A 144,179-nucleotide genomic window follows, 5' to 3' on the forward strand; every position below is an offset into this window, starting at 1 on the left:
TCACAAAACTCAAAGAAATTATGAAGATTACTGCTCTTCAATCTTGTTCAAGCGACAAAATTGAAGCTAAACTCGTTTTCTTTAGTATCAAGCATAGAAGGCCATTGAAGTAAAATTATCCTTCCATCAAAGGTCAAGTCTAGACGACACTTGGATCAAAAAGTTCTTCCCAATCTGGTTGCATCAAGTCTAATTTCAAGATTAAGTCTTGCTGACCCTTAAAGTAGACTCAACCATTTTAGATCAAGTCTCAAAGACCCTTGAATCCAAACTCTCTCCAAACCAATTTTCAAGATCAAGTTTCAATTATCCTTGAACTAGACATCATTGATTCAAGATTAAGTCTCAAAGACCTTTGAGTCCAATTACTTGAAATTTAACTACTTTTTAAAAAAAAATTATATATTAATTTGACTTTTTAAAATTTAAAATTATATATTTTATAATCTTATAAAAATGTATTTTTAAACTTGTTTTTCTAATTAGACATTATATATATATTACATTTTTAATCAATATAATATATATATAAAGGATATGTGGCCAGTTAACGTTGGTCAATGCTAACGGTCAATCAACGGTCTTAATATTATCATTTTCTATTTTTAAAATTTAAATTTAATATTTTTATTTTTAATAAATTTAAATGTCATGAGACTCTTTTTCATTGGTTAAAGTTGTCTAACAGTTTTTTTAACCTCCGTTACAAAATGGAAAAAAAAAATAGAGGAAATTGATACTTTAAATACCACAATAAAAAGTTTAGGTATGAAAATGGAGAAATAAGTACACTTAAAAAGCTGAATTGGAAATTAAACCTAAAAAGAATGAAGTTGGAGACATTATGAATAATTACCACTCAGTTTCATTATATTTATAAGTTTGAGAAATGATAATTGTGTGGTTGCAACCTACAAGTGTAAAGTACGAAATGATGAAAGCTTGTGGGCATAATTTAAAAATGTAAGAGCCCTCTTAAACTTGTGCCAAATAAAATATTATATGTTTTTTTTTATGAATTTAAACATTTTCATACTTATATATATATTTGTATTACTTTAATTACATTCAAAATTATCAAATCTAAATTTTGAAAAATAAGTTTAACAAAATACTAATAATAGCTTGAAATTGAAATTGAAAAAAAAGTTATAATCAAAATGCATACACCGGCCACATGACTGTCTAATTGAATAATTTGCACACAACTATTCATAGCAATTTGCACTTATTTGAAGAGAAAGGCAGCCCAAATTGCCAGCATAAAAGTTTGTGAAAGATGTCAAAAAGAACTGTCCGGAGGTACAGTAAGAAAGGACAATCAGTTTTAGGGTAAATTATTAATAAGTTTACGTTTTAGTTACTTAATTTTAAAAAATTACAAAATAATTATTACATTATTCATAAGTTTTCATTTAAGTCATTGAATTATTCGAAATATTTCATTAAAATTATTGAGTTGTTAAGTTTTTTTTTCAGAAAAAGAGGTTGGTTAACGAGTTCCAAGTGACGCTTTTGGTAATCAATACAGTGAATCAGTACCCATCGACAAGTAATAGGACAAATCTTAAATCTAAGTTGATATAATGGTTAGTGTCGTAGATTGAAGAAGAGAGCTGGTTAGATTTTGGTTTGCAAATTCTTAACATTTAAATTTGTTTAATGAAAAAAAATTGAATTAGAGAAGAAAAGAGAAAGGAAAGCTTTCGATTTGTATAGACTATGCAAATAGAAAAAGTCATATAACAACAAATTTAATAGCTCATTGGCTTAAATGAAAATTTTTAAATAATTTAATAAACATTTTGTAACTTTTTAAAATTTAATAACTAAAACGTAAATATTATAGTTCATATATGTATATATTTGAAAATATTATAGTAGCACTTAAAATATTCTATTTGATATATAATTTTTTCATTTTTTCACTTAATATGATATATATATACATATTCCAATTAGTTTTTTAATATCACGTGCTCATACAGTATCTACCGTTTCAGGATGTAATAAATTCTAAGGCTTTATTAACCTTTAATCTGTCCTCCCATAGTCACGTGATGATTAATTTTGTTTATTTGAGGTTTTTTATGATGAATCCGTTTTAGTGGGAAAGACAACTAAATTTTTACGAATTTATGATTATTATTTTTAATAATATTATTTAAAAAATTCGGATTTAATAAAATTATTGTATATTTAGAGTGCAAAAAATAAATTAATGGGAAAACTTATGTTCCAACACTGAAAATGGTATTATCGAAATTGAATCATTAAAAAAATGAAATGAACAAAATCGAACATCACGTGACCCAATTAAAAAATAGGTACGTACGTACATATAGTCCAGCAAAAGCTTACGGTTCATCGTCATCCTGATTATTTGACTTCCGTTCCATCTTACGGCCAATATTTACTTCTGGAAAAACCGGTTGTTGGGACCAATAAAAACTCGGTGCTATTCAAAGAAAGACAAATAATTACAAGCCACGTGTCCGTATAACTGTACCTGAATCCACATGAAACAAGACACCGAAACAGTCGACACCCAGCACGGTCATTAAATAAGTAAAAAGTTTCTTCTTTAAAATGACAAAAAGAAAATAAAAATAGCGCCAAGTTCAAGGCTGCCTACCACGTTGATCCCAGCTGTATAACGGCTTGGTGTAATGTTGAAATGACGAAAATGCCTACAGTAAACCGTGGGGGGTAACGGTAGAATAGATTAATTAGGGGGTGTTAATAATCATTAATTACCCAGTTGTAAATATTCTTTTCAGTCAAAGGTTTTAGGACTGACCTGAGTGTCCGGTGTCACGTGACATAAATCCCTGATTTCGAGAATCAATCTTTTGGCTGACTCAGCCATTCCCCCTGGTTTCACCCTTCTCCTTGAATCTTTCTGTTTTATAGGGACCACTTACGACGTGTCAAAATCTCAGAATATCATATTATGCGGCGCCTCGTAAAATCTCTCCCCATGGCCGGAATCTCAATATCGCCGATAGAGCCCACCCCGCTCTTTAGTAAAAATAAAACTAAATGCCTTTTTCATTTTTTTTACGGCTGGCTTGGGATCCTATAAAATACCTCAACTTTCGGTCTTCACTTCAAAACTTTGCCTCATTTGCTTCTCTCTTTACTCTCTCTCATCTATCAAAACCGCTCCTCCCCACTGTTTTTCTTTATTATTATTTTCCTTTTTGTTCCCCCCTCTGAGATTTTTCCTTTGCTCTGTTAAGTGACTGAGAAAAGCTCAGTCTGGTGGGTTTTTTAATCCCTTTCCGGTGAAGATATTTGCCTTGCACCATCTCCTCTTTTTTCTTTTGTTCATCTGCAACTTTTGCATTTTCTTTTTCTTTGCTTTCCTCCCTTTCCTTACTGATTATTGAAGCGCGCTCCTTTTTTATTTATAACTTTACATGAAGTTTATCTTCCTTTGATAAACTTTTGAGCCGATTAATGGTGCATTTCTCTTCATTTCAAGCTTCACTTTAACGTTTTCTTTCTTCAGCTTTTTTTTTAACCCTTTATTCTCCTCGTGTCTTGTTTTTAAAGGAATCTCGTCTTTTCCCCTTCAGCTTTTTATTTTTCTCTCTTCCCACTCTCACTCTCAATGAGAAGTGAAAGCCTCTGAAACTCAAAAGAACCCAAAACGGAGAAAACAGGAAAAAAAATGGATACTTGTCCTGTTCCTTCAATCAAATATGCAGAGCACCGCAATGAAACCAAGCTGTTTTCACCATTGTTAAATGTCAGACTCGAAAACCAGCCAGAAATGAAGCCTCGAATTGTTCGGATTACAGTTACTGATGCTGATGCCACTGATTCCTCCAGCGATGAAGAACATCAACAAAAGAGAACCCGAGTTTCTTCTCGAAACAGAGTAAAGAAATTTGTTAAGGAGATAACTATAGAGTCCTCATGTCCCACTGAGAAGAATATCGTTGAGAGAAGTAAAACGACGTCGTCGTTGTCAAAAGCTTCTCGGAAACGGCCGGCGGCTGTTGCTGAAGCTAAAGGTAAAGCGCCGGCGAAAGCACCGGCTGGAAAGAAGTTCAGAGGAGTGAGGCAACGACCTTGGGGAAAATGGGCGGCCGAAATAAGAGATCCTCTTAGACGTGTACGGCTTTGGTTAGGCACCTATGACACTGCCGAAGAGGCGGCAATGGTTTATGACAACGCGGCAATTCAGCTGCGTGGACCGGACGCGCTTACAAACTTTACAACTCCCCAACAAAAATCGATTCAAGAAAAAACCAGCCAAAAACCGTTATCCAACTCCGATTATAACTCCGACGAAGAATCTCATAAAACAGATCCCTGCTCACCGACTTCCGTTCTTCGCTGCCATTCGCTTTCCGTCGATGAAGCCGACTCTCAAAGCGCCAAAGAATCGCGCGAAATCGGAAGCGAAGCTCGAGATGTTGTCGATGATTCTTGCTGCTTATCGGGAGAAAACCTGTCGGGTTTCTCCGACTATTCCTCTTTGTTTTCCGGCGACATGTTTTGTTCAGTGCCCGACTTTTTTGACGATGATACGAGTTTACACGAAAGCTTTTTGAAAGATGAGCTTGGGGACGGGTTTCTGAGTACGTGTGGAGATTTCGAGTTTGGATTTGGTGACTTCTCCAGCTTCCAACGTGTTGACGATCATTTCCAAGATATCGGGGATTTGTTCGGGTCGGATCCTCTGTTAGCTATTTGAGAGTGTGTTTCTTTGATTTTTTTTTTCTGTTCTCTTGTAATGCCGGTTTTACGGCAAGTTTTGCATCGGCGGAACCGAAAATAACGACGGTTGCTTTTTTTCCCGTTCTCTGTTGGAGTTTTGTTTTGGTAATTATTTTTATTAATTAATGAAAAAACCTCCCGTTTCGTCTATTTAATTTTTGAGCCAATACAAAGGGAGAAATATAGTATTCATAAACGTAGAAATTACAGACTGAAATTTATCAAACGTATTTATTAAATATACTCTTAAATTATATTTATAAAATTAAATTAATAATTATATGTTTTTCCTCTAATTTCATCATCAACATAATTTTAACTGTAAGATCAAGCTTACGAAACTCTCACATAAGTTGAAAAAAACAACTTTAGAATATGGATTAGTGCACCTTAATATGTTTTTATAAATAAATAGTCAAAAGCAGCCATTCTGCCCGTATTTCAATTATTATTCAAAGAATGGAGTTAGAAGCTTTGTTTAGCTCTAGCTTTGCTAGATCCTATAGCCTAGATTACCCAATTTTATTTATTTATTAATTTAAGTATAGTTGTTTTTTTTTGGCGAATCTGAATTTAGAATAGGCAAAGTTAGGGTATAATATGTGGATTTCAACAAAAAAAGTTAAGGAAATATAGCTCCAAATTTGATTATTTAAGGGTATAATATGGTCTTACTATATGATTAATTCACACAATTATGTAAGACACTATACTGTCGATTATGGGACGTTATATGACAAAGGATAACCCCGATATAAGACTTGAGTGCACGAGGGATCAAAGAGCGACTTTTCCTTTTTGGCACCTACATATACCTTCTCCTTCCTCTATACCTTGGTTTACATAGGTGAATCATCACTCTATTTCATCATCCTCTTTTCCTTGTTGATAACTAATATCAACAATATTATGATTTTTTTTTATCATTAGAATATTGGAGAAAATATGATAATATTTGAACTCGTATCATTTAAGTATCAATGTTATGATATCAGAGAAAGTAATTTGAAATTAATTTTTGTATACATGAAGCGTTGATTTGTTGTTTTGGCTAAATCGTAAATAGCTATCTCTACTCTACTAATAAGAAACGTAGATTTTTTTTAATTGCAAATTAAAGAGAAATTCCATTAATGTAAATAGTAACATCTTTCTATTCTATTGATATAAAGAGGAAAATCTTTCTAAGTAATGAAAAGTGCATGTAATCCCATGAACAAATAAAAGTGCATGTAATTATTTTATTTTCCTATTAAAGTACAAAAAAATGTAGGTATAATAATTAGGGGCGAAGCTGGAGATATTTATATAAAATATATATGTTTAAAGTAATAAAGTATTTTTAAATTTGTGATAATCTTAATAGTAAAATAAGTTAAATGCTTATTTAGTTTATAAAGGATTATCTAGGAGGACATGATTGGTGTAGCTAGGTTTAGGGTCATTATTATTTAAAGTGGTCTTGGACTGCTCCTATGTACCAAAAAAAGAGAGAGTTAAATGTTCAATTTGTATTAGATATTATAATTATTTAAGTTTATTTTTTTACCAAATTAATAATTAGATACTATTCATCCTTATATATTATATTTATTAAATTTTATTTTTACCAAATTAGTATTTAGATGCTACTTTGTCTTAATTTACCAAATTAAACTAAAAAAACTAATTTTATCATAAAATATTATAAATTCTATAAAAGAAATCAAATTACAAAAACCTTTAAAAACTTTGGGGACCCAAATTTATATTTTTTTATACACTAATTATAATATCAAAATAAAAAAAATTTAAAATATAAAGAGTCCTAAAAGAAAATTTCCAAAGCTTAGGGAATAAGCTTATATAATCGAAATTGTTAGAGTTTTTGAGTAGTTAAATGTTCTTTCATTTAAAGATGTAATTTAAATCAATTACTAATTTATTTTTGTTTGTTTTATTCAAAATAATTTTGAAAAATACTTTTTTAACTGATTTTTATGTACGGATAACTCTGTCTAAAATATTTTCTTGAAATCATCTTAAAAACTTCGTTTTTTGTAAGACAAATATAACATAAATTATATTTGCTATAAAATATTATAGAAGTATTTTTATTTGACAACTGAAATTTATTTCATAATAAGATGATATTTTATAATAAATAATATTACTTAATAAAAATCCATGCCTATTTTTTTATACAATAATGAGAATAGGAGATGAGAGTAAGACAGTTCAAACTCGTGCTAAACAAATATCTTATAAAAATTTTAACGAAAGAACTAACCCAAACCTAATTAAAATTTAATTTAAAGTTATGTACAACCATGAATAGTGGGGCCTTACAATTAGAAGGGATAAATGGAACTAAAAAAAGGTAAACAAATAGTACATTTTATAGTATTAAAATATTCCTATTTTGTATTATAAAGTATTTATTACTAAAAATTTATAAATTATAATATATATTTAATCAAAGTCTTAATATAGATTTTCGATAAGATGTTGAGAATATTACTTAAAATTCAAAATTAGCAATAATTTGAAACAAATACAAAAATGCAAAAGAAATTGATAAATTATTTTCGGCGGAAGAAACCAAATTTTGTGGAGAAATGATTGTATAAGACATAAATATTATCTCTTTCTAAAAGTTTAATGCCATATCAATAGTTTTATCCTAAATTTCAAAATTTTCATTTGAATTTAAAAATTTTCTAGATGAAAATACTCATGTGACATTAAACTATTAAAAAATAGACTGATCACGTGGTGCCACTCTTTCATATAAATTTTTTTCATTACAGGTAAAACACAATGGGCATTCAGAGAGTGGAAGGCGGGGCAATGGGAATTTTAGTTATGGCGGTTTTGAGGAATAACAGAAAATGGGTTAAAGGCAGGTCACAGGGGTTGTTGAATTTGCCCTAACCAAGAAGGGGAAATGATAGGATTTGGATAAGTCTGAAATTTGATTTCAGTGTTCCCACGTTTCGTCACTCCATTGCATACACACCACAAAAATACATCATATCATATGATTGGTACCTTGCATTTGCATTTTACCGGCCTTTTCTCAATAATGCATTTAACTCGTATAAACTTCCTAACTTTACACCCTAAATTGCTTGTCTATATCAGTGCTTATTTTATTATTTTATTTCTTACATTGAGATTAATAGTCAAAACTTTCTACCCATATTATATCAAATTATGTAGATTACAATTAACCCTATCATAAAAGTAAGTGAACATCAACGAGATAGATCAAATCATGCAACAGTTCATTTTCATGCATCTTGTTCACTAAAAATTGACCAGTACAGGGCCGTATATCATGAATTTGGAATAGAAATAAGAGATGCAAAGAGGGTGACCAAACCACAAATTAGCAATTATTATTGAGACGACAGATATGTTAGGAAATGCAAGGAATCAGATTGAGGAAGTTTAAAAGGAAAAGGCCGGCGGCTGGACAGTGTGGCGGCCTTTGGTGCGGTTCAATTTCTGGGTCCCTTTGTTTTAGTGTTTGTCTGTTGGTGGAAATTGAGTACATCAAAGCTAATCGTCATTTTTGGGGCCAAACTTGACATCACTCAACACTTATTCATGATATTAGTCTTTTTAATTCTACCAAATTAGGCCTCTCTTTTGTGATCTTGTGGGAAGTTTTGACACTTTATATATCTTCAATTACAAGCAAAGCTTAATTAATAATAATACCAACGGTGTACAAATTCAAACCAATTATTAATACACAACAAAAAAGAAATGGCATAAGTAAAAACATAAAATGAGGAAACAGTTTTCGATGGTCTGATGAAACACAATGAATATGTCCTATCAAAAAAAAAAAAGTGGTCCCTTTGTTAGCTGGTGCAGTTTAAATGTCACAAGATTTTGTCATATTATAACTGAGAACACACTCCTCTCCCTGAAGCCATTTTCTGTACAAGAAAATTTTCATAGTCATCACCCAAAAGGATTAAAATCTTCATTAAATAAAAATTGTCATTATTCTAAAATAGTAACATTACACTGCCTCAGAAAAAACATTACCTGACCAAATCCAGAATCAACTTTTCCTACCATGACAAACATACTTAATTCCCATAATGTCTTTTTCTTTGTTTTGCAACCTTGGTTTATGTAACTATATTCTGTTTTCTGGGTTTTGTAATCCCATTTGGCTAGTAATATCCAAATTTTCTATCAAGTAGTTAGATTTCTTTAAGAGTGGGTGTAGAAATGTCATTTTCTGGAGGATTTTGGCCAATCAGAGGGTGTGGTGGATATGCAGGCTTTTTATAATCATAGAGTCATAAATCTTTTCTTTTTTGCAGTGACAGTACCTATTGGGGGAGGGGGTATTACTACTGGGATTTTTAGCTCTTCAAAATTGATTAATAGAAAGACAGTAAAACTGTTAAATCATGGGTCAGAATCTTCTGGGTATTTCATTAGTTTGGGACCCTCACAATCATACATATTGTCTGATCATTTATTTTACTTACCCACCCCTTTGTTCCCTAATAAAGGTGAAAGAAAAACATTAATACATTTTAGCTGAATTTTATTACTTGTTATGCCATTTCTCACTTGAATTCCGAGAACGACTTTGGATTTTTTATTGTTGGAGATGCAGGTTTTTAATAGGTTTTGGTCACTCTAATATACTTAAATATGAGTTTTAGTCTTGATTCACAAGTTGCATCTTATGCCATTGGTCGGTCAATTATGTCTTCTTTTTCATCAATATTATTTTATTAATATATCGAGAAACATACAAGCCAATCACTTTTGACAACCATGTTAATTTAATAAAACATTATCATTTGTCAGTGTATATTCTACAACTTAAGTGACTTATTGTTACCAACTTAACAAATATCTTAAAAAAAATTAATTGACCTATCACGACATAACATGTGATAAGAATGTTGAGCTCATATTTATTCCTCTCAACCTTTGCACGCAGAACTCTCGTTCTCCCAACTCTAACAATGCTTTCTTCCTCCTTTCGCCTCGAAGCTCCCATCTTCTTACCACTCGATTCCTACCGCCCTCCATCCCATAGGGTGAACAGCTCACAACCATCACCATATCAACTCCTTTGTATCAATAAGTCTCTATATTTGGTTTTTTATTTTTATAATATTATTAATTAATTTAAATAATTAATATCATTAATTATTTTCACTTCCAACCCGCGGTGTGCGGTGTTCATCATTTGAAGTAATTAATGAATTTATAAAAGTACATACTGAAAGAAATAAAAAGTTTAAGGAAAATTAAATAAAACCCAAATTTTCCTTTTTATCTCTTTTTACTTTTTCTGTCAGGCAACTTTGACTCGGTGTTGATTCTTGGAAGAAGCACGCAGGGCTCATTGAAGCAATAAGAGGTCAGAGGAAAGGCAGCCACACAAGGAAAGGGGTGGTTGCTCCTAGTTGCACAACCAAGCACAAAATTCCAAAACTTTGAAGATTCATTCAGGAAAAAGAAAGGGGCTTCAGAGAAAACAATCCAGAAGATTTCCTTTGTTATTCTGCAGGTTCTACTTACGGATTTCAATCATGGCCGTACACGTATATTGTCAGCTTAACGGTCTTGCAAATCTCCTCCTGTGCCAAGTCCTGCTGCAACTAGTATAGGAATAGGCATCGGTCCAGCAGCCCCCACCTTGGTCCCCACCAAATTGATCCAGCTCAGCCATCACTGTTTTCATTGTTTTTTTGCTCTCAAAGGTACGGTTGTGATCTGCTCGTGGTCCCCTGGCTTCCCTTCGATCCTCCCCATCCCGTCCGCTTGATTTGGACCCTCCGTTTTGGATAAGTGTGTGCTGGAGATCCACATAAGCATGCTAACCCATCATTTATTGGCCTGCTTTATATTTCTCTGTCCCCTCAATAAAGGAAAGGACCCTATTACTTATTTTCTCTAAAACTAAACACAAAAGATTTGGTCGTTAGAGCTTGAATTCAATGGTGAAAATTGGTTCGTAGCACTCAAAATATCAATACTTATTTACATAAATGGGATCAAGCGAGAAAATTTTCATCTTTTTATCAAGTTTAAATCTTGTGGATAGTGAAAATAATTACTCTCAATTTGGAATCTAAATTAGTTCAATTTTGAATTCAATTGGCTCTCAATAATACTACTAAATACATCAATACTTAAAATGAATGCTTTGGGTATTATAAAAGTTAAAAAATCATCAATCCAGGACCGTACCATACTATTAATAGTATAAAATTGAGTACAAACGTACAAAAGTGTGAGTTGAGGATGTTAGGAGGGTGAGGGGGTTCACATGAAATATGTATGGGGATGTTTGCTTCTTTAAATTCAAATGTTTTATTTGCTCCATCCTCAACCTGTCTCTTCCTGTTTCGTAAAGGATAATGTGTAAGCAGTGAAGCAAAAAAGAAAAAGCTGAGAGGGCCATAAGGCATGCGCAAGTGGAAGGGGGGAAAACCAAAATGGGAAATGAGGAGAGGGCCATATGTAATATTACAAGTCATGTGTTGTGTGTGGGAAAGCAGGCAGGCAGGTAGGCCCGTCAGGGCATAGCAAAGGGGATGTCTATTTCGCCTACCGACACCACAGTGATATGAGACCAAAGCCACTCAGATTCTAAATGATACGATATGGGTACGGGATATCCCTAAGAAGAAAATATCTTGTAGTCAATGGTTTAGCACATAGCACTAAATGCAGGAAGATTTACAAAATAGCAGTGTCTCATGAATTGTGTTGAAGATATTTAATACAAAGCTGGTCAGAATTATGAAGTGAACGCACTTCTTGTGGGAATTCCCAGTTACAAGCATCCATGCTTTGCCTTAGCACTTCCACTGGCTTATCGTATACCATAAAATAATGGCTGTCTCCATTTTCCAACACCCGCTGCCGGCTCTCAAAATTTTAATCAAAATAATGGGAACTAACCTCTTTCTATTTTTAGTATTATAGTAGTGTTCAACATAAGGTACAACATATAATTATTTAGTTGCTTTGTTATTCATGTCATTAGATAACATTAAAAATGAATATATTTTTTAATAAAACGATCAATTTACTGATTAACCTAACGTATAAAGATTAATTTGTTCAATTTTTAATAGAGGGGTAAAATGCAATTGAATCCTAATACAAAAGTCTTCATGATACTTTTACTTAATCTTACTTATCCTTTAATTTCATGTCACTTATGAATAAATTGAAAAAAATCAGATAATTACTTAATTTTTTATTAATTAAATTATTTATTTTTTTCTAAATAAAGTAAAATATAATTTAATTCTTAATATAATCGTGTTCGAAATATTTTTTTTTACCGCGGCTAATATATTTTTTAATATTATTCGTAGAGGTATGTGAATTAACTAAGAGAAAACGGTTTATATCTTTGTGATTCGGCTATCTTTTGGACATTCCAACGGATGGGCAGGGTGAAGTGGTCTGTCAACTTTGTAAAAGAATCCGATCCATGGAGAAAGCCAACTTGAATAAAAAATATAATGATGACGACGACATGTTTCAATTTCCAAAGACAGCCTAATTTTGAACACTGAGAAAGAGGCCCATATTTTTAGGATTAGACAATCTTTATGGGCTCGAATGCTTTAATAACAACTAGATAAGCTTATCCATTTTCAGTCCAGCCCAAATTGAACCATTTAAGGCTTTAAGTCCATCTATTTCAAGCACTTTAACTGCCAATCAAAGGAAACAAAATGATACCTTTGGTTGAGTTAGACAAGACACGGCGGATTGTTCTGAATGTTAGAACCTGGTAAGATTAAGGATAAACAGGAAACTGGGTTTGCCTTTTTGGTTATTTTGGGGCAAAGATGTAAACAAAAAGTGTTCTTTTATTGTTGATATGCAGAATTGGTGGCTAATTCAAAAATCTTTGTGATATTGGTAACCCCAAATTCTCAACGGGGTAGGGGGCATGGGAGATGACATGCCATTTGTTATTTTACATTTCCTGGCAAATGCAAGGGATCATCTTAGCTATAAAGCTTATAATTTAATTATTATCAGAGAAATGCTATAAACGTTGAGAGTGGAATGAAGATTCCCTACTAAAAAAAAAAAAAAAAAGGGAGAAAGACCACAAAACATAAACATTTTCATTCTCAAAATCCACAGCAATGATTCGTCTGAAGTCAAACTCATTCTCTAATTATAACCCTTTAGTACTCTCGTATGTATGTATCAGACGACGAGCCATGAATTGGTTACACATCATCCATCCTTCTCTCCCTATAAATAACAAATAAAATGTCACAACCCCATTTCAGTCTTTGAAATTTGCAGGCTCAAAAAGTGAAGCAGAGATCAGCGGCGTGAATGAGGTATGTGAGCACCAGTGCCACCAGCATCAGCACGAATGCAATCCCTTGGTCAATAGACGTCCCTGTTTCACCCCCACAGTCAAACAATAAGTGCCCAGTTGATATCACAAATCTAAAAGAGAAGCAAAGAGAGGGAAAGAACAAACCGTCGCTCGTTGGGGCAGGGGCGGGAGCAGAGGACTGTGCCTGAACAGCAGCCGGCAAGGCAACCAAAGTAAAAACAAGAGCCGCAAATACTGCCACGAAAGAAACCTTGGAAACTGCCATTTTTTTCTTTTTTAATTTTGCCAAAAAAGAAAATGCTCTATCTCAGTCTGCGATGGCTCTTTTAGAAAACACCCCTGCAATGGCTTAGGAGAGCCTCGCGTGATGATGTGAGGACGAAAGGCGAGAAAGGGTCGAAGATGATTTTATATGGAAGAAAAGGGGGAGAGGAGACGAGTGCTACACATGGGTCCCCTATGAACAGCGAAAACTAAAATTATGAATCCATATAAATATTGCTTCTTTATCTTAAAACTTAATTAAATAACCAAATACAAATGAATTGATTCTTCTCGTTCTCGAAATTTGGTCGTCAGATCATGATTTCTCATAAGCTTGACTACCCAAACGAAACAGCAACGGGCAAGGAAAAAGATTTCTTTATTACAATGTTAGTCCCTAAATTATACCTTAATTTCTAGATTAGTATTTAAAGTTTGCGGTGAAAAAATATAACCTAACCGCTTATGTTGTGCATTCGAATTGGGGGATAGAGTGAGTGACCTCCACAGCCACGCATGTGATACATTAGGGTTCCTTGTTTTCCCGCCCCACACTCTTCAGCTTGTACCGTTGCTTTTGTTTGATTTCTTTCGTGACAGACTGTGACATGAGTTGGCGCCAACTGCTGAGCTTCAGCTCTGATTCGCGCCCATGTGCTCCTCTCTTTTCAGTTGCCTTCTGTTTTCCTTATACTTTTGTTATGATGTCTTTTTAAATAAATAAAAATTATTCTCAACCCATGTGCCCCCCCCCCAAAACCTCTGGATTTCAATTATTTAAATCACAGTTGCAAGTTGCGACTAAGGTTGAAATTAAAATAAAATATTTGGAAATATGATAAATTAAAAGAGAAAATTAGGAGAGATGGAAAGACAATTAAATTTTAAAATTGGAAAAAATGAAATATTTAAAAAATATGTTATTTTGAATTAATATATATATCACTCGTATTTTCTTTTCTCTCATTTTTTCCATTTGAAAAGATTAGTTTTTTGCTTTAGGAAGGAAAATTGTCATACCTAGGCCTGTCCATGGGTGGCCCGGCCTGAAGGCTTGCCTAAAAAATATGAGGGTTTAGGTAAAAATATAAGCTTAAAAATGTGCTTGGGTAAAAAAATAAGGTCCGCTTAGAAATTAGACTGAGTCTCGAGTCGAATATGCAAAAAGAAAAAAATCACAATTATGTTGTTACTATTTTATTGTTATTATTTAGATATTGTATAACTCTTGTTTTATTATTAATTTTGTTACTATTTTAGAGGCATTTCACATTTGTTTGTTAAGTTGCATTTATCTTAGTGTTATTTAAGTATACATTTTTTTAAAAATTTATTTTCAATTTGTTGGAAATATTTATTTTAATGTTTTTAGTATTTTTGACGTATTATATATTTTTTAAAATTATATAAAAAAAATTAATACATGGGAGACGAGCCAAGATTGGGTAAAATTTTAGGCCCATTTTTTGGGCCAGGCTCGGGCATAGCAAATGGGCCTAATTTTTTGTTTGGCTCGGCCTTTGGTTATACCTCCTGTTTATTTTTCTCACTTTTTTTCTTAACCAAACACACTCAAAATATATTTTCCTTCCTCCCATTACCTCCACTTTTCCATTTAATCAAGTACGCCCTAATTGAAGTGTTTAAAAAATTGAAGAAATGCAAGTTAAAAACTTAGATTGTCTAAAATTAAATTATTAGGTATTTTTATTTTTATTATATAAAAATATTTAAAGTTATTGATTGTTTTTTATTCACTTGGAAATTTATTGTTTTATTAGAAATATTTAAGAAAAATAGTAAAATAATATTCAAAATTCATTTTATAACATAAAATTTTAAAATATTAGTTAATTACTTGTTTTACTAAGATAAATAAATAATATATGATTGGTATGGTATTTATAATTTTAAAACTGAGTTACATTCTTAAATTTGTGGTTTAAATAATTGATGAATTTCGTAACAAAGGTGCAATTTATGCGTTAGAATGTGTTGTAAAAGCCAGCAAATGCCAACAATGGACGAACATTGGCTTAAAATACAAAATTATTATTAACAACAAACATTATCTTTTGTCAAGATTCTACACTTTTAATCACATCCACAATCTAATACCAATTAAGACAGCCAATATTCCTTTTTACTTTAAAATTTTTTAAATAATATTTATTAAAATTAACTATTATTTTTTAATTATAGTTATTTTTATAGATAATATCACCCTGGTTATTTTTTAGAAGTTAAATAATAATAATAATAAACATCTTAGTAGGTAACTTTTTTTCGCATTATGATATTTTTGGGCCTCCCAATTTTATAAAGAAAATGTTATTTTAGTTTTTTATTTAATTTTTCGTATTTTTTAGTTATTAAATTTGTAATTTATTTGTCAAATCACCTTAAAATGGATGGAAAAATTAATATTTGTTAGTTTTGCTAATGTAGCATCCACGTGACAGTTCATGTGTATATCACGTTAGCAATTGATTAATTTTTTAAAAATTAAAATATTAAAAATTATAATTTTTATACTTCTTTTAATCATTTTATACTTTTTTGAAGTTTCAAAATTTTTAAAAAATTTAATTAATTGTTGACATGACGTGTATGCCACATCCACAAAGTTAATAAACGTTAACTTTTCCATCTATTTTGGGGTGGTTTTACAAACAACATGAGCCAAAAAAGATGAAAACTAAATGAGGACTAAAATGATATTTTTGTAAAGTTAGAGGGTCAAATAAGTTATTATACCTTTTTCAAGAGTAAATTATTAGTGTATCATTGTTTAATAAGTGTATTACTATGAACTTTATCCTACTCAGTGGCAAATCTTGACATTAAGTTTTGGAAGGGCTTAATTAAAATTTTTAAAAACTTCGAAAGTTTTAATGTGAATTTCCAAAAATTTTGATAAGTTTAATTAAAACTTCTCAAAATTTCATACATTTTATGAAAATTTTAAAAAAAATTCAAAAGTTTGGACAGCCTAGTGAGGATGCACCTCCGATCCTACTAAAGGTTTAATGAGGACTGAGGTACGGATGTTTGTCTACATCAAAGTTGTGAAGGGTTATTTTGTTGTGTCGTGATAAACATTTATTTGTTAGCTAAGTGTGAAAGCTTATACATTAAAACAATGTGACTATGAACCCTGTTTCATGGACGATAGAGAGATCCCTTCATTTTATGAGCAATATCTTATCATCTGAGGATGTAAATTGGATAAACCCTATTTTCAATTTAATTTGAAAAACCATCATTACATGACCTCACTTGTCTGTCTCAACAATTTAATTAAAAACCCCAATGCACACATTCATGCATGTCCAACCATCCCAGCTTGACATCGACGCCGCAGGCGACTTGATCAAATTTTCGCTTTTAAAAGTGAAATTTCAACCCTTCTTATCCATTCTATGAAACCCAACCTCTTTGACTTAATCAGTCAGTAAATACAGATCCACCCATTGCTGCTGCTGGTTTTCAGCTATCGAAATCCCAAACTAGATTCTTGATGTTATGATTGGTTGCTTCAAAACCACATGTTTTGTCTCTGACATTGGACCCATCAAACAAGTTGGGGGGGTGGGGGGTCTTGTTACAAAACATGCAAGCATCATCATGGAGCTTTGATATAAGCGAACTTGTAAGACATATTCGAGACATTGTTTGGACGATAAGAACAGCTTTACCCTACTTTGACTCTAGAATCTACTTAAGTTGAAATCAATCTTGATATGAAAATTTTTACAGTACCATAAAGAAGAAGTGTAAATTTCTTATCAGTATTCCCATGTGTGGCAGAATGTGAAAACTGTTCACATGACTCACTTAGTCCTATTGTGTCAATGATTTTTTTTTTCTGGTAAACCGAGAATTTTTATTAATGATCGAACAAAGCTCGCATAAAGCTGGAAAAAACGACGAACGGGAAGTTCATCGTGCCAAAACACGAGTAAAATGTTAATTAACACTGAAACAACAAACACAAACAGTGAAAAACATGTTATATATATGATACAAACATGAACAAAACATCTTCTGAGGGCCATAGTTCAACACTGAAGATTAATAATCAATAATTCATTACATTAAACTGCTGCTTAACGATATAATTCAACATAATACTAAGTAATCAATATGGTACAAACAGTGATACCACTTGAAAGCCAGCTACTTCAAGATTTACCATATAATTATACATAAGCTAGTTGTTCATCAGTTAGAAGTATGATATGTTTGACTAGGCAAATGTAGTTTGTATTATCATTCAACCTGGGAAGGCCAAAGGAAAGCTCCCATTGCAAACTTTCTCTTTTGGTTAGCATCTCCGATGATAGGAAGGCCATACTGGTTAAGCAGGCCGTCGAGCTGCCACTCAGGCATGTTCTCATAGTCACTCTTTTTGTACCTGGGATAGTGGAGTGGCATCTGAAAGTAACAACACTTGTCGTTGCTCTTTGCTTGGTGATGGTTCCCATTAGCCATTACTCTTGCAGCCATGTCGAATGCTTTGGAGCAGTTTGTTCCACTCATCTTCTTCTTCTTGTTCACCTTTGGACAACCAGTGTGTTTATTGAAGCTAGCATGTTGAAATGATGTCCAAGTTAAGCCATTTTTATAGGCAATCAAAGAACCATGGATTAGAATAGGGGAGATTTATAGAATACTGTGGGTAGTACTAGAACAGGTAAACATCTAGTGCATTTAATACCCTGGTCGTGAAAGGTTGAATTTCATTCTCTTGTTAAAGATTTATGATATATAAAATGAGTCATCATTTAGTGCCATAAATTAAAATAAAATGGTATGATATAATTTATGAATCGTGGCATTAACTTGATAGAAAATTATATTAATACAAATGAAATTAATTTATCGAATTTTGTATGGATAAAATTTGATTTGAGTTAGATGTCCAACGATTTTCTTCATCTTTCCAACTGGAGAAGTAATGTTCAAATTTTGGCATTTCCCGAGTTGAAGTTCCAATGTAGTTGTGGGATATAAGTTGGAGAATTTGGTAAATGGTCTGAATTTTGAATGTTCCTTGATGATTAGATGAATACAAAAATACTAAGGCTGCAAAACCTTACCTATATATTTAATATGTAGAAAAAACAAATGCTAAGGATAGAATAGAATTAATTAGTTGCCTAAATAAAAGGGAAAGAAATTTGGATTTAGTGTCATGATCTGAAACTTGAATGCAAGACTAGCATTTTGCATTTGTCATCTGAAACTAAACATGGGTGCTGTCTAAATCAGGTAATTGAAGATAACAAGGACATGGTAGCCAAAGCTCCACATTTCCTGTGGATCCAAGCAGTCATTGGTACACTGAATAAGGACATGATGAAAATTAATTGCAGCAATAAGAGTAGTTTCAAACCTGATTTCCTCATTTGCTTAATATCTTTATACAACAAATTATTCCTGAATGTAACTAAAATTTAAAAATAAAAAAACTTAAATATTGGGGATATCTCACAAAATGTTAATCTTTTAAAAATTATAGGGATAAAGTTAATTCAATGATAAAATGTGATTTTAATTCTTATAAAAATATGTAACTCAATTCCAACCCCAAAAAATAATTTTTGATTTCGTCTGTGTTCAAGATTATTGTTGTTTCTTCATCACACTCCAATTTACTAAGAGTTCTTAATCCTAGAGGATTGGTTAAAGTAACAATTATTATTATCGTTGAAGTCCAAAGAATTCAAGGGGCCTAAGAACAATCATCACCGTCATCAAATCTGGTTTATTTGTTCTTTAAATATTTAAGGATTTAATACATCAATTGGTACCTGAATTTGGTATATTTTCTTTTAATATGATATTTATATTTGAAAAAAGTTATATATTTTGATACCTAAAGGTAATGAAGTTAACTTTTGTGGGTTTAATTCAATTTTTGTGGAAGCTAATTAGTAATATTATTAGGTTTGAATTTTTATGATTTTGTTAATAGAACTAATTTAGTTTTAATTGTGAATTTGTTTGATATTGTGTTTAATTTGTTAAATACAATTATGATGCGATAATTATTTCGGGTTTTAGTGTTGATTTGGTAAAAGTTAATTGCTAATGTTCTATGTTTGGTTACTAGTGTAATAATAAGAGTAAAAAACATATTTAATACATATGTTTCTAAAATAGTTAAATATAAAATAAAGAATAATTAGTAAAAATTTAAAAATACAATTAGAAAGATGAGTAACTCATGTAACAAATAAGACATCTTCAAAATAAGCGAAATATTCTCATTCTCTTTACTAACCAAATATAGCATTAGTTAATTATAAATTTACATAAAATCTGAATTAAATTAAGAAGTAGAAGTAAACACTTTTATATTAGGGTACCGAAGTTTATAATTTTTGCTAATAAAAACATCACATTGGAAAAAACATTCAAAAAAGAGTGGAACTCATGTATCAAGTCATTTATATAGTACTTTTATTTTGCTTTCCATCTTTAAATTCTAAAACTTTCAACAAGAGCAAATCATTATCCCTCCCGGCACCCATGCACTATTTTTAATTGTTTATTGCTGCTGCTGCTTTTCATATTTTCTAATCCAGTCAATTTCTTCTGATAAAGCTTCCAAGATCAAATTAACTCCGTTTTCAATTCTACTCGATAATACGGCCCCTGGTTTTTGGTTGAGCAAAACTGGGTAGGAAATATCTGGGAACCCAAAATGAGGGGCATTTTGTTGGAAATTATAGCCGAAACTATCATATACATCAAAATTTATAGATTTACACTGGTAAAACATCAGTTACATAGAATCATAGAATGCTTACTTACATCTCAATAAAGAATACCCTACATTTGAGTAAATTACCAATTATACCTCTCTCTCTCTCTCTCTATATATATATATATTACAACGCTTAAAAGGACTGCACCTTAGTTTCAAGGATCACCAGCAGAAGTAAAGACACGTACTAATATAGCATACACTCTCGCTCCCACAACCGAGATGGAAAGCCTCTTAGCAGAAGTTACCTCAATCTTGATTTTGCATTCCCGTATTTACGGTTTGATCCTCTTTCTCAAGACTCAGGAAGTGTCATGATATTCTGGATTCTTAAGCATGTAAAAGAATAACTGGAACCTAGCTCTGGATAATCTTGATAACCTGGAACCATAACTCCAGTTTGGCTCGACTCTACTCTGTATATAATTTTCTATGAATCAAAGCCAAGCCTATTATAATGAGCCACCGAGCAGACCAAGTCATCCATGTATGACATATTTGCCTGAACCCAAGATGGCTTCAATGCTTAAGAATAAGCCTCGAGAATAAAACTTGGCAACCAAATGACGCCAGTAATTGATGACTCTAAGCAATTAACCTTCTCCTTAAACCATCTGCAATACTTTAATACATCCACTAGAATTTGCAGCAACAACCATGTCTGATTTCCCTCTCCAGCAAACACTTGATACAAACAGCCCGTTGTCATCATCTGTGTCTTTCCCAGAAATGGGATCAATGGACCCAAATTTATGAGAAGTTATTGGCATAGGCAGTGACCTATAGTATGCATAAACCTAGGACAGCATTTCAATATGTTAATGCTTTGCAGTCAAAACAAGCAGATAATGCATTTATTGAGTGATAATAGATCCCTCCCCCCCTGCCTCATGAAAACTGAAGAAAACCAAGCTTAAGTTAAGGATACCTCATTTGTTTCTGAGCCACATGCTATAAAACCATCAACAACGGATAATCCAACAAAATTCTGGAGAAGCAGGTAAAACATCAGAACCAAACCCAAATGAACAAAAAGGCTTGCCAGGGTCAAGAATATTAGTGACAAAAAACTATTTTTTAGCAGAGAAATGCCAACCTTCTCATTTGTATGTCCAGAAAATGTTAAGCTGCAAGCATTAGAGGACAGGCCCCCACTGCTAGTTTTATTGAGATCCCAAAGCTTTAATGTGTTGTCAGTGGAAGCAGTAACTACAGTTTCCGAGTCCAGGAACTTCACATAGCTCACGGCTTTATCATGACCATCAAGAACACACCATGGGGCTCTAGCATTCCGAAGATCATAGCAATACGTTTTGTAATCCGCAGATCCAAATGCCAGTAAATGAGGGGAGTGAGCAGAAAACTGAACACAGCAGACATTTGCAATGTTCCTGATGGTTCCCAAGCAGTTCATCTACACCCAGAAAGGAGGGGGGAGAAGGTTAATCTCATAAGCTTAGGCAACTTAGAGCAGTGCTTTCAAGGCACCTTGAATGATGGAAGATCATTATGTTTATGCAAAAACAGTTCAAATTCATATCCAACCTGCACAACATGCATAAACAGATGAGGACAGTTTCTTGTGATCTTTATAACTCCTCTATGACTTAAATTCTATGGCATTTGTAAACAAAAAATGAAGATCCATAAAATCATTCCTATTAATTGTTTTGTCCAATACACTTAGGTAAGAAAAGTGTTCATCCATGATCAACAAGAGCAGTGAGTTGTAGACATTCTCATACAACTTATTTCTTTGATATGTTGAATATAACAAAGTATGGACAACCAGGAGACTAACGTGTGTCTCGCACCAGTGGGCTTAACTTAACCTGGGTATGAGATCCAGCTTCTGCATTTATACTCTTTTTGTTGCTCTACCTAATTTGAATAGTTTTCAGAGGGGAAAAAAGCCATGTATTTTATGCTATTAAAGCCATAAGAGACTGAAGAACATACCTCGTTAATGCTCCATAGTTTCACGGAACAGTCATCACTGCCACTAGCCAATTTTGTTGGATACACTTGAGAAAAGTCAACAGACCAGGCTCTCTTTTCATGTTCAATGTAATGAGAGATAGCTTGACCGGTGCTTGCATCCCATAACTGGATCTCATCCAAGCAAATAGTATCAATGAGCGATACATGAATTTTATAGAAAATACTAAAGGTAATTTCAACAGCAATATCTTATGATGGATAAGGAAATGACTAAGCTGCATGCAAAGCAAATTAAAAGGAATCATGGTTATTCCAGGAGCCAAGAGCTTTGCATTTCAAATATATTATGGCACAAAGGAACCAACATACATAAGCTATACCCACAACATTATTTAAACAAATGAGACTTCTTGATCGAAAAATTCACTAGCAGCATCCAAAAGTATAGCATGGAGTTGAACAAGGGGACCTCCAAAACCATCACAGACACCACTTTGAACATGGTTATAGATGGTATATCAATTTTCTTAAAGCCTATGATTCAAATTTATGTCTAACGAAGCTTTAGATTAAACTTACCATCAAAAGTTAAATAAACCTATGATGGTAGCAATCAAGCTATTGTGAAGTACTGTAGTTTGACAGTTCTAAGCCATGTACTTAGCTTCTAAGACCAGAACAGTTTCATAGGTCAAGCGAAAGATTTCTGGTTTTCGTTCAGGAACAACCATCACCTACAGGCTATATGATCAGCAGCATAAGGAAAAGCGACTAGTTTCAGAATTGCCAAGAGGAAATAGAAAAAGAATATCCAAATTTATTAGAAGTTCAGCAAACTTTGAACCAAAAGAGATTCAATGGAAATGTCACAAGAACTAATGACAACCGAAGTTTTGAGGTAAGCACGTAAAATGCAAGCAGCTCCTGTCAAGTTAGAATCTAACAAAAAATCCCTGCAATTATACCATAGATATGACAGTTGCCACAAGCATTCACTTCATCAACATTCATACCAAAAAAAACCCTGGTTCCTTAAACTAGAAAATCTACAAGTCTGGAAAGATGTACAAACCTTAACCAGACCGTCGTAGTCAGTTGAAGCCAGATAGTTCTTGATATAGTTATTCCAGCAAACACAGCTAAGCTTTGATTTGTTTAACATCTCAATGACTGGATAATGAACATCAACAGAGTCATTAAAAAGTGCATTAAATTCGAATATCTTTATTTTCTTAGAGACACCAGCAGCAGCAAAATAATCCTCGTCACGATCAAAACTTAAAGAACAGATTACATTCGCAGAGTTGTTGAACTCCCCACTTCTCATTATCCCACGGACTTCAAACTTGCTATATCGAGCATACTTACACAAACCATCAAAGAATGCTCCAAGGCAATCAGGAGGATTCGGTATTTCTTCATTGTTTTGTGTCAAATGCCCATTGTCACGATTTTTCAGTAAATCCTTATCTGGCCGTCTCATAGAATCGGTCTCATGAAAAGGGACTCTTGACCTCATAGAGAAATAAGCAGATTCAAGCTGATTGATATTTCTCATTAACCTCATTTCATTGTCACTGGAAAACGGGTATAAACTTGAATGCATCTCCGAGATTGGAGGTTCTTTACTATGGTGCCTACATTCCCTCGCATTGATGGAAGAATAAGTTAAAGGTTTTCTAGAAAAGTGCCTTCTTTTCTCAACCTCTTTAATATCTGCTTCCAAGCAAGCAATATCTTCCATTAGTTTTGAGGCATGCTTCTGCTTTTGCTCTTTTGATAAACCAAGGAAATGCAATAATAATTCTGATTCAGTATCATCTTGGTTAATGGATGACGACAATTCTTCTGCAAATACTTCCTGGAATCCATTAAGTACTTCAGATTGTAGGATATCCCTGATAAATATCAACAACTATAAACTTAGAATCCTATATTGAATTATAAATGGACATCAGGGTCCGAACATTTACAAATACAAGCACAAAGAAAGCAAGTTTGTACTAACGTAAGCATTGATGCTTAAGACTTAGCCATTGAATAATAAAGCTGAAAATGGTTTCATCAACATACCGTTACCTGAAATTTAATTCCATGCAGATCTCCAAGATGTGCCTTACATGGTGCAATTTAACTACTTCCACATTTTTGTTTTTTATAGTTTGTTAATTTCTATTCTTGTTCTTTCCACCAATAATAAATGGAATATAATTCTCCAATCAATTCATCATCTGATTCACTGATGCTTTTTGCAAGATACATAGGTTATCATAGAGATATAGCTTACTAGATATATATATAATTATCATAGTCTAATCACTAAGGCATTTAAAATTCTAGCCTACACATTGGCATGCTACTTTTTCAAAGTCTCCATATCCAACATCAGTTATAAGATTCTAGAGCTTCACATTTAGCACCGATGAACAATTTGTAGTACCTGGTTGTTGGGCGCAAAGAAGGTTCTGGGTGAAGTAGTCTAAGACAAAATCCAGCTTCCTTGAGATTTTCTGACAGAAAAGTTGGAGGAAAAATCCTATGGCGTAGATCCAACATTGCAGCAGCATGTCCTCTCTCAGATTCAAATTGACAAAGCAACTGAAAGAAACAATCAATTGCTATTTAGAACGAATACAAATATCCACTCTCTTCCATGCAGATCAAAAATAGATAAGAAAACAAATAAAAGATAGCAGAACAATTGGTTTTTGTACCTCAAAAAGCAGCACACCCAAACTGTATATATTAGATAAAATTGTGCAAACACCTTCATTGATATCCTCTGGACTAGCATACCACTTCTCTTCCAACTGCTCATTCACAGAGACTGACTGATGCTGAGCTGAATTAGAAGAATGAGAGCTCCCAAAATTGCTAAATTGTGTATTTGGACAATGTTCGCTAGATCCATTGTGAGAAAATTGGGTGTTTATGGTTTCATTTTTGAGGTTAGCTCTAGAATGAAACAGAGGCCACCTAGTCAAGTTTGTGTTCTCATTGATCTTTTGCTTTTTAGCACAAAGACCAATTGAGGAAATCATCCCCTGCTTCATTGGCCTTCTCCTAGTCATAAAGTTCTCAGAAGGAGAGGAATCTTTATCCCACATAGTATCTAGAAGCCCTTTCTGAACACCTGAACCAATATATTTAACCTGATTAGCTTGCAACAACTTGAAGCAAGAAGGGCGCAAGTCATGCAAGATAGCTCCTTGAGAATGAGAATAATCAACCAGATCCACAATTTGCCTAAATATATACAAGCACTCAGCTTTGTTTGCTTTATGAGACTGAACTTTCAGCCATTCTCTCAAGTTTATCCCATCATGATCACGCTCACCAGCCCTTGGCACTATGATCCCATTGGGAGAAGTCACAACAGCTCTATTATCCAAGATTAGTGAAGTATTAGAAGCCACCACAGGGCTTCCAGCAGCTTTCACAGGAGGAATAAGAGCCACCATAGTTTGCCCGGTAGATTTTGTGTTATTTCGATGTCTAAGGTCAACTCTGGAGGCATCATGAGACGGACCTCTACATATAATGCCCTTACCTTTCAATGTAGTTTTAACAAAAAATTCAGAAAATCCTGATTTTGATAAAATCTTTGTCTTGATACCTCCATGAGATTGCTGACTGCCAGAAACCTCATTATTTTCACCACCAATCAATTGTGCTGCAGCTTCAGTCTGCCCATCACTCAAAGGTTTGTGACCCAAAATTTCAGGAAAAGATGCACACCTTGCATCCAGTGGCATACTTGGCATTGCCTGACTGTTGTCCATCTTGCCGCATGAACCCCCACTTCCTGATCCGCTTGCCAACTGATAAAGATGTTGCCAACGGCTCTGCCTCATCTGCGTTTTTTCTCTATAATTTGATGTACCAACTACGGGTATGTTAGAGCCATTATAGTTTCTCAAAGTTAACTCTTCAACCATGTCATTTTCATCATTATAAGTACAAGGGCTAGCACACCCATGTTCCAACGCATTCTTTCCTTCCAATACATCACCAAGAACACGGAATGAAGCATTAACCTCAACCGGTATCACCATTTCTTGAGACACCAACACGTTGCAGTTGTCAGGTTTGACCAAATACTCAACCTCTTTGCCCTGAAGGTGAGCCCCCTCAGCTGCATCTATTGGAGCTACTTCTTCAATTATTTCTTCATCCATGCTTTAGGCGCAAACTTTCATCCAACGAAATGTCTTCTTTCACTGCATATTGCTTCCTAGTGAGAAACCATTATAATCATGTCTGTAACTGTTATCATCAACCCCACAAATCTAAGGGAAGTGCCAATTGCATATTCGTTAGGTTTAAAGATATCCAAACGGGCTTATACAAGAATTCCTCAATTTTCATGAAGTGCATAGTTTGAATTGCCAACAAGCAAATATGTGTACAAATATTAAGCAATAAACTTCTTATTTGTTAAAATTGTGAATCAAAACGTCTAAGCACTGCTAAAAACACAGGCAAGAGCGTGAGCAATCAAATTCGCTTTTATTCCAATTTCATAAAACCTAATAACGCTTCCCTATAATGCAGAAAATGAAATTAAAATTCCAAAGTCCCAATTATTTCGTTATTCTCAACCAGTTCCAAAACACCCCAACCCCAATCAATATTAAGCAAGGATTATTTCAACACTTATTTTCTGGCAATAGAAAAGAAACCAACCAGAAATGGGAAAAAAAATCAATTTAAGAAAACATACCGCACCAATTCTTGGAACTGAAAACTCGAAGAACTTGACCCGCCCAAGTGAAGAGGTGAGAATCGGCGAAGTAGAAAAGGAGAAAGGCTAAAACTGGGAATCAAAAAGAAAAAAATCGAGAAACCCTAGAAATCTTAGAACCCTAAGAAGCAATGAAGGTGAAGAAAAAAAGTTGGATGGATAAAGTAATTATTATTCCTGAATTTTGGAAAATTAATAATATCTTCAGTTAGAGAAGCAAAATTTAAAAGTTACTGGAATTTGGGCCCGCCACGTCGGGGATTCACGCTTCTCTCAATTTATATATTTCAATTCCTTATAAACATAAAAAATAGAACCTTTACTTTATATTTTTTTCCATCTATTTTAATTAATAAATAATAATCAATTGTATTTTGATAAATTAATTCTAATTATTTAAATTATATACATTTTTTATGAATAGATGGAAGTTTTAATTTTACCCTCTCCCTTCATTCTTTTTTCTTATTTTCTCCCCCCATCTACTTTTTCCACCCTTCTTATTCATCTGCATGTGGTAGATTAGAATGTTAATTTTAGGAGGATTAAGCTAAATTTTATATAATATCTTGTAATATACTAATTATTATATGAAAATTTTGCTCCATATTATTTTCCCAAATATATACAAGTTAAAAGAAAATATTATATCATTAATTAAAATTGTGCACAATGTTTTTTCAATGAAATAAAATCACTAAATATAGAGTCTAAATCCAAAGCTTCAATTATCCCTCTCAATATAAACAACAAGATTATCTATAAAAAAAAACCTCTCCAAACTTAGTTTCTTCAATAAGATTTTCCTTTTATTTTTTATCAAGAATAAATTTTTTTAATATTATTTTTAGTACTATAAAAATATTGGAAAGAACTCATGGTATGTATATAAAGGGGAAATTAAAAATTTTAAACCTTAGGACTCCACCACTGCCATTTATGTTAGAATTCGAAAAATATATAAACTATAATTAACTAATTATAAAAATTAAATTAAGTATAATACAAAAACTATTCTTCAACCACAAAAGTAAATAGGTGCCCAAATCATATATTTTATTGTAAAAATCTGAGTAACATAAATATCTATATTTTAAAGTTAAAACTTAAATGTGATGTCTTATTTAATAATCATCACTACTACAACTTGGCATTAACTTCCAAAAAAGGTAATCTAACAGAGCGTATTCTAGCAGCACCATTTCCTAACGTCATTGCCACAGCACATGTGATGCTGAAGAAATTTAAACAGACTCTAAAAGTAGATGTTACTCGGACAGGTAAATTTCAAAAACTGATACATATCTGACACCATTATGCTTTTCTCCTAAGCCTTTTCATATATTTCACACATCATACCTCTATATTTATATTTAAATATGTGCTATTTCGAAGAAGAAAAGTAACGTAGCTAAATAACCACCTAAATTCACAGCAATTCCTCACCACTAAAATAAACTGAATATCAACCAAAAATCGAATAATCCTTCAATCAGATATCCTTAACTCAACCCCAAGAACATCCTTCACCAACTCGTATGTGACGAATGCAATTGCTATCGATGGAACCACCTGACGAAAATGGCAAACAACATTTTATTATTTAAATGTACAGGTAAGAAGTATACAAGTACAGGCACTTTTCTTCAAACAGAATGCAAGAAGTTAATGATAGAGAAAAAGTATTTGGTACATCAAGAGAAAGTTGATTGCAGAGACTAAGATGTTACACTAACCTTCACTGAATTGGGAACCAAACCCTTGTATAATGCTCCAAAACCCTCATACCGAACTGTTTTCCTGAATGCATCAACCATACCAGTATATTCAAGGGGAGCCTTGCTATTCCCATCACCAGTGACAACTGAAGCTGCATCTTTCCAGCCCGCCATCTGCATTCTACGTCGAATGACATCAAGAGGGTAAGCAATTGTCTGGCCAACGGTTCCAGCAGCAGCTCCACATGCCAGCTTTGTTGTGACACCTAATTCAGAGTCCTCAACTAGCCCAAATGGTCTCCTTTTGATCAACCAGTCTTTCAGAGATTCATAAACCGCAAAGTTAAGACCTACATAGGGTACCTATAAACATCATAAGAAACATTTAGGCTTTTGCATACAAACATAAGGTGAAAAATTCTTCCATTACTGAAGATCATATACTAAAAGTAGAAAAGTATCAGACATTGGAATTTGACTGTTAGCCATGAACAGCTATATGCCATCCAAAAACCAACACATACTTAAGTTCAGGCAGACCATAAATGGAACTCGTTATACTAGTAGAAGTCTAGATGCATCTGGATGCTCATACCTAGAATGCATAAGGCAGTAAATTATGCAGGTAGTCAGATTGCAAAAGTTTTACTTACAACTCCTATTACTGAAGGTAACCAGCCTTTGTACAAAGCACGAGGTCCTTCTTCCCGCAAGACTGTTGTAAGAGCATGAAAGATTCCTCTATAGTGGCGAGGTGACATCTCGGTCTGCAAATATAACATGTGGATGGTAGCCATCAAGTGATAACAAGAGGCTAGTCTGTCCCTAAAGGCAAAAGAGAGTTGATCCAACTTAAGTCAACTAAATTAATGTTTCAGAAAGAAACTCAAAAGATTACCTGGACAGTTAGACGACCTCGTACCATATCCATTGGATAAGTGGCTGACATGGCAATGATTCCAGCACATGCACCAGCTCCAAGGCATAGAAGTGGCGTGAGTTGAGCATCCTCTACAAGAAAAAATTAAACGAAGAAAGTACTTAGTAAAATGCTAACCACAACATCAATGATTACTGCAAAATGCAAACTCTTCTGCCAATCAAGGCCATATAAGAGATTCCATTTTCCCTTCACATGGTAAATGCAGACTGAAAGTATGCATGTACACGCTTTGTTGGCACAACCAAGTGCATTTGTCTCTTTTGACACAAAATCAGATATTCAGCACACCAAGTTCACAATCAGGACATGTTTCCCTCAATAGTTGCATAGTCAATAAAATTGAATCATGCCAATCAGCTTCAGATCTCAGTCACATCATAAGTGCAATTGGAGGGATAAATAAAAACAACAATTGTGAAGGCAAAAAGGATACAGGCATACCATTTCCTGATTGCTGCCGGTAAAGGTATAAAATCCCCCTATATTCAGAAAGAAGTAGAAGGGAAGATATCAGTTCATATTTTGTATACAGTTGTTCAAAGATAAATTTTGGATACTGAGACAGGCATCCTTTTAACTGTTTTGGTAAAAATTTGTGATAAAAACAACTTAAGGCCAAGGCTTACTTAGATGCTTCCTCATAGCTAAAAAACTTCACGGCTGAGTTTGGGATGATGCGAGCACAATTAGTACCATTGCCTTTAAACATTCCTCTAAAACCCTCGGTTTTCCATATATATTTTAAACCCTGGATTGTTCCATTGTATTTTATACCATGCGGATTCTGCACCTGCAGGTTCAAAAAGGAAATCCTGTAATCTGTACTCTAAGTGAAAGAAACAAACTATAATACTGATACACTAAGAAAACATACCACGCATTTAAAGAACTACACCATAAGCAAAACCAATAATAGATATTAAGTTGAGTGTTCAATCTAGAAGAATAAGATGACAATAAAATGAGAACTTAACGAATAAGGACCAAATGACAACAATAAAATATTAAATTAACTACCTGAAGTAAAATCTTTAATCTTTCTAGGGGGGCAACAGCACTACGTGACCTGAAACAGATATAACATACATTCAGTAAATGCAATATGCAATGAATGGTGAGTCAAACATGATATCAACGTGAAGTGAAGAAAACCATCAAATTATCAATGTGTTAACATTTCTCCCTACGACCCTTCCATTCAATTGCAACTATTTTTCAAACGAAAAAAGTTACAAGCAAACTTGTAGACCAAGGAATGACTACATTCTTCACTGATCAGCATCAAAGATTCAATTCTCCCTCAGTTCCTCTATTCAATTCTCACAACTACCCATCAAGGCCACAAGAGTTACCACCAAATTTCTCGAAGCATCAAATGCCACCATCACCATGTTCTCATCCTTGAAGTTTAAAGAAAATGCTCCCCTACCCTTAAGAGAGTGGAAAATATGAAATGGGAATGACCGTATTGATAAAACATCTTGTTAAATATGTCACAAGATTTAAAACCCTAAAGTATCAAGTCCTGCAAAATCCTAAAAGCGGAGAAGGAGCTTTTCTTCTGAAGGTTCAAACAACATTAAACTATCATTCTATAAAAGATTAACTCCTAATTTAAACAAATTATTTATATGTCCTATATTTCCAATTTATCATCAGTTCTTCAAAAATAACAGGGAAAAAGGGACCCCGATTAAGTATCATCATAATCAGAGTATTACTAGAAAAAGAAAAGGTTTAAAATTTCAATAGCTGCTTTCACCAAAAAAAAAAATTCAATAGCTGCAAGGAAGAATAAAACATACAGGAGAATATTTCCATGAAAAATAATAAAAAAATCACTGGTTCTAAAACAATGAAATGAATCCATAGCAAAAAGAATAATATTAAAAATGTTAGCTGAAAGTGGGAAAAAAATTTACTATATCAGTTGAACAAATACGGCCCTTCTTTTTCTATTGTCAAGACTGAAGAAACTAAAAAAAGTCTCAAAAATAAAGTAAAAATACGATCAAACTACTTAAACAAAAAAAAAGGGGGGGGGAAAGCGAATCTTTTAAAAGAAACAAAGTGACTCACACTCCACCGGCGACACCACCAGCGACTAGAGACTTGCAAATACTAAGGAACGCGTGGCTCGGCGCTTGAACTCCTTCCTTAGCGAACTTCGCTTCTTCCGCCAGATTCACAATCGTCGTGACAGCCGACTCGCTCCTTTTCACGTCCTCAGACGCCATCTTTTGAGAGAGACAAAAGTAAAATGACGAAAAAAAAGCTAGCCGGAAGATATATCGACGGAACTTAGTTATCCGGTCGAATATGGCGTTAACCGACCCCGGCAATCGGCGAAGAAGAGGATATCGTCTTTCCAATGATTATGGTAAGGAGACAGAACGAGTAAGCATTGGCCGAGGAGTTCAAAGAGGGAGGCGCTTTGGAGGAAAATATGACTGTCTTAATACCCTTATTCGAGGAAATGGATAAAAATATGTGCGTAAACTTATTTAATTGTGGCTAAAATTGATGTTAAGTGTAAAAAAAAAGACTTAACTCAATGATAAAATTATCAAAATTAAAACCAAAATAATATCTACATTTCATTTTTAATTTATATGGATTTTTAAATAATAATATTTGATGCACCATCAATATATAAATAAAAAATTATAGAATATTTATAAATAAATATAGGCTAAACTATTAGACCCAAGTTCACTAGTTTACGTTTTGAAAGATTTCATTTAAATCACTAGACTGTTAAAATCGTTGTTGTATAACTTTCTCTACTTACACCAATCGAAAGCTTTTTTACCCCTTCTTTTCAACGGTTCAGTTTTTTTTTCATAAAACAAATTTAAAAATTATGAATTTAGGAACCAAAATCCAAACAATTTTCTTCTCCGATCTCTATTAATGGCCGTCAAATTGACTTGGAATTAAGGTATATTCTTCTACTCGCTGATGGGTATTGATGCATCATATAGACCGTCGAATTATTGCTTAAGCTCGTTAGCCAAACTTTTTCTAAAAAAAACTTAACAGCCTAGTAACTTAAATAAAAAAATTTAAATAGTTCAGTGACTTAAATTAAAACTTTCGAATAATTCAGTGGCCATTTTGTTATTTTGAATTTGAATAACCAAAATGTAATCTTACTAACAGTTTAATGACCATGAGTGTAGCTTACCTATAAATACAAATAATTTTATTTAAACATGATTAAATATTAATTATAACTATTATAAATAATTAATTAATAACCTATGAGTTTAGGATTTAAGTTCTCGAGTTTAGAGTTTATGATTTTATTATTTATTTATAATTATTATTATTTAGTTGTGCTTATATATATAAAGTTTTTTTATCTTTATTTGTAAGTCCTCCGTTATTTTTTATTTTATTTATTGATAAGGTGTCGTGTTATTATTCATTGATGATGCGTTGAACTTATATATTAACGATACATTAAATATTCTCATTTTCTCGGTGTTTGAAAATTCAAATTAAATTGATGTGAAATAAAATCAATTCAATTAAAGAATTGATTATATAAAAAAATAGTTATAGTAATAACTTGATTGTAACAATGTGGGTATTTTTTTTTAACAAATAAAATTAATATAATAAATAAATGAGATTTTGGTTGAAGTGTTATTGTTAAAATATCTAATATATATCTCAATTTAGACTCAGATACTGTTGGGTTATCCAAGACCCACTAAGTAACTAAGTGTGATCTATAGGGCGCATTGGATTTTTTTATGCCAAGATTCTTTATAATTGAGTTTTAACTTATGATTACTTTTTTTTACTTGATATTTTTTAGTATTATATATTTTATTGCATTGAATTAAAATTGAAGCAAGATTTTTAGAATAGGACCAATGGTCAAACCACTCAAATCACCGATTCACTAGTTCAATTAAAAAATAATTAAAAAGTAGAAAAAATCGATTGAACTAATTTTTTTAGTTCTGTTCAACTGATTCATATCAATTTGTAAATTAATTGGTCCAACCTCTTATTTTAGAGCGATGCCTTAATTGATTCCAAGTCTAACAAATCTAGTCTCAGAAAAATCATTATTTGAAGTCAAATTAGATCAAATCTTGTACTTCTCTCATTTATGTTTCCATCTATAATATTTGGACTTGAGCTCTATCAATTGACTCAACATATTTAGTATCTTTATTATAATAGAATTAATATCGTGAGTAGACAAAAATAATATTTTTTAAAACAATAACAAATATTTTTATAAGATATTTAGAAAAAAAACTACTAAAATATATAAAACCATGATTTAAACTATATTATTGAAAACCGAATGCATTATTAAGGAGAAAAGTTGAATTGTAATATTAAAAATTAAATTATTGAAAGGAGAAAGTGGAAAAGGAAAAGGAAAAGGGTTGGGATATTTGGATTATTCTGAACTGGAAGCAACATAACGTGTAGCAGTCTTGGAATGGATATAGAATATATATGTGTCCACTGTCCATTTAGATTTTGTTCATTTTTCTTTATAAGATTCTCAACCTTACCACTTTACCCACGGGCTTGGATAATTGGTGTCCACTTCATGAAACCCCCTTTCATAAATACCAATTTACCTAATCATAATTAAACATCTAGAAAATAAGTGAAAACTAGAAACAATGCGCTGAAAATGAGAGAAACCAATAATGTTTAAACTAAAAGACTCTATCTATCCTATATGCCAAGTACATAAAACATAAAAGCCGCCCGTTTGTCTGGTCCATTGTAGTTTCAGTTTTAATTTAGGTGGCCGCCGTTTTTTACCTCTCTTTTTTTCCCCTTCTACCTATAAGCTGTTAGGTAGTCCTTTCATTTGCTTTGATAAGCAAATGAACAATGCAACAACTCCAACTACATAACAAGCCCCCCTTCGCACCAATAACATTGTTCCAAGCGTTAGAATTTGACTGGTCATGAATCGGCAACAAACATGTTTTAACAAAGACAAACCGAAGTGATGATATCCTGTCATGGTATAAAAAAAACAAATGGATCCGTGTTTTCTTTCATGGAAAAGAAAAGACCAATGTTATCAGAGAAGAAAAAGGAACTCGATGAAAACATATGGGATTGTGGGAGTCCTCTCTATGATTCATATGAATTAGCTTCAATCAGTCGTATCCTAGAGAGGCACACCATAGCTTTGCCATATCCCTGCTATCACTATGACTCGATGCGGTCGGGATTCATATCAAACAAGCCCGAACCCGAAGGGAGATCGGAGGGGAAAATGGGTAATCTTCATGCACTAGGATTGTTCCGGAAAGTCGTGAGTTGGACGCTGTGGAAGACGAGGATTGGACGGTATCGAAACAACAAGGATGAAAAGGTTTGAAGTAGCTATTCAAAATGTGCAACTTGGTTTGAAATGGAACTTAAGATTTTGCCTTAAATTTTTTATTCAAAATGTGCAACATATGTTGGACAATAAAAAGCTACAGCTGATTGTTTTGAAGAGGCAACTGGTTTTGGCCTTGCTATAGCCATATCTGTTTGATATCCTGTAAATTCTTCATATCTATTATAATGTGGCAAAAGTTTCTTTAAACATATAAGCTTGTACGTGTATTAGGGTCAATCTCTTTTTTATTCGGTAGATGATGGGTGTATATGTTAACCTAATAAGTAGCCATCCTTGCTTAATAAGTTAAAAACGTTTCAAGCTCAGTATTTTGTTTACAGAGACATCTTCTGTTAATAATTAAAAATGATGGTTAAATTTTGGCAACATTGTATGATTAAGTAGTTTAAAACAGGGCAATTACGGCACGTTACTGACAAGCATCGTCCAAGCAATCAAAACAGAGCAGGAAACTTTCTCGCATTATCTTGAAACAGAGGCTAACTTCAAACAAAAGGGTAAAAAAAAACAATGGTGCATGTTCTATTTATGATCTTCAAATTTTGTGAAAATACCCAAGCTAGGAAAACTCCATTACATACACACATATATATATATGTTTCGTATATGATATAAGTATTTCTTGTTCTAGATATGTTACAAAACGCCGTTTCTGATTTGCCTTTTATTACTTCACTCCGCCGTATTTCATAAGTACCAAACAACTAGCCTTCCTAGTTGCCCTTCTTTCTTTTTTCCTCTAAAAATATGGCTCAGCCACCGCAACCGGAGCTACGTCTAGACTCTGACGCCGGAGCTGTGTTTGTTCTCGAATCAAAAGGTCAGAAACCAAAACACTCTTCAAGAGAAAAAAAAAAGCAATGGATTTTTAGTTTCGTTGGTTTACTTTTTCTTTCTGGTTTACGATGAAATATAAATATAGGGAAGTGGTGGCATGCGGGGTTTCATCTAACGACGGCGATCGTGGGGCCGACGATCCTGACGTTACCGTATGCATTTAGAGGATTAGGATGGATACTAGGCTTCTTCTGTTTAACGGTGATGGGATGTGTAACGTTCTACTCTTACTACCTCATGTCCTTGGTGCTCGAGCACTGTGAAAAAGCTGGTCGCCGCCATATACGCTTCCGAGAGCTCGCCGCTGATGTTTTAGGTAACAACTAACATCACCACCATCATTATCATTATCATCATCTAGAATTGATTCCAACGTTTTTGGTTTGTTTTTTCGAACACTGCGGAAAAGGTTTTCACATTCAAGTTGGCTATCTTCTTCTTGTTGCTGCCTATTCGTTCACATTTCAAGAATAATTCCTTCCCCATCACCTATTTTAATTCAATCAACTGCTTTCTTTTATAAAATTTAATTAAATTTTAAAAATTTCACCTAAAAAAAATTAAATTGTGATTTTTTTATTACGGCATGAAGAATACTTCTTTGTTCTTCTTTTGGAAAGCGGGAAAGGCTGAACCGTTAAACTATGTTTTCGGGTTCTTGGAGTGTTTGTCTCTCTTGTATTAGTTACGCGTGACTTTAACGAATAATTTTTAGGCTTTTATTATTCAAATTATATTTTATATTTAATTCGTTTATGTTTAGTTAACTCAATGAGGCGGACGTTCCAACTCATTGTTTCCAACATTTATTAAGGTCTTTAGAAATGGGTATCCAAACATTTAAGTTTTCTTGATTCGGGTCCATGGTGTTTTGAATTCAATTTTTAGATTTTATATAAAAGATAAAATTTGAATCTCAGTTAAAATATTTATATATAATAAAATCTAAACTCAATCAAGTAGGGTTTTACTCTAAAGCTTCACCATTTATTATGCAGGATCAGGATGGATGTTTTATTTTGTGATATTTATTCAAACAGCCATTAACACTGGGGTTGGAATAGGAGCAATTTTGCTTGCAGGGGAATGCCTTCAGGTATATGTATATGGCCTTCCAATCTCAATTATGTATATAACTTATTCATTACAATTGCTTCTTTGGCAAAATCAAGGCATCTCATTTGTCATCAACAGTACTGAAAAATTTGGTCTCTTAAAAAATCATTACTTATATACAATACAGATCTTAGCATGAACATGTTTCTTAATTTTCTCCTCTAACAAGATTACATTCTTGTAATGTTATCTGCAAGAACGATGGAGACGCTTGGGGACCCATTTACCATTAATATAAAGATACCATTAATGTCATTGTTCAAATCAATCCATTTATCATTTATTTCCATCTTCCGGTGGTAAGTTAGGTCGCTGGTTTTTGCTCAACTTTTTGGCTTTTTGCTATATAGCATATCACATCAGTCTTTGTCAGCAAACATAATTATCAGCATTATGTAAGTCTACAACCATGTAAGCAATGAGCTAGAAATGAATTCATACTATGCAATTTTATAGTTGTTATTCATATTATCCGGCTGGATTTGAATGTTGAATATAAATTAGTTACGTCTGAAATATTAGATAGCTATATTTATATTAACATCACTAGATTGTTCTCCTAATTCTCTTCTTTTCATGTTGTAAGATCATGTATTCGAACCTTTCCCCCAGCGGATCGTTGAAACTGTACGAGTTCATAGCAATGGTAACAGTGGTTATGATAGCTCTCTCTCAGATTCCCACATTCCATTCCCTCAGACACCTCAATTTTGCTTCTCTAGTTCTCAGCTTGGGCTACACGTTCCTTGTGGTTGGTGCTTGTATCCACGCAGGTATACGTTACTTGGCTCAAATTACATGAATAGTTTGTGAATGATGTCACTGTGACAATTGAAATATTCAATGCTATGAATAGGCTTTAATATTGAACCACAGCAATGTGGGCAGCAGGGAGACCACTTGTCACTTGCTAAACAAAGCTTTTCAATATTGAGACAAAGCATTTTCGAACTTAAACAACTGTTACTAGTGGTGCAGGTTTGTCTAAAAATGCTCCACATAAAGACTATTCATTGGAATCTTCAAGTTCATCGAGGGTGTTTAGTGCCTTCACTTCTATATCCATAATTGTTAGGTGTGGGTCTCACTATGTGGAAACCAATAATTTCTGTCACATTTTATTGTCTCTTTTTGGTTTTGTCAAAAGCCATTTTTGGGAGGCTTTTAACGGATGATGTGGGCAGAAATTTTAGTAGAGCTAAAACAAAAAAAAAATCTCAAATTAAAACAGAGAGAAAGAGAGAAGAAAATTTCAGTTTTTCAAGTTTGGTGCAGCAGTGATCAACTCTTCGATCGAAGGTTCATCCGTGGTTCGATTGAGCTGATTTTTGGACAGCAGCTAGGCGATAAGGTGTTCTTGACTTTGTACGGTCGGATTTTTCATCCGAGTCTTGTAGCGTCGGAAATACCCATTTTTCAGCAGCTACGTTTTTGGTGATGTTCTCTCATTTTTCTCTCTTTTGCTAAAGATTACATATTGTTAGCCTTGTCGGAGTTGAATGCTTGTTGTAGGCTTGATATTGTGATCTTGTAGTCGAACATTTGATGATAGTAGAGCTCTTTATCGGACTCTAAAGTCCCGTGGTTTTTACCCTTGATTTAAAGGGTTTTTCCACGTAAAAATACCGGTGTCTCTATTTATTTTTGTTGTGGTTGCATTAGTTGATTTGTGGTTGATTAAGGTTGCTAGAGAACATATCTTGTGCTATTGTGCTTGCCATAATTTTTGACAGGAGTTATAAGGAGAGAAAAAACACCGGTTGTGCTTTCGCTTTGTTTCGGTTGTTCGGTTTCTTCCCAACAATAATAGCCGCCATTTTCGGAAATGGGATTCTTCATGAAATACAAGTAAACTTCAAAATCTTACATCTGAAAGTGTTGGAACATAATTTGTTTGGTTTCTAATCTTTGTTACCACCATATATGTTTCTTGGTTTTTCATTTCAACAAGATTGTATATGATACAGGCAACATTGGCTCCACCTGCTACTGGGAAGATGTTTAAAGGACTCTTAATGTGTTACAGTGTAATTTTAGTTACTTTCTACTCTGCTTCAGTTTCTGGATTCTGGGCTTTTGGAGACAAATCAAATTCAAACATTCTCAAGAGTCTAATGCCTGATGATGGACCATCATTGGCCCCGACAATAGTTATTGGCCTTGCAGTTATATTTGTTCTTTTATAGCTACTTGCCATTGGCCTGGTTTATTCTCAAGTTGCTTACGAGATCATGGAGAAGCAATCAGCTGATGTAAACCAAGGGATGTTTTCAAAGAGGAACCTTATCCCTAGGCTAATTCTTCGAACCCTGTACGTCATATTCTGTGGGTTTATGGCAGCAATGCTTCCCTTTTTTGGTGACATCAATGGTGTGATAGGTGCTATTGGCTTTATCCCTTTAGATTTTGTCCTCCCTATGCTTCTTTACAACATGACCTACAAGCCCAAAACATCATCCCTCATCTATTGGATCAATCTGTTTATCATGGTTGTCTTCACCGGTGCCGGAATCATGGGCGCTTTCTCTTCTATTAGGAAGTTAGTTGTTGATGCCAACAAGTTCAAGCTATTTAGCAGTGATGTGGTTGATTAATCATATGTATGAAGCACTAAACAAAGTCTTAAGCAAAAGCCAAAGTTAAAGCCCTTTAGGCCCGGCTGAAATGTACAAATCAAATGTTTCATGAGGCGTGGGCTAGGTTGAGATTGAAAGGAGCAACGTTCCACGACAGAAAGGCAATTCTGTCTTTAGAAATGAAACCTCTGGCATCTGAAACTAGCAGAGTTGCAGTTTAAGGAAGATGTCCTGTGCTGCTATCTTTAATCTTCTCAATTGATTTGAAAGATTGGTTTTTAAACAACAATTAAAATAAAGAATGGTAGTCTTTGATTTTAATCTCTTCCAAACTTTTCCCCTAAATAAGGGATCTCTTCCTTTACCAACTCACCAAAGCTCAAAAATCATGGATCATGTTGTTCTTGATTATCTTTCCCATGATCATGGCGTTTACTAAAGAAGGTTTGTTAGAAGTAGAGTATATTAAAAAAATGCCACCATTGCCGACAACCTTAAGATAATAGGTGCTTACATTTTCATTCGTAATCAATCATGTCTGCACCAGTTCTAGTTGCACCAGTCATTATGCTCCGTTTTAATAATAAATCAGAATGTTCATTTCTTTTTCGTATTGATTTAAATTTCGTTCCGTATCGATTGTACCAGATCATTCTGATTGATTCCAATTACACTAGTCAAAATATTACTCACAGACAATGCATGAATAATGTTAAAATATTATTTTCTTTTACCTTCTTTAAAAAAAATTATTAACGAAATTTAAATTTTTATCTTTAAACTTTAGTTAAGGTAAATGAGTAACTTTTAAAAAAATAAATAAATAAAAAGTAAAAAATTTAAATAACAAACAAACTCAAGAAAAAAAGATAAAATTTCTAAAAACTTCACGAATACAACTTACTTGCATGTTTTTTTCCTTGTTTATTTTAAACTTATTAAATGATGAAATTTTATTTGTTAAAATTATTAATATTTTTATATTTGAAATTATTTAATCTAATTTATTTAATATATTTAAATATTTTATATATTAAATATTGATAAATTCAAATAATACACGAAAATATACAAATTCAATACATACTAATTTCAATAAAAAAAATATTAACTACTTGGAATGTAACACACTCCTCCTACGGAGAAAAAGTAATACCAACATTGAGTAATATTTTCTTTAAATTACCATGTTTATTTTACAATTTGTAATTTTTAAAAATATATATATAATAGAAAATGTCTAATCACTCACTTATTTTTCGAAAATGCAATGTTATCCGCACAAGAATTTTATGTAATCATTATAATCTATCAAATATAAAAAAAATGTACAGATCCGACTTTTAACATTTACTTTTAGAAAATAATACAAATAAAAAGTCTCCAATAATTAATGGTTCATATGAAGAGATCGTGAGCTTTCCTTCATTTTTGGATCTTTTTATAATTGTAATCTCATATCTACCCATATATAAGAAGCCTTCCTCTTTACTCGGTTCAATGGTACCACACCATATGACTCGTTCCAACTCAAGCCTTTCAACCGTCAACTCGACTCTGCTAATCTCCATTAAAGAACAATGTCCATGCCTCATACAGTCGTCGACCCTCCTCCCCTACACTACTCCACCACCCTTCCTCCGCCACCGGTTTCCAAAAAGCAGCCTTCCAAATTCTCTCGCTCCATCCTCAAACTCTTCAAATTCGTATTCAAGTTCAGACAAAGTTCGAGTCATTCGGTTTTGTGGTTGAAACAAAGATCGCTCGGGGACTACTTCGTAGTTTACGACAAGACGGGTGCACTCACGACCATCCCCGAGGTCCCGGAGATCGATTTTGGAGGACTTTCGCCGGAGATTAACTCGATGGTAGTCGAGAGAAGTGAATCGGAAAGATTCACTGCAGCGTCCACTGTCGGTATTTCATGTGCTTAAAAGAAGCTAAATTATACAGAAATATTATCATATATATATATATATGAATAACGAGGATGTGATCAAATAGTTCGTTTATATTTTGATCATATTTTTTAGGTTTATTTTTTCCTCTTTAATGTTACCGTAATTAGTTGAAGTTTTGTACTTTGATCCTTTCATGTCTCAGACTCTCAGTTCTATGATCATCAGCTGAATTTATGGTTACAATTAAGCCATTTTATGTACTGTATGGAAGAGTGATTCACTTTGCGTTTATGGAGGATTTTACATCTTAATTATCATTTTATGATGTTCATATAGTTATATTACAAATTGATCCTACTTGTTGAGATGCAATTAACTAAAAATTAGAGTTGGGAAAATTATTTATGATCATTATTTTATAGTATCTTAAAGTTTGCATTAATGGAAAAAATGAAACATATGGTAGTTTCTTTATCATTATCCAAATACATCAGAAATTAGCTATCCCAGCCTCAAGTTATTGGTCTAATGATGAACATTGTGTTAGATTTTGGATTGGGTCGTAAACTAATTGCATGTACTTGAAATTAATTCAAGATCAATTGTGTTAAAATTAGTAGTAATATAAAATTTATTTAAATATCTTTCTTTTTGAGTTAGAAAAACGATTAGAGTTTAAACTTGAAATTAAATATTAATTCATGATTTGAATCAACATAAATATTTTATTGTTACAATAATGATTTAGTACCAATAAGTGTTGAGTGTAATGGTAAGGTATTTTACATTTTTAAAGAAAGATTCAAGTTCGAATTTTGAATATGGTATTATTATAAAATAGACACCAACAATATTAAAAAAAAAAAGTGGAAATATTATCTGTATGTGTTCAAGATTGGCAAACAAAGGTGGAAACTAACCAATATTTCTTCAATATTATCATAGAAGCAACTAACCTTTTTTCTTTTAAAAAGAAAAAAAAAACAAAGCCGTCTTAATTAATTTTTACTTAGTTTGATCAGTTTCCATTCACGATTTGTGCTGTAATTGTAATGAGAGTTCATTGTCAATCAGCCGTGGTGGTTGTGCTTTAACGTGGGTTCTTATCTGGATTTCGTAGATGACCTTAAGCCGACGAAACTATTTCACGAAGCAAAGTTAAAAGAGGTTCAACTGTTGGCCTTGCCCATTTCCCACACCTGATCTCAACATTGACACTTAACGCTAAAAACAATCACACAACAAAATCCTCTGCCCCTTCACTGTATCTTTCTGCCCACCAATGATTTTTTAACACGTGTCCAAGTTAACCTTTGTAGTTATATTCTTTGGCTTGAAATATTTTGACACGTTAAGTTGTGAGAAGAAGGATAAAAAAAAATTACTTTTTCATTTGAGTTTATTCGGTAATCTGGATCTTTACCACAGGAACTTGCAAACGCTTCCTCCATGCTCAAGATTCTAACACCTATTTATAACTTGCATGTTTCTACTGCTTATCGAGTTCCTTATATGGTTTTTTAGACCCCACTCCAAATTCGGAGCACAACCCATGCCCATATAAAGTGTGTCGAAATCGTCTTTTGAAAAACAAAAATTTCAGTTGTCGACTTTAAAAAACAAAAAAAAAATGGAGTCGCTATCAATCCTTTATTTAGGCGTGACCGGCCCACCTTAAAAATTATTTTGGTCTGCGAATTTTGAAAATAGGTTCGGGAGCCAGTTACGCACGAGGAAGGGTTAGCACCCTCGTAACACCCAAAAATCGGTACCAAATTGACTTCTTAATGTCTTAGTGTCGAAAGTTAAAAAAAATTAAAATAAGCTTGAATGATGAAATTTGCAAAAGGATAATCGATTGTTCAAGTCATGTAAAGAAATCGAGTCCCAATACGTTAGGGTACAATTTCTCATAATCCCCAAACTAGAATATCACTTTTATTTTATACAAAAAATCTTCATTTCGAGAAAGTAACATGCCACACCCAATACGTTAGGGCACAACAAGTTAAGTTCCCAAAATTGATTTTTATGCATTTTGAATAAAAAATATTCTCGATCATTTAAGATTGACAAAGAAAATCGGAACCCAATACGTTAGGGCTCAATTTCCCTCAAAAATCCCAAACTTCCAATAATACTTTTATTCAAAAAAAAAACCTTTAAGTCAAGGAGATAACTTTGATGAATGGTAAAAACCAAAATATATTTTCAAAAAGGGTATGTTAAAAAAAATAATGTACAATATGATACAAGAACTTTAAAGTAAAACACATATAAGTACATATTTACAAAATATATATACAAGTACAATATACAAGCAAATCCGAAAATACGAGTGGGCACATACTTAGCATACAAATATAAGTGTACATATAAAAAGGGTAAGTGAAGAAATACATACAACAAATTTATATTAATTTCTAAAAATATGCATGTATATATGTAACGACAATAAAATAAGAGTATAAAAACATGCAGATGTGTATACATTTTCAAAAAATAAGAAAAATGTATCAGCATATACATATAAAATATAGAGTATATAAAAGTAGAAAATAAAAAAAACGTATGCATATGCGTATATATTTACAAGAAAAGAACAAATATATATATAAATATAATATATAAATAAACTATGGGAAAATATATATATGTGTGTGAAAATCTGTATGTATATAATATAAAGAAATTTATGAATTATTAAATGAAAAAAATGTATATGTATTATAAAACGTATGTATGTTATAAAAATAATAATAATAAAATCATGATAAAATAGTATAACATAATTTAGAAAAATAATAATAATAATAATAATAAAACAGTTTAAAAAAAAGGGTTAAACTGAACTAAAAAGAAAAAAAATGGGTAAATTCGGAGTAAAAAAATGGATAAAATAGTATAACGTTGAATGCGCGCAAAAGTGGAGGACCAAAAGGGAAATTATCCCCTCCTTCCAAAACGCTGCGCAGCAAGGGACTAAATTGAAACAGACATCAAATATGCGACCCAATTTAAAACAAAACAAAACTGGTTTAATTGGAGCACGTTGCAAAAGGGGGAACCAAATGCGCAATTTCCCCATTAGCCAGAACGCGCGGATCCTCCCCTCCGGGTCGGGTCACCGCGCGGGTCGCACCTGGCTAAAACGGCGCCGTTTTGAAAATATCATTTAAACAAAAAAAGATGTTCTTTTTTAAAAAAAATTGCTGCAGAGTTAAAAAAAAAGAAAGGTTGGCCCCCTTTTCCTCTTCTAGGGTTTCGGCCCTAGCTCATTTTGCGCCGCCACCGCAACGCGTGACTGCCTCAAGCCTCAACCCTCCGCCAGACTTCCGATTTGGACACGGCGAGCAGGGGTTTCATCGGCGAAGCTTCGAAGGTAAGCCCCTCACCCTTTTGAATATATTTTTTAACAAATAAGCAGAAAATAAAAAACAAAAACAAAAAATATAAAAAAAGTCCGAAACTCGATGCACCTTCAAAAGAAATCTTTGTATTTTTCAATCTTTTTCTTTTGTATTTCTCTGTATCCCCCTTTTATAGATTTTCAAAGGCTTTTATAGCCTAACGCTAACCTATTTCCTTGTTTCTTGTTGTTTTACATTATCTGGACTCTTTGAGTCCGTTTTGCGAGTATTTGAGGAGCGAACGGCGTGCGTGGGGAGGCCGATCTCTGAGTCTTACGGTGACTGGGCGTTGGGCACGACACTGGAGACTGTTGGGGGCTTGCGGCGCTGAACCGAACATGGGGCTAGGGTTTGGGTAATTTGGGCTGTTAGGTAGGCTAGGTTTTGGACTATTGGGCCTGGACGGGCCATTTTAAATTTTGTAAATAGTCTAGGCCAATTGGGCCTTATTACAGCTGCCCCTCTTTGCTCATTGTCGTGCAACAGGAATAGAGCAAAGACTAAAGGCCCAATTGTTCCTGGTCCTACCGAGCCTCGATTTCTTCAATGCAAAATGGCTTCACATAGCTTCATTGCTTCCTACTGCATCTTCATAGGCATAGGAGCTAGTGCTTTAATCCACTCCACTGTAATGCCGGAGAGATAAATTTCATATATTGTAGCTTCTCAAACGAGCAAAATTTGTTATCTCTGATCTGCTCCACTGTAACTTCAGGGAGACAAGACTTGTATCTTCGATCTACTTCGCCACCAGTGTGGGAAGACAAGATCTACTCTCTTTGATCTACTTCACGCCAATACATGAAGACAATATCCGCTTTCTTCGATCGATTCACTGCCGACCAGGGAAATAGAATTGCTAGCTTCAATATACTCCACTGTAACCTCATGGAGGTAAATTTTGCCATCTTTGATCTGCTCCACTACTGTCTAGGGAGATAAGATCTGTAATCTTCAATTTGTTCAACTGCAATGTTGGGGAAACTAGATCCGCCGTCGTAGCTTCAATCTGTTCCACCGCACCGTCAGGGAAGTAAGATCTGCCGTTGTGGCTTCAATCTTTTTAATTGCAATGTCAGGAAAACTAGATCCACCGTCGTAGTTTCAATCTATTCCATTGCACTGCTAAGGAAGTAAGATTTGCCGTTGTGGCTTCAATCTTTTTAATTGCAATATCAGGGAAACCAGATCCACCGTCGTAGCTTCAATCTGTTCCACTGCACTACTAAGGAAGTAAGATCTGCCGTTGTGGCTTCAATCTTTTTAATTGCAATATCAGGGAAACCAGATCTGTCGTTGTAGCTTCAATCTGTTCCGCTGTACTACTAAGGAAGTAAGATCCGCCGTTGTGGCTTCAATCTTTTTAATTGCAATATCAGGGAAACCAGATCCGCCGTTGTAGCTTCAATCTGTTCCGCTGCACTGCTAAGGAAGTAAGATCCGCCGTTGTGGCTTCAATCTTTTTAATTGCAATATCAGGGAAACCAGATCTGCCGTCGTAGCTTCAATCTGTTCCGCTGCACTGCTAATAAAGTAAGATCCGCCGTTGTGGCTTCAATCTTTTTACTTTTCAACCCGCTCCATTGTTACTCAGGGAGACAAGGCTTTATGATTTCACCGATCTGCTCTCTGTGGAACATGACCTGTATGACTCACTTTATGAGCCTAATTATGTCTAATGATTAGGATGTCATGATCAAATGAATCAAATGCTCCTAACTAGGCGTGTATGAATGACATTTGAATGTTATGTCATAAAAAATGCATATTGAATGTTTAAAGTCATTATTGCTTATTAAGGCTTCCTTTGTGACAACAACGCTTCGTCAAATCTTGAAAATTTTAATCTTAATTCTTGACCACTAGATATATCCGACCTTTTAACCCGGTGAATGTCTAAACAACAGTCATGTTTCAAGTTCCTGAGCTATTTAAAGATTTCTAGAGTAATATGAAAAACTTCCATTGTGAAAGTTTTACGAGTCCATTAATCGTCATTCTAATGCAACATGCTTGCGAAAAGATCATAACGATGAATAAAACAAAATTAGTTTGGGAGCATAGCTCGCAATGGTTTGTCAATGATAGAGGAATTGTCTGGGGATATTTATATTAAAGAAGAATGAAATATTCTAAAACAATGAATTTAATACAAATACTATGATCAGGTGCCCCAGATATCTCTGCCTTGAACTTCTCTATACAACTTTTTGAAGACCCTTCTGAATTCAACACGTGTTTAGAAGGTTCACAGTATTTTGTTGATGCCCCAAGACGTCGTCTATTCCTTTCTGCCGATTTAGGTTCAACAAGACTACCACGTGACAATCAAATTTGAGCTGCCCTTTTCAGGTTTTCAACTCAAATCCCCTTTGGTCTTAAGGTGCCCTTTGCGGGTTTTCACCTTAGCCTCTCCCTTTTTTTTTGGAATCAAAGCGCCCTTTGCGGGTTTTCACCTTGGTTCCTTCCCTTCTTCAAGTAAAGTATCTCTTGACCGAATCTGAATTCACTGGATTAGGCAAGTTTCTTCCATCCATTTCAGCCAGGATCAGGGCTCCTCCTGAAAAAGCCTTTTTTACGACATAAGGACCCTCCCAATTCGGCATCCATTTCCCCCTAAAATCTTTTTGTAGAGGAAGAATTTTTCTCAACACCAGGTCCCCCTCGTGAAATTCTCTGGGTCGGACCTTTTTGTTGTAGGCTCACATCATTCTTTTCTGGTACATCTGACCATGCTGAATAGCCTTTAGCCTTTTTCCCTCTATCAAGTTCAACTGATCATATCGAGATTGAACCCATTCTGCTTCATCCAATTGTAGCTCAGTCAAAACCCGGAGAGAAGGGATTTCAACTTCGATAGACAAGATTGCTTCCATGCCATAAACTAAGGAGAAAGGAGTTGCCCCAGTAGAGGTTCTGATTGACGCTCGATAAGCAATGAGGGCAAACGGTAATTTCTCGTGCCAGTCTCTGTAAGTCTCAGTCATCTTCCCCACAATCTTTTTTATGTTTTTATTGGCCGCTTCCACTGCACCATTCATTTTTGGGCGATACGACGATAAATTATGATGTCTGATCTTGAATTGACTGCAGACTTCTGCTATTGAGTTGTTGTTCAAGTTCAGCGCGTTGTCGGATATGATTCTTTCAGGCATTCCATATCGACATATGATCTCCCTTTTCAATAACTTACTGACTGATGACTTTGTAACGTTGGCATACGAAGCGGCTTCTACCCATTTGGTGAAGTAGTCAATAACCACAAATATGAAACGATGCCCATTTGAAGTCTTAGGTGATATTGGTCCAATGACATCCATACCCCACATGGAGAAAGGCCATGGAGAAGTCATGACATGGAGAGGTGAAGGAGGTGCATGCATTTTATCACCATAGATTTGACATTTATGGCACTTTTTGGAGTAATTGATGCAATCTCCTTCCATGGTAGACCAGTAATACCCGAATCTCATAATCTGCCTAGCCATTGTGAACCCACTGGCATGCGTTTCGCAGATGCCCTCATGGACTTCCTCCAGAATTTCCTTTACTTCCACGGCGTCCACACATCTTAACAGTACCTGATCTTTTCCCCTCTTGTACAAGATCTCCCCATCTAAGACGTAATCAATGGCTAGTCTTCTCAGAGTTCTCTTTTCATTCTCCGTTGCCTGGCCAGGATACTCACGATTTTTTACATACCGTAGTATATCTTGATACCAAGGACTATCATCGATTTCTCCTTCTTCAATATTGTAACAATGAGCCGGGTCTTCGTAGATACTCATTTGGATTGGCTTCATATCCCCATGTCCGTTCACTTTGATCATGGAGGCTAAAGTAGCTAGTGCATCAGCCATCTGGTTCTCATCTCGTGGGAGATAGCAAAAAGTGATGTCCTCAAACTCCTTAATCAATTCGAGGACCAACTTTCGATAACTGATTAATTTGGGATCTCTCGTTTCCCATTAACCCTTGAGTTGATATATCACCAATGCTGAATCTCCATAGACCTCTAGCACTTTGATTCCTCGCTCTATAGCTGCACAAATACCCATGATGCATGCTTCATATTCTGCCATGTTATTTGTACAATCAAAATCCAATTTACAAGTGAAAGGATAATGATCACCATTCGGGGACACTAGGACTGCCCCAATTCCATTGCCCACAGCGTTCGAGGCTCCATCAAAGTTTAGCTTCCAACCGTGACTTTCTTTTGGATTTTCTTCAGTAGCCGATATACACATCAGGTCTTCATTTGGGAAATCAAAACTCAACGGCTCGTAGTCCTCCAGAGCTCTACTAGCTAGAAAGTCAGCAATTGCACTCCCTTTCACAGCTTTTTGGCTCACATAGACAATATCAAATTCAGACAGTAAAATCTGCCATCGGGCCATTCTCTCATTCAAAGCAGCTGAATCCATCATATACTTTAACGGGTTTAACTTTGAGATCAGCCAAGTCGTATGGTATAACATGTACTGCCTTAATCTTCGGGTTTTCCAAATCAAGGCACAGCATAATTTCTCAATAGGGGAATATCTCATTTCACAGTCAGTGAATTTCTTGCTGAGATAATATATCGCCCTTTCTTTTCTCCCTGTTTCATCAAGTTGACCTAGCACACACCCCATGGAATTGTCAAATACTGTTAGATACAATATCAGAGGCCTATCCGGGCTAGGTGGTGGCAACACTGGAGTATTAGACAAATACTGCTTCACCTTGTTAAAAGCTTCTTCGCATTCTTCATCCTAGGTACCAGGATTATGTTTCTTCAGAAGACGAAATATAGGGTCACATTTCTCAGTCAGTTGTGAAATGAACCTAGCGATGTAATTCAGTCTTCCGAGTAAACCTCGAACTTCTTTCTGAGTGCGAGGTGAAGGTAAATCTCGTATTGCTTTGACTTTGTCTGGGTCAATCTCGATTCCCTTTTCACTGACTATGAAGCCTAGCAACTTTCCTGACCTGGCCCCAAAAGTGCATTTCGTTGGGTTAAGCTTGAGCTGAAACTTTCTCAATCTTAAGAATAACTTTCTCAAGACCTGCACATGTTCGCCATCCATTCTAGATTTCGCAATCATATCATCAACGTAAACCTCGATTTCCCTATACATCATGTCATGGAACAAGGTTACCATGGCTCTTTGGTATGTCGCTTCTGCATTCTTTAATCCAAACGGCATCACTTTATAACAAAACGTCCCCAATGACGTAATGAACGTAGTCTTTCTCATGTCTTCAGGATGCATCTTTATCTGATTATACCCAGAAAAACCATCCATGAAGGAAAACAATGAAAAGCCCGTAGTATTGTCTACCAATGTGTCGATGTGGGGCAATGGGAAATTATTCTTTGGACTAGCCTTGTTCAAATCCCGATAATCCACACACATTCGTACTTTTCCATCTTTCTTTAGAACTGGTACGATGGTAGCCACCCACTCAGAATACTTGACTTCTTGCAGAAATTCGGCATCAAACTGCTTTTAGACCTCCTCCTTTATCTTCAACACGATATCAGGCCTCATCCTTCTGAGCTTTTACTGCACTGGCTTGCAATCTTCTCTTATAGGGAGACGATTGACTACAATGTCAGTACTCAACCCCGGCATATCCTGGATGACCATGTAAACACGTCCTTGAACTCTCAGAGTAATTCGATGAGGTCCTGTCTTGTCCTTGCAGAGATATCCGATCCGATCTTCACCTCTTTACCTTCCTCCAAGCTCACAATTTCTATTGATTCCCTGTGAGGTAGGATTTGCTTCTCAGTCCTTTCTACCATCTTCAACAAGTCTGGAGACAAACCACAATCTTCGTCATCCTCAAAATCATGCGATCCCTCTAAACACGTGTTTCGTTTAAAAGGAGACTCTAAATTCGTAAGAGTAACATTCGTATCATTGATATCATAGGACCTGTTATAAAAACAATATAGATTCAGGAATTTGTTTGGTGCAATATGATCATGAATGAAATGCAAATGTAGTTTGGGAAAAATTCAAAATAACCGCTCTTATGGAAAAAATATTTGCTCCAAAAATGACTACAAACATGAACTTTATTAAAATAACGATTTTTTAGACATGAGCCTATTTCACAAAGGGATTCTTATCACTTCTAGGCTAAAAAGTAATAAGGGTGTTTTGGACATTACTCTGAGGAAATCCTAAAAACTACAGGTATTTCTTCTGCAGTCGAGTTGTTTAGCGCCCTTCCCGACTCGTAAGGACGAAAATCTGGCAAAGTTCTTCCTCCCGTTGCTTCTTCATACACGGCATGAATACCCTCTAACTCCGTGTTAATGCTTCTGTCCCCTAGCATTCCTGGATAGACAAATCCTCCTGATACAAAAGTCTTGGATAGGTGAGGAAAGGTCATGGGTTCTCATTCAACTTCATCCCCTGTCAAACGAGCCCTTTTTCTCATTTGTTTCTTCTCTCGCTCCATCCTCATTTGCTTAAAATCTGGCTTATAACCTAAGCCAAAATGATCGTGCTTGCCCTTCAATACTGGGACCTCGACTCGACCCTGAAGATATCTCCCAAATCCTTTCCCTGGCAAAGCTCCCTTTCTAACTGTCAATTGCAGCCCCATATTTGTGGTCTTTGATATTCTCGGCATCGGGATCTTGTTTCCCTCAAAGATGAATGTTGCATTTACGAACTCTAAGGAACAGAAAGAGCACTCGATTGCATCATCACTCATCTCCAAATAAGGTGCATCGTTAGTCACAGATGCAATGATATCCTCTTCAGCATCTATTGTCACTACCTGACCTTCTGACACCAGCTTCATTTTTTGATGTAATGATGACGGTACCGCACCTGCTGAATGAATCCTAGGCCTTCCTAATAGGCAACTGTAAGAAGGTTTGATGTCCATAACCAAGAAATCTACCTCATAGACAGTTGGGCTAATTAACAAGGGTATGTCAATTCTTCCCATGACTTTCCTCTCGGTGCCATCAAATGCTCTCACCACATTCTGACACGATTTCATATGCGAGCTATCCACAGGTAGCTTGTTGAGCGTGGATAGGGGCAATACATTTAATGCTGATCTATTGTCTACCAGAACTCCTGGTAATATGCACCATTTACACCTTGTAGTGATGTGTAAAGCTCTAGTTGATCCCATACCCCTAGGTGGTATTTCGTCATCGCTGAAAGAGATGAAGTTATCAGCGCTTATATTGCCGACCAGTCGATCCAACTTGTTAACAGAGATATCGTCAGCCACACAAGTTTCATTTAGCACCTTCAGTAGTGCATTTCGATGTCCCTCCGAGTTCAGGAGTAAAGCTAGCACAGATATGCGAGCTGGTTGTTTGTGTAGCTGTTCCACAACGCTGTACTCGCTATGCTTTATGAACTTCAAGAACTCTCTAGCTTCCTCCTCATTGATTGGTTCATTGACCAACCATTCAGGTTCGACCGTCTTCTTCTTCTTTCCAACCAAAGTTTCTTCTTTTACTAGCTCTACTCAATCTTTCATCTGTTCGCAGTGCATTCCTTTATCCTGATCCTCTTTACTGACCATATCCTCATTCTCCGGGATTGTCACATTACAATCGTAATTTCAAAGAACCATCCAGTTATCCTTATATGCAAACACAGCCGGTTTTTGAATGATTACTTTTGGTGTTATTCGTGCCCCAACCTCACTGTTCTGAGGTTACGAGATGATGCCCACAGGACGGTTAGCCTTCAGGACTCCCAATGCCAACTCTGACGTGCATACATGACTCTCCTCCTGAACTCCTTCACAAAATTCCATCTCCTTATTATCCATCATACCCTGTACCACGACTCTGAACTCCGTACACTCTTGGATTTCATGCCCCATTTCACAGTGGAACTCACAGTAGTTCCTCCTCTTCTCACAGCTTTTTTCTGAAACAATTAGCCCCCTTTTCACCATCTCTTTCCAGACCCATCTCAAAGGAGTCTTCATGTCCGCAATGTCTACCTTAATTCTTCTGTCTTCGTCTATCATATTTACCTCACCATCAGTGTGATTTGGTAATGGGTTTTCTGCCTTGGTCGAGTCATCAAATTTAACGACACCCATACCAATGAGCCTTTCAACCAACTTCTTAAAGGCCGTACAGTTCTCTATGGAATGCCCTATTATTTCCGCATGATAGTCGCACTGTGCATTCGCATCATACCATTTGGGATACGGGGGTTGCAAGGGCTTCAGATAGAAAGGGGAAACTACGTGTGCGTCAAATAAGTTTCGGTATAGTTCTCTGTATGACATAGGAATTGGCGTGAATTGGGGCCTCTCAACATTTCACCTTGCACCGACCTCCTGTCTCGACGAGCTTTCCTGGCTGTTAGCCACCTTCCCTGGCTGACTCACTGTTACTGACTTCGAGTAACCCTTGTTGTACATGCTCGTGTTGTTCACCTCATTTTCCTTCCTCTTCGAAGCCGATCTTCTGTTACTATCTCCAGCATCGATCTTCCCACTCCTGATGGCGTTCTCAATCATCTCGCCATTCATGACTATGTCAGGAAAGCTTTTTGTGGCACTTCCTAACATATGTGTAATGAACGGTGCCTTCAGAGTGTTAATGAACAATATGGTCATTTCCTTTTCTAGGAGCGGTGGCTGAACTTGGACTGCGACCTCCCTCCACCTCTGCGCGTACTGCCTAAAGCCTTTGCTCGGCTTCTTCTCCATGTTTTGAAGGGTGATTCTATCAGGAGCCATGTCTGTCACATGACTATATTGTTTCATGAATGCTTGCGCCAAGTCCCTCCATGAACCAATCGTGGCACGACTCAACTGATTGTACCACTTGGATGCTGCCCCTGCAAGGCTGTCTTGGAAGCAATGTATTAATAGCTGGTCATTATTAACGTATCCAGCCATTCGCTTGCAGAACATGGTGATATGAGCCTCTAGGCAAGTCGTCCCATTGTACTTCTCGAATTCAGGCATCTTAAACTTATGAGGGAGTACTAAATCTGGCACTAAACTCAGCTCTTTTGCGTCAATGCCTCGACAACTCTCAGTGACCTCCATCGCCTTGAACTTCTCCTCGAGCCACTTGCATCTTTCCTCTAACTGTCTCGGTAACTCCTCCTTCATTCTTTCCTTCTCAACCACTTCATCAAAGTCAAGAATGACAGAGTTAATAGGATTATTTTCGGGATTAGAACCCGGCCCAGTTTGGAGGTTTGAAATACCAGCCCGAAGCTGTTGAGGCATGATGGTGACAGTAGATTTGCGCGGGTACTCAGCTTGGGCTCGCATATGTGGAGGGGTGAAACCTAGAGGGTAAAAAATTTCATCATCAGTTCCCTTATCGACATTTGCCATGGGGCCCTTTCCTTTATCACCTCCATTAGTTATCAGTTGGGTTAACTTTGCCACTATATCCTCTTGGGATTCTCGCATCTTCTCAGACACCTCTTGTTTCATCTTGTTTAACCGCTCCTGCATTTATAGCTGAAGCCGGTCTTGCATCTCCTTCCGGTACTGTTCGAGCTTTTTTAATCTCTGATCCATATCTTTTGTCTTTGCTCGAGTGCCGTATCGGTGTCGGGTTGGTTGGTTTCCAGGTTAACTGAATAATGATTTTAACTTATTAGGATTTAATAAAGGTCTTTAATGCATATAATGCGATGCTAATGCATATGATGCGATGCATGAGGTGAATGCAAAAAAGGCGTTAATTATAATTCAATTTCACTCAGAAAACTTTACTAGAGAAAAAATTTCTTTACATAAAATGGCTATAAATAAGGCATTGCCCTAATGCTTAGCACTTTAATCTCTCTAAGTAATGATGCCAACTTTTGCCCCTGATCTGATTCCGATTCGTACTTCACACTTAGTATATCAGCCTGTATTGCCAAAGTCTGCAGGTGCTCAGCTACCCCTTGAATCTGAACCACAGTTTCTCCCATAATGTGATCCCTTCTTGCAACTTGACCCTGGAGATAGTGAAGCTGTTCACTTTGATGATCTTCGTTTGCTTCCAGATGCTCAATCCTGGCTTCATAGTTCTGTGATGCTATCTCTAATTCCTCTATAGTTTTCTTCATTTGCTCGATCCTGCATAAACTTGCTTGCAGTTCCGCCACTGAATTTCGATTTCGGTATTGATAAACAATCTTCTCAAGTTCGGCCACTCTAGCCCTTAGTTTATCTCTTTCATTCTGGCTTTCTGACAAACTCCTCTCAAATGACTTATTTTGCTTTTGAGCCTCCTGAAATCTTTTTTCCCACCTATCAGCCTTGGCCTTTTCTTCTTGAACCTCTTGACGCCACTGCTCTGAGGTTTTTCCCAACCCAGTAGTTCTCACTGACAAACGTAATTTCTTATAATCCGTCTTCAAGCTGTTCAGGTCTTCCTCGACTTTGCGCTTCCCTTTTCTCAGACATTCGGTTTCTAGTTTTTGAACATCTATGTCCAGCCTTAAATTCATTTTCTCCTCTTCCATTTGCTCTATCTTCTTCTCAAGCTCAGAATTTCTTCTTTCAAAATCTTGCTTTATAATTTCTAGCTCAGAATGGACCATATGTACATGCTTTTCCACAAATTGACTGTCTCCTTCACCTGGTACAGGTATGTTATCATTGATCCTTCTATTAAGCCACTCGATATATTCAGGCGTCGTTGATGGACCTACTGCCAACCTCTTCAATCGGCGAGTCTGCCTCCAAGCATTAGTCATTTCTCGTATCTTCTTCTTGTAACCATCACACTTATACGAGAATTCACACTGAGCTAATCCATGTGTTGTTGGTACGAACTGCCTTGACCTATACTGTCTCAGTACCAATAACGGTGCATAGCCAATAGCCCCCCAAATCCCAAGTAAAGGGACCCAGTCAAAATCTCCACACCTATATAAGATCTCATCTGACAGCATCCAAGGAGCTCTCCATTCAATATCCCTCTCTTGAAGATTCTGGAGAGTTGCCATCCATTTTTCTTCTGAGATACCATCCTGCCTGGGTAATGCCCCTATTTCTTTCAAGGGAGAATAATTTTCTGAAAAAACCCGATAGGAAACCTTATCCACCTTCCAAAAGTGACTATGAAACCATGCTAAAAGAAGCTGCGTGCATCCAATGAATCTACCCTCACCTACTCTTCGACATTCATTCAGAGATCTGAAGGTTTCTGCCAGAATTGCTGGAACCGGTGTAACCCCCTTGTCAAGACGGTCAAAAAGGTTAGTGACTGCTTCATCAATATGTCCCAAAGCTTTAGGAAAGACAACCAAACCGTAAATACCCAAGGCAAAGACATCAACCCTTTTCCTCGTATCCGGGTGCGTTAGAATTAAATCTTTCAGGTTCCTCCAAGGAATGCACTTACTATCTCCCTTTTGTTTGATTCGTGCTGCGACCCATTGCTCACTCATCCCTGTAATATTCATCAGTTTCTTCAAAAAGGTTGGAACATTAGCAGCTCTTGAATAGGCTTTGTCCACTTGAATTTTTGAACAACGAAGCAATGCCGTGTATTCCTCCACTGTAGGTACTAAATCAACACTTCCAAAGGTGAAACAGCTATAAGCAGGGTTCCAAAATTGGGCTAAGGCACGGAACAAGTGCTTATCCACCTTTACGTCGAGTAAGTAAGGTAGGTTTCCATAGCTAGAGTAGAAAAGCTGCTTAATCTCATCATTCCACCGGTCCCAAATTTCCTTTAATTCCTGTAAGTTATCCTAAGTCACGTTAACACGAGTGAAGTCCCATAACTCTGACACATATCCCTCGGCCAAACTATCGCATTTCTCTTGCTGCATTGTCTCAAACCAAGTTTGGACAGCCGCATTATCTTCCACCTTATCAAGAAACCCTTTTTCCATGATAAGCTTTCTATTTAGCAACCGAATATGAACTAATGCCCTTTTAGGATGAAATGCTATGCAATAATGATGTCATGCAATCAAAACAAAAGAAACCCAAGTCAGTATCACATATAGAAATATAATCAAATACAAACATGAAATAGCAAGAAACACTTAATCAGGAATCCACTAGGGTTTTGGGATAGTTCTACCTAGGTCAAGTTCCTAAAGCTCACTATATGAGGCTTGGTTTCTAGAGTAAGGGTACTCGAACCAGCAGATTCCTCGATCTTCACCCATTATAGGCTCATGTGGATCGAGTTCGATTCAGAGGGACACATTTCCCTATGACTGTAAGGAGATGAAAATCTCACGAAGACATAGGTACGGATGTATCCCGGAAGCAGTCCACTACCCTGCACGGAGGTGAAAACCTCACGAAGGACTAGTTTCTCGCTCCTACTTAAAGGGTAAAATGCAAAATGCAAATGCAAAGTTGCCAACATCAAAATGAAAAAAAAACGATGAATGCGAAGGGAACTCGTGAATTTTTAAAACTTTTGATTTTCGACACAAAGACAAACATAATCAGTTTATGGCTCGACTCTCAAAATTCCCAGTAGAGTCGCCAAGCTGTCGAAACCGTCTTTTGAAAAACAAAAATTTCAGTTGTCGACTTTAAAAAAAATTAGAGTTGCCACCGATCCTTTATTTAGGCGTGACCAGCCCACCTTAAAAATTATTTTGGTCTGCGAATTTTGAAAATAGGTTCGGGAGTCAGTTACGCACGAGGAAGGGTTAGCACCCTCGTAACACCCAAAATTCGGTACCAAATTGACTACTTAATGTCTTAGTGTCAAAAGTTAAAAAAAAATTTAAAATAAGCTTGAATGATGAATTTGCAAAAGGATAATCGATTGTTGAAGTCATGTAAAGAAATCGAGTCCCAATACGTTAGGGTACAATTCCTCATAATCCCCAAACTTGAATATCACATTTATTTTATACGAAAAATCTTCATTTCGAAAAAGTAACATGCCACAACCAATACGTTAGGGCACAACAAGTTAAGTTCCCAAAAATGATTTTTATGCATTTTGAATAAAAAATATTCTCGGTCATTTAAGATTGACAAAGAAAATCGGAACCAATACGTTAGGGCTCAATTTCCCTCAAAAATCCCAAACTTCCAATAATGCTTTTATTCCAAAAAAAACCTTTAAGTCAAGGAGATAACTTTGATGAATGGTAAAAACCAAAATATATTTTCAAAAAGGGAATGTTAAAAAAATAATGTACAATATGATACAAGAACTTTAATGTAAAACACATATAAGTACATATTTACAAAATATATATACAAGTACAATATACAAGCAAATCCGAAAATACGAGTGGGCACATACTTAGCATACAAATATAAGTGTACATATAAAAAGGGTAAGTGAAGAAATACATACAACAAATTTATATTAATTTCTAAAAATATGCATGTATATATGTAACGACAATAAAATAAGAGTATAAAAACATGCAGATGTGTATACATTTTCAAAAAATAAGAAAAATGTATCAGCATATACATATAAAATATAGAGTATATAAAAGTAGAAAATAAAAAAAAACGTATGCATATGCGTATATATTTACAAGAAAAGAACAAAATATATATAAATATAATATACAAATAAACTATGGGAAAATATATATATGTGTGTGAAAATCTGTATGTATATAATATAAAGAAAATGTATGAATTATTAAATGAAAAAAAATGTATATGTATTATAAAACGTATGTATGTTATAAAAAAAATAAAATCATGATAAAATAGTATAACATAATTTAGAAAAAAATAATAATAAAACAGTTTAAAAAAAGGGTTAAACTGAACTAAAAAGAAAAAAAATGGGTAAATTCGGAGTAAAAAAAAACACGTTGAATGCGCGCAAAAGTGGAGGACCAAAAGGGAAATTATCCCCTCCTTCCAAAACGCTGCGCAGCAAGGGACTAAATTGAAATAGACATCAAATATGCGACCCAATTTAAAACAAAACAAAACTGGTTTAATTGAAGCACGTTGCAAAAGGGGGAACCAAATGCGCGATTTCCCCATTAGCCAGAACGCGCGGATCCTCCCCTCCGGGTCGGGTCACCGCGCGGGTCGCACCTGGCTAAAAAGGCGCCGTTTTGAAAATATCATTTAAACAAAAAAAGATGTTCTTTTTAAAAAAAATTGCTGCAGAGTTAAAAAAAAAAGAAAAAGAAAGGTTGGCCCCCTTTTCCTCTGATAGGGTTTCGGCCCTAGCTCATTTTGCGCCGTCGCCGCAACGCGCGACTGCCTCAAGCCTCAACCCTCCGCCAGACTTCCGATTTGGACACGGTGAGCAGGGGTTTCATCGGCGAAGCTTCGAAGGTAAGCCCCTCACCCTTTTGAATATATTTTTTAACAAATAAGCAGAAAATAAAAAAGATGAACAAAAAAAAAATATAAAAAAAAATCCGAAACTCGATTCACCTTCAAAAGAAATCTATGTATTTTTCAATCTTTTTCTTTTGTATTTCTCCGTATCCCCCTTTTTACAGATTTTCAAAGGCTTTTATAGCCTAACGCTAACCTATTTCCTTGTTTCTTGTTGTTTTACATTATCTGGACTTTTTGAGTCCGTTTTGCGAGTATTTGAGGAGCGAACGGCGCGCGTGGGGAGGCCGATCTCCGAGTCTTGCGGCGACTGGGCGTTGGGCGCGACACTGGAGACTGTTTGGGGCTTGCGGCACTGAACCGAACATGGGGCTAGGGTTTGGGTAATTTGGGCTGTTAGGTAGGCTAGGTTTTGGACTATTGGGCCTGGACGGCCCATTTTTATTTTGTAAATTGTCTAGGCCAATTGGGCCTTATTACAAAGTGAATCTCAAGAACAGATGGGTCTGATCGGGTTTATAAAGTGAGTCTCAAAATATGGCAATTAAGAGACTGTGGAGTGTTAAACGTGTGACGAAAGTGTTTTTTAGATTTGAAATTGAGATATTGGGTCTAATCCAACATGGCAATATCGTTAAAAATGTTGATGTTTTGCAGTGGAGATGAGTTTAGGTTTCTAGTTTATCAATACATGGAGAACAACAGTTTGGGTGATGTGTTGCACGAAGATAAATGCACAGGTTTACAATAGTAATCGGCGCCGCTTAAGGGTTGGCTTATTTGCACCACGATTATCAACTATCTATCGTGTACAGGGATGTGAAGAGTAACAATATGTTCTGATCTGCTGTATAAACACAACATCCTCGCACTGATGTCTCAGTTTCAGAGAAATCTGATAGAGGTAATGCAAAAAAAAAAAAAAAAAAATCATTACCACTGGCTTTCTCCTTAGTAAACAGCGCAGTTGTACTAAAACTATTATTCTTAAGATATGATAGAACTCATCTTCTCGCATAAGTCATTTGCTCTCTCTTGAGAACTTGACATATCTTCACTCAAACCAGAGTCCCTAGCAAAATCTGGTCGAGGCGTATTCATGAGTTCCATTATAAAGTTTACATGCCACAAGGACATCCTTGCAAAGAAGAACGGTCGTAAAGTTCAAAAGACAGACACCCTTAGCACATCTATAGGAATTTGCAAATCTAGTCACCAGCTTCTCACTTATACCCCTGAATGAACAACAGCAACCTCCAAACCAATTATCAGCGACCTCTTGCCAGTCAATCGATGGCGTTTCCACAAAATCTGTACGAGCGAAAGAGGCTAACGTTGCAGATTGAGGTTGGGGCGCTGGTGGCGGAGCCATGTTTCGTGTTGCCGGAATCCATAGCTATATTGCACCGGACAGTTTACGGATACTACTGTCAAAACTTTACAGTAAAAAAGTGTTAACATAAAAATAGCTTGTACACATGTCAAAAAATCATAATAACAAATATAACTATTAACATTTATATTTTTTATTAATTTAATCTTTAATTTCTTTTAGTTAAGTTTAATTTTCAATATTAAAAAAAAGTAATGATCAAATTTAGTTAAAAGATAATAATGGTTAAATTAAAATATATATATATATATTGAGATCTAAATTTATCATTATACTTAAAAAGAATTCATAAATTTAATTTAGTTAAGAAATTAAATATTTTGAAGAAAAAATAAATTAAATATTAAATAATATTAAAATATATAATTATTAACACGCTTATTTGATAAGCCATTAAAAAAAATTTTCCAACATTTTTTTTTATAATTTATTCGATAACTTTAATAAATTTTTATCCAAAATTACTAGCTACCTACTACTTAATATTGAAGATCGAAGAGATTAAGTTAATTTTTTTAAAAATATATTTAAAATAAATTATCTCTTTAATGTTGTTAAAAACTAAAAGTGAGGGATTTATATAAGTGATTTTACATCATTTTGTAATTTTTTATATGATTAACATTTTAACAATTTAACTATTAAATTTATCTATATATTTATACTTGTCATGTATGTAAATATTTTAATAATCCGATATCTCTATTATATCTATTTAAAATATTGTCTATATTAATATATATTTAATGGTTGAAAGTTTTTTTTAAAACATAAAATGAATAATTAGAAATTTTAAATTTATGGCAAACTTGACGTGCATGATTTATACGAATGAAGCATGAAATTAGTGGCCAAGATAGAAAGTTTTACTTGGGATCTGAATTAAATTGTATATTTTTATGAGAACTAAAATGCAATTTCATTATTTTAATAGCTTCTATCTTTACAATTTTTTAAATCATTAAATCAAATTTTTATCATTTTTAAGAGGTCAAAGTACAATTTTACTATTTATAACTTAAAACTATGTAAATTTTTAAGGGTTAAAAATTAAATTTCACATAGGAAGGGGGAGGCCTTGCCAACCTCCCTTCGCACCGCCACTACATGCAATTTGATAGTTGAATTATTAAAATATTAATGGTATGAAAAGTTACGATATGGAATCTTTATTTTTCACCGTTATAAGTGGATTTTTCCTAAAATTAAATATTTCAAATTATTATATTTAATTTTATCCAAAATTATATAAAATATCATATTAATAAGATTAAAATTATGAAATAAATAATTAAAAAACAAATGGGCTTACAGGATGCGGAAAATTAATCAATAAACTCACTCGAATGAATACCTTAAGAAAACTAAAAGAATTATGAAATAAGTAATTTTAAAAAATCAAATCTTATTATTATTTATTAACTCTTACAAGCATAACAGATAATTTTATAATATAAATTCAAAATTTATAAATTTATAAACTTAACTTTTCAATTTGCCAAAAAATAACTTTCCATATTCGCATGTTTGGCACCACTAATTTGTAATCAAAACAAATATTTAATTGTGTCGTTAATTGTATGGAAAAAAAAGCAAATTATTGTGGGTAGACCTAAAATATTTTAATATTATTTTATATTTAAATTTAGTTTTAATATTTGAATTTTTATTTCTTTTTTACTTTCTAAGTTAGGCTTCAAAATTCAATTTCATACCTAAGTTTTTTCATTTTGATACTTGAGTTTTTATTTTTTCTATTTAAATACTTGAAATTGGCTTTAATGTTTAATTTGGTATTTGTGTTTTTATTTTTGTACCAACTAAGTACCTATGTTTTTTTACCAGAGCACACTATCATATATTCATTGGGCCACATAAATTTGTTTGGTTTGGGTACCAAATTGAACATTGATGCCAAACTTAAATATCAAATTGGGACTAAAATTCTTAGGTATTAAATTGAATTTTGAAGCCAAATTCAAGTATCAAATAGTATATTAACCCTAAAAAATACGGTTTACAGTAAGGGTCAAGCCCAATAACTCCGTCAATCCAAAGGTTCAAATTTAAATCCACAATCTTTGGCGGGCTTGGCCCTGTTCAAACCCTCCCTACCGGCGGAGTTTAGGGTTTTGTAGCAACTGAATCTGTAACAGATTGTACGGACATGGAGAAACCAGTAGCGACACTCGATAAAGGCGCAATATGCTCGGCCTGGAACTACTGCGGCCAGAGATTAGCCGCCGGCTCCGTCGATGGTTATCTCTCAATTTTAGATTCTCGTGACCCTTTGTCTTCTTCATTCACTTCCTCCTCCAAATTCAAGGTTCACTGAAACAAAAGAATACATTTTTTTTCCTTTCTGTATTCATTTTTATCTAATTAATAATTATCCATTTTAGGCTTAAAGTTTGATTCACCCCCCCTTTGATTTAGGTGCACGAAGGTTGCGTTGTGAAGGTTGCTTGGATCCCGCCCGAGTATGGGGTTGCTGTTGCTTGCATTGCAGAAGATGGGACTTTATCAATATGGGAAGAGCTTGTAGAAGGTAATTAATTTCTTGACATTTAATGGTTACATTTGGTAAATAATATTTCGAAATTGCCAATTCATATTGTATATTCCTGTTAGGTACAAATCCTCTTGAATGGAAGCTATGCACGAGCTTCAAAACTAGCTCTAAGGTTTTAGATGTTCAATTTAGTGTCACTCAAACGAGCTTGAAAATGGTGAGCTGTAAAATTGGGTTTTTCTTTTCTTCATCATGTTTCCATAATAGCACATATAGCTTTTTGTGCGTTAGAGTAGCAGTTTTATAGCATATTAAAATTCCTCTTTATTTTATAGTTTGCTGCTTACTCAGATGGCTTCGTGAAAGTCTTTGAGCTCCTCGATCCTTTGGAACTCAAGAATTGGCAACTTCAGGTGATCAGTTCTCTCCAACTTGGTCCACTTATCCACTTTATGATTTTCTTTTAACTTTCTTATGTTCTTATTTCCAGGCCGAATTTCAAAATGTTATAGATTCGGTTTCCATAGTAGGGAAGGCTTCATGCTTGACAGCATGTATTTCATGGAATCCACAAAATGGTGAAGGCCAAGAATCAAGCTTTATTTTGGGTTTCAATTCTGACACTCCACAACTCAATTCCCCCAAGGTATTTCCGTATTTGTTTTCCTTGTAACTAAATTTTGCTCTAATATGATGGGAATGGAGTAGCATCAATTCAGTTCATATATGCTCGCATTGTATCTGTAGTTATTGAAACTTATTTGGTTTGATTCATCAAGTTCCAGAAAATTTGAGTTATTGAAGCTTGTGCAAGCCTGGTAGCCATATTATATAACTTACACATTGATGTGAGGAATTTGTGTGGTAGCATTATTCTTAAGCTAACATAATTGTGTGAATGTGTTGTTAAAATTGCTAATTTAGACTCACTCTAGAGTTCAATAGGTGTGGGAATTTGATCCAGCTCATCAGAGATGGCTGCCAGTAGCAGAGTTGGCTTTGCCTGGTGACAAGGGAGATCAAATATATTCTGTTGCATGGGCACCAAACATTGGACGGTAATGGAAATAATTTTTCTTTTTGAAAATTGTGTTTTTCCACGCACCATTGGCCTGCAATTACTAGCTCTGTAAACATTATTATATAAAGTCCACAAGTTCCTCATTTGCATTGGGATTCAACTTGGATAGTTTCCAGATCATTTTGATTTGTCTGTTGAAACTGATTACTGCCTTCTTTTGGTGATGTAGGCCATATGAGGTAATAGCTACTGCATCTGAAAAAGGAATTTCTGTATGGCGTGTTGGATCAACCACTGACATGGATGGAAGGCTCTCCATGGATAAGGTTGCATTGCTTTCTGGACATAACAGTGAGGTATTCAATATTGAGAATTTTACATTTTGAGGTTCTTTATATTGTTTTCTGTTAGTCTACATATGATTTGTATAGTTATCACTCCTCTCTAGTTCGACTTTCAACATGATAAATGCAGTTTTCAGTCAGATGGTGAGATAAATCGTCTAAAATCCTCCCTGGTAGAATTGAGGGCTTTGAAAATTTACATTACTAATCTTGCCAGGATTTCAAAGTTTCTTTCTCTGTTTCTCATTGCGGATAACTGCGTTACTTTTACACGAGCATTCGTGAGATGAAAACTGCACCTAAGACCTGGAGAAAGAGGTTATTAATAAGATTCAGAGGAACTGCTGAAGTTTATGCCCTACATGCCTGCACTGCTATCCCACAATAGTTTAGGTAGATCCGGTTTCATTTTCATGCAAAGGGTTTGATTATTTCAATGTTGTTTGATGATCAGGTGTGGCAGATGGAATGGGATATGAGTGGAATGACCTTGGCAACCACCGGGGGTGATGGGCGTGTAAGGCTGTGGCAATCTAACTTGAACGGCACTTGGCATGAACAAGCAACGCTTGAACCCACTTCATCTTAGGCCTTTTATAATTTCGTTATTTAATTCCTTAGCTCTTCTTTTGCCAGCCAAATTGTGCATGTTTTCCAATTGAAGGCTTTTGCTGCTGCTATTGTATTTTTAAACACCATCTACTTTGCTGCTCATTTTTATATAAATATGAATGAATCAAATTTTATATAAATATATAACACTTAACCATGATTATGGCATGCGAAAATAAGTTAGCATTTTATGCATACAAGGATGATCAAATCTACTTCAAACCATTAGAATTTTTGTCCGAAGTCTTCATTTGTCTTGATGCTGGATTTAGCACTCTGATGAAACAGAACCTAATTTCAGGGAAAGGAAGGACCATACAATTCATTAGTTTTAGGCTTAATATACCATTTGATACCTGTATTTGGTTTTTATTTTTAATTTTGTACTTGGGTTTTTTTGTCCCAATTTGATATTAAGTTTGACTTTAATATTTAATTTGGTACCCAAATTAAATGACATCATGTGGCTTAATAAATGTTTGACATATGTGCTCTAGTAAAAAAAAAGAGATAAATTACACCATTAAACCCTAATCACTCTAAAATAGGGTGTTTTTATTTTGGTCACGTAAAAATAAAATGATAAAGTTATCATTGTCGTTAATGAAATTGAACAAAGGGGTCACTCATCATTAAACCCCTATCTTCTATTGTTCTTTTTCTTTTCTTTTTCTTTTTCTCATCTCTCTTCTAACCCAAGAACTTTAATGGTTGCCTCCATTAAAGATGTCGTCTCTGCTTTCGTCATACTACTGCCGCCTCCTACTCTCTTAATCTGTAGTCTTCCTCCAATAAACTCAAATAAACACCATTACCATCACTCATTTTAAATCTAATTCACAACACTTCATTCGTTAACCATCACCTCCATCATATCCCCCACTTTTTATCATCATCGCCCACCACACTATTTAAGCCCCTATTCAACCACCGATATCTCCATACACCTGAACCAAGTGAGAAAAAGATTCAAAAAATAAGAAATGCCCAAAAATAGAACTTGAAAAAAAAAAAGACAAGTCAAAAGACAAGAAAGAAACAAGTGAGAAAAAGATGAAAAGAGAAAACACCCTAGGTCTGATCAAGATTCAAAAAAATATGGTGATGATCGATTTTTAATTTTGTGCCTCTACTATATTTAAATTTGGGATTTATGCTTTACTCTTTAATTTGACATAATTTAATTATATTATTTTTATAATTTTATTTATTAGTTCAAATAATTAATGTCAATAACTATTTCAGTAAGAAGGTTAAAAGTGAATTTCACTTAAAATACCATTCTAACACAAAAAGTATATATTTTCAACATGATAAGTTAGAATTTGTGATTTTAAGAAAAAATTCACATAAGTGTTTTAACCAGAATAGTTAAGTGTGTTAATTATTTGTATTAACCTATGATATTATAAACGTAGAAATACTAAATTATGTCTGTAACAGCCCGATTTTAGGTTTAGTCGGAACAGTGGTTTCGAGACCACATATTCTACGAGGAAAAAATTATTTTAAAATTTTGACATGGGTTGCATTATGATAGGAATGTTGCATGAAAATACTGATATGAAAATTTTATCGATTTAGTGATTAATTAATGAAAGAACCTATTTGTATAAAATGTAGAAATTGAATTCTAGAAGCTAGAAGGGTTAAATAGCTATGAAATTCAAAACTAGAGGTCCTTATATGGTAAATAGACTATCAATCAAAAGATGGTAGATTTTTATGGATGAATCATCCATGGAATTTGAGAAAAAGAAAGGGACTAAATTGGAATTTGGGGAAATTAAAAGATGATAATTAATTACATGAGTATATCATCTTTTTCTATCATCTTCTTCCCCAAAATTTACATGGAAACCTTAGGAGAGAGAAAAAAGACTTTCTTGGCATAAATTGATAAGTAATCATGTCCCGTTTTTAATAATTTTTATATTTTTGAGATTGAGATAACATGTTCTCTCTATTTAGAGGATTTATTTGAAAAGTTATCAAGGTATGGAAATTGTGCCATTGATGAACATGCTGAAAATTTAAAATTTATGGTAGAAAATGAAAGGTTGTTAGTAAATAAACAACTTTTACAAAGTGATTTTGGGTGAAATTGAGATTTAGGGACTAAATGGCAAATTTGTGAAATTCAAAGGAAAATTATGATTTTTTGAGAAATCTATGGACTGTTATAGATATATATGAATTTCGTTTAGGCTTGAAAAGGGGATTGAATTGCATGAATTTCATTTTTCGAGCCTAGGGACGAAATACGAATTAATGAAAAGTTAAGGGGCAGAAATATAATTTTTCCAAAGAGTATTTTTGAACTAAATTGAATAATGTGAGTGTTAAATAAGTTAAATATGTTGTTATAAATAAAAAAAGATGAGAAATTGATCTTGATCGATAAAAAGAAAAGTGAGAAAAAGTGAAAAATTATGAAATAGTACATTCAACAACAAAACAGTTTAAACAACAATTGTATGACCTTGAAAAATCACAAAAAAGGGTGGAAATTGAATTAGAGGCTGAATAATATATGAAATTAAATCTGAATTAGTCTATTTTCACATAAAAGAAACAGTGTATACAAAAGAATTTTATATTATGAGATATTTAAATTTGGGTGAAACATGGTCAGAATGATTAAGAATTCCCTAATCTGACTCGAAAAAATCATTAAAAATTGTACAAAAATAATTATTGGTTATAATTTATATGTTTAAAATCCTTAATGAGTCTATTTTTAAGATAAATAAATGAGGACATCATTCAAATTCTGTACAATGAGATAATTAATTTTTAGTGAAGAGAGGTCGGAACCATCGAACAGTGAAATAGAGAAAACTTTAAAGAATAAACTGTACTTATTGGCTAAACCAAAAATTTTGAAAATTTTATGGTAAGAAGACATATGAGTCTATCTTCATGTAAAATTAACGGATCTTAATTTGGAGCTCTGTAGCTCGAGATATAAATAAATTAGTGACTCTGACTCAGACAGATAGCTTGATTTTACATACATTAAAATAGTGATAGTATGGATAATGTTGTTTAAATGTGTTATACACATTAAGGATGTAGAATGGAGAGGAGAAGGAAAATTATATGTGAATATTCAGCTAATATGAGTTTATTTTAAAATAGCTAATTTACATGTTATAGGTTTACGGACTGAATTGAATAAAAGTAAATTTTTAGGATAATTTTGTAAAAATGTCAAAAATGACCAAATTGCATGAAATGAATTGTTTTATTATTTAAGTTAATAAATTGAATGAAATTTTAATTTAGATCAAGATCGGGCAGAAAATCGAGGGAAATAGAAAATTTTCAAAATGCCCCTGTATCTTGGTATTTCTGCAAATTAACCTGGTAAGTTCGTATGAACTATATTGTATAAAATATTGATTAAAGTGAATGTTATTTGGTGATGAATAATATATATGTATATGTGTTAGTATTGAACTGAATTTAGAAAACTGAATTGAATAAGAAATATGTGTTTGTATCACTATAATTCAAACTTTATCATTATCATGTGTTTAATTTACTAATTATGTGTGGTAATTATTTTAAGGTAAGTGTTTATTAAAATAATAAATTTATGATTGGGTATTGAAATTGAGACTGATACTGAACTGAATTATGGAATACTGAATATTGTTTTGAGTACTGAGTTGAATTGTGAAGTTACTGAATATTGTTATGTATACTGCATTGAACTGTGAAATTACTGAAGTAATGAATTACTGCAATACTGTGAAACTGATTGAAATAAGAAATTTTAATTGACATTGAACTAAGATGGAAATTGTACTAAAAAGTGAATTAAATACTCTATTAACTAGTCGGGCTAGTCGGATATAGTTGGCATGCCATAGGATATGGGAGAGTACGAGTTTTTGCCGGCTTACTGATCAGGCACTTATATGCCGACTACTGTTACTGTTACCGATTTGGCACTTTGTGTGTCGAATACTGTTACTGATTCGGCACTTTGTTTGTCGAATACTATTATTGTTACTGTTACCGATTCGACACTTTGTGTATCGAATACTGTTACCGTTACTATTATCGATTCGACACTTTGTGTGCCAAATACTGTTACCGTACTGTTATAGATTCGACACTTTGTGCGTTGAATACTATTACTGTTACTGTTACTACTACCGTTACTGATTACTGTTTAGGTATTGTGTACTGTTAAGGTACAATGTGCCGTACTGGTGTGTTTGGTTGGTATCCACGTATCCGCCAAAGCCCGAGTTTGTTAATAAGGTAATTAAATGAAAAGTTAAATCGAACAAAATGAAACAGTTAAGCTATTGAAAGAAACATGATTGTGGAATATAATTTGAAAATGTGAATTGAATATGAAAATGTGAAATGAAAACATGAACTAAATATTCATGAGATAAATAATGACTCAATGTGATAGTATATGATATTAACTAATGAAAGCCAAATTGAATTGTTACTGGAAATATATTATCGAATTTAATACTCAGTTTAGATTGAACGCGGGATTGAGTACAATTGTTCTGTGACAAATGATGAATTTTTGGATAAGACCATAGTTGGACTATGGCACAAAAAGAGCGATATACTCATATCCATAAGCCGTTCTTTGATTCAATAAGAAATGGTAAGAGACTTATGTGTTTGAATTGAATGAATTATAGATTATTATTGATATCGATCTGAAGGAAGTGTGTTTATTGATCATATTATATTTGAGAAAAGAAATTATGAAGTATTAGAGTTATTTAAAATTCTACTAAGCATTCATTGCTTACATATTTGTTTTTATTTATCCTATAGATTATCAAAAGCTCGATTTGGTTGGAAACTTGTTAGAGATATATCACACTATTCATTCGTTATATCGGTATGTTCGAATGATTGGATTTTGGATATAGTGGCATGTATAGGTATTTTGTCTAATAATGGCCTATTTCCATTCACACGAGCAGAGACACGGGCATGTGTCCCCTACTTCTAAGAAAAATTTTGAAAAGTTGAGAAATGACCGTATTTAATTTGTAAAGTCCGGTAATACTTCGTAACTCTGTTTTGGTGACGGATTCGAGTTAGGGGTATTGATGTATCAAATTAAAAATAGTGATTAAATCTCAAATTTATCCACAGAAAAAAGACCATAACCTTGATATTCAAACAATTTAAACCTAAGACAATAATCCTAGACAATATATGCTTTTATTTATATAAATACATATAGTCATTAAATGTATAATAAAAAGTTAAATATTTGACACTATTATTTTGAGGATTTATATATTTTATATTTTATATTCGAGTATTTGATTTATTATCCAATATTGATTTATAATTGATATGAATATAAATCGAAGAATGATTACTCAAATTTATTTTTATTTTAATTCAAACATTTTAAATATTTATATTCGGTACTAAAATTCGAATTACTTGTTGAGATATTCAAACTGAGTATCCATTTTATATATTTAAAGTTATCGTTAAACTTGAAATTTTAAATTTCAAAAAATAATTTTAAAAATTATAATATTTTTAAGAATTGAATTAATGAAGTATCTTACTTTTAGTTATATAAGTATAGCATATTGGGGTGATATTATGAAGATTCATTAAATTTAACATTTATTTTTATTTTTCATCTATATATAAAAATTTGTAAGAATTATTTATTTGATAAGGGTAATAAAAAATGAATGAATGAAAGTTATGAAATCATTTAAAAATTAATTTAGTAATATTTAAATTATATTTATAATTTTTAAAAAATAATTATATAGATTTAATGATTAGTAGTATTATAATATTGTTTTTTTTTTCATTTTCTTAGTTTCTAGAATAATATTTTAAAGGGATTGATTTGCAAGTTGATTTAGGATTGATAACGACTTTGAAGACAAAATTAGATAAATATTTATAAGTTCTTCGTATAAAAGGTACTAAAAAATTTGACACAACATAGCTAAAAAAGGGGACACGTGACAAATATATATGTGCCGCTAAATGTCATGCAAAAACTCATCAAAGTCCAACAAAGTGGAATTTTTTATGCCAAATTTAATATATATTAGGAAAAAAAAGTCATAATTGAAGATTCCGATGGTATTTATTCGGCCGGTCGAAGAGAGTGTGGGCTTTTATTTGTAATATATTGATTTTAGTTGACTATTTCACATCGACAGCCGGCGGGGACAAATGATTATTTCAAAGCAAGTGAATTTGGTGATGCCTATCGCCTAGGCCGCTCTTTATATATCTAAACACCTTTGCACGTCTTCTATAATTATAGCACAGGTCTCAGCCATGGAGAAGCAAGCAACAAGCAAGGTCTGCTGCGTTACTGGAGGTTCTGGATATTTAGGTTCTTGGCTTGTTAAGAAGCTCCTCCATAAAGGCTACACTGTCCATGCAACCCTACGAAACTTAGGTTCTCTCTGCGTATATATATGTGCTTCTTCTTACAGTTGATGAAATTTCTGATGATAATTTGAACTGCAGATGATAAATCGAAAGTTGGGTTTTTGAAGTCCCTGCCTGGCGCACACACCAAACTGGTTTTATTCCAAGCTGATATCTACAATCCCGACGAGTTCAAACATGCAGTTCAGGGGTGTGAATATGTGTTTCATGTGGCTACTGCAAAGCAAACGGCCGACACTCAAAGCTCACAGGTTAATAACTAGTCTCTCTTAGTCTTTCTTTTTTTCAAGTTAGCTTAGCTGCCGACAGATAATCATGGATTTGTTGATTTACATATGCAGGAAATCATTGAAGCAACGGTTTCAGGTGTGAGGAGCATCGCCGAGTCCTGCCTCAAATCGCCAAGCGTTAAACGACTTATCTACACGGCTTCGGTTATGGCAGTATCGCCATTAATGAAAGATGGATTCAACGTCAAATCTTGCGTGGATGAATCGTATTGGACTAATGTTGATGTTGCATCAATCCATGGCCTTCAATATATGCGGGTCACTAATTTTATATTTTACTAATTTAGAACTTTTATCTTTGAATTAATTCTGATCGACTTTCTTTTCCTTTTAATTAATTTTTGGTTATAGACGTATACTATATCGAAAACCTTAGCGGAAAAAGTGGCATTGAGCTATAACGGTGAAGCGAATGTTAATGGCGACAAGCTCGAAGTTGTGACTCTTCCTTGTGGGCTTGTTGGAGGAGAGACTCTGCTTTCATTCGTGCCTTTAAGCGTCGCCGTCATGTTTTCCCCGCTTACTGGGAACTCATCTACTTTGGTGGCCTTACAATACATGGAACAGCTTCTGGGATCGGTTCCTATAGTTCACATCGATGACGTTTGCGATGCCCATATCTTCTGCATGGAGAAACCCACCATGGCCGGCAGATTCATCTGTGCCGCAGCTAATCCAACCATCAGACAAATCGCAACCCATTTTCGAGAAAATTATCCAAAATACCAGATACCAGAAGGGTAAGTAATAAATATACAGTAATCTCTATACTATTAAGCGTTGACACTTGACAGTATAATACAAGGGTCTGGTGAACAAATATAAAATTCATTAGGAAAATGCATATATGAAATTGGTTTTAATGAACGGACAGGTTGATGGGGGAAGAAAAGGAAGGTATCGCATGGGACAGCAGCAAACTGGTGAAGATGGGGTTTGAGTACAAGGAGGACATGGGAAAAATATTGGATGATAGTGTAAAATGTGGAAGGCGACTTGCAGCTGTGGGCTCCCTCTGTTACTGATGTTTTGTTGTTTTATACGTATATGGTGCAGCCATCACTTATTAGATTTTGTCACGGACACAGGAATAATAAAAAACTGTATTAATGTTTATTGGACTACCACATTCCTACCATCTCGGCGAAAAAAAATTATACAATAAATATATATTTTAAAAATTATTAAAAACTAAACGAAGTATATGATAAAATTGAAGATATAATTAATTAGCGTTGAGTGCATTGATAACATATATTGCATCTTTAAAGGAAGATGTAAATTCAAAATTTAGAAATAATCATTAACTTCAAATATGAACCATAAATTAGATATAATTACACAAAAAAAATTGAGCAAAAAAAGAAGAAGACAAGGATGAAAGAAGAAAAATAAGTTACCAAATGTTGTTATTACAATAATTAGAGAAACATGAATTTTAGTGTGCTTAAATGCGCTTTTGTACATTATGAAAGGCCAAATTTGGGTGACTTTTGAAGAATCTTGCACCGCAAAGCATCGAAATTAAGGGGAAATTAATTAGTAGTCACTTAATTATTAGTAATTTTTTTATCATTTAATTATGAAAAGTTATAAATGACTATTTAATTATTTAATTATCTTTTTTGGTCATCAACCAGCTAATGGTGTTAGTTTTTAAAATTGACATAATAACAACTTTAACCCTTAATATTTATATATTGTACCAATTTAATCATATTCTATAAAATATAAATCTCAACATTTAAGTATTCTATAATGTTTTTTTTCTTTTCTTTTGTCTGCACCATCTTCAACGAAAAATCCTACAACGGACCGTCCAATTTAAACATATATATGGATTCTTCATTTCTTTGGGATTATATAAGGGCGAGGCCCACTGCAATCAGCCCAGTTCATAACACATCATAACTGAATTGTAGCACTAAAGCCCAAATCCGAAATCCAAAAGATAATCCAAACTATTAGTATAATATTATTTATCAACCAGAAGGGAGATCCAAGCTCCCAAAGGAGGAGGCAGCACTGAAACTGAATCCTCGATAAATCTCCCTTGTGTACAGCCTCCTCTAACTCTAACCTACCCAAATATCCTGTCCCTCTAACATTTCTGGGTTCTTCTTCTTTCTTGCATAATCACCAACCAAACCCAAGTAAATCAAGCTGAGATTTGTTGATAAATGCACCTATGTTGGGATGCACCATTATTTTAGCATATATTATCCCCCCTTCTTTGTTTTATCGAATTGTGTATTTGATATGTTAGATATTGGAAGTTAGTTGCTGTTATTCTCATATTCTGTGCTACCTTTTTTTTTTGGATAATCATATGCTACACTTTTTTTTAAGACTGAATTAATGGCTTCCATAGCTTAGTGCAAATATGCATATTGCGAGTTGTGACAATGGAGCACCTCATTGTTGTATCATCACTGATCGTTGTTGTCACATTTCACATATCTATTTAGCTGCAAGTAGAAATGAGCTACACAATCCTGCCCAAAGCAAACAGAAAAGAAATGAGATTGGCATAGGGTTATAGAACAAACCAGATTTGTCTTCATTCAATTTAGTGTTGTACAAGTTTTATTACTTTTGGATGCTTTTCTTTTGCAATTTGATTTTGCTATTGTTGCCTTTGTTTCAATTCTGCTAATTTTCCTCCATGTCTATCTTTGGCTGGCTTCGCGTCTACCACCAAGAGTCCCAGCTGGAATTTATGGTAAGTTGTTAGCAATTATTTACTGTTGCTTATGGATGCCAACTTGTGATTCTATCCTTGTGGTTAAGACAGCAAAGGTAAAAAATGGAACTTGCAAATGAAGTTGCAGTAAGTGTTGAATTACATTTACATTATTTATGTTTTTGCAAGAAGGTTTACATAAACCAATATTACCTTTTAGGTAAAATCTGCACACAAATATTATTGCAACTGTGATTAGAACAAATGCCAAAACTTTTTATCACTGGAGATGCCTTACAAACAACAATAAATTGGAAGAGACTTATCCATTGCACAAATTGCACTTTGGCTAAAAAACAAAGCTAGAATGAGCAGATGCTATCAGCTAATCTGATCAGTGGAACCCGAGTTCTACATCTACCTTTCTCTTTTTATTTCAATTCTGAAAAAAAGAATTAGGAGGAGAAAAATCCTTGGGCATCGAATTGGAAATTTGGATCTAACTCAAGTTGATCGAGTGAGAAATCCAAGTCTATAATTGGAGAGTTGGTGGCTGAAGTGTTGGCTGAAATCAACTCCTTGAGATCAGGTTCAGAGTTTTGTGTGCTAAGCATCCCTCCGAAGCTGTTCATCTGAGGTTGTGAAGCTGAAAAGTAGTTTAATTCAGGCGTAGCAGGAGACGTGAAAGGGGAAGAAAAGCTGTTTAAGATATTGTTGTTATCAAGTACTCCTGAAGGTGAAAAACTATGGTTTTCGGTCTTAAGCCACCCGAATGATGTCGAAGGAAATGAGAAAGAAGTTGCCATCTCGGTATTGACCGTTAGGCCTTTTCGAAGATTTGAGAGGATACCTTGTGATTGCAGTTGTTGGTTATTGTTAGTATTAAGGTTGGTCAATTTATATTCTTGTTTTTCTGGTGATGCTGGCGGTGGAACGGGCTGGTTTCCATGGACACATGTGTGAGTTCCCCTGTAAGTGATCTCAAAGATGGTGGGATCTTCATCTGATTTCTGGACTTGCTTTGTGGCCCAGCAGTCCTGCGTGTGCCGGTACGTGCATCGATAATAGCTTCTGCAACAGTATATAATCTCTCATTACGATTTTTACTAACTAGAAAGTGAAGATAATGTTTAGCTAATGATTAGGAAATGAAAAAGACTTGTCACCTAGGATATTTGGCTCCCAGGATGTCTTTTTGCCCATATTTTCTCCAACTGTAGCCATCATCATGAGTTCCTTCCAGCAGATTTTCGGAAGTTACTCTCACATGATCCGTCCATCTCGGCAACATCTTTCTGCAAAAACCCGATCCCGAAAAAGAAGGAATCATTAGCATCTGATCAACTTCATAAATTTGCAATAACATACATGAATTATATAACTTTCAGCTTACAAAATTCACCTCTTCTTTGAGACATCTCTAGTATCCTGGTTATCCTTATCTAAATCATCACTCCGAGGGCTGCCATTGATGGATAGAGGAGACTCTGGCACACCGGATGTTGCACCCACATTCTGTTGTGGCTGTCCCATAGACATAGGCCTACTGAATTGCAAAATCAGAAGAGCTTTCTCATAGGAAGACAGAATCTTCTGTACTAACAAGTCCATTGATTCAGCAGAAGATGCTGTATCCAAATGCACCCTTAGCTGTTTCGCTAACTCCATCCCTTGAATCAACTCACTGATCAATGTCCCCTGCTCCCGGTTCCCTCTATGCTCCATTTTTTCCTTATTTTATTCTTCTATTTTACAGTTCCAACAGCAAGGTATATTGCAGGAAAATGCAGAGGGATATCTTTGTTTGACACGTGGAAGTACTAATTCATAATACTTCTAAACCGGGTAAATTTGGTTACCAAGAAGCAAAAGCTTTCCCTTAAGGAACACAAACAAAAGCAGCCAAAGGGACTGAAATAATCTGACTGGTGAAGAGCAAGAAGAAACAACCATGGAACTTGGCCTGAACAAAAAGTTGATTATGTAACCCCAAAACTTGTTTCTTTTTGCTCAACTTAACCAAAGGAAAAGAGTAGGAGAGCGAAAGGTTTGTGGTTTTTTGAAGAAGAAATTGAAAACTTGGGGTCTTATAAAGGAGGGTTTTAATTAAGCTTGAAAAAAGGGGGTTGGGGGGGGGGTTAAAAGTATTGTGAAATTGTAGAAAGTTGGAAAGTTTGACTGAAAAGAAAACGAGTTATTCAGCAAAGACCAAAAGGGGTGAGTCTTTGGTCATGTATAGTTTAGGAACACTGGAAAAAGGGAGGTCCAGACTCCAAACTCTGACCAATTCTTCCTTCAAAACTGGACCCAATGTTGCTTGTCCCTTATTTGTCCTTTTATGTTGCGAATGATTAAGCCTAAGAATAGAGAAAGGGTATGAAGAAAGTCAGCTTTGAAGCTCAATAAAGGAGTTGGACCAGAGAAATTTCAAACCATATTCCGTGTCATTGCTCTGCCCTTACGCTTTTTATCATGTGGGGAAAACATACACCTTAGGTGGGTTGGGTTAAAAGTATTTTTCAAGTTTTATTATATTAATGTAGAGTGTATTTTGGGTCCTATAATGAATCACCACAAATAGTCTATGCATGATTTAAGATGTTCAACTCACCTACATAGTTATAGACACCAAATCTAATTAGTTTCTTATTGTACCAATTGTGAAATTGAAATAAAGTTAATATTTATTATTTAAAATATGCCATGAAAGTTTTTACATTTACAAATATTTCTTTTGCAAAATCATAAAAGGAGTAAATGATATTTTCACATGATAAATGTTTACTTTGTTGAAATTTTACCCTATCTAATTTTTTTAATAGCATATGAACTAAATCTATCTATTCATAGGAAGTTACTAGATACATTCACCATATTTCAAATTGCCTCTAACTTTATTAAAATGTTATTTTAGCACTGATAAATTTTTGTCAAATCACCCTAAAATAGATGAAAAAAATTAGCATTGATTAACTTTGTTGATGTGGCATACATATGAATTGCCACATAGATGACACATCAACATTTAATTAATTTTTTTATAATTTCTTTAATAGTTTTAATGATTTAAAAGTTTTTAAAAATTGTTTTTTTTAATTTAATTTTTAAAAAATAATTAAATTTTCACTCATTTTAAAAAACGTAAATTTGAAGACTAAAAAGGACAAAAAATTAAATGAAAAACTAAAATAATTTTTTTTAATTGAAGGGATGTTAAAAAATTATTTGAGACACATAAACCATAGATTTTAAACGCACAAAGCTTAAATGATAACACATGTGGATTAAAATGTAATATAATAAATAAAATATGATAAAAATAAGCATCCTCCTTGTAAAATTAAAATTTTGCGCTAATAATTTATCAAATATTAACCTTTAACTTAATACTACTGTCATGACCAAATTTACCCTTTACTATAAATATTAAGATGAACAAATTAAAAATATGTATTTTCAATTTATTCATTTTGATTTTTGTATTGTGGGATGATGATGTTAAAATATGTCTAAAAATTGGCACATGGCCTACCACTCTCCTCCTCTTTCTTCCATCGTCCTCGCTCCTACTGTTACAGCCTCTATGCCATTCGGTGGCCTTGCTTCTCTCTTTAAAATGAAGCCCGTCCTATCTCCTTTTTCTTTCTCAGTTTAGATTTCTCCCAAAACAACTAAAAATTCATGGAAATCCAAGCAAAGTTTCGAAATCTAAAAATTCAATATGCCACCATTTGTTCTCGAAATTTTTATTCTCCTCTACCTCTCGCATATCCCCACTATTCGGATCTTCAAGAGGTGAATCTAAACATCTAAAAGACATTACGACATAATTAGATATTTCTGGATTTCTCTTTATTTTTAAGTTTTTTCGAGAAAGAACTGTTAGAACTCAACTCCTCTATCACTCCCATCCGTCATCGACACCGATACAAAATCAACAACATGAACTAAACCAATAAAAATGCATCACACCCGACTTCTTTTATAAATGAAACAAAAACCCGGAAATATTAAGCAAAAAAGTTCCAATGTAAGCTAACAACCATAAAAGAAGTTGAATTTCTTAGTTATCAATTAACAAAAAATAAAGGGTAATTCAATTTTAATTTAAACAAAGGAAGATAAGGCAGTGGGAGTTGAAGTAATTAAAAGTTACGAAGAATTCATTTAAATTTATTTTAAAAAAAATTTATACCAACTTTTAAAAATATTCTTTCACATTAAAATCAAAATTGGTATAATTGTTTTCAACTCCTTTGATTTTGACCGAAACATGCCTCTGAAAGACTCTACTGGAACATTAAAATGATAGACATGAAAAAACGTACAAATGTAAAAAAAAAAACAAATTAAAAAAAATCTTACTATTACCAACCGCCCATCCTATCTCTTCTACGTTCTTGACAGCCCATCTTTGTCCCAGTAGAGTCTTTCAGAGGCATGTTTCGGTCCTCTTCCCCATTACTTAGAAAAAGTGAGCCACCGATTCAAGTACAAGATACTATCATTACCACCTGGACAATTAGACACCCAACCTGTAATCACAACAACCCAATTGCAAAAGCGGAGCTCTACCAACTGAGTTATATCCCCCGAGACAAGTGGAGCATGCATGAAGGAGTCAGATGCTTCTTCTATTCTTTTCCTTGGCGCAATTGGGACATCCTGGACTTGAAACAGAGACCTCGCTTGTGAAGTAAATCATTGCACATAAGGTCCAACCAATTGGGTGAGAATCAATAGATTCCTTTTCGGGAGCGATTCATCCTTCCCGAACATAGCATACAACTCTCTGTTGTATTGCTGATGCAGTTGTTGAAAGCACCAAAAATATTCTATCCATGATAAATAATGAAAAAGAATAGTAAAAGGGAAGTAAGGTCAAATCCTCAAGGACTGGATTTCACAATATCTTGTTCCGTGAAATCCAAGGCATAATCTTGCCCAAGAAAACCTGCATTCCTGAAAAAAAATAAAAAAAATAGAATTAAACGTTTAGATCTGGAAACGAAAAATAAAAAAATAGAATTAAGAATATTGAATAAAAAATTCAAGAAATTAAAAATAGAGTTGAGAGAAAGGAAATTCTTATGGGAGATTCCAACCTCCAGTTGTCTCGTTCCGCCTTGGGTTCAATCCTCGACTTTTAAATGATCATTCCCAAACCGAATAAGCCAATTATAGTAGAAGAGAACGCCTACAACCACCAGCTCTAAGGATTTAAACTTACAATTTAGTGGAACATAACTCTAGCCAACAATCGCTTCTGTGGGATCGTCTTATGCTAGATCAGCGCTTTTCAATGGCGAATCCCACGCCATTTTGTCTCTTGGGCTCATCAACCTCTAACGCAGTAAGCTAACGAACCGACTGTGCAACCTTCCCAAACATACAAAACAGCCACCTTTGCATACGTTGAAAAGCTTACTTCTTAAGGGACATGGACAGAAGCGTCAACCCCGTAGTGTGGAGAAACGATGAATACTTAGCAAGGAGGCTAAGTACGAACTCTAAGCTTCAAGAACCCTTTTTGGGGAATATAAACAACTTTCGGCTAGATGGGTTTAGTGACTCATGGTTGTGGTGGAAAAGAAAATAAATATAATAAAAATAGAGATTTTATTGAAAGGAAATATGAGAAGAACAAAATCTTAGACTTTTGGGGAGAGAGTGTTTACAGCAAAAAAAAGATGAATCCCTTTTAAGTTACTTCACCCCCTATTTATAGTGCTAGGGGAAATAGTCTAATCCTACTTAAACTCCCAAAAGATAAATACATTTAATTGAAGATAAATAAAATAAAATCCTAAAATTAGATAATCATTAATAATTATCTTAATATTAATTATCCTAATATAATTAAAACAGAGTTTGGTAGAATAAAATCTCTTCTTTTTGCATTTCAACCCTTGTGTCCTCCATGCTTGCACTTTTGGCACCAACGTTTCTTTGTGTCGCACATTGGCCCATTTTATCTCTAAATTCACACTTTTGGCCCTTAATTTTGCTTTTGCCTCAAATTTAGTCCCTATGAGATAAAAGATCATAAATAGCTCAAATTAGCAAGATCATACTCAGAATAAATACATAATTAATACATAAAAATACGTTATTCTAGAGTGTTATCAATTACGCTCTCCAAGTGTGCTTGTTCCCCCCTTCATCCTTACCATGGCAAGTATTTGTGAAATAAGAAATAACTCCGATGGGAAGAAAAAAAAGAGAGGGCGTTAAGAGACCCTCTTGGCCCAACCCTAAACACTCTAAGATTTTTTTCAAACCTGCTCCCATTTAGAGTCAAGAGATAGATAAATAGACACATCCCATTGCACTGATCGGGGGCATTCGTAGTGACTGAGGGGGTCGAAAACCAAGAAGTGAATTATTTATCAGCCAAGCATTCTTCTTACGGCTAGATCCAATCTCTTAGTCCCTGCAGAAAGGAAAAAGAATTTCACGTTCTTCCTTTCGAAAAGGGGGGATTAGGAAAATCCTATTGATTGCAACTTTCTTCGAACCTTCAGGAAAAGCATGAAAAAAAGGCTCGAATGGTACGATCCCTTCGTCACCCCAGAATGAAAGGGGTGATCTCGTAGTTCTTGGTCTGCGAAGATACGTTGTTAGGTGCTCCATTTTATTTTCCCATTGGGGCCGAACCTAAACCTATGCTCAGGAGATAGCTGTCCATACACTGATAAGGGATATATGGATCATCGAGAAGAGAGGAGCCGTGGTGGTCCTCCCTGGACCGCCCAGATCCCACGAGTGAATAGAAAGTTGGATCTACATTGGATCTCACCAGAATCGCCCTATCTATCCTCCTGAGGAGAAGTTTTGTTTCAAACCCCGGTTCGAACATGAGAAGTACGCCATGCTAATGTGCCTTGGATGATCCACATCTCGGGGTCAGGCGCTAATGAGCACATTGAACTATCCATGTGGCTGAGAGCCCTCACAGCCCAGGCACAACGACGCAATTATTAGGGGCACGCTTTATTTGTATCTTTTTTTAATAATTTAATGTCACGTCAACATTTTTCATCCTAAAAAAATTAAATCTAAATAAAAATATTAAAATTTAAGATAAAATTACTGATAAAATATTACCTTATTAAAAATAAATAATATTTTTATTTCGTACCATATCTCTTTAAATTTATTTAAAAAATGTCACCCACGTCACACTTGCACATCTGCTTTATTATGTAAGCCTGCTGCTAGATTCTTCGCGTGGTCTTAAGTTTCTTTTTTCTATTGTGGTGGGATTCCAATTCTTTTTCGTTGGTTTTCTTAAATGATCAATCGTCGAGAACATGCAAGTAATGCATAAACGTTGATTGACTCAGTCTAGTCAACACGTTGCGTGGCGTTAGCACATTTGCGCTCCTTTTTTTTTCGTGAGTTAGGTTGGTGAATTTTAGATTGAGTTTACATGAATATTATATATAGTTGCTTCAGTTGGGTTTGAAATATACAACATCACTTTTTTTTATAAATAAATAATCTAAATTTATTTAGGTAAATTTATATTTTTTAAAATTTTAAAATATAAATACTTATTTATTAATATATGCTATATATGTCATTCAATTCTTAAATAAATAAATTTACAGATAAAGTTGAGCTATTGTCACAAAACTATATAAAATTATCGTATAAATTAAAACATGGAAAATAAAAAAAACAAAAAAACATTTTAGCATATATTAAATTATTATTAAGATTTAATCACTACATTTTAATTTCTGAAAATTCCTTTATTTTTACAATGCAATTAGTTAATTTAAATAATTAATATTGTTAATTATTTTAGTTAAAATATTTGTATAATCTTTCTTAAGAATACCGTTTTAAAAAATATTTTACGATCATGAGTTAAAATTTGTGCTTTCAAGAAAAACTCACAACAAAGATACTAATTATTTGAAGTAATTAAAGAAATTGTGACAAAAGGGAAGTTAAATCATACTGAATAAAAATATAGAGAAGCGCACCTACCACACTCATTAATATATAAAAAGTATCCCCATGTTAAATGCTTACAGAAGTCCTAATTTTGATGGTAGAAAATTACAAAAGCATTCAATTATGAGAATTTGGGTCTTCACACACTTCTATTTTGCAATTCAAGTCCCTTAATCTTTTAATTTTGTGTGATTAGGTCTAAAATATAACATCAAAATATTTAATATTATAATAAAGACCACATCTTTTAATTGTTAAGCAAATTAAAATGAATAATGATCATAATATTAAATGGTATTGCATTTTGTTATTAGTTATAGTAAAATTGTTGAAAATGTCAGGTTACTTACTTAAAAGAAAATGTGATATTGAGGTTATTCTTATATTTCAAAATCTTAACACTATTAAAAATATAAATTTATGAATAGAAAGTAATTTTTGAAATTTAAATATAAGATTACTGTGTCAGAATCTCAAATATAATGATCCTTCAAATTTTGTTTGATTAATATTTAAAATCTCTTTTCCAAACCTAATCAGAGATGATATATTCGAATTAACTTACATTTTAATAGAGTTTTAATGAATTTGAATATTCCAGTAAATAATTTAAATACTTTAAATTTAAAACTCAGCCTTAATGATAAACATGTTTGTTGACGAAATGTTGGTTTTACGTGAATTGATGGGTACCTTTACAGTGAATGTATTGTGTTTGGGTGTTTGTGCTCGATTTTATTCTTAAATTTTGTCTCTCAACTTTATGAAGAGCCTCAACAGGTTCGCAGGGTGGGAACAAATTTACCCACGAGGTTCGAACTCATGCCCTTATATGGCAATAGTGGGTAAGTTGTATAAGGGATGGGTTTTAATCTCATCAATGTCATATGTTCACATTTCTTTGGTGGGTGAGGTGGTCCCACTTCGTGAACCCCTTAAGATTCTATGTGAAGTCAGAAGACAAAACCTGAAGATAAAACCAAATCAGGTACTCTAAATTACAGGTGATTATGAGTCGATCCTCAATAGAATTTTAGGCCTATTTTTTAGGCTCGGGTCTAAGATTTTGCCCAAACCGGCCCAGGTAAAAAATGCTAAAACTTGAGCTCGGCTCGACCTGCCCATATTAATTTTTTTATAATGTTATTTTTATATTAAAACAAATTTAAAAAATAAAATACATCAAATACACTAAAAACATTAAAATTAATAAATATTTCTCAGCAAATTGAAAAAATATTTATACTTAAAATAGCACTAAAATAGGTGTAACTAGAGGTGTTCATGGGCCGGATCCAACCAAAGTTTAGGCCCGAGCACGGCTTAGCTCGAAAAATGAGCCTAAAATTTTTTCCATGCTCAACCCAGATACAAATGCTAAAACACGAGTTCGACCCGACTTGCCCATATTAGTTTTTTATATATAATTTTTATATATAATACATCAAAAATACTAAAAACATTAAAATCAATATTTCCCAACAAATTGAAAATAAAATTTAAAAAAATATGTATACTTAAATAACACAAAGATAGATGCAACTTAAGAAGCAAAATGCCTTTAAAATAATAACAAAATTAACAATAAAATAAGTGTTATACAATATCCAAACAATAACAACAAAATAGTAGCAACATAATAGTGAAATGGTAGCAAAATAGGGAGTAAACAACAAGAAAATAACATTAAAAAAAAAACAACAGATTTTTTTGTCCTTCTATGAATTCGAGCTGGCCCAAGCAAAAAATGACTTACCCGAGGCCTGACCCGTTTTTTAAACAAGTCTTATTTTTTTGCTTAAACTCATTTTTCGGGCATATATTTTGTCTAAACACTCCCTCTTTTCAGGAGGGCCTTCGGACCACATTTTTACTCAAATCTATATTTTTACCAAAAACCATCCTAGCTTTTAAGCGGACCTTCGAACTTGACTAAATAACTCAACCCATGATCAAGTCTACTCCAAATACAATACCTATCTATCAACTCTCTAAACAACCCTTCAAAAATAGGAAGACCAAACTTCCTCAACAAAATTATATTTTAAACTAAGTTGAGGGATTTAACTAATATAATACTTTGGTCGTTTCGAAACAATGAGTTTGGACTTATTATATATTGTCCTTCTCGAAACGGTGTTCCCTCTGGCGCAGGCAAATTCAATAAATAGAAATGAACTTCCAACTTTGTAAATTAAAATTTTGTTGGTTGAGTCTTCAATGTCAAACTTGAATAAATTTGAAAAGCTTTTGTTTAGTGAAAGTCAAACTTGTGTGCTGGGGTTCATCCTGCACTCATATTTTGGACATGAAAAATATTCATTTGCTTGATAGGACTTTACTGAAAGAGTGTTTAAGATGGTGGCTTAATTTATGCAATATTATTTATTTATCAGATACTAAAATTGTATAAAATATTTTCTTACATCAAATTGATAATACTAAGTAATTTTGTGATGGTTAATTATCTCATTAATAATTCTAAAATTACACGGAATGCTCTCATTTTTTTTTAAAATAGTCAGCCAATTATTGTTTCAGAGAGGACTCGTGGTGAGAGGATTAATTATTGCTATCGGCGGTAGATACCTTAATTTGGATAAAAAAAAGTATTTTAAACAGTATTTGACACCAATGAGTGTTAGGGCACTATAATTTTTCTAAAATAATTTACCCTCCTTTTAACGGGTATGAAAAACTTTGACGGTGAAATACGTATTATTGAAATACCCTAAAAATATATTATGAAAAATAACTTTTTCAAAAACTTATTATAATAAATACTATAAAATTTACAATAATCAACTAAAAAAATCCCCTTTTAATTGTGTTTCTTTATAATATTTTTAATAATTTATATTATTTATTTAGTAATGTGAGTCAAAGCACCTAGTAACCGCGTATTTGTGGAAGATAAAACAAAAAATGGTTCAACCGATAACAATCAAGCAAAATGGTATGTTCTAGACTCCCCCAACTACCAGTTTAACGTTAAGCCAAAGCCTTCTAGAGTCTTGACCACTCTTTCATATTGAATAGGTATAATATTAATATTAAGATTAAGATTTCACTTAATTTTAAAATTAATAATTATTAAAATATAATTTTAACATCTATCAAGTTAAATTTATATTTTTCAAATATAATAAGAATTAATTACATTTATTGATTAAAATAAAACAAAGCTAAATATAAAATTACATAAAAAATCGAATATTAAAAATAAAATAAAATAAAATAATTTAAATATATATAATAAATAACATGTAAGAAATTATTAATAATATTATTTAAATTATAATATATTAATATCAGTATTGAAACCATGATATTTTTTGTATTATTTAAATATTACTTATTTTTAAATTAAATAACATTAATATAACTAGAATTTATGACGGTAGACAGGGGTCTTGCCCCCTTCCCAAAATGAAAATTATGCAATTTAGTCCCTTTATGCATAAAGAAATTTTAAGTTAATAAAGGTAAATTTTAACTTTGGCTCCTAAAAATGAAAAAAAAAATTAGCCCATTCAAAATTGGTAAAATCATAAATTAATACATGCTAAAATTATATGTTGACCTCTTAAAAATTTATAAGTCAATCCTGACCCACCAAAAAAATTTCTAAATTTGCCCCTAAATACAAATTAGTAATATCTATAATTATAATTATTACCTAAAAGATACAATACATCAAACATCAATCCTTAATATATTTGCTTGAGGGGAGTCTTGCAAGATTGGGAAGGTAATAGATGTTTGGATAAGTGTTCAGATTTTTAGGCTGAACTTTGATAAATTTTGGATGATTTGAATATTATGCTGAGTATGAATTTTGAGAATATTCTGATTCAGGCTGATAGTATAGAAGCAACAAAGGCTATTCAAGACTTGCCCAAGTTATCCTTGAATTCTGCATTGATCAAGCGAATATACCAGATGTTGCAGAAGGTTGATTTTAACATCTGGTATATTTGCTTGATCAATGCAGTCTTGAATAGCCTTTGTTGCTTCCATACTATCAGCCTGAATCAGAATATTCTCAAAATTCATACTCAGCATAATATTCAAATCATCCAAAATTTATCAAAGTTCAGCCTAAAAATCTGAACACTTATCCAAACATCTATTACCTTCCCAATCTTGTAAGACTCCCCTCAAGCAATTTTACCATAATCTACCTTAACAATATCATCAAAATTTAATTGAACCCAATTATTCGATCAAGGGATTGCTTTTCTAACTTCTTGTCACTATTCCAAACATTATTTATGATAAAAGAATATACTGCTTGGCCCAACCCTAGGATATTGAATACTATGAGTTTACTTATATCATAAATGCTTTCAAGAGTTATATGTTTAAAATAACTGTTACCATAATTGAACAAATTGAGTTGACTTGTATATTCCTTTTAATTGAAAATCAATTTTAAATGAGTAATTAATTCAACCCCTTAAAAAAACAACAACTTACGAGGGAAAATTACATTTAAAAAACCCCATTTTTTTTAAATTTATCGAAATGGACCCGGTAAATAATTATTTACCGGAATGGATCCATACCGAAAAAGCGCATCCACGTCAGCGCGATGTCAGATTACGTGACAAGAAAACGCGTCCTCAACGGCGCGTTTTGTCCACGTGGACAGAAAGCGCGCTGACGTGGACACATTTTCCTGCCACGTTAGCGCGTCTCTGGGGACGCGTTTTCCCTGCGCGTGAACAGTGCAATGGCTATTTTTTGACCGTTGGTGAACCCCCCAACGGTAAAAAAGAAAACTATAAAAACCCCCACCCCTTCATTTTTTTCACAAATTAATCCTTTCTCTATTATTCTCTCAATTTCCTTCCAAATTTCTCTCAAATCTCAATTTGCTCTCAATTTCCTCTCAAATTTCTCTTAAATCCCTATTTTTTAATTGTTTTTAAAAAAAATTAAATTTGTTTTGAATTTTTGTAGAAATGCTTGTAAAAATGCTTTACTTTGTCCAGAATTTTTTATGACATATAAACTTTACTTTTAATTTAATTTGTCTTTTCTTTTTAAAAAAATTATGTTTTCGGATCAAATTTTTTGAGTATAACTTATGCATAAGTTAAAGCATCCTGCTTTACTTTGTTCAGAAATGCTTTACTTTTTTCAATACTTCTGCTAACAAAGCATCCTGCTTAAAAACACCAAAACCCAAATTTAATTCATATTTTCTTAAAAAATAATAAACACGAAAACTAATCCAATTTTAAAAAATTTATAAATAAATTAATTGACAAACCCTAAACTCTAAACCCTAACTTGTTTGATTTTTCCTTAAAAACCCTTAACTTAAAAACACCAAAACCCTAACAAAAACCCTAACCCTAACCCTAATCTAATTTTTAAATTTTTTAAATTAAATTACTCAAGTAACCCTAAACCCTAATTTAATTGATTTTTTCTTAAAAAATAATAAACACCAAAACTTATCCAATTTTGAAATTTTTTTAAATAATTTAATTGACAAACCCTAAACTCTAAACCCTAACTTGTTTGTTTTTCCTTAAAAACCCTTAACCTAAAACACCAAAACACTTACAAAAACCCTAACCCTAACCCTAATCTAACTTTTAAAAATTTTTTAATTAAATTACTCAAGTAACCCTAAACCCTAATTTAATTGCTTTTTTCTTAAAAATAATAAACATGAAAACTAATCCAATTTTGAAAAATTTTTAAATAATTTAATTGACAAACCCTAAACTAGAGGTGTTCATGGGCCGGGCAACAAATATGGGAGGGTTCGGGTAAAAATATAGGCCTGAAATATGGGTTTGGGCAAAAAAGCGAGGTCCGTTTAGAAAATTGGCCGGGCCTCGGGCACAACTTTTTTGGCTCAAGCCTGGCCCGGCCCGGCTCGGCTCGAATATATAATAAATAAATATTTTTTATTCTTTAATTTTAAATATTTTTAAAATACTTTTTTTATTCTTTTTTTTAAATATTTTTTTGGTGTTTATTAAAAAATGGGTCGGGGCGGGCCAGGCTCGGGCTTAGAAATTTTTTCATGTGCCGGGCCTAGACAAAAATTCAGGCCCATATTTTGGGCCGAGTTGGCCCCGGGCCTAGGAAGCGGGCCAAAAAATTTTTTGGGCCCGGCCCAAACCAAGCCCTACCTAGCCAATGAACACCTCTACACTAAACTCTAATCCATTATTTATTTAATTTTAACCCTAAACCCCAAACCCTAAACCCCAAATCTTAAACCCTAAAATCCAAAAACAGGCAAAACGCCTCCTCAGGGATGCGTTTTCCTGTCACGTACCTTGACATTACGCTGACATTGACGCGCTTTCAGGGAAATGGGCCCATTCCGGTAAATAATTATTTATCGAGCCCAATTCGATAAATTTAAAAAATAGGGCTTTTATGTGTAATTTTCCCAACTTACGAGCTTCATTCAGTTTTATTATTTTATAATTCATAATTAATGTCAACTTATTAAAAATAATTTTTACAGCATATAAAATTATAGATTATGGATGTTCTTTTGACTGATCATATTTTGTGCCTCCTTAAGTACATGGTACATCCCGTAAGGATTGCATCAAATTAGTAATTTTACTATTAAATAAATTAATTTGATTTTAATTTATTTTTTAATAATACAAAGATTGAAAAAAAATCTAATAAAGTTTTTATTATAATGGTAATGAATAAGGTGGTAAATCTTGTGGGATTTTTAAAAAAAATCAATTATGGTGATTAAAAGATAAAAATGAGTAGACCGTAACTGTTTGATCAAGCGACATTAAAAATTAAAAAATTATGTTGGCAACCTTAAACTTATTGAATCGATTACCAAATACATTATTTTTTTCTGAAAATCATATTATCTTTTTCTTTAATATTAAAACTGGTTAAATTGAATAAAAGGTAAACTTAGGTTTCAAATATGCCACCTATTACCTCTTAAAATATGTATTTACAAAAAAGAAATGTGGGATAAAGATTGGTAGGGATCCGCCAAACACCGGGTTTAGGCCCCAAAAGAATGAAGAGTCAAGGGAGAGAAATAAACTACAACTTAGCCCATAGCTATGGAGTATCAGCCCTATCTTTCTCATAGCTATGATTTAACCCCACATTTATTTTTAGAGTTGATTTTCGTTTTTATACAAAAAAAAAGTAATATTACTGAGAATTGAGTCTTGTGGGAGTGCAAAGTAGTACTCAATTGAGTCAACCCATATTAGCATGTTTTAGAATAATTTGAATGGCATTGTTATGCTAGCCAATAACTCAGACCTAACACAATTCCCCCAATCCCACTAGTGCACAAATAGCATGAAACAATTAAGCAGTATGTTGGTTCCCACAAAGGGGTGCTTCGGAAATTAAACATATATTTTGTTTTTAAATTTTAGTTTCATGAAAGGATACCAGCTATAAAGGAAAATAGTGAAAATTCTCCACTCAATCATGAATAATTCTTTTTCTCTCAAAAGAGTGATCCAAATTTGGCCAAATGGTATACAGGAATAAAACCATTAAATAAGCAAATATTAATTTATCACCAGAAGAAAATGCACTTAATAAAAGAAAATGTTAAAGCATTTTTACGTAGGCAGTGGGACAAATTAAAATGATCACCATAAAAAAGCTGAACGTGGCTCCATGAAATCGTATATGTCGTTTCTCTCTTTTTATCAAATATCATATCATCTATCTGACAATGAGATTCTTCTTCAGACAAAAATGCATGGATGCCCACCGGAAGGGGACTAAATTGAGTTAAATTTAATTATATATGCAACTTGAAAGATGCTACTTATCAACAAAAAAGGTACATATATAATATTTTAATTTAGTTGATATTTGATAATCACCTTGATTCTTAATTAAATTAAAAATTAAATTAGATTGAACTCTATCTTAATTTTGTTGGATAAAACACATTAGTGAATAATATATAAATATAAATATAAATATAAATAATTATATTTAAATTATTAGATATGAAAAACCAATAAGATTATGATTAGATATGAAAAACTAATAAGATTATGAAAACCAGAAAACGAATAAAAGAATCGAGTTTTACTAGATGTTGAGGCCCGTTTTCACAGTTTCCTTAAGACAGATTTGGCCGCTTCTATGGTACTTGGAGGAACATTTGTCGACTGTCTCCCAGGATACAACAACAAGATGATCGAAGCAGTAGCACCACTGTAGTGATCAACGAATAGACCTTGCCTTCGTCTATCACGAAAACGTATGAAAATATGGAGAGAAAAAGAGAAGAATTTTCGAGAGCAAAATAAAATTTTGTAGAATTTCTATGTGTGTTCTCAAAATTCTACAAGGGGTAGTACATGAATATTCACCTGTTGTCCATCGACTACACCTTTCGGCCTGATCTTAGGCCCTGACTCACCCTCCGTGGATGAACCTTGCGAAGGAACCCTTGGGTTTTCGGGGCATTGGATTCTCACCAATGTTTGCGTTACTCAAGTCGACATTCTCGCTTCCGCTTCGTCTACTCCTGCTCACGCGGGTGCTTCCCCCTAAGGCGGAACGCTCCCCTACCGAGATATTTTTACATCTCATAGCTTCGGCAGATCGCTTAGAGATAAATTTCGTGTTGAGCTTAAAATATTCATAAGATCATATTGGGCCTAACTAATTCGAATATTTTGCATCACCCACGTCATACAAGAGAACCCTTGCCAACCCTAATAGGTTTAGACGTGCACCCTTTTGTACACAAGACAATATTTTAAGCTTAGCCATTCAATTACCTTTTAAGTGTGTTCTTATATATAAACATATCTTATACTTGATATTTAACCAATGTGAGATCTAAGTTTTTCTTTTCCTCAACAAATATTCACAAGTGGCTTACTTTGAGCATCAATTTCTCATTCATCACTCAACCATTTTGAGCATATAATACACCGTTGTAAAGGTCTCATGGAGAAGAATATAAAACCATAATTTTATATTTCAACTCTCTACCTTTATCAATCAAGAATATGCCTCCAAATTTTCAAAAATTACATTTTTTCCAACAAATTTTTTCATCAAAAGACTCAAGATTTAAGGATATTGAATTTCTTATTATTTTACTCAACAAAAGTAGAATATATATATTTGTAATATGGAATTTGATTCTGTGTTTGATCAGAGACATTAAGATTTTTTTTTGTTAGATACTTCCTATTAGTGTGCACAATGCCTATATATACTTTGTTCACCAAAGCTACTCATCAAGCCAAAACATATTAAGAGAGTTTGTGGGAGTTGTAGAGATTATTGCAGCAATGGCTTCTTTGCAATGCCAGAAAACCACTGAGAAAGGCTTGGCTCAAGGATACTATGGTGGCGGTTCTAGTTGGGGAAGCCAGGCCACTAAAATGGAGAACAAATACCAGAATGGCTATGCAATGTCTTACAGCGAACAAGAACGCCATAGCCAAATCCGCCGCCCCACCTATGGAATGAGCGAATCCTACACTACTTACGGCCAATCTCATGGCACCCACAACGGAAACGCAATGTCGAAACCCCAATTTCATGGTCATGGGAATGGCTACGGTAGCCACATGAGCAACGGGATGGCTCACACTCAAGCATATGGCTCTAACCATCACAACAGCCCTGGAAAACACCATGGCTCTGGGTATGGTAGTGGCTTTGGGGGCTACCCTCCCAAAAACCATGGAATGCCGCATAGCCCACCGCACCACGGCGGCAAACTGTCAGGCCAAGGCAACGGGTTCCTGAAGCCCCAAGCATACGGTCCTGGCAGAAACATGGCCTACGGAATGACCGAAACCGAAAGTTGCCAGTACCGCAGTGAAGTATACTATTCCAACGAGTCACACTACAACGACGGCGGCCGTGGACACCACCACGCTGGCAAAGGTGACCACCCTGTCAAGGGTCTGCTAAGGAAAATAAAGGGTGGCATTTCACGTAATAAAAGCTGCAGCGACAGCGACAGTGGCAGCGACAGCGATGATGATGGTTACGGGAAGAAGACGGTAATGATCTTATTTCACTTTGAACATAAAAACAAATCATATACTCACACACCTTCATTGTTAATGATTTTTTTCCCATTCGATTTGGCATACAGGTCTTCGTGAGCAAGGCAATATGATGAAGACATATATGATAATAAAAATAAATATGGTGAAGATGTTGGCTATATAAATGCGATATAATATAAAATAAAATTAAAGATCCCCCTATGTTGATGTTCCCGTATTATATGTACCTTTATGAATTAACGAATGATATAACCTCCTGCTCTGGAGGATTTTGGTTGTTATTGCTTTCTTAAATTCCACTTCATAATTTTCACGTCAAAAATTATATATTTTGGTACTTGAAAGTAATTATGTTAATTTTTTTAGTGTTTAATTTAGATTCTAGGGCTAACTTGATGAAAGTTAATTACTAATACTATTAGGTTTGAATTTTTCATGGTTTTGTTAATAGAATAAACTTAGTGTTGATTGTGAATTTGTTTAATTTTGTGTATAATTTGTCAATTACAATGTGATAGATGTGATTTAATTTGAGTTTTAGGATTGGTTTGATGAAAGTTAAATTCTAATATTATTAGCTAATTATGAATTTTCATCAAATCAATTCATTAACCCGAATTAAACACGAATTAAACACTAAGGACCAAATTGGTCCATATATGTTAGATGAAGTAGAAAAATAATCACTCCATTAAAATTTGTCATAAAATGCTTAATTTGACGTTTTATGTATGAGCAATAATAACAAAATGAGCCTCAATCTTTTTTACACCTTTATTCAATTTTACCGCTACTCTTTTATTCGAAGAAAATTGACTCTTAACCTTCCATTATTAACATGACACTATTTTGTCTTATATATCACACCAATAAATAATTTAAATTTTAAAAAATAAAAATAAAAAAGCCATCGAAACTGAACTTGTATTTTGTCACCCAATTTTGTACCTCCGCACTAATACCATTAATTTATGCTGAGATGACACTAATAGCCAATTCGGTGATGACATGTGGTAGAGCCTCACTTTGCAACATGATGGACAAAAATTTAAAATATATATAAATTAGTAAATATATATATATTTCACATTAAGAATGAACATAGACAAATGGTTGTCTAGAATTACATGTGTCTGGATAACAAGTTGTCCAAATTCATTCTTGATATAATTTTTAAAAAGTTTATATTTATTTTTATAAAATATCATTTTTAGGTTATTATTATTTTAAAAGATATAAAATATAACAAATAAATTTATAATATAGAAAATTAAATATAATTATGACAGTTCAGTGATAAACGAGGGAGGAGTATAGAGACAGTCAGGAGATTTACCTAAAAGCAACCACCATTGAAAGAGTGCGTAATAGCTTAAATATATTTAAAGCATATAATATTTTGAAATATATAAAAAATTATTAATAAATAAATTTATAAATATATAAAAGAACTAGAAAGAAAGTGAACTATGAATTTGGATAAAATGATGTCTAGATGCATTTGAATCTAGACAACAATTTATTTAAGTTGTTTATGTAAAAACTTTTTATATATATATTTTTTATTAATTTGTATATTTTAATTTTATTTAAAATTTTATCTATTTTCAAGGGACATTCTGGATGTCCAGGGTCATCCAAATGTCCAGATTCGGATGTGTTGAGCTTCTCATCGATGTTCCGATGAATGTCAACCAGAGATATAATTTTAGCTAATTAAAGCAAAACAACCGAAGTCTTATGCTAATAGCCAACTATCAGATTACCAAGTTACCAACAATATCAGAAAAAAATCAAAATTTTGGCTTTACTGAAATGACAACCAGAATGGTTTAAATTTTTAAATATGAAAAATTATTGTAAAAGTACCGTAGCACAACCTGTACTATGCCTCCTATTCTACATGTACATTAGACGAACAATAATTAGACCAACGATTTAGCCGCTCCGTTAAAATTCTGGCAAAAACTGTTTAATTTGGCACTTTATGTATAAGGGATAATTACAAATATACACCTAATCTTTACACTTTCATTTAATTTTAACCCTGACAAATGTGTGCCTAGATTTAGATGTGTTTGGACATCCAAATGTCCAAGGTCATTCTTGATGTGAAAAAAAAATTATTTTCTCTTATCAATTTGTATATTTCTAAAGTTTTTTTTTTCCAATTTTTTTAAATTTATATTCGCCTCATGGCATATTGAAAGGTAGCCACATGTCACCACCAGATTGGCTATTAGTGCCATGTCAACACAACGTGCTTGTGTTAGTGTGAAGGTTCAAAATAGAGTGACAAAATATAAGTTCAGGTCCAAACTAGTACCAACAATAAATTTATGTACCAACTAGATACTTCTGGACAAGTTTAAGGGAACTACATCTTAACTCTTCTTTGAGACATAAGTTGAGATAAATTCATTTTTTTATATAAAAAAAACTCCAAAACCATTTTATTAAATGATAACACTCTTACATGATCATTACATTTTCATAGTTTTATATTTAAGTAAATATTTAATTTGATTTTGTGAAACATAACTACCGGAGAAATCATTACTTTATCAAATGATGCTTTCAGTTACATTTTTTCACAATTTATTCCCGGATCGTCATTCCTCATTAGCGATATCTATGGTGTCTTGAGCAACCACAGTTGTAGGCATTAGCTTGTGTGGGAGCACTTTTTGGATTCAGATGACACCCCGGGTGCAGTCCGCCAAGCCTTTTGCAAGGATCAAGAACCCTTGGATGGATGTTTGTAATACCACTACGTGCAGCAACACCGACTTGGACCACAACCATACTGATTAGTGCAAAGCAAATTAGCAAAGTCTTCATGATGGATAACCCCATTGTTGAATTTAAATTTAAAAGATATTAAAATTTTACATATATTTATACGATTTGCATTGTACACAATTTTAGTAAAATTGCTTAAATTGGTGTTGTAACACCCCCTAACCCTTATCCATCGCCGGAACAGGTTTACGGAGTATTATAAGATTTTTCAGACCAAATATGAATATTATATAATCATCTAACATACACATCATAATTTAATCATATTGTCCCTTTTATGAGCCCCCGAGGCTCAAAATATGTGTTAGAAACAAATCGGGTACTCTAGGAATTTTTCGCAAAATTTCAAAAATTTTCCTAAGTGTAGTGGACACACGCCCATGTGTTAGCCATGTGTCTCACACGGTCCAGTCACACGCCCGTGTGGACTCAAGATGAACCTTAAACATTAAGTTTACCCTTCCCTGCAACCTTGAACACCAAGCAACTCAAAAACCAATCGTTTAATCACTTTAAAACACGATTTAATACTTTTAAAACACGTCAAAACAATCATCCTAGTTTCCTAACCAATGTTCCCTCATAGATACTTCACATATATTATCAAAAAAATCAAATAAAACACCATTTAAGCCAATTCTAAATTCATACCAATTTCAACCCAAATTTGCCCATATCACTCTCACTTATGCATCAACTTAAGCATTCCATATTAAACCTCAACTTAACACATATAATCATGTGTATAAGTAACCAGTATCATATTATAACATCATTTACATTCACTTCCCAAAATGACAAGCCTAAGACATCCTAGGTACATGCCGACACAAAAAGAAATATACATCACCACATTTTGAGTTCGGGATCGTTGATGGATGCTGAATCGGCAATCTGACTTTAACCTAACCTGCGCATGGAAAACAAACCATACGCTGAGTTTAAACTCAGTGGTATTTCTATAATCCGAATGCTTAAAATTAAAATAATATAACAAACAATAACTATAGTCATACAATTATTCAATTCATAAATAAGATATTTATAACACATTCAATTTTTATCATTTGCTATCCCAGATAGCTTTCCACAATATGAACACAAATCATTTGAACAACAATATTGTTCATTCATATTCAATTCATAAATACACAAATCATATGTCTCTAACCATATTTCTGTAATACCTTGAAAATTACTACAGTAATAAAGTAAGGTAGTATCCTTGATATAGTAAAAATAAGGAAATAAAGTGACAAAAAGGGGAAATTTTGAGTTATGTCAACATTGGGAAGTATATTATGATATATTATATATTAATTCAAGAAATGACTAAATTGTAAAAGTGAGAAAAGTTTTGTTATCCAAGAGTAAATACTTAAAATTTGAGGGGTTAAAGTGTATATATGAAAAAGCTGAAGGAAAAATAATGCAAATATTTTAAGGGTAGAATAATCTAGAAACTAAAGAAAGTGAATGAATTAGGACCAAATTGAAAAGGTGAAAATTTTTGAGGGACTAAATCGTAATTTTACCAAATTAAGTGATGACTCAAGGATAGAATTTTAAAGATTATAAAGAAAATGGTCAATTAGAAAAGAGAGAAATCTAGAAGATAATGATGATGTTGGAGATATTTTATATTAAATAAATATTAGTTTATTAATATTTTAATTTGATTTTTAAATGATATTTTATTATTTTATTAGTATTTTATTTAGTATATATAAGAAAAGGAAGATGAAGAATCATCCATTCCACCATTTTTTCCATGCATTTCATGTTAGAAGAGAAGAGAAGAGAAGAAAGAAAGTTTTGTTTTCTTTACAATTTGGTCCTCCCACCCAAAATTCATCATTTTCACTTAGAAATCAAAGAAATTTCCATAGCCACCAAGAGAGAAAATTGATAAGGAGACTATGGGGAGCTAGAATATCAAGTTAGATTCAAGAAGTAGAAGCTGGAGGAGAGAGAAAATCAAGTTAAAGATTAAAATCAATAGCACAAGATAAGAATATCAAGATTTCAATATATTTTTAAGTTTGATATTATTGAAAAAGCATGGAAATGATGTTATAGTAGAGTTTTCTTAAATAAAGTCTGATGTTCTTAATATATTAGTGAAGGAAAATAAGAGAAAGTGATGGGAAATATTATAGAGAAAGGGAATAAGGGTGTTATAAATTTAGTAATCAATATTTTGCGCTAAAACAGTTTTAGACAGCAGCAGTAGGTTAACTTTGAAAAATCACCATATTATTGAGTATGAATAAAATATTATTCATAGAAGAAATGGTGTAAGTAATGGAATTGTAAATCATGAGATATAATAAATTTTGTGAGACAAGGGTAGAATGAATTCAGGTTCCCTTGTTTTGACTTGGAAAAATCATTAAAAATTGTACAAAAATAATTATAGTTTATAATTTATATTTTTAAAATCCTTAATGGGTATATTTTTAAGAGAAACAAATGGGGACATCATATGAATTCTGTACAAAGAGATAATTAATTTTTAGTGAAGAGGGCTCGGAACTGTCAAACAGTGAAATAGGGGAAATTTTAAAGAATAAACTGTACTTATTGGCTAAACCAAAAATTCTGAAAATTTTATAGTAAAAATATATGTGAGTCTAGTTTCAGAGAAAATTAATGGATATCAATTCGGAGTTACTTAGCTCAAGATATAAATAATTTTGTGACTATGACTTAAATGGACAACTTTGAATGAATAGATTAGTAAATAGTGAAATTATAAATAATGTTTCATATAAGCATGTTATATACATTAAGGATGTGGAATGGAGAGGAGGAGGAAAATATATGATTATTCAACTAGCATGAATTTTCATTAAAAATGACTAATTTGCATGTTTTAGGTTCAGGGACTGAATTGAATAAAAGTAATATTTTAAGGGTAAATTTGTAAAAATGTCAAAAAGTGATAAAATTGCATGAAATGAATTGTTTTATTGTTTAAATTAATAAATTGAACGAAATACTAATTTAGATCAAGATTGGGTGGAAATTCGAGAAAAATATAAAATTACCAAAATGTCCCTGAATTTTGATATTTCTGCAATTTAGCCTGGTAAGTTCGTGTAACTTGAATTATATTCTTAAATGCCTGAAATGTTTGTTATTGATGTGAACATGATTTGCATGTTCATTGTAAACATTGATATATTTGATAAAAAGGGGAAGAAATCCCGGTTGAATAGAAGGAAAATTCGATGGATCTCTAAAAAGGAATTGACGGTAAAAAGGATCTAGCCCGGACGGGTGATCCTATCCTGATATAGCCCTCACGAAGAATATGTGGAAAATAGATTTAGCTCGGACGGGTAATCCGAATTAGGGTCTGAATTTAGCCTGGACTGGTAATTCAGATCCAAGCTCATTAGAGTAATTGTCGTTGCAGGGGATTTAGCCTAGACTGGTAATCCCGACAATACTCTATGAGTTTATATTATAGGGGATTTAGCCTGGACTGGTAATCTCGCTGTAAGGATGAGGTTCGCGGGAGTGTGCTCTCTGAAATGGAAATGTGCGAACATGAATATGAATTGACGGACCCGGCTTTGTACACTAAAGTGTACCCCTAAAAATCCATCAAAATTTCGAGAAATTCAACAGGATAAATATGGAAAAATAACAAGGAAATAAAAATCATGGTATTGATGAGCTCATCAATCATGGTATATATTATTGATACATGGAAATTATTGAAATAACTTGAATGTTGAGTTTGTGCATGTTAGGGGAATAATGCATTGAAGGGCATGTATAAGTTAAATTAGCCAACGTTAGCTCATTAATGTTTTAATTTTGATTGGTTTCAAATATGAATGCTACATAAAATGAAATGTCTGATAATTAACTTGTGAACTCTAGTAATGCTCCGTAACCCTGTTCCGACGACGAATTTGGGTTAGGGGTGTTACAATTTCAAATCACCACTCAATATCAATCATAACAATATTTTATTCAATAACCCCTATTAACATGACACGGACTCGGACGGATACACGGATCCAACCAAAACACACCAGTTTGGCACCTAGTGCCTCATTGGATAATTCGAAGCAATAAGTTGACATCCAGTGTCTCATCGACCATGCCAAAGTAAATTGGTACCCAATACCTCATCGAATTTATCCGAAGTAATAATTTGACACCCAGTGTCTCATCAACTCGAAGTCGAAGAAACCCCTGAACTCTTCCAATCCTATGGCATGCCATCTATATCCGACACAACCCGATACAGTTAATAGGGTTTAATTTCACTTTTCAAATACAACCAATATTCAATTCAATTCAAATAATCAATATATATCAATTCAATCAATATAAATTTAATAAATTCATCACATACTAAATCAATCCATTTCAATTGCAAAACATAATAATTCTCACCTCAACACTTACCATATACATTAAATTGAATTATAACAATTAACAACTAAATTAGGATTATAGAAATACAAATTGGAAATTTCGAGCTATTTCTCGTCGACTTTATCTTTTTCCTTTTTAGTCTAGGGTTCCGGTACGACGTTAGCTACAGAATTAAAACAATTAAAATTCATCAATACGAAACAATTTCACATTGAATATTTCAATTTTTATTCAACTTTTGTCAAATTTTAATTTAGTCCCTAAACCGAGACTAACTTTATTTCTTCAAAATTAATTCCATATTTTCATTCAATTTCCACTTTAGACTAAATTCAACTCTCTAGTTTCACTCAAATCCCTAAATTTTGAAATTTTTACAATTTAGTCCCTAATACTCAAAACTTATAATTTATTTTACAATTCAATCCCTTTTTCATTCCTAACTTAAAATTCTATCAATTTAATCCCAAATACTTAAATTATTCAACATGAACAACATTTAAAAATTCAATATTTTCTAAAATTTCAACATAGGTTAAGTAGTATTTAATATTAGGATTCTAAAAACATAAAAATTACAAGAAAATAGACTAAATTGACTTACCAATTAAGCTTTGAACTTTGAAACCCTAATTTTTCCTTTCTTTCTTCCCCTTTTTCTTTTCTTTCTTTTTCTCCCTGTTTCGTTTCTATTCTGTTTCTTTTATTTATTATATTTACTTATTATAATATATAAAATAATATATACTTAATAATTAAGATATAATATTAAAATATTATAATATTATAATATATATTTTTTAACTTTAAGTTTCATAAATATCTATCTTATGTGGCCTCATTTATAAGCAATGGCATAATTTCTTATTTTGTCCCTTTAATTTTTCTTTAATCTATAATTTAACTTTCACCCTTTATGCAATTTAGTCTTCATACCTAATTTCTCTTAATTCATGCAAATTCACCTAACAAAAACCTAATTAACCACACAACTAGCTTCGTAAATATTTATTAAAAATATTTACGAGTCTGATTTACGGTAACAGAATCTTAGAAATGCACTTTTCGACATCCGTGACTATCGAGTCGTTACAGGTGTGATATTGTTTATAGTTTTTTTTTTTGAGTTGTTTGATATTTTTAAGTTTAAGATTAGTATATTAGTTGTTTCATATGAAACCACTTGCACAAAAATAAATATAATATAGTTATTGAATAGTCTTAATTTTTTAATATGAAAAAATATCGCAAAAGTACCATAGCAGGACTTGTACTATGCCTCAAATTACATTTTGGTTATTATACTAAAAAGAAGATCAAATCGGTCCAAGTACGATAGATGAACGATTAAATTAGTCGCTCTCTTAAAATTCTGCCGAAAAATGCTTAATTTGGAATTTGAGGTATAAGGGATAATAACAAATATAACCTCAATCTTTACACCTTTATTCAATTTTACACTTATTCTTTTATTTTATGAAAATTAACTAGTTAATAAAACCATATTAGGAATAAATCCAAATAAACGTGTGCCATGATTTAGATGTGTCTGGACATCCAAATGTCCAAGGTCATTTTTGATGTGAAAAACCGTTTGTTCTCTTTTATCAATTTATATATTTTTAAAGTTTCTTTATAATTTTTCAAATTTATGTTCGCCTCATGGCATATTGAAAGGTTGCCACGTGTCATCACCAGATTGACTACGAGTGCCATGTCAACACAGAGTGTATATGTTAGTGTGGAGGTTCAAAATAGGGTGACAAAATACATGTTCAAGTGCAAACTAGGAGAAAAAAATTTTCATGTGCTGACTAGATTCTTCTGGAGAAGTTTAGGAGGAACTGCATATTAACTCTTCTTTGATACATAAGTTGAGACAAATTCATTTTTTTTATAAAAAAAACTCCAATATCATTTTATTAAATGATAGAACCCTTACATGATCATTACATTTTCATAGTTTTATATTTTATTAAATATTTATTTTTATATATTGTGAAACATAACTACCGAAGAAATCATATGTGGAAAAAAATTACAAGTACTTTATCAAATGATACTTTCAATTACATTTTTTCACAATTTATTCTCGGATCATCATTCTTCATTGGCGACATCTATGGTGTCTCGAGCAACCACGGTTGTAGGTAATAGTTTGTGTGTGAGCACTTTTTAGATTCAGATGACACCTTAGGTGCGGTCTGCCAGGCCTTTTGCAAGGATCAAGGACCCCTGGATGGATGTACATCGCACCACTACATGCAGCAACATCGACTTGGACCACAACCATGCTGATTAGTGCAAAGCAAATTAGCAAAGTCTTCATGATGGATAACCCCATTATTGAACTTAAATTTAAAAGATATTGAAATTTCACATATATTTATAGGATTTGTATCGTACACAATTTTAGTAAAATTGCTTAAATTGGTATGATATTGTTTATAGTTTGTTTTTAACTGCCAGCCTTATTCACTGCTGATAAGCTCAACAGGGAGAAAAGTTGCAGAACATGGCAAAAAAAAGGACCTGGGTTCTTTTGAAAGCATAAAGGACTAGCATACATTGATAGGAGTTGATGGAAAACCTTTAGGAGAATAGGTATGGAGGACTCCTCCAGAGACTCCTGAAGCGCCTCCACCAATGCCCATATTTCATCATACAAGTCAATGTGCAGGTTCAACTCCTTAGGACTCTCTTGGAAAAAGGCAATGGCGACAACAATTAGAAAATTCAAAAGAAACCCATTAATGGGTAATGATAGAAGGTTTATAATTACTAGGCAAAAGGAGTATAAATGCCAATCAACGGAGAGACCAGCAAAACCAGCACTAAGACAAGAACAGCATAATTATAGCTTTAAAAATATATATTATTTTTAGAATTTTACATAATTACGATTTTAAAAAATAAATAATGAATTTTCAGAAAATTTTAATATTTTTTATATTTTAATATTTTTTAAAAAATTATTGTTAAAAATATTGTAAAAGTCTCAAATTGAATGTTTAGCTATAGTACAAGGATCAAATTAGATACTAACCATTGAATTAATGTGCCACTTCAGTTTTACATTAAGACTGTGACGACCATTAATGAATTAAGTAATCAAAATGTAACATTTTTAGTAGCAAAAAAAAAATTCACCAAAGTTTAGTGACTATTAATTTACCCTATTATTTTAAATATATATAAATTTATAAAAATAAGTATAATTAAATCATATATATTATATATTAAAAGATCTTATGTCTCAAGTGATGTGGAGGCTTAATTTATTAATACGTGCCAATTGTATTATTTATCTCAATTTTTTGCTATTTTAAAAATGGAATATTATTTTAAATTATAATACAATAATTAAACAATATCAATATTTTATAATTTAAATATATAAAATACTTAAATTATGCACATGTTTTATAAAATTGATATAATTTTAACAATTAAAAACATCATATTAATTAAGTTTAATTTTATAAAATTATTAAATACATGAATTTTTAAAATAATATAATTTAAAATATATATTATTAATAAATTTAAAATAATTAATTTTATTATTAATAAAAAAATATGTAAGTAAAGATAGCAATAACAAAACTTATTATTTAAGTATAAAATTAAAACCAAATTTTAAATATAATAATTAAAATCAAATCTTATTTAACGCATAATATCATTATTAAACGATTATTTTTCTTAAATTAAAGGTTATAAATAAGCATTATATTTATTTAAATGAATAATTAACTTTTTTTTGTCAAATTAAAATAATAATTTTAAAAATGAATAAAGAAGAAAATTTTCAATATTCATTCAATTAGAATAATCAATAGTATGTAAAATGAACTTAAGGCGATAAAATAGAGATTTATAGCTTTTGCAGATATGTAAATTCTTTTTTAAACCCATCCATGTTTGTTAAATTATTTAAAGGTGCTCAACATTCCTAAATCATAATTAAAGTCCTCATTGTTTCTAACCTTTTAAAAATTAAGAATTTCCTTTATTAAAATTATAAAATTAGACCTATCATTCTTTATTTTTTCTCAAAAATCAGCTTTCAATAAAAAATCAAATAAATTATTTATGTAATTATAAATTTTATTTTGTTGAAAATATTTATCAAAGAAGAATAAAATTTATCATTGTTATGTTCCAAAGTCCATTTTTATAAATAAATATTGGATTTGTGTTTGAACATGAATATGCAAATGGTATGTTTAATTCGTGGGCTTTGATTTTAAATGATAGTATATATGTATAAAATCGGAAATGAAATGCTTAGTTTACATGGTAATGAAATATAGACCTTTGGAAGTGATTTAAGTATGAGCAATTATATGTATGCAAATTCGGATTTGGTATAAATTTAGGATAGGTAAGTACATGTGATAATTATAACTTATATACATATAGTTGGACATAAGAAATTCGGTTGAATGATTAGTATATGTATATTTGTTATGCATTTAGGTGATGGATTGATTTGGTTACAAGATGAACTAATTACCGAAAACATATTTATATATTTTGGTTGGTGCTAAATGAAATGTATATGTGAATCAGCATTAGTAAATATAATGTACTTATATTGTGTAAATTGATTTTGGTAAATTATAGGCTCGGCTATAGTATAAGCTTCTTCTTGTATATGCGCATATTGAAGTCGGTTTAAGAATTTGAGTTTAGCTTGTTTTATATGTAACATAATTATTTTGTTTGTGTTTGGTGAATAATCTTGGTTGAGATAAGTATGTGTTTAACTTATTTAACATGTTTTGATAGTAAGTGAATAATTAAGTCATGAGTATGTTAAATATAAGAATTACATGAAAATTTGAAAATGCTATGTCATTAGCTAAATTATTTGGTAGACAATATTTGGTATATAATATTTATGTACTCAATAACCAAACTTCATTCGGCTAGATTTACATTCAAATTATATGCACCTATAATCGGCCTTATAGGTAGATATCAAATTGGCTATTATGTGCTTGTATTATTATTATTTTATTTTCGTTTGATTGATTAGTTTAGATACTTGAATTAAATTATCTTATTTGTTAACCAAAGTTTGAAATAAGCTTTATATTTAATAATGCCTCGTAACCCCAATCCGGCGACGGATACAGGTTAGAGGTGTTACAGTTCACATAAGGAACATTATGACTGAATGTGACTAATTTCTGATATGAATACATTATGATATGAAATGTTAGATAAATGTTCTGCAAGTTTTGGTAATGCTCCGTAACCCTATTTCGGTGACGGATACAGGTTAAGGGTGTTACAAAAGCATATTGAAATTTCACATATATTTATACGGTTTGTATGATTCTCAACTTTAGTAAAATACTTAAATTAGTGAGATAATGTTTATTGTTGTCTGTTGCTGATGTTTTTTTTAGTTGTTTGATTTTTTTAGTTTAAGATTAGCATATTAATTGTTTTATATGACACTACTTGCACAAATATAAATATAATATAGTTGTTGAATAGTTTAAATTTTTAAATATGAAAAATAATCGTAAAAGTATCATAGGAGTCTTTATACTATACTTCGAATTGCATTTTAGTTATTCTACTAAAATAATTGGTCTATGTATGCTAGACGAATGAGCAAAATAGCCATTTTATTAAAATTGTACCATAAAATGCTTATTTTAGCGTATTATGTATAAGAGATAATAATAAATTTAACCCTTGATCTTTACAACTTTATTCAATTTTACTCCTACTCTTTTATTCAAAGAAAATTGACTCTTAACCTTTCATTATTATTGATGTCCACAAAACCAACTAAAAAAATAGACTAAGGCAAGTGCACCTATCAATTAATAGTATAGCTACGGTGAGCACATATATCGTTCCCACGAAGACTAAAAGTAATAGTAATTACTGCCTTTCTATTATTGAATCGATAAATTTAACTAATGAACACAATAAAGAACAATTCAGGAAAATAACGATTAACAACCAAGAAGCAAACAATACCCAGAAAAGAATTTACCTAGACTTAATCTATCACTATTAATCTAAGTTATGCAATTTATTTACTTAGTATCTTAATCCGTAGAAATATTTAAATTGTGCTAATATCTCTTTCGAGAATAAGAGCAGCTGACTCTAGGTTGATTAATTGATATTTCTTTCTAATTAAATCTCATATTATTGCACTAACTCGAGCTATTGACTCCCCTATTAGATTTGACTCTAATCCAGTAAATCCCGTTTCTAGGATTGCATGCAACTCCACTCAATTACGCAAGATCTACTCTTAAATAGGGTTTATTCCTTCTCTGATTTAAGCACATCAAACATGGATCAATAATCTAGAAATATTAAACCAAGAATTAAGCACACATAATTGAGAACAAGATCTAAGTATTTATTGCGTAAAATAAAAATCAAACGGCAGAATCCATCATAGGGTTTACCTCCCCTAGGTATTTAGAAAATTAGTTCATGCTTGAAAATAAAAACATCCAAGAAACAGTATAATTGAAAGAAATAAAGAAAATTATAATAATCTCCTAAGAAATCAAATACGAACCTTCAATCTTGATGGGAATCTGCTTCAGATTCGGCTTCAATGGTATTTTTCGAGTTGTTTTCTTGAGTATTCTATCCTATCTTCTTATTTTTGTCATATATATGTCTTAGAATGCCCGAAAAACCTAAAAATCATGTTTTTCCGTAGGTTTAGAGTGCAAATCATGAAGTCCACATGGTCTACCACATGGCCGTGTGGCAGCCCGTGTGGCTCACACAACCGTGTGGAAACGGTTAGCCCGTGTGGCTCCTGTAATTCACTTCAGTTTTCTAATTTTCGCTCGTTTTTCACTTCCAAATGCTTTCCTAAGTATAAAAAACATGAATTTAAAGGATTAGGAGCATAAAATTCACCATTAACATTGAATAATCACCCAAAAATGTATTAAGAATGGGATTAAGACATGTTACTTTTAGCACTTATCAATTATCATAAGATTATTTTGTCTTATATATCACGTTAGCAAATAATTTAAAATTTTAAAATTTTCAATAAAAATAAAAAAAATAATCGAAACTGAACTTGTATTCTATCACTTAGATTGGCACCTGCATACTAACACTGTTAATTTGTACTAACGTGGCACTAATAACAAATCTGGTGGTGATACGTAAAAATATATCAATTAGTATATTACTTTAAATCGCATTAGTTAATTGGGCATTGGGAAGGAAACTAATAGATATGAATTAAAGTAATAAAAATATTTAAAATTTAGTTGAGAGAAAATTATTTAAAAAATTGTTTAGTTGTTGAATTTGCGAGGGTGAATTTTTTTTCATGTCATTAACTTTTTCTTTTTAATTTTGTTTGAGAGGCGGGTAGTTGCTAAAATTGTGAATGGGATATCCCATTCTCAATTATTTAAGTAACACTTTATATTAGAAATTAGATTGTAATTTATTTTGTTTACTCAAAAAATTTATAAATTAATTTCTGTATGTTATATGAAAGAGCAAATTGATCATTTTCTGTTAACGTACAAAAATTAATTTTTAACCGTAAAAATAGAAGAATTTTTTAACAGAAAGACCAACTTATTCCTTAATTTAATGTACATGAACTAATATGTTATTTTTTAGTAGAGAGGATACAATATGATCAAATTCCTAATAATAAAACCTTTATAATACTTTTACTCTTTTTTTTCAACTAAAATAACATTAAAATTAATAAATATAAATACACTACATGTTGTGATGTTATGGCTTGTGATGGTGAATACATTCCAAAAAATATATATTTTACAGTAATTTATAAAAGAAATTTAATCTCTCTATCAATTAAAGCCATAAATCCTTTTTTTTTATTTCTTTTTAACATTCTTTTTTTTTCACAATTTTCTCTTATTCTTTTATACACTTTTTTTTTCTTTAAAGAAAGTTATAAGCCAAATGACTAATATTTCAAAACTCTGGAAGCTAATCTTCTTAATTTGGTAACATCCTTTTTGTTTCATACGTTTTACAAATTTCTTAAAATCTTGACTGAGGAACAATGGCGGGATGCAGATGCTATATAGATTAATTGTTTTTTTATTTATTTGAAAATTTAATGATTTTTTTATTTTATTAATTAATGCCTAAAAATAAAATAAAATAACCCAAAAGTAATATAATAAATCAAAAACTGAACACAACCAAATTATCCCGGAAATTTTTTTTAAAAAAATCCAAAAATCTCAACTTAACCGAGCCAGTTCAGCCCTATAGCTTTTGTAGCTAGTTTCTGAATGAGGTTTTTCAATATACGAAGACACGAGTGAACGGAGAATGGTGAAGGAATCATGTAAAAAATCTGATGAAAAACGTGTCAATAATCAAATATATAGGAATGGAAAGGGAAACAAAAAAAAAAAAGTTTGAGCAACAAGTTTCGGGTGTGGCATATTGTTTGATTTGTATGCACCTAGTTTTAGAGATTAAAAGGGCAAGACGATGTGAGTTGGAATCTGAAGGACTGTCAACAAGGAATTATTTTAAGAGTTGACCTTCAACATATACAATAAGTTCATGCATGGATAAGGATGAGATGCTTAATAGCCTCCTTTAATAATTATTCTTTTTTTTCTTGAGAGAAAAAAGATGGATTGCCTTGTCATGGCTCTTAAGGGCCAATTTCTCATGTTTTATGGGTAATTCTTGAATGGTTTCAACCTTAACTGAGCTCTAAAATCATTGAAATTTGATTGGTTAATTAGCAGTTTATACAGTACAAGTCTAACAACTTCCAAATTATCCTGTGGGTTTGCTTCAATTAGAAGTGCAAGCTCATGGTAAGCAACTAAGCATGAGCTTTTCTGATCATTGACTTTTGAAGTCATTTTGAGAGGTTCCTTGGAAGCAAGAGAGGATCTGGTTTGGTCACAAAATGTCAAGCTCCAAGATATGGAGGGTCCCATATCAGATTAAAAATGCACCAATTGTTTTTTTTATCTCCACGATTTTGCTCCTATAAAAAGGGTCTTGTTCTACCCAATCAGCAAAAGAAACAACAAATAGTTGTTGAATCTTACTATGTATTGGTAGCTCACTCTCCCCACAAGAGCTTCTAGCACATATATATATTTGTTTGTGTGTGTGTGCGCGCGCTTTAGATGCTACTAGTAAGTAACAGTCTTGTGCATGCATTTTGGTATGGAAATCATTGCTCACTCTCCCTCAAGGGCTTCTGAATTTGCCTGTGTTTAAGGGCTTAAACTGAAGCGCTGGAGGGGAGAGTGGATAATGTTCACCATTCTTTCTGGCTACATATTTTGGCAAGTCAGTCATGTCCATATGAGGTAAGTAATCTTTTTCTTTCTTTCATGAAGTAGCAATACAAGTTCCATATTGCAGGCTTGAAGCTGGGCTTTTTGCAATATTGTATACACATGGCTTGTATAGAGTTTTTGGAATGCTTACAATGGTTTCTACAACAAATTCACTTAAAAAACCTTACTTATGTGACATTAAAACAGATGCATGGAGTCATTGACATCTAAAACGTGTCCTAATTTTACGTTTTAGGAAAAAAGAAGCAAATTTCATTCTCGAAGCATATTAAAAATAAGGACAAAGGGTAAGTTCCATGGATCATATAGAGTTAGATGAACAAAATTGGTGCAAGTTAGATGCCCAGTGCTCAGTAGTGATTGATGATTGTCCGTATAGCTAGAGGCCAGTGGCATGTGAGTTTCAGAACTCATGTATAGTGGCTCAAAATGTTCCCCATCTTTCCAAAATCATACGCTCCCATTAATGAGCTTTGCTTGAGTTATTATTGTTCAAGCAGAAAATGGCAGTCTTAGTTGAAGAAAATGAAATAGGGATAATGTATCATATCAAAAACATGTTGCATGTGACTATGACCCCACAAGGTCGGGCACATTTGTTGAAAACTAGAACCATTTCAAGTATGTATGCAATGCTTCCTTCATAACCTTAACTAGATAAACTTGGCTTGTGAATGGGAGATAAGTGAATTATTTGGAATCACATGTCCCATCCTGTGTGGGGACATGAGTTTTTATGGACTATGGCATTCTGCTTGTTGAATATCATAATGAAATTGGTCCCCCCCCCACCCCCGGTCTAGCTCATAGTTCCCAAACATTACTTTCAACACAGTTATCTATCCCTTCTTTTTAGTTTTTGATTGGTGACTTTTTAATTACTTCCAAAATTCTTCATTTTTCTTGGACGGTGCATTCAAGAGTCTGAGCTTTGAAAAGCTATCAAAACTTCATAAATCATATGCAAGAAGATCAATTTATCCACTTCTTATAAACTTAATCAGATGCATTAAACGACTAAATTGCTTCGATTTAGAGCTGCAATATGCAATATTTCAAGTCCTGAATGATTATTAAGAGAGAGAGAAACAGACTGAAAACCCACATCTACAAGAAGCTCTTGAAACCTATTTTCTCTTCCGTTCTGCAAACATTCAAGCTTTGCAGCACTAAGCAAGCTCTTGATTCTTCTCCACAACTCTTACCCCATTGGCAGATCTCAGCACATTAGCCTGACCATTTCATTAAACAGCCTTTAAAGGGAAGAAGAAAAAAATAATGGAAAAGAGAGTTAACTTGAAAGAGAATCAGCCACGCTAAACAAAACTGCAGGAATGGGCATTATAAGAACACCTGAGCCTCAGTGATTTCGACTGCAAAACCATCAACAATGACCAAAGATAAGGTCTTCCTGTAGGTACCAGGTTGAAGGGTGCTTGCCAACAGCTCATCGTGCTTCCTACTCAGATACAAATCAAGCTCATACGCCCCTTTCTTAGTTCTACGACACACCTCCCAAAAGAAAAGAAAGGGGAAATGAATGAGAACAAGCCATATATGTGATAACACTAACATGAGAACCAACATAAGGAGTTAGGATATTGGGATTAAAGAACTGACCGATCAGCATGAAGACGGTGGTATTCAGGATCATAATTCATGAAAACAAAGTATGACTCAGTTTTTGTGCTTCCCATTTCCCACTCTTAAAAGTATCCCTTTTTTGTCTTTTTCGTTCTTCAAGTTTGAGTTGGTCAGTTTGCATTTTCAGCTGCAAATGGGGTAGATATTTATACATGTCAATAGTGATTAATGCATATAAACACTTGCATGCCTCTCAACCTGGTATTTCCATTGTTATGCTCTAATTAAGATTAGTATATACATGAATGAGTTGTCCAATATTTATTTATCACGTTATTGATTATATTCCCTTTAATTCTGAGTTTTACAAATTTATGTGTCATACTAAATCCATAATTTTTTTAATTTGATGATTATAAATCATAATACTAAAACAGCAGTTAATTTTTTTAATTTTAAATAAATTATGTATTCATTAGAGAGATAAAAGATAACAGTTTACTATTAGTCAATGTAGTATGCCTAACTTATAGGTTTAGTCCATGTATTTCAATTTGGTTATTTTTAACTACTGCACTTTTTGAATTTTGAAATCAGGTTAATTTCTTCTCTTTTTTTTTTCAAGTTTTTATGCGACAAACATACCATTGCACGTGTAATAATATGTCAATTTGTTATTTCTACATAATACTTAGGGAGTGAAATTCTCGGTTAAAACCAAGAAAACCAACTAAACAGAATCAACCGATTTAGTTTGTTTCAGTTTGTGTGATTTGGGCTGTTTTTTGGTTATGGATTCAAATTTATTAGTTATTTCGTTCAATTATTGATTTTTGAATTTTCAAACCCAACCAATTGGAAAACTAACTTAATTTAATATATATTTATTATTTATAAAGTAAATATATATCATTTAAGCCCAATAAGTAAAGTTGGTTGATTCGGTTAATAGGCCAAACCGACCGACTTAAAGTCATTTTGGTTATGTCGATTTTTGAGCTCTAATTTGGTCAACTCAAATTTCGTAGATTATAGTCAGTTAAGTTAGTTTAATTAAAAAATGACCGAATTGATTGAAAAAGCCAGAAACTCTCCCTTCTAAGAAAATATCATGGTATTTTACTTAATAGATTTAACAGTTATTATTTCAATTAAGACTAAAATTTTTAAATTTGTAAAATATAAAGACTAAAAATAATTAAAATAGAAAATAGATATTAAATTAGCTATATTTAATTGTTAAAGATTGAAATTTTAAAAATATAAAGTTTAAAATTGATCGATTACAGTATCGAAGTTAAATCTATTATTGATACAACTAAGGGTGTTCATTCGGTTAACCGACCGGTTAACCGACCCGAAATTACTATAACCGAATTAACCGACCTTCCAAAAATTTTAACCGTTAACCGAACCGATTTTTTTTAAAAAAAATTTAACCGAACCGAAATTTTTTCGGTTAATAAGGTCGGTTAACTGAATTAACCGAAAATTATGTATTTTTTATTTTTGGTTAAAAATTACCCGAATTACCCGAATTACCCGAATTACCCGAATTAACCGAATTAACCGAATTACCGAAAAATACCCGAATTTTTTTTATTTTTTATTTTTAAAATTTAAAAAATTTATAAATTATTAAAGTAAATTGGGTTTTAGACTTTAGTAAATTGGGTTGTCTTTTAGTTTTAGTTTTATTGGATTGGGTAATTGGGTAAACTTTAGTTTTAGTTTTATTGGGTTGGGTAATTGAGTTTGGGTTGAGTTGGATAATTTTATTTATTAATTTTTTCGGTTAACCGAAAATTTTCGATTAACCGACCGGTTTCGAACCGAATTAACCGTTAACCGAAAAATTATAAAAAAATTAACCGACCCCCGACAGAAAAAATTCGGTTAACCGACCGATTAACCGAATTCGGTCGGTTAACCGAATTTTTTCGGTTTTACCCGAATTATGCACACCCCTAGATACAACAAGCCTAAGGTGAGACAAAGGCTGTGCACGTGGGAAAGTGACGTGATAGGTGGGGGCCATTATCATCAACGTGCCAGTTTACTAGAGATGGTTAAAGGGGGACCCTATTTGTGACCAAAGTACTGGAGGTGTGCGGATGTAATCGGAAATGATGGGGTTCAGTTATGGACAGCTATTAGTAAGTGGGGGCCCTCTTTTGCTCTAAAGCGTGACAGTCTACGGGACTCTATCCTTACCCACACGTGGGAACTTTTTTAACTTCGTTTCACAGTACAAGTTTCATACAGTTTATGTTCTTTTTTTTTTTAATTATTTGAAGTTATAATACTTTCAATATATTATACAGTTCAAAATAATGATTTGAATGTGTGCATGCAAATTTCATTGGTCTTCTATTCGATTCCAATTAAGCTGAATGCATAATTTATCGAACCCACATGTAACGTCTGGAAGCAGTCCACATAAGCCTTGAGTCTGCTGTAATTTCGAGGATTTTCATTTTCTTTTGTCAATTAAGGCAAATTTGCATGAGTATTTTGGTCCCATTATTTCAAAGTTTTGTAACAAGTCTGCAGTTCACTTTTGATCTGCTTGTAACAATTTTACTTCATATTTTGTCTTTATTCAAAAGCTTCTTGTTTATACCATATCCGCATATCAGATTTAAAATATGAATTCTAGCTCGATTTTCCTACAAATGAGGATTTTTGTTGTTATCAATAGTTATGGCTGCACAACCGAAGGTGTCATCTCCTCCAAGGGCAAAGTGAGAATAATTTTTTAAGTGCGGAATAAAATTTTAATTTTTATAGTTTAAATTTTTATAATTTTTAAATAATTAAATCGAATTTTTATAATTTTAAGGGGTCAAAATGTAATTTTACTTTAACTAATTTAAAATTTTCTAAAAAAGTTAAGAGCCTAACTAACAATTTTACATTTTAGGGGGTCAAGGCCCCTGCCATCCCCCCTAAATTCGCCTTTGATCTCCTCTTCCTTTATTTGATTATAACTCTCCTAACCATTATATAAGAATCTTAGTTTGCTCTCTATTCAAACAGGTGTTTCAACAAAAAGAAACCAATAAATAAATAAAAGATGGAGGGAAATAACTAAAAATCTAAAACGTGAGTCAAAGAGATAAGTAAATAGAGAATTATTACACGATATTTGTTATCGTAGTTCAGATTCCATGATCCTATGCTTTAAAGCCTCGTTGAGAGAATAATTTCATTCCACAATTAATCCAATTATCTATTGGCTAAAGTTTAATCTATCATTACACAAAGAAGTAATTGCAGTCCCAATAGCTAGTCCAAATTGTTACACATCACTCTTCCCAAATGCCTTACATTGCATACAATATCTTTCCATAAAAACCTCTAAACAAAGAGTATCTAATACACCCCAAATGGCTCAACGAAGAAGTAGACTAGCAGGGCTAGTCTATTTATAGTCAAATACAAACATCCTTTAGCAAAGTTTTAATTGAGATAAAACTCTTAATAAAATGATGAATCTATCTATCAAAATATCTTCAATAATTATCCAAAATAAACCTTATCAGCAAAATAAATTAACAGCTTAATTATCAAATAAATAACTTAATGGATAAAGATAAGGATAACCCTTGAGATGAGGTTGTCGATCTCTCCTCTTCCTACTATTCCAAATTTCGATTAGCACCATTTAAGACGTAATAAAGCATGGCTTAAAATGCATTTGTTGATAGTGTAATACTCCATGAAGATCTCAATGTAAAAGATACCAACTTCTTACTAGACTTAGTTGTCTTGAAAATTTATCTGAACAGATGTTTAACAATTGTTTAAATAGATTATTTGAACACATCATTTACTCTGAGTTTTGACACTTCCAATTGTTCATTATATTACTATTCAAGACCATGGGTGTCATCTTCCACAAGGATGGAAGAACTAAAACATTTGATAATTTTCCAAGTCTTTAAAAAATTTGGGTTCACTTTTTTAAAAATTATTATTTTAAAATTATACAAGAAATTTGATTATTATTATTATTATGTTCATTGGAAACCCGATACAGAAAAGATCGGCAGGAAATTACATCAACAAACTCCATAGAGAAGGAGTCAGATTAACCCATTAGACGGCACGTCCCTCTCCTAGTACAAACAGCCACCTTGTAGCTGCCAGCCGGTTTGCTTCTCGCCGATGAAAGAGCATTTAACTTGCGGATAAGCTGCTTGGAGACTCTTGATGGAATCAATAATAATAGCAGAAAGAATCCAGGAAATCCCCTCACTCGAAGCAAAAATTTGATCCACAACAACTTTGCAATCAGATTCAATAAAAACTTGAGGCCAATTCTTATGAGAAATGATAGAGCAAGTATCTTTAAATGCCATTGCTTCAACCACTTCAATAGGTCCGACACAAAGCTGACGATTACTTCCGTTGATGATTTGACCATTAGAATCTCGGCAAGCCATAGCAATACCTGCTATTGGGTTATCCTTGACCATAGAAGCGTCACAATTTATCTTAAGACAACCCTCTTTTGGTCGCTGCCAAGAAACTCCAGTCAAATTCGCACCACTTAATTGTGTTCTATTGGGAACTCAAGGCTCCCTGCCAAACCTCAATTGGATTGTCGTTGCTTCCACCAAAAACCAGTTCGTTACGAGCTTTCTATATGGACCAGCAAAGATTAGCAAGAAGAGCTTCGGGGAAAGATGGAATAATCCCATGCCAGCAACGTTGAAACCTACCGAACCCTTCCCTTCTTGTATCATGGTAGTTACTTAAGTTGTAATTCAGTTTTTAAGTTTAAATTCATTTATAAAAAAGTTAAATAATTTCAGGTCCATTAACTTGTGGAGTGAGAGTGTGATACGGTTTCAAACTTTGAATGTGAATATATATATCCATAGCTTTTCAACATTCCACTTACTTCAATCCTAAAAACCAAGTGTTGGGTCAACCCCGTTGCCCGCTTCCGCCATTGCCTCTCATCACTGTCCATACCACCACTTTGTCGAGTGCCTCAGCCCCCAACCTCTTATATAATAATCCAATTTCCTTCTCCTTAAGTAACTAATAAAAAAACCTGTGTCCTTTTTGTTTCTTATAGTTTTTTGTTTTGTCTCTTTAAATAAAGATATGGCACGACTCGCCATTTCGTTCATTGCTATTTTCGTCTTATTCACCGTCTCTCACGCTCGCTTAATTGTACCGGACCAGGCCGTCACCTCTGAAGAAATCGTTGCCGAATTACCCGAATCCGACTCTACAACGACAAACGTTATCCTTCTCCCTAACGAGAAACCCAACTCTGAACCCGCCAAAACAGTTGATTCTAAGCACGACGTTGATGATGCCTCCGAAGCCGACCCCGACTTGGTTTCCGTTCCGTTGACGATAATCAGTTTCCGTCCTGTAAAAGGTCACTTCCCCAGGCATCCGTTGGTTCCGTTCCGTAATGGACATGACTGCCGTTACCATAGAAGGTTCAGGCCTTTGAACTCGCGGTTCCAGCGCAAGCGCTATGTTTCTCACGGTAACGGTATGGCACTGTCGGACGAGAGATCTCGTTCCGACCCGGAGTCAATCAGACTTGGTCACCAGATCCGGGGGAGATGGACCAGGTTTCCCAATAATGGCGCCGAGTCGAAGGAGCACGTAGACTTTAGGAAGGTTCGTCCTTATAACCACGAGCATGAACAAGATCATGACAACAACGATCACCACTCGCACCACCGCTACCAACATCAACGTCGCCATCATCGCCGAGGAGAGGAAAATGAAAGGCGCGAGAGTGAGGAGAAGGATTGGGGGTTCATTAAGAGGTTTCGCAAGTTTTTGATTAATTTTTGAAGGTAACAATATCATGCACGTTATTTAATCAAAGTGATGCATCAACTCTGTAATTCTTTTGGGTAATTTCCACTTTCTGGTTTATTTGGCCTGGCTGTATTTACACTACTTGATTATTGGCTGTAAATAATATGGCATCCTTTGGTGATGAACAATATGGTATTTCCTTTTAAAATATACTGCATTATAGGACTCCATTTATGATAACATTTTTCCCCCCCCTTTTTTTTTTCATGAATACAAAAATTGTTTAGCATTGGTCAACTACAGACTCCAACTTCTAAATTATATTAGTTTATAGCTGTTTTTATATCTTTTATATAAAAAATAGGAAAATATAAGCACATAATATTTAAACTTTTAACAGTATTCCTTACCCTTCCATCAAAACCCTATTTATCACCTTATAATTTTGTTTTTCATCTGGAAGTTTAGCCCGAGGGAGTGTTTTTAAGTATAAAAAAAAAATCCATAAAATTAAAATTTAAAGGAGTAGTTACATTTTTAGTGTTTAATTATTTATTAAAAATTAAAAAAACCTGAATACCCTTTGTTCTAATATTGTCATTTCAATCTAAGATTACAAACTCAGTCAAATTAGATTAGATACCCTAATTTCAAATTAGGATATAAATAACTTGCTAGATGAGTAAATTAAGATCATGTACCAACATACAGTATATCCCCCATAACTGAATGGCTTATACATGCAAAGCTATAAAATTTCCATCGTGCAAAGATATTTACAACTAGATACCAATACAATACCGCATTATTCAACATAGAATAAGCCACAAAAGAAAATTTCTGAAATGTTTCTTCATTTAAGAAATCTGTAGGCCGAAGGTGTAGCTTAATTGTCAGCTACTATCAACACAACACACCTAATTATAATGTTCTAGTAAGAAGAAGATGCATGAAGTATTAAGAAAATAGGAGTTGACTCTAACCCAAGGTAGCCCGAACCGTCTACTCAGCTTCTAATAATAACAGTTCTTCACTCATCACACACAACAACCTTGATGCTCCTAAGAGGGACCCAGATTATTCACACACACAACAACCTTGATGCTGCTAAGAGGGACCCAGATTATTCACATTCTTTTGATTGGCTCGGTGCGATCCTGAACAGCCAAACGCTCTGAAACATCAGCCAATGACTTGAGGTTGCACTTGATCAGTGCCTCAACGAAGTAGCATGTTTCATCCTTGGTGTTCCCATCCGGTACATCCACCACAAAAGACTCGATCACCAACGTTCCTGGTCTGCCATCAATGACCTCAGGATGGACTGTAACAATGGATGAGTAGTTCTGCCAATTTACATAGCATACAGGAAATTTTGCAGTTTCATGAAATTAGATTATAAGCGATGAGGAAGATCAATAAAGAATTGGGACAATAGAATGCTCCTATATCAAAAATGAAAGGAAAAGGAGGCAGAACAATACATCTCGGAACTGAGAACTAACACTGTCCTCAGCAACATGATAAACAGTGTTGCTTACCCACGTATGTGTACAAACTAAAAATATTCTATGTACATATGCAAAGAAGGGATCCAGGTCATATTTGCTAGTAGCTCAAGAAAACAGAAATAGTTGGGATAGATGGAAGGCTACAAAAGCATATGTTCGTCGGCTTAAATTCAGCAGAAGAGATTTGACAAGTCAATTTGGAGGGATATATATTTCCTTCTAGTTTCAGAACTCTCATTTCCTGTTCTGCAAGGCTATGTTCCCTCTCAAACATGACAAAATTCTTCTAAAATGCTTAACGAATTTGACCATTCAAACAATGATTTGACAATTCATGCCGAAGTGACAGAGTCTTTATCCGATGACTGGTTACAAAAAGTTCGCGCATTCGATGGTCCACCTTGCAAGTTGCAAGTGACCATATCCAAAACCTTGTTACATTTAATTTAAGCATTATTACATAATTCAACACAAAATTCTCACATCATATAATAAGAGAGAAATAAAGGTTAGGTTTAGATGAATACTTATATTTCGGTCAAGATTATATGTTGGAAAACTAAAAATTTATTGGAATACAAATGGGATGCATTTACAACTATTGAGTAGTGCGTAACTAATTCAACCAAGTAGAAAATTCATACCTTCAACATGTGATCTCCTCCGACAATTGTCATGCTCAAGATGTGCTCATCATCATCTAGATACTCTAACCTTTCAGTGCTAGTTGTCGCCGGCAAACCTGACTTAACATTTACTTCTCTAACACTTCCAACCTGAAGGTCCCCCTGCACAACACACCTGCTAACAAATGGTTTGTACTTCTGCGGTTGATCAAACCTCCTAACTAATGACCAAACCTGATTGATCAAAAACCAATAATCATTCATTAAGGCACAAAACACAGCCAAGTTTGCCTTCAATCAAGCAAACTAAAAAATACCTGAAACTAATCATTTGTACCTACCCAAGGTTTAGATTGGGTATGGGATATCAAATTAAATTCATTCAATCCAAATTTATCGGTATTTGAAGATGACAATGAGATATAAGAACCCCTAAGCACTAGATATCCTTTCCACACTTAAGGAAAATGCAAGTCTAAAGAAAATCTTATGTTCCATTTACGTTCAAAGCAAGCACATACCAAGTAATAATGAAAGAAAACAGCAATTTACAGAGAAATTTCTACTAATAAAAGGTTATTAATGCTTCATATAGCTGAAGGATGTGTTTAGCTTCAATTGATAGAGAATGTTTAATATCACATAATCTAACTGAATTTTTAAGTGACACTCAAAATTCTAAAATCCAAATTTCAGTATCGACTTCCTCATATATCCAACCCACATGCAATGAAAAAAAGTTAAAGAGAAAAATCCCCAAAATAAAACGTCGCCTGAAAATTAAGCTAAGCTTCTTAAATTAGCGTCTAAAACAAAAATTCACTGAATTAAACGAAAATTGTCCCCAGATCTATGTACGGATCTAGCACCAAATAGGAACCCAATCGATTCTATTAGAAAAAGTAAATATAATTGAAATTTACAAAAAAAAAGAAAGTATTTTTAGAAAAAGCATACCAGGTGAACAGGAGCTTTGATGTGTTTAACGAGCGAAGAGCTGCACTGATTTTCTTTAACCTCGAGTTCGTGGTACCTCTTGATGAACTCTTCTGCCCTCTTGCTAAACCCGTTCCCGTTCATGGTGATATAATCATTGGTCACCATCGAAGTAACCTTAGCAAAAACCGTGGCCCGAGGAAGAGAAGAGGAAAAAGCCGGTCCAAAAGCTGACGCCGGGTGCTAGCGGGTCCGGTTATCGGAGAGTCCTAGAAAGGTCCGAAACAAAACGCCATCGCCAGGTCCTGATTGCCTCTTTCTCATCTCATCGCCTGGAATAATTAATTAAAAATAATGGGAGGAAAAAAAATGAAACGCCGTGTTTTTTTTTTCCTTTTTAATATATTTTTTGAAATAAACAAATTTTTTGGCTATTATTTGTTTATTCGTACTTTCCATGGTGATTCCTGACTAGTAGCAGGAATTTTGATTTTGCCCAGGCTGTTTTTTTTATAGGTCCAAGGATTTTTTGGACTGATGCAGTGAAATTGAGAACGACGGCGTACTTAAGCCTTCTGGTTTGTTGTTATTGGGCCCAATTTTCAGGCCCAAAGTTTCCCGCCAAAGGATCTATTTTTTTGCCCTAATCCTTTTTCTTTCCCGCCATCTTCTTCTCTTCCCTGTGAACTTTCTCTGCTATGAAATTGTGATATTGAACGAGAAATTAGGGTTCATTTTGAAGCGAAGATGACGAAAGAGCAAGCTGATAACGGAAGAGATGACATGGTGATTGATGGACCTGGGCAAGCAAATGCTGTGCCTGATGAATTTAACGCTAACTATCTCAGAATCTACTATGGTCAGAATTCTCATTTTCCTCTTATAAATTTTTCGTCCTATTGCTTGAATGATGGAAATTTTCTTTTATTCTAGCAGCTGTGATTCAAATCTGAAACTAATTTTATGGCAGGGAAGCTATTTCCTCATGCTGACATGTTCAAGTGGATGTCTTACGGAAATGGTAACTCAAATCTCTTCTTCCTTTTCGTATATATGGCCTTGCAAACACGCGCTTGTTTCTGCGCTTTCGTGTTTTTCTCCATGTATTGATGTATATCGTGATCTTGCTATCTGCAGATGGCAAGCATCCCGGTTGTGACAAATCCTACTTTGGAAGAAGGGAATTTTCTTTCACGCTAGAAAATGACATTTATATCCGATTCCAGTCTTTCAACAGTGTTACGGAACTGGAAAATTCCATCAAAGAAAAGTGTCCATTTAAGATAGATATCGGGCCTGTCTATAGCGTTGATGTAAGATTTCTTTCAATTTTATTCTTATTAAGGAGTCTTTGAATCGTCATTCAGTGAGCTATGAATTAAAGCTGCTCATATTAGTTGTTTTATTACTTATTCTTGTTAGCTGTTTTATTAGTTGTTAATGATGTATTGTCTGTAATGCAGCCTGCCAAGAGGCATGCTTATGCGCAAAGTGGCGACAATGTTTTCACTCCAGTTGAGAGAGAATTGGTTTTTGATATTGTAAGCTACTTCGTTTCTGGAAAACCAAGCATTTCACCCTACTTTTCAAACTGAATGCATGTATCGGCCATGTTATTTGACTCATTGGAGTTATGTTTATTATTTTCGCAGGATATAAGTGATTATGATGATGTTAGATATTGCTGCACGGGAGCAGATGTTTGTTTGGAATGCTGGCCTCTAATGACAATTGCGATTAAAGTGATTGATACTTCTCTCAGAGGTAAAACTGATATATGCTAGAGTTTAAAAGGTTTTAGGCCTTAGGTGGCTTTACTAAACTGGCCTAGATCAGAAAATATTCTAATTAGACTTGAGTTCTTAAGCTGTCCTATGTAAATGTTTGCATTACAACATAGGCTTTTTTGGTTTCTTGAGTGCACTGCATGCCTTTTTCTTACGCCATCAATTAACTTCAAGTTCTAATAATGTAGATGACTTTGGCTTTAATCATATTCTATGGGTATACAGTGGTCGACGTGGTGTGCACTGCTGGGTTTGTGATGGAAAAGCCAGAAGGTAATGCGGTAAACAGCTGAAATCTTCACATTTTTTCTGCCTTTACCTGTATTATTACATAAAGAAATGAATTTTGCTCTCATAAATTCCACAGGCTGACTAATGAACAAAGGGCGGCTATTGCTGATTATTTCTATGTATACAAGGTGGTTAACTAGTGCTGTGAAAGACAACTGGATTTTGCTTTGTTTTTTGATACCAAGAAACCATTAACCTTGTACCTTGTTCAGGGCAATGAAAATAGTCACAAAAAGATATCTTTACCTGGTCTTGTTCTTTATCCTTTCTTGGCGTAAGTGGTATTGTATTTTGTTTTTAATTTTCTTATTCTGGGCCTACATTCTCCTTCACTAAGGCATATTCTGGCTCTGCAGGAGATCCTATACCGAAGTTCTGAAGGGTTTTTTTGAGACCAAACTGCTTCCAAACCAAAATTTACTTGCATCTGAGGAGAGATATGAGAAGATCCTAGAAATGATTCCTGATGCATGTAAAATATGTAGTCTTTTTGATGGCTAGCTCTGTCATTTACCTTAGCAGTTGCTCATGTTTGTACATTCTATCTTTGCAGCTGTTGCTTCTGAGCTTAGGAGGAGGTGGCAGGAGAATAAGCGAGCTTCCATGTCAAAAGATGACATTAATATTGTTAGGTGGGAGCAACTAAAATCTATCCTGCAATCGGGTAAACAAAAGGTATGAATTGGTAAGCTCAAAATCAGTGTTAAGTAACTAATGGGCAGTTCAAACCACTAACAGTGAGTTATTAAGTCTCGAAATCCTATAATCTCTTTGATGGCCAAAATCAGTGTTAAGTGCCTAATAGGTGAATTCAACACTTTTTTCAGTTGTAAGATTTGAATTTTGTTTTTAGATTAATTACTCTAATAGTGATGCTAAAATATACCATGTTGGGATCAGTTTCCTATGTGTAAAAGATATAATTGCCATCATAAATTGATTATGGCCATAAAAGAGGTCATGGGATTTTGAGACTTAAGATTGGTAATAGGAAGTTTTATAGACCGTCAAGTGAGTTCTTGACATGTTAAAGTGTTTACAATAAAGGGGGTGAGTCCACTGCCTGTTAGAAACAAGATTATCCAGCCCTCAACACTTCCATTTTGTCATCCACAATCAAAGTGCATTTCTGAAAAAATCAACAATAAATGAGTTGGATCAAGTAATAAATCTTTGCTCGGGCAATCAATTATAATTTGATTGTTTTCTTGGAAAAGTTCTAACTCGTTAGAAGCACATTTCCGTCTTTTTAATTCTTTTGTATGATTCAACTTTTCCAGATGCAAGGACTACGGAGATGTGTTGAAGAGATTGTCTTTTCATATACGTACCCTAGGCTTGATATGGAGGTCTGCAACAATATTACTCTATTTGGTTTTGTTTTAATTTTTTGTGGGTTTGTTTTCTTTCAACAAATATAGGTATTCATCTCAGAAATACATCCACCTCCATTTCATACATTAGTACATATAAATTACATTTTTGAAACCAAGAAGTTTTTATATATAAAATTATCTATAAGTGACCTATCATAGGCAACTACTTATTTGTGTATCAGGTGTCGAAGCACATGAACCATTTACTGAAGGCACCATTCTGTGTACATCCAAAAACAGGTTAGTGTTGAAAAGTGTATTCTATACCAGTTGCTATGAAATTTAAGATTGACCTGAAATCATAGGTGGGTGCCTAAAAGTGTGACGTGGGTTCTAGTTTAAGAACCAACACATTTAAACCTAAAGGCTAGAGCACTACAATGACAGCTTTCAAAACCAGATGTAGTTTCAGTAGCTGTATTTATGCTATGAAGCCTTGAATGTGTACTTTGATTGGATTTTTTTTCTTGCTAGTTGGCTTTTTTTATGCATACACATCAATATCACATCATAGGGAATATCTTCCTGTTCCGATTCTCAGGAAATGTAGGAAGGAACTTCATTTTAGTAGTCTCAAGTGTTTTTCAACTTTTTTCCCCTCTAGGTCGTGTTTGTGTTCCAATTGACCCAAACAATTGTGATGAGTTTGATCCAACCACAGTGCCGACCCTATCCCAGGTATTTGTGCTATCAACTTTCAAATTCTTAAGTTATCTGCAGGATTCTTCTGGTGAAGATTTCCAAACCATATTTAATTGTTTGTTAGAACTTCAACTAAGAATTATGCTGCATTCTGACATTGTAAATTTGTAAATCATGAATTCTAGCTGTATAGTTCTTCCTCATGTGTACACTTGCATGAGCTCTTAGTCCTGTGTATAGATATGGCCCATAATTCTTGTGATGTATTTACCTGGCAGCTTCTGGAAGAACTGAACAGGGGAGGACCAAGACAAGATGCTGAGAATGGTATGTTTGTTCTTGCAATGTTATTTATTCTTGTGATGCTTAGATTCCTCTAAGTTTAGTTAGTTGCCTGAAAATAGAAGATGAAAGACCGGGAAAAGTTACTGAATCTGAAGAAGTTGCACTTCTGTAAACATGTTCTATCTTTCGTTGTTCCTCTGATCTCTTTGACAGGACACATCATGGTTGATTTTGTCAGCCATCAAAAGATTTAAGAGCTAAATAGGGTCACAACCTGATGCGATTGGTATTTTATGTACTGATATCATTGGCTTTGTTTGATGGCAGAATGGGATAGAACCTCTCTTGGAGAGTCGGTCACGTTTTTCAGAACATCATTTTTACAGCCTCTGCTAAAATCTTGCAAGGAGGAGATAGAAAATTCTTACAATGCAAAGCTGCAGCAGTCCAAGAATGCCCTCAGTTGGTAATGTTTTCTAACCAGTATCATCTAAGAATCCGGTCATCTTTTGATGTATAATTATATGAATTTGTATTATGTTCCATGTATGCTTTTATGCTATTCAAAACATGATACGATAATATATTTAATTAATGCCAGGAGTCATGTTTCATTGAAAGTGCTTCTAAATCGAACAGAAACCGACCTTTCCATCTCTTCAACTCATTCATCAGAGACCCTCTATGAAGTGGTTTTGATGTATACCTACTAGTCTGTCTTTACTAATTGAAAACCTTGACAGGTTAGGTTAACAAAGGCTTTGTTTAAGGGTTAAGCCAAAAAAACGAATTTATTGGTGAAGAGAAAACCTGAAACCTGACAATATTCTAATCTTTCTTATCCCTTATTAAGTCATGCCATTGTGCAGTCGTACTCAGTACAACTATCTGGTCTAAATCATTAGTCATCTATCTTTTCTATAAATGATGTAGAGGTGACTGAGGACCACAATTTCTTTCTCTGTGGCTTTCTCACCATTGGCCAAGAAAGTGCATGCGTGGCTGATTCTACTTACAGGATATGAGACTGATCTGAAAACAATTTGTACAAAATAATTGCATCAATATATGTCTCTTAGTACTAGAAGAGCAGTAAATAAGGATATTTATTTTCTGCTGCTTGCAAAATTTTAGAAAGATTCGCTTACTATTCTTTTTATCTCCTAAATCTAATGCCTTTCATACTAAAACAAAGGCCAAAGTGACCGTTCCTTAAAAAAAAATACTACTAAATCCTAAACCCATTGATGAGATGCTAATTAGCAAGAATCTCCCATAGTAAATCAGCATCAAAAGATGGCATTCTTGCAAGTGAACAGTCTTCAAAGTTTGGTTCCCCTGCCATCATCATTGTAGAATCATTTGAAACAGACGACGGTGAATTCATACATCTCCGAAACCCATCTTCAGATACTCTAGGTGATGACAACAATCCGTTGCTTAAATTGTCACTAAAAGCCAACGATGAGGATGATGTACATGGTTCTATTACCTTCACATCATTTTTTGCTTCAGGAGAAGCAGCAGGACGATCAGAGTTGCCTTTCTTGGCATTCTTTTTAGCTCTCTCTCTTTTCACCTTTTGACAAATGGCTTGAATCTTAGCATCCACCGCATTTTTCAAAGCGTTCAACCTAGCACAATCCCCCAAACCCGACTTTGCTGGGTCCTTCAGATTCGGGAAATTCAACCTCGCATATTCCCCTCTGAGCTTATACGCCGCACGATCGTATGCATAAGCTGCCGTCTCGGGCGTTTCGTAAGTGCCTAACCAGACTCGCACTCTGTTTTGTGGGAGCCGAATTTCGGCCACCCATTTGCCCCACTGTCTCTGCCTCACGCCCCTGTACAGCTTCGTCTTTTGAGGACTGACGCAGTTGCTCGTCGATGCAGTGTTTTGGCTGTTTCGAAGCTGATCCGCTACGGAGTTGCGAGAAAATGAAGCGTTTCCTTGACAGAATTTTAGAAGGAGATCTCTCTGCCGGAGATAAACTGAAGAGCCTAATGGCTCATAAACAGAGTTGGTGCCGACGGCAGCTATTGATGGCTCGCAACGAGAGAAGATTGAATCTAAGGTATTTGAGCCTCCTGACAATATCAGCTGTGATACCGAATTCCCAATATCCGCACCATCGTTGAATCCAAATGGATGATTGATTTCTTGCATTGCTTCTCCTTGATCCGTTGTATTCTGATTCAAAACAGAGGGAAAAATAAAATTCGATAAAGGAAACAGGGTTTGCCCAAAAAAACTGTTCCTTTTCCTACCAGAAGAAAATGAAATTAAAAGGAGAAGCTAGCCCAAAGTACTAAAATAATTATAAAGAAGCGGAGAAAATATTTTAGAAAAAAAAAAAAACGATGCCAGGAATTTATGTTTAATGCTTGCTGAGACCTCTGAGTATGGTTCCAGGTTCAGCTTGGGTGTACTTATAGTTATAGCTGCACAGTAAAGCAAAAAGGTTAGCCAGATTTTTCTAGCTTCTAAGTATGAATCCCAGACGCAGTCCAAGTTAATGGGATTACATAAAAGGTATCATGTAGTATATTAATATTTCTCAAAATTTGTCTATTGTTAAAAATATTAAATTTTATATAAATATAAAAATATATATTAAGAACTTATTTATATATTATAAATTAACTAAATGATATATTTTTATTAAATTTTAAAAATTAAATAAAAATATTTATAGTAAAATAACATTTTTCTATTGAATATTTGTTTTTGAAATCCAGGTATAACTCGAAATATGATATTTTTAAGTTAAATATATTATTGAAGTTTGTTGAGAATAATAATAAAGAATTGGATACCTTTTAAGTAATATTTAAGTGATGAAAAAATTAATATTTAAAAAAACATTATTCTCAATTATAAATTTAATTAAGCATTTATTAATATTATTTTGGGAGCGTGAATGGCAATTATTTATGTAAATTGAATACTAAGGACGGACTTGGTTTGTCAAACAAAAGGTTGATCGTTGAAGTTGAAGTTGAAGTTGAAGAAGGAGAGTAGTGAAACAGTGAGTTCACATACGAGACAAGCCTCGAATTGAATGAGAGATACAGTTATTTCAGCGTAGGTCCCACCTACGTCTAGAAAGCCACTTTTTGGTTTTATTGCAAAAAAAGCATAGTCAGCTTATCTTCTTTAACAACCATAGACTTTCTTGGCCATCTTATTATGACTTTCTTTCTCCCAAGTTTTTATTATAAACCGTAAAACTAAATATTCCGACCTCAACCCAAACACCACATCAATTCTTCTTAATAAAAAATTAATTTCATTAATTCATACTAATTTGTAACTGGATGGATCCAACCGACTACTTTGATCTAGTTCAAACAACAATGTATAAAACTTATTTATGAGCGTGTAATTGAGCCAAGTTAAATCTATACAAAACTCAACTCAAAAATTATGGCTTGATACTCAGCTCGAACCTGACCCAATATTAGTTTATAAGTTCAAGCTTATCTCGAGACATAATTGAGCTGCTCAAGCTCAAGGTCTATTAAGCTCATTTATCGAGCGCATTCATTTTAAGATATTTCGATACAATATAAAAATATATTAAAATGAAAATGTTGATTAAACTCACAAACTGCTTGAATTGAGTATTATATAGTGCTCAAATTCAACTCAACCATTTGCTCGAGATTAACCTAATAATTATCGAATCCAATCCATTTCTTTTTCAAGTCAAACTTGAATAATTTATAAATATCAATGTCTCATTTACTCCTCCTAATTATTCTTTATCTTATTATTTTTACTACAATTTTTTTTATCATTACAATATCGGAAAAAAATGTTTTGTCAATTAGAATAACAATTTTGTTATGAACTCTTTAATTAACACCTAAGCTCGGATTCAAACCACAATCCCAACTCTAGCCTTCCTTTGTAAAGCAAATTATTGGGTTTAGCTGAATCCATTTTAGTTTATTTCCCCTTACCAACCCTACCTTTATATTGTTCTTTTCATTAATTGTTGTTCTGTCGCTTAGCTCCCAATCCATTAATGAATTTCCAACAGTCTATTATTTGGCTGGAAAGTGATTACCTGTCTTTCCATTTTAACATTGAAAAATATATGAGTTAATTGCACCATACATCCCCAAACTATAACACTCATTTTAAATTGGTCCCTAAACTTCAAAACATTCTAATTACATCTCAAACTATTGATGCTATATCAATAAGGTCCTTTCATCATTGAAACCATTAATATAACCATTAAATGACACATAATTCTTATGTGACGTAATTTAAAATGAAAATTTTAAAATAAAAAGTTTGTCGCATAACTTTTAAAATTTAAAACTAAAAATAAAGTATAACCGAAAAAAAGAGAGAGTGGACAAGTTTCTGTAAAAGCTTTAAAAACCTCAAAACCAAGTTTTTTACGACATTCATTTTTCTTTAATTTTTTTTTATTTTAAATTATGTCATATAAGATCTAATGTCTCATGTAACTGTTAAATTAACAAATTTAATAACGGAAGGATGTAATTAGAACGTGTTGAAGTTTAAGGACTAACTTAAAATAAAAGTCACAGTTTATGGATACTTGATGCAATTAACTCAGAAACTATATATGTTACTAAAAATTTACAATATACTTATTAGCAAAGTAGTTAGTATCACACCCAAAGACGCATCATTATTTTATTATTGAAATCAGTACGTATTAGTCTACAATGTTTTAATCACTGTGATTAAAGTTGAGTAAAATGAGTTGGTAGGGTTAGTGTAGGTTGAAATTTTCACTTCCCATATGATTATACTTAGTGTGAAACTGATTACGTTACCTTCAAGATGTTACTTCTGGTTAAGTACATACTTACTTCAAAGTTTTTATCATTAAATACCAAATCAACCGATTAATTTACCAAATTTTTCTTCCTTTTTTTTTTAAATAATTGATGTGTAAATCATAACCATCGAGTCGCAAATACTTAACTGTATTTGAAATAAAACCCCTAAAATAACCAATCAAACGAAATTAAAACATATTTAAAGCTTCACCTTTGGATGAATGTCATATTGAAAAAAGTACTGATCAAGAACCTAAATGTAATAGATATCAGCAGTTAAAATAGATTTTGTACTTCCTACATCATCTCTGAAGCTTCATACAACTTTTTCTTTCATATCTATTCTTTTTTATACAAAACCTAAAACTATTCATAGCCCATATATTTTATGAGAATACCCAATCTCGCCTTATCAACAATGTTGCCTTCGCTCTACTGCCTCTCCAAATAATCTTGTCTCCAAAATTCGAATCATGCTCTGCCATTAAAAGTTTAATGTACATTGTCACTACACTCAACAATTATTAGAAAATATATATCATAGATTTTATTTTAAGGGTTTAAGCATAAAAATAAAAGTTTGGTGCACAAAAGAAGCAAGAGTAACAAATGGGATCTATTTTTTTCTGATTTTTATGAGTTTATAATTAAAAATCGAAATATATTTAGATGTAGATCAAAATAAATTTTAAAAGAACTTATATATAATATTTATATATAATAAAATTTAAATTTAAAAGTATCAAACTAACTATTCATATTAGATAAAATTTTTTGTTTTTTTTAACACAATTATAAACAAATTTCAATACGCACAGTTTTTCTATTGGAATTTATGCATATTGGCACAACATTTTAAAAAAAAAAGTTATTTAATATATGGATATACAAATATTTCTACATATCAATATAATGATATTAAATAAATTTTAAGTATAAGATATTTATATACCAGTCAATATAAATTGAAATTTTAACTAGTACGCACCAATGTACCAGCCGAAGGAAGTAGAGTATTTTACACAAATCTGTCCACCCGAGGAAGCAATCAACCTGTTAAATTATCCACATAAAAGAAAATCACTTTCCACCATGCACAAATAATCTCTTTTCATGGAATTAGAAGGTTGTGTCGAGACGCAATATGTAATAGTTATGGAAATTGTAATCAATGCTTTTTTATTTTTCAAGAAATTTACATCAATTGAATTTAACCCAAATTCTGCCTTACGGGAAAAAACAAAAAGAACCCCTTTGATTGAATGAGGCTAATAAGCCTTTTTCTGGTTGCATCAAGAAAAGGTTTCCAATCAACATCAATGTGGGTATGGAGCATTAATCACGCCATCTATGATCAGATTAATTTCTAGAATTTCACCTCATATGATAATGGTTTAAACAATATTATGATTTATCCCTATAGTATTCGGCTGCGTATTACTGGTCTTCAACTTCATGCAGGCCCTCAAGTGTATCAATCATTTATTAATATGAATATTGAATTAAATAATCAATTTTAAATCCATTAAAATATAAATTTGAAACATCAAAATTTCATAGACTTCCTTCACCTGAAGCCTTGCCTATAAAATATATTATTATCAATATAATCATTCTAGGTAGGTTGTAAGATAAATACAACTAACAAAAATGTCGGTAAAAGCTGTAGCTAAAAGACAGCGAAAATGTAACATCGCCATCGTTGAAAATGGAAAAGGCAAATGAAGGTTTCAAAAAGTTGAGTTTTGGCAGTATTTGAACTCGGTCGCATTTGCACAGCAATGCGACTTCGACACAGCCAGAGTGATTCTACACCTCAGCTGCACCGCTCTTCACCACCCAACACGTACCGCCTTCTCATTACATCTGCACCGCCTCTAGACAAGCTAATTTGTGTCGCCATTTCATTATACTCTTTTTTTTTTTATTTTAAAAAGTTAAATGACTACTGTTAGTTTGTTTGAAAAATTCTAAGTAATTTAAGTTTTGTCAAATTTTGCAAGTGATTATTTAATCATAATTTTAATAATTTTTTCAATTTTACATAATTTTAATTAATATAATAATAAATTTAGCTCTTAAAATTTAAACATCTTATCTATAATTCTATATATAAGCTAATTTATTTTTGAATTTTTAGATTTATTTTTGGATTTTCTTTTTTAGAACTAAAACTAAATAGATGAAATATATGAATAATGAGGACTTAATTTGTTACTATATCAATCAAAATCACGTATAATTGATAGAAATATTAATTGCTTCGATCAATTGTCATTAGTTGTTCACTTTCAAAATTGTTAGGAATTAAATTATTCTGATCTTTTTAGAGGGATAAATTTGTTCGATATTAAAATTGAGAAGTACTGGAAATGTGTTTTTACCAATTTAAAAAAATAAGCAGGGACTGTTTTGTTAATGACAATTTTAATCTCAAAGGATTAGCAAACATATATACTTCTACATTTGTAGGTAGATGTGAATCACAGCAACGAACAATAAGGCAGTTTAGGTTAGCGAAGAAAGATGATAATATTATTAACGTGGATTAATTAAGAACCGGGCCGTGACTACTTAAAAAAAAAGATGATTTTTGTTCATACAAGATTTAGTTTGTAGTTCCGTTGATCAGTCATCTTCTTTCTAATTAGAGCATGGAGAAGAAAGGAGTTCCAGAGAAAATGGGATCAAAATGGAGAGTTCCACCAGAGCAACAACCCCTTTTAAGAGTCTTTAAAAATGTATATTAAGGGATTCTTTTTGAGTAGGATTTCGCGTCGAGTTATGACATATTCTATAATAACTTTCATTTTTCTCGAAAAAAGATAAGCTTTTTTGTTATTGCTGATTGAGGACTCTATAGGACGACAAAATGCAGTTCAGCCGAGATAAAATGAGTTTCACACATGAAAGGTTCTTAAGCTTCAAAACCATAAAAATAGGTAGTTTATTATAAGCTTAGATGTGAAAACACAACAAATAAAGCACACGTCGGGGCCTTTCGCAAAGCATGTCCACCGCCATTTTGACACTAAGGTGCTTTCTATTTGACTTTAAAGTCAATTTTGTTGTTAAGTGTTTAATTATGTGTTGGTTCATGTATTTTAATTTAATTAATTTTTGTTTTTATAATATTTAAATTTTAAATTCTCACATAAATTTTTTAGGTTAAATTCTACTTGTTATACCGCCACTCACGTTAGGACATATTGTAAGTCAATAAGAAACCTAGATAATAAAAGGTCACCTACAAGCTCAGCCTTATGGGATGACTACCCGAGCACTAGATGACCTAATATTCATTGAGAACATAAAGCCGTTGGTTACCAAACATCACGTGGGCTCAACTGTTTTATCTCATCTAAGTCAAAATGAATGACAGAATTTGTCCTGTCACAGACATCCCTCCCACACGCCTCTAATGATGGTTAAATGACAAGTCCAACACGTCAGTACCATCTTACACTGAACCCATTTCTATAAATACCTTCGGGAACGATGAATAAAGGATCGACCCTTTAAGAATACTAAGCCTAGATTCTATTAACACTCTTTCAATCCTCAACCTTTACGTTATCTTCATCACCACTCTTTATAACCTTCAACTCTCCGCCTCAACTAGATGGACCGGTCTTCATAGTAGCCACTCTTCTCTCCTCCTCCCTTGTTGTACACTCTATTAACATTGTTAATAGTCCTTATGCTTTCTTAATTTTGAAAGTTTAATCTTGACTCAAATTATGTTATTAATCCTTCAATTATGAGGAAATGACATGATTTTTTTGTGGGTTTTATGTGGAAATAGCAAACTAATATAGTATTATACGTGTGTATGTTCAATGCATTAAATTTTGAAAATAGTAAAATTTAACTTGAAATTTCAAAAAAGTACAAATTAAAAATAATCAAATTTGAGTATGAATTATGAATAGTACCAAAAATATGGTCAGTATTGTTGATACAATAATACAATAAGGAAGAGTGGTAGTTGTTGTGGAGTCCGATTCACCCAATCGGTGTAGAGAGTTAGAGGTAGTAAAGACTAGTGGTAGCGAGAGTGCTAAGGTTGAGAACTGAAGGTATGCTGACAGAGTATTGGCTTCGTATCTAAGGGGAGGTGATCCCTTTTTCATCATTCATTGGGGTATTTATAGGCGAGGATCCCGTGTAAGGTGATGTTAACGTATTAGACTTGTCATCTAGCCATCTTACGGAACACGTGGGGCGGATGTTTATGATTCGATAGATCATGTCATTCACTCTAACTTGATGGTATATGGTAGTTGAGCTCACGTGGTGTTTGGTGATAAAAAAAAACCTCATGTTCCCAATGAAAGCTTAGGGACCCAGATGACAGATAGCTCATGGTTGCCCGAATGGTCATTCTGAAAGGAAGGCTGGTGGGTGACCTCTCAAATTATAGCAACTAGCTTACTGTTCTGGTGTCCTTTTAGCTTGTCATGTGTCCTAACACAGATGGGGGTATAATAATATTCCCCATTTGAGTCAAGTGGGAAGGTTATAAAGTGGCCTTCCTCGAGAAATGATAACCTCCCCTTAGATACCAAGTCAATACTCTATCAGCATACATTTAGCTCTCACTCTTAGTATTCTTGCCACCACTAATCTTCACTACCTCCAGTTCTCTGCCTCGACTGGGTGAAAAGATCTTCACAGTAATTACCACTCTCTTTTTTTGTACATCTTCCTTATTATATCACAGTCTTATCAAATATAGTAACTATTTATTTGGTAATCTCTCTTTCTCGTTACTATTGTTGGTTGGTTACATGGAAAAGATGATGATAGAATATCATTTTGACTGCCTCAATTTTAAGTTACATAAATTAAATAAATACATGTCAAACATATTTTATCCTATTTGGAAGAATATTTGCCAAAGTCTTTTGCTTCTAGGCTGTTCGGTTTTGGTTTTAATGGGGCAGCACATGGACTGCGTTGGACGAAAGCTTCAGACCTTGGGTTGGGCCACAATGGATTAAATTACATTGGAAATAAACATGGGCTGAACGAGCTTGAATCTGATTATTCCATTGCAATACCAAGGATGAACTCCGAATATTTGTCGATCTCTAGACGAGAAAATTCTAATTAGACTCCAACCCAACGTCATTAAACTAACACTTAACTTTATCATTAAATTATTTAAATCATTCATTAGACTACAGAATTCTTTTTAAGTCTAGTTAATAAGTTTCAAGTAATGATTCGACAATCAGTATAATAGATCAGTATCCATCGACAAGTAAAATGACATACATTCGATAATTATTTTACCCAATTTTACTGGCCTTCAACTAATAAGTTAACTATACATTATAAATAAGGAAATTAGAAAATATTTAAATAAAATTTGTTGGTTGATCAAATTTTGTTATAAGTCTTTTTACTAGCCTTTTTAAGTTGTGGTATTAGCTGTGATCAATTTTAGTTATTGTACTTTATTAATATTTAAAATTTTAATCTTGATTCAAACAATAACAGTGAGATTCATTAGTTCAAATTCTATTATTGGTCTTGTAAGTTGTGAATTTAGTCGTTGTTATCTAATTTAATTAGTTTTAGTCGAATGTTTTTCAAATTTTGAAATTTCAGCCACAACTTAAACTTAAACAGTAGTCGTTAACTCTATTATTTAAAATCACATAACTTTTTCTGTGAGTATTATATGAAAATAGCAAACTGACATAGTATTATAAATATGATAATATGTTTGGCACATACAATTTTGGAAACAGCATAATTTAAAAGCTACTATTTTATCAAGACTAAAATCTCAAGTTTTGCAAACTAAAGGGATGAGAATGACAAAATTAAAGTAAAGATTAAAACCGCAACTTATACAATAGCACTTCTTTGTAACATCCACCCTATATAACAATATTTATTATAAGAGTCAAGTTTGTTGTATGAACCGATTTTTTTATAATAATTTTTCACATATATATCACTACAACAATTAGGAAATACGAAATATGCTCTATACTGATTAGTTTTTTTTTTTATAACAATCTAATATCTTAAATTTTATTAAAATTAGTATTGTTAAGTGAAATAAAAAGTAGAAATTTTAAAGAAAATATACTCACTTAATACCTCAATAAATCATTAAAAAAAAGTGTGTTCACTTTCAACTAATCTTTTGCTAAAAATTCACTTATTGGTGTAGATTGAAATAGATTCATTAATTGCATAGCCATGATTAAGAACAAAGTTGGAGTTATATAATTGAATAAAAAGTTTTTTTTTTTAATTCATTTGCATTGTTGCACGTTAACTCAAAACCCTACTTCATTCAAACGCCTTCCAACTTGAACTGAACTCATTCATCGCTGCCTACTAATCCATCATTGCACGTAGATAACGGGAAACGCATTATATTAATACCGTACGAAGCTAAGACCCAATATCATACGACCATGGACGGGCAAGCGTCCCCAACTCCCAATATTCTTCGTGAGAGAAAAAGAGGAAAAAAACATATCAAAAGCATGATTAGGTGTAAAAATGTGATTGTGTCCAGGTTTTCACTCAGTACTTTAGTCGCAAATGGACATCACATGGTCACAAAATACTGCACATGCCAGCATCAAAGATTGACTTTTGGTGGGTATTTTAGCAAGTATTTTGTATCATATTTAGATAGCTAATTTAAACGGTCCACGAAAAACTATTTGGATTAATGGATTTCATATATTTATATGAGGCATGTAAAGCTTAGGTTTAAAGTATAACACTTCGTTTTAAAGTATCTTCCCCCTAAAATCATGCCGTGGCCTTCAATTTCAAAATCTATACTTAAAAGAAAATTTTCGACAAACTTGGGCTAAGACATAATCTCATAAATTTGTAATAGGGTCAATGAAATGTTTGATTGTGACGTTTAGGATGGATGGCAACAAAGTTTTTCAAACATGAAATTCAGCAACAAATAAACAAGAGGGATGATGACACTAATTAGATGAGGTACCAAAACTTTCTTTTTCCCCATTTCTATGAAATGAATAGATAGGCGGTAAAAAAGAATAGATTACATTTTTATGAAGAAATTAATTTTTAAACATTAAATTAAATAGTAAACTGAGCCTTTTGTTAAATAATTAATTCATTTCCACTATTAAAAATTAATATCTTCATGAACATAAGATACATGTGTCACGATAAGTGTAACTGTTTAATTATTTCATCAAACACGTCAATTTCTAACCGTAGAAATGAATGAAAATTTTAATTAAAATAATTACTTTATTTTATGATTTAACATAAATAAACTCATTTACTCAATTTTTAAAAAATATAATATAATTTAACTCTTAATATTTTTACTAACTAAACCCATAATCCAAACGGATATGTTCAAAAAAGTACAAAGTCAACATCATATGACGAATGTGGTCCGTCTACCATGCAAAACTCACATCGACCTTCACCTAAGGTTTCCTAAAAAGCCATTTACAATGGTTCCATCCGATCTCACCATCAATATCCCCTTTTGTTAGTAGCACTAATCAAGCTCCCAATTTGACGACAAATTACAATGATCAAAATTTAATTAACAGAAGGAACAAAATACCTGCAAGCACTGGAATGTTAGTGGAGTCAAAAGCAAAAAGATTTTTCCTCACCTGCTCTGTTTAGAAGGGTTTGAAAAACATAAAATAAAATAAAAGGGATATATATAGGTCAGCATTATTTTGGAGGAGAAAAGGAAATGGGGAGCTTGATCGGACCACGCCATGTTTCACTCTCCGTGATTGCCTCACTCCACCAAGTGGCCCCTGCATGCACCTTTTGCATCAACCTGCCTTGATTTACGCTATAATTCCAACAATAACATTTAAAAAATTTATTAAATTACTAAAGCATAAATTGAAGCACCAATTTCTTTTTCTATGTCAACCAGGGTTGCTTTGACATTTATCCATTTCAAATGTTCAGTTTATGAAATTTTGGTCCGTGAAATTCTGCTTCTTTTTCTTTTTTAGTTTTTTTTAGGGTTCCATTGCTATTGGTAGTGTATTTATGACCCACTAATCCACTATTTTTTTTTTCAAAAAAGTCATTGCTTTTCTTTTTTCTTTTTAAAGGTAAGAAGGATGACTAATAGGATCCATATTGCACGTATCAATTATAAACATAGAAAGTAGTAGCAAGTAAAAGAAAACTGAAGAAGGAAAATTTATTTTTATAAAATAATTATAATTATTAATGACTAATTTTAATCTTGAAATTAAAAAAATTTAAGAGAAATGAATCATATGAATCTTTTTTATATATTTACGATTGATTCACATATTCAAAATAAATGGCAGTGAACTCACATGGTACAAATAAAATTAACAATATAATTCAAACTCAGGAAGCTAACCAAAAAACTCTAAAGATTAGATTTGTAGAAATGCCATACTATCTACAAAAAAAATTAAAACAATGTGTGATGATCCATGATGTTAAATTTCCCAATAATTTTACTAGATAGATAAACAATGATAGTGGGGCCTGGAAAAAGGGTATCGCCAAAATATCCTCCCAAGCCTCTCCTCTTCTAATTTTAGCTTTTGATGAAGGACCCCTCCCTCCATTAAAGTCATCATCCTCAACAGGAGACATGCATATATCACCAAAAATCTTCATAGGCCCGTTTGTCTCTCGAAAGGGTTTATTTTTCACATGTGAACGTAAATTCAAAATAATCTGAACTCGAATTATTAGAGAGAAGCTTCACTTTAATTCTTCTCTTGTAATCTTTGTGTTTCCGAAGTAAAAGTTAAACTGCAGAGAAGAATGTGTCTTGTCCCGTTGCATGCTTGTTGAATCATTGGGGCTCCTCCTTATTTACGGCTTCGTTACAGTGTCACTATCACCTCGAACTCGAAGGATCTAATATCTATAAAATAATGCGTGCTTTATTTTCATGCTTCAAAAGTAAATATAATATCATATCAAATGATTTTCTTTAATATAATGGGGAAAAAAGAAATGAAAGAAAAAAGGAGAGCTGACGTCTCCACTGCTTTTTAGACACTCAAGGTCATTGATTCCTTGCTTGTTGAAACGCCCTTCTTGGGGTTTGTTCAAAGAAAGGTTTCTCAATTATGCAATGCTTGATGCTTTTCTATTGGTTAAGAATTTGCATAGTTTAGTGTTTTTCTCTAATAATAAATGAAATGATCGAGGAGCACCCAAAGTTTAAAAAGAGAGTGTGCAGGTTTTGAATGCATTTTATAAGCCAAAGTGTGAGGCAATTTCTAGCCTAGCCAATATACCCTCAATTATGACCTCAAATCTGAAAATATGATTCAATAAATAAAAACTCAGGTACAATTTGATTTGCTTATTAAAAACCCAAATGATTGTAATTTAAAATGACCCAAACTTGAAATTAACCAAAATTCAAAATAATTTGAATAAAAATGATCTAAAAAATTTTAAAACTCTAATTAACTCATCTAAATTGATCTAACCAAAAATTAACTCAACCTATCGGATTGATGGACATACCTAAGGTTTTCATCATCTTGATTTTCATGTTATTGATTACTTGTATGTATTCTTTTTCAACCATGGATAAGGCTATCTTATTAACTTCATGAACCATAGGCTCAAGGCAGATCGAGCCAAATGAAGCCAAAAGAAAAAAGAAAGAAAGAAAGAAACCATTTTAAAATAAATTTAAGTAAAAAAAGAAACCTTTACTGTAATAGATAGGGGAATAAATCAAGAGAATCTTTGACTAAAAGGGGTCTATAATAACATCCTCTAAAACAATTCAACCTTAATCTTATCATATCATCGTAGTAAAACTTTGTTAATTAAGTCTTCCCAAAAGTAGAAAGTTATTTGCCATCAAACAAAAATGCTCTTTTTACGCACTTAAACAAGTGACAATGACTGGTTTCTGGTTTACTTAACTCACTTGTTATTTATTAATCAAGTCATTCCAGCTTCCGTATTAGATGCAGAGAAAGAGACAGTGGCTTGGATATATATGGAACATACATTTAAAATTCATCTCACAGCACATGTCCCTTGCCGCTCCCTTCTCACATATCCCTTTCTTCACTTCCTCTTCATAATACACTTTACTTGTATTCTTGATAGTTTCTAAGTTTCTTCAAATTTCAGCATAGTGAATAATACTATTTATAATTTATATATAGTCGCAATCCTTGTAACATCATGCTGTAAGTATATAATTCAGAATGATCTATTTTGAATATTCATAGATTATTCGAAGTTTTGTTACCTTCAGGTGTACTACTACGCATTTAAATTTATATCTTCACATGCAGAAAAATGTACTTAACATAGTGGATACGAATTGATCTTAGGTAGACTTAAGGGTGACAAATGGGACAATTTTGAATGATATATTTATGACACAATTTAATGAAATTACACGGACATTGTGACATGTATTGTCTTAATTATATTTAAGAATCTCTTTTTCTTTCTTTTTTTAAATTTTAACTTTCTATTTATCTTCAATATTTCTAGTTTATTATAGCTTAAGTTAATTTTTGTTATACGAAATTATATGAAAGCTACTAACTTAAAAATAATAACAAATTATTACAAGTTTCAAATCTTCCAAATAAAATATTCTCTGCAATCTAAAATTGTATACGTAGAAGTTATGTAGACTTAAAAAATTTTAATAAAAGAAAATTGCAAGGATAAATGTTATAGCTATAATAAGATTATATAGTTTAACAAGTTAAACACTTTCAACTTTCAGCTGCCAATTAATGGATCTGCTTTGTGAAGCAACACCATTCCCCGGGTTTTGGGTGCAAAAACAGTCGGACAAATTGGCTTAAAAAAGCGAGTCCTCAAAGTCTACGAAGCAAATCCAACTAGTCTATAAAATTTTAACCATGTGTACCAATAATTTGTAGTCAAAGCTCATGTTTGTCGCCAAAGAAGTCTACGCTAAAGCAACACCATGTTCTTCCATGTAAAAATGATCCTTAATTCAACTAAACAAGTAACTAATTTAATTATCTTTTTATTATATATATTTATGCAAATTGAAAGGACTCTCTTTGGTTTTATAATTGCACCCGAAAATGTTCCATCTTAAAACAAATACCATGACATCATAATAAATGCATGGCATTGGGTGCTTCTTCTCGAAATTTATAGTGTGAGTTTTAGTTCAATTAATATTATTATTGCAATAAATAGGAGTGAATTTGAGCACATTTCGTTGTATTCTTTTTTGATGTAAAGGTTGTGGGATTATGGATAATAAAAAAATTGAATTCTTTGATAAACTCTATGTCAATATTGTAAAAGTGGATCGGATGTTAAATCAATTAGATTTTCGATTTTTAATTTAATCACTTTAAAATTTTAAAAGATAATTTTATAAAAAAAAATTTAAAAAAAAACATGATGAAAAAATGCAAAGAAAAAATTGTTGAAATGAATAGTATAAATTCTAGGTTTTTTTCTGCGTTTAAGCTGATTTCTCATGTTTTTTACTAGTTATAACCAATTGTTTAAATTTATGAATAATTTTGAAATGAAGCTATTGCACCAATTAATTCGACTATTTTAACAACAATGTGTATGGCAAGTGGGAAAAGTAATGAAAATTTGTAACAAGAATGAAGAAAGCAAAGTGGTGTGAAAGCGTGCCTATACTCTGAAGCCCCCCACAAGAGTGTCTCCACCGCCTTTAAGAAAAGAAAACATCTTTATATAATTACTCATTTTTCTTTTCCTCTATTTATTCCTTAAAAACAACTTTCTTATTAAATTTCAAATTCAAGTTTTGATTAAATATTTTAATCACAAATAGTCGTAAGGGATACAAACAGGAACGTTAATTAGCTCTGCAGAGGATATTAATGATGAAATGTGAGATGGATTACAAAATTTCCCCAGTTTTAATTATACGTAAACAAAAAATTATATTACTTTTATCTGCTTTTAGACCTGCAACTCTACTTAATTTTATGGTTCTTAAAAGAATTTAATATTAAAATAATATTATGATTTGAGGAGTTTAAATTTAAATTTCCCAAATATTTTGAGATTTGTCAGGTCGGCAACTTGAAATACAAAAAGATTGCATTAATTATGGGGTCAACTAAGTTCAAAACATGAATTGAGTTGTAAAAGTCAAACCCAACATTTGGAACCACAAGATTCGGCAGTGCAGGTTTGCCTTTCTGGGAAATTTTCAGACGGCTTTATCAAACATAATTCCTACATTTTCGCATAATTATTCGTCCATCCAATTCTTATCGTGCTTGCCTGACACTATAACTTTCTAATCACTCATTTATAAATAAATGCAAGTTATATTATTTTCTAATGAAAATTGTTAGTTTTTGTTTAATATTTAGTTATTTAATTTTTTTCCCTTCTATTAAATTTATCAAAGTGATCAACTTTACATATTTTAATATTATTTATTTAGTTTCGTATATTATATGAACTACTGAATATATATAAATAAAAGAGAAATAATATACTATGAAATTAGAAAGCAAAACTCGAGGCTTGAATATTGAAGATCATAAAACATAAACTTGTTAAATGACAGTTGGTATAAAATGTTGATAACGAAAATTGGTATATCACGTATATATATAACAAATAGGGGTGAAGTCAGAACAATTTTTTAGGGGGCCGAATAAAATTTTAATTTTTAATAGTCTATATCTTTATAATTTTTAAATGATTAAATCAAATTTTTATGATTTTAGGGGGTCAAAGTGTAATTTTACCTTCACTAATTTAAAGTTTTAAAAATTTTTAAAGGACCTAAGTAGTAATTTTTCATTTTAGGGGGGTCGGGGCCCCTGCCAACCCTCTTAGATTCGCCTCTGATAAGAAATGTAATAAATGGTAGCATGTGAAAGATCATGTGAATCGGTCTAAACAAGCTTGACGGTCAATATGGATATGAAATGAATCAATAGATTCGAAAATGAAATGAATAGGTGAGAAATGAAAGTGAATGCAACTTCTTGATAGAAAACATGGTATGATATATTCATATGAATTTGTCAAATGAGATAGTGCATGAGGCATGAATGGTAAATTGAATTGTGGAGAACTAATCATGTTATGATTGCATTATTTTCATGTTATGTATATTTTATTATTGATTTGAATCATGAAAGTACCATTGAGCTTTATCGCTCAGCATATGATTTGTTTATTCCATGCGTAGGTATCAGTAAATCTCGAGGTCCCGATGAGTAAAACAACATTCAGATCGCAGCTCTCCATTCATCAAAGTTAGTATAGTCTCATTTTGTTTTCAATAAGTGACATGTACCTAAGGCTAGGTCAATCTTAAATTGCGAGTAGTCATTTTGGTACTTTAGGTGGAAAATGTTATTTTGAATGTGAGCATATGAATTGTAAGTATATGTGTATGAAACATAGGATTCAAATGGATTTAGATATGCTTAAAATAATATGTATTAAGTTGTTATGAATGTCAATGAAGTTAATCAATATTTGAACTAAAGTCTATGATGAGTTAAATGATATTTTTTGGCCCTTAAATTAATTAAATTATGTAAATGGTAAGTTTGAGTTAAATATTGCAAAGCTAGGGGAAACTACCTCTGAAGTCGCAACATTACCTCTTTGATATCGCAACATCAAGCTTTTGTTTCCATGATTGTGGTTCTCCCAGTTGAAGTCGCGACATTGAATTCCCTTACCCTTAACGTCATGACGTCCCTTGTAGAAGTTGTGATGCCAACCTCCTATTTTCGAAGTCGCGACACCACTCTATTGAAGTCGTGACGTCGAGCTTCTGTCTTTGGTGTCGCAATGTGATTCTCTTATGGCCACGATGTCAACTCAATATTTTAGAAAATTTTATATTTTAATCCCTCAATCAACACCGATTTATTAAAAGGTTCCATAAGCTCGTCTATAACATGGATTTGATTAAATAACATGTTACAATTGAGAATTGAATCTAGTGCCTTGCCTAAATTATTTATTTGATATGCAAATGAAATTGTAGTTGCCTCAGTAAATAATGTGACATTTCAAATCTGACAATCAGGTTGGGTGTAAGGTGTTACAGAAGATGTGACAAGTGTCACATTTATTTATGTAATTAAGGTTTTTTTTTACTACACCCTATAATACACTTGTTAAATTCTTAACCCAAATAATTTTTCTAATTTTCATATGTATTTGACATAGGATTAATATTTAGTACACTAACAATACACTTTTTTTTCCACAAGCAATTTTAAAAAACTATCATGTGTCCATTTTTTAAAATATTTTACTATACTTTACACTTATCAGTCCTCTCTTGTGGAGTTTAAAAATTATATTTACAATATACTAAATATTATTCTTTTTAACCTATAGAAATGAAATATCTCACTTAAATATTTTAAGATTTTATTATATAATTCCCTAAAAAATTATTATATATTATATATTTATTTTTCTACAATAAATATAAAATAGAAATTTTAAAAAATTAGCCTTAACTCCGTTCAAAAAAATAGCAGAATTTTCTCTTCCTCTTTTTACTTCTAAAAAATACATAAAATCCACGTACACCCGAATGATCTGTTCTTCTCGACTCCCCTCCCACACCCCCCCGCCCAAAAAACAAAAAAACAACTTAAAATTAATAAAATATTTTTCGTTTATTGATCTCTGCCTATTTCTGGCCTCTTGGTACTTTCCTCCCCTCCACCATATATAGTGGTCTCATGCTCTTCCAATTCCCCATTCTCAACGCTCCCTCTCTTTCTCTTTCTCTTTCTTCTCCTTTTTTTCCCTTTCTTTTTTTGCTTGTGGGTTTATTAGGATTTTTTCTTTAAACTGATCATTTATAACCCACATTTCACATTTTCCTCCAATTAGACTGCATTTTCTTGTTAATTTTAGGAAGTTAAAAGGAAACTTGATTTTTCTGTCCTCTGATAACTTTGAATATATGGGGAAGTTAATGAGACTCATTTCAATGGCTCCTCTGTTTCTGCTACTTTGCCTTCCTTTTGCATTTGGTGGGCATGATTATAACCAAGCTTTGAGTAAGAGTATTCTCTTCTTTGAAGCTCAAAGATCTGGTTACCTCCCCCATAACCAGAGAATCACATGGAGAGCTAACTCTGGTTTGAATGACGGCAAGGCTAGTGGGGTAAGCTAAAAGCTCCACTCTCATTTTCCTAATTGCTGAACCAATTCGAAACCAGTTTGCTCAAATTGTCTTTGAATAATTTTGCAGCTGGATTTGGTAGGGGGGTACTATGATGCAGGGGACAATGTGAAGTTTGGGTTGCCTATGGCATTCACCATAACAATGATGTCCTGGAGCATAATAGAGTACGGCAAACAAATGGCTGCTAATGGTGAGCTGGGCCATGCCATGGAAGCCGTCAAGTGGGGCACTGACTATTTCATCAAAGCTCATCCCCAGCCTTATGTCCTTTACGGAGAGGTATTCAATCACAACATGATAGAGTAACTATGAATTTAACAATTTAAATAAAAGACCCATTTCGAAAATTATTTTCGTTGCTTAATTTTGGTGTGGGTCTTATTTTTATTATAGGTGGGAGATGGTAACAGTGACCATTACTGTTGGCAAAGACCAGAGGACATGACCACCGACCGTCGTGCTTACAAGATTGACCCAAGTAATCCCGGGTCGGATCTCGCCGGTGAAACAGCCGCCGCAATGGCCGCCGCTTCCATCGTCT

General features: G+C 33.1%; 13 protein-coding genes and 1 pseudogene across 20 annotated transcripts in view; 7 read left to right on the forward strand and 7 right to left on the reverse strand.

The window, feature by feature from the left end:
- The first annotated feature begins 2,990 nt into the window (after positions 1-2,990).
- Positions 2,991-4,881, forward strand: LOC107947082 (ethylene-responsive transcription factor CRF1). The gene has a single exon (XM_016881632.2). It carries the CDS (start codon positions 3,677-3,679, stop codon positions 4,706-4,708), a length of 1,032 nt encoding a protein of 343 aa, XP_016737121.1. The 5' UTR covers positions 2,991-3,676; the 3' UTR covers positions 4,709-4,881.
- A 7,955-nt stretch (positions 4,882-12,836) lies between these two features.
- On the reverse strand, positions 12,837-14,099 carry LOC107947105 (arabinogalactan protein 41). Its single transcript, XM_016881661.2, has 2 exons — positions 13,229-14,099; positions 12,837-13,144 (listed from the first exon to the last, which is right to left on the reverse strand). Exons 1-2 carry the CDS (start codon positions 13,347-13,349, stop codon positions 13,047-13,049), a joined length of 219 nt encoding a protein of 72 aa, XP_016737150.1. The 5' UTR covers positions 13,350-14,099; the 3' UTR covers positions 12,837-13,046.
- Positions 14,100-20,102: 6,003 nt separating this feature from the next.
- LOC107947084 (protein SPA1-RELATED 2) lies at positions 20,103-27,046 on the reverse strand. Of its 5 annotated transcripts, none has more exons than XM_016881637.2 (8): positions 26,793-27,039; positions 24,779-26,284; positions 24,505-24,662; positions 23,137-23,962; positions 22,083-22,229; positions 21,220-21,537; positions 21,052-21,111; positions 20,103-20,920 (listed from the first exon to the last, which is right to left on the reverse strand). In XM_016881637.2, exons 2-8 carry the CDS (start codon positions 26,240-26,242, stop codon positions 20,729-20,731), a joined length of 3,165 nt encoding a protein of 1,054 aa, XP_016737126.2. In that variant the 5' UTR covers positions 26,243-26,284; positions 26,793-27,039; the 3' UTR covers positions 20,103-20,728. The 5 variants fall into 5 exon arrangements, with proteins under 5 accessions (XP_016737126.2, XP_016737123.2, XP_016737124.2 ...); XM_016881634.2 differs by having other exon boundaries at positions 26,788-27,039; XM_016881635.2 differs by having other exon boundaries at positions 24,779-26,298; positions 26,788-27,039.
- Positions 27,047-27,847: 801 nt separating this feature from the next.
- On the reverse strand, positions 27,848-31,942 carry LOC107947086 (mitochondrial adenine nucleotide transporter ADNT1). The gene is made up of 8 exons (XM_016881641.2): positions 31,549-31,942; positions 30,487-30,535; positions 30,096-30,259; positions 29,911-29,948; positions 29,425-29,537; positions 29,180-29,293; positions 28,545-28,889; positions 27,848-28,380 (listed from the first exon to the last, which is right to left on the reverse strand). The coding sequence occupies exons 1-8, from the start codon at positions 31,704-31,706 to the stop codon at positions 28,297-28,299; spliced, it is 1,065 nt and encodes a 354-aa protein (XP_016737130.2). The 5' UTR covers positions 31,707-31,942; the 3' UTR covers positions 27,848-28,296.
- A 3,362-nt stretch (positions 31,943-35,304) lies between these two features.
- LOC107947087 (probable GABA transporter 2) lies at positions 35,305-39,720 on the forward strand (annotated as a pseudogene).
- Positions 39,721-62,410: 22,690 nt separating this feature from the next.
- Positions 62,411-64,985, forward strand: LOC107947088 (protein SEH1). Its single transcript, XM_016881642.2, has 8 exons — positions 62,411-62,682; positions 62,793-62,904; positions 62,988-63,085; positions 63,204-63,281; positions 63,359-63,514; positions 63,814-63,926; positions 64,119-64,245; positions 64,688-64,985. Exons 1-8 carry the CDS (start codon positions 62,524-62,526, stop codon positions 64,820-64,822), a joined length of 978 nt encoding a protein of 325 aa, XP_016737131.2. The 5' UTR covers positions 62,411-62,523; the 3' UTR covers positions 64,823-64,985.
- Positions 64,986-70,977: 5,992 nt separating this feature from the next.
- On the forward strand, positions 70,978-72,691 carry LOC107947668 (putative anthocyanidin reductase). Its single transcript, XM_016882248.2, has 5 exons — positions 70,978-71,284; positions 71,356-71,528; positions 71,619-71,825; positions 71,919-72,307; positions 72,442-72,691. The coding sequence occupies exons 1-5, from the start codon at positions 71,161-71,163 to the stop codon at positions 72,590-72,592; spliced, it is 1,044 nt and encodes a 347-aa protein (XP_016737737.1). The 5' UTR covers positions 70,978-71,160; the 3' UTR covers positions 72,593-72,691.
- Positions 72,692-73,784: 1,093 nt separating this feature from the next.
- Positions 73,785-76,359, reverse strand: LOC107947089 (probable WRKY transcription factor 53). 4 transcript variants are annotated; one of them, XR_001697053.2, is made up of 5 exons: positions 75,653-76,359; positions 75,417-75,545; positions 75,101-75,321; positions 74,161-74,277; positions 73,785-74,062 (listed from the first exon to the last, which is right to left on the reverse strand). XR_001697053.2 is itself a non-coding variant. In XM_016881645.2 (4 exons), exons 1-4 carry the CDS (start codon positions 75,973-75,975, stop codon positions 74,237-74,239), a joined length of 714 nt encoding a protein of 237 aa, XP_016737134.1. In that variant the 5' UTR covers positions 75,976-76,359; the 3' UTR covers positions 74,104-74,236. The 4 variants fall into 4 exon arrangements, 3 of the variants coding, with proteins under 3 accessions (XP_016737134.1, XP_016737133.1, NP_001314458.1); XM_016881645.2 differs by lacking the exon at positions 73,785-74,062 and having other exon boundaries at positions 74,104-74,277; XM_016881644.2 differs by lacking the exons at positions 73,785-74,062; positions 74,161-74,277 and adding an exon at positions 74,403-74,896.
- A 15,015-nt stretch (positions 76,360-91,374) lies between these two features.
- LOC107947090 (keratin, type I cytoskeletal 9) lies at positions 91,375-92,530 on the forward strand. Its single transcript, XM_016881646.2, has 2 exons — positions 91,375-92,240; positions 92,336-92,530. The coding sequence occupies exons 1-2, from the start codon at positions 91,518-91,520 to the stop codon at positions 92,357-92,359; spliced, it is 747 nt and encodes a 248-aa protein (XP_016737135.1). The 5' UTR covers positions 91,375-91,517; the 3' UTR covers positions 92,360-92,530.
- Positions 92,531-109,749: 17,219 nt separating this feature from the next.
- Positions 109,750-110,562, reverse strand: LOC107947669 (subtilisin-like protease SBT2.5). Its single transcript, XM_016882249.2, has 3 exons — positions 110,408-110,562; positions 110,141-110,288; positions 109,750-110,019 (listed from the first exon to the last, which is right to left on the reverse strand). The coding sequence occupies exons 1-3, from the start codon at positions 110,482-110,484 to the stop codon at positions 109,957-109,959; spliced, it is 288 nt and encodes a 95-aa protein (XP_016737738.1). The 5' UTR covers positions 110,485-110,562; the 3' UTR covers positions 109,750-109,956.
- A 6,323-nt stretch (positions 110,563-116,885) lies between these two features.
- Positions 116,886-119,719, reverse strand: LOC107947093 (abscisic acid receptor PYL8). Its single transcript, XM_016881650.2, has 3 exons — positions 119,265-119,719; positions 118,326-118,541; positions 116,886-117,516 (listed from the first exon to the last, which is right to left on the reverse strand). Exons 1-3 carry the CDS (start codon positions 119,409-119,411, stop codon positions 117,298-117,300), a joined length of 582 nt encoding a protein of 193 aa, XP_016737139.1. The 5' UTR covers positions 119,412-119,719; the 3' UTR covers positions 116,886-117,297.
- Positions 119,720-119,904: 185 nt separating this feature from the next.
- On the forward strand, positions 119,905-124,244 carry LOC107947091 (DNA primase small subunit). Its single transcript, XM_016881648.2, has 15 exons — positions 119,905-120,102; positions 120,214-120,264; positions 120,381-120,556; positions 120,707-120,784; positions 120,896-121,007; positions 121,219-121,303; positions 121,398-121,449; positions 121,534-121,595; positions 121,678-121,793; positions 121,875-121,996; positions 122,602-122,670; positions 122,880-122,937; positions 123,302-123,375; positions 123,618-123,666; positions 123,952-124,244. The coding sequence occupies exons 1-15, from the start codon at positions 119,991-119,993 to the stop codon at positions 124,092-124,094; spliced, it is 1,359 nt and encodes a 452-aa protein (XP_016737137.1). The 5' UTR covers positions 119,905-119,990; the 3' UTR covers positions 124,095-124,244.
- A 472-nt stretch (positions 124,245-124,716) lies between these two features.
- Positions 124,717-125,791, reverse strand: LOC107947092 (ethylene-responsive transcription factor ERF061). Its single transcript, XM_016881649.2, has one exon. It carries the CDS (start codon positions 125,789-125,791, stop codon positions 124,880-124,882), a length of 912 nt encoding a protein of 303 aa, XP_016737138.1. The 3' UTR covers positions 124,717-124,879.
- A 17,364-nt stretch (positions 125,792-143,155) lies between these two features.
- The window catches only part of LOC121224335 (endoglucanase 6), a 3,940-nt gene continuing 2,916 nt past the window's right edge, over positions 143,156-144,179 (forward strand). Inside the window, exons 1-3 of the mRNA XM_041107479.1 lie at positions 143,156-143,617; positions 143,705-143,917; positions 144,032-144,179. The exon at positions 144,032-144,179 is cut by the window's right edge and continues 53 nt beyond it. Coding sequence (XP_040963413.1) covers positions 143,414-143,617; positions 143,705-143,917; positions 144,032-144,179 — 565 coding nt within the window. The 5' untranslated portion in view covers positions 143,156-143,413. The remainder of the gene's footprint in view (positions 143,618-143,704; positions 143,918-144,031) is intronic.

This window comes from Gossypium hirsutum, chromosome D12, assembly GCF_007990345.1.
Source record: "Gossypium hirsutum isolate 1008001.06 chromosome D12, Gossypium_hirsutum_v2.1, whole genome shotgun sequence".
Lineage (NCBI taxonomy): Eukaryota > Viridiplantae > Streptophyta > Magnoliopsida > Malvales > Malvaceae > Gossypium > Gossypium hirsutum.

Bases quoted from the DNA above. Each gene is read 5' to 3' on its own strand.
- LOC107947082 (XM_016881632.2), top strand. From the start codon at position 3,677: ATGGATACTTGTCCTGTTCCTTCAATCAAATATGCAGAGCACCGCAAT.
- LOC107947105 (XM_016881661.2), bottom strand. From the start codon at position 13,349: ATGGCAGTTTCCAAGGTTTCTTTCGTGGCAGTATTTGCGGCTCTTGTT. The intron at 13,145-13,228 runs GTTTGTTCTTTC...GGGGTGAAACAG, and splicing joins CCCTGCCCCAACGAGCGACG to GGACGTCTATTGACCAAGGG.
- LOC107947084 (XM_016881637.2), bottom strand. From the start codon at position 26,242: ATGGATGAAGAAATAATTGAAGAAGTAGCTCCAATAGATGCAGCTGAG. The intron at 24,663-24,778 runs GTACAAAAACCA...TGTTTCTTTCAG, and splicing joins TGGGTGTGCTGCTTTTTGAG to TTGCTTTGTCAATTTGAATC. The intron at 21,112-21,219 runs GTTGGCATTTCT...CTGCTTCTCCAG, and splicing joins CTGGACATACAAATGAGAAG to AATTTTGTTGGATTATCCGT.
- LOC107947086 (XM_016881641.2), bottom strand. From the start codon at position 31,706: ATGGCGTCTGAGGACGTGAAAAGGAGCGAGTCGGCTGTCACGACGATT. The intron at 30,536-31,548 runs GTGAGTCACTTT...TATCTGTTTCAG, and splicing joins GGTGGTGTCGCCGGTGGAGT to GTCACGTAGTGCTGTTGCCC. The intron at 28,381-28,544 runs GTTAGTGTAACA...CATTTTCGTCAG, and splicing joins TGGTTCCCAATTCAGTGAAG to GTGGTTCCATCGATAGCAAT.
- LOC107947088 (XM_016881642.2), top strand. From the start codon at position 62,524: ATGGAGAAACCAGTAGCGACACTCGATAAAGGCGCAATATGCTCGGCC. The intron at 63,282-63,358 runs GTGATCAGTTCT...TCTTATTTCCAG, and splicing joins TCAAGAATTGGCAACTTCAG to GCCGAATTTCAAAATGTTAT. The intron at 64,246-64,687 runs GTATTCAATATT...TTTGATGATCAG, and splicing joins TTTCTGGACATAACAGTGAG to GTGTGGCAGATGGAATGGGA.
- LOC107947668 (XM_016882248.2), top strand. From the start codon at position 71,161: ATGGAGAAGCAAGCAACAAGCAAGGTCTGCTGCGTTACTGGAGGTTCT. The intron at 71,285-71,355 runs GTTCTCTCTGCG...TTTGAACTGCAG, and splicing joins TGCAACCCTACGAAACTTAG to ATGATAAATCGAAAGTTGGG. The intron at 71,529-71,618 runs GTTAATAACTAG...TTACATATGCAG, and splicing joins CCGACACTCAAAGCTCACAG to GAAATCATTGAAGCAACGGT.
- LOC107947089 (NM_001327529.1), bottom strand. From the start codon at position 75,975: ATGGAGCATAGAGGGAACCGGGAGCAGGGGACATTGATCAGTGAGTTG. The intron at 75,546-75,652 runs GTGAATTTTGTA...GGGTTTTTGCAG, and splicing joins AGAGATGTCTCAAAGAAGAG to AAAGATGTTGCCGAGATGGA. The intron at 75,322-75,416 runs GTGACAAGTCTT...ATACTGTTGCAG, and splicing joins CTGGGAGCCAAATATCCTAG to AAGCTATTATCGATGCACGT.
- LOC107947090 (XM_016881646.2), top strand. From the start codon at position 91,518: ATGGCTTCTTTGCAATGCCAGAAAACCACTGAGAAAGGCTTGGCTCAA. The intron at 92,241-92,335 runs GTAATGATCTTA...TTTGGCATACAG, and splicing joins ATGGTTACGGGAAGAAGACG to GTCTTCGTGAGCAAGGCAAT.
- LOC107947669 (XM_016882249.2), bottom strand. From the start codon at position 110,484: ATGGGAAGCACAAAAACTGAGTCATACTTTGTTTTCATGAATTATGAT. The intron at 110,289-110,407 runs GTCAGTTCTTTA...GGTGTGTCGTAG, and splicing joins CACCGTCTTCATGCTGATCG to AACTAAGAAAGGGGCGTATG. The intron at 110,020-110,140 runs GTGTTCTTATAA...TGAAATGGTCAG, and splicing joins TCGAAATCACTGAGGCTCAG to GCTAATGTGCTGAGATCTGC.
- LOC107947093 (XM_016881650.2), bottom strand. From the start codon at position 119,411: ATGGTGACCAATGATTATATCACCATGAACGGGAACGGGTTTAGCAAG. The intron at 118,542-119,264 runs GTATGCTTTTTC...TTGATCAATCAG, and splicing joins TCAAAGCTCCTGTTCACCTG to GTTTGGTCATTAGTTAGGAG. The intron at 117,517-118,325 runs GTATGAATTTTC...GTAAATTGGCAG, and splicing joins GAGGAGATCACATGTTGAAG to AACTACTCATCCATTGTTAC.
- LOC107947091 (XM_016881648.2), top strand. From the start codon at position 119,991: ATGACGAAAGAGCAAGCTGATAACGGAAGAGATGACATGGTGATTGAT. The intron at 120,785-120,895 runs GTAAGCTACTTC...TTATTTTCGCAG, and splicing joins GAGAATTGGTTTTTGATATT to GATATAAGTGATTATGATGA. The intron at 122,671-122,879 runs GTCTGCAACAAT...TTTGTGTATCAG, and splicing joins ACCCTAGGCTTGATATGGAG to GTGTCGAAGCACATGAACCA.
- LOC107947092 (XM_016881649.2), bottom strand. From the start codon at position 125,791: ATGCAAGAAATCAATCATCCATTTGGATTCAACGATGGTGCGGATATT.